The sequence below is a fragment of the Schistocerca gregaria genome, chromosome 3 (genome assembly GCF_023897955.1).
Source record: "Schistocerca gregaria isolate iqSchGreg1 chromosome 3, iqSchGreg1.2, whole genome shotgun sequence".
NCBI classification, from domain to species: Eukaryota; Metazoa; Arthropoda; class Insecta; order Orthoptera; family Acrididae; genus Schistocerca; species Schistocerca gregaria.
In genome coordinates, this window is record NC_064922.1 from 235,902,767 (window position 1) to 236,046,945 (window position 144,179).

The following is a 144,179-nucleotide window of genomic DNA, read 5'->3' on the forward strand; positions in this document are numbered from 1 at the left end:
ACAAGATGGAATATTATTCCTTGGAGGTGGAGTTCGACGAAGTTTATAGGCAACCTCCTGCCTGATCTCTTCTGCCCTGTCCTCAGGAAGGCGGGCCACAGCTTGTTCTACAGCACAAATAAAATCCGTAATAGGAGTCCTCTTGGGAGTAGGTGCGAAATTTAACCCTTTTTTCAAAACAGATAATGTAGCATCATCAAATTCCTGAGTCGTAAGATTAATAACCACCCGTTGACGGGTGTCGTCACCAGACATAATAGGAGAAACAGAGAGACGTTGGAACTTAGATGACTGTTTACCAGCAGCAATTTTCTGCACCGAGTCCGAAAAAGCCCATGAAGCGCTATCCACCCATTCCCACGATGTGGCAGACAGTCTCGAAGATATTTCCAGATGCAAATAAAATAAATCTTTGGATATAAAATCCAATCGTCGACGCGTAAAGCGAATACGTTCCCGTACCAATGCACGACTGGCCCGCTTCTTGATTTTGTTGGCCGCTTTTGTGTCAATATAATGATTAATTCTGGCGAATTTAGGGATAATACCCTCGTCCCGACATCTCAATAAAAACACAAGTGCACTCAGTAACTTCCCTTTCTTCTTGCGAAAATTATCCAACTTTCTAACAAGACTCACCATCTCCTCCCCGTAGAGGTTTTGGATGTGATTTCGTAGACTTTCCCGGCGTAATAACTGCTGATATTCTTCACGGGTTTGCAGCCGGATCATTTCGTCCTCCAGACACAATATTTCGGCGGACCAGCTGGCCGCCATCCTCAGGTGAGTTAATGCTGGTGCACTGCCTCGCCGGAACTGAGTTCCAGCCACAACGACGGAAACCTTTATACACCACAAACCGTTCACCGCGCATGCGCGAGAAGATAGCGCCTCCTGGCGGTAAGAAGACACGCAGCGCGCCGGTGGAGAAAGACGGCGGAAACGATAAATCGCATCAGGAAGGATCCAAAGATCGAAAAGAAGAACGTTTTTGTTTAATGTCCGACAACATCGGATTCCATATTTTGCTTAGAGGAAAACCTCTATCCCTGTTAATAATATTGCTTGCTAATCTGATTTCAATAGATTCTTTAAGAATACATTCCCAATAGCGAGAAGCAGGAGAGATCAATTGTGTCCTGTCGTACATCATTCTGTGTCCCTCGTTAAGGCAATGTTCCGCCACTGCAGATTTCTCGGGCTGGAGCAACCGAGTGTGCCGATGATGTTCCACACACCGGTCCTTAATCGTTCGAATAGTCTGACCAATGTACTTCTTTCCACAGTGACACGGGATTTCATATACACCGGGTTTCCTCAAACCCAAATTATCCTTAACTGAGCCGAGAAGGGCTCTAGTCTTGGCCACCGGCGTAAAAACACTTTTAATATCATATCTCCTTAGAATTCTTGAAATTTTAGATGATATACTTCCCGCAAAGGGTAAATAAGCAACAGCTACAAAAGTATCCTCTATAGGCTCGCGTGACGGACCAAACTGAAGAGCACGGCATATTTGTTGTTCCGTATATCCATTCTGTTTGAAAACAGTTTTCAAATGGTCAAGTTCTTCTTTCAAATGTTCCTCGTCAGAAATGGCATAAGCTCTTTTTACCAAAGTCCGCAAAACTCCACTACGTTGGTGTGGTGGATGACAGCTGGTCGCATGAAGATAACGGTCAGTATGAGTAGGTTTCCGATACACACTGTGTCCGAAAGTCCCATCGTCCTTTCTTTCAACCAAAACATCAAGAAATGGAAGTTTGCCATCACTTTCAATTTCCATGGTAAACTGAATGCTCGGATGTAGACAATTAAAGTGATCCAAAAAACGATTCAAGGCATCAATTCCATGCGGCCAAACCATAAAAATGTCATCAACATATCTGAAAAAACACTTAGGTTTAAGAAACGAAGTTTTGAGTGCCATGTCCTCAAAGTCTTCCATAAAAAGGTTAGCGACTATGGGGGAGAGGGGACTCCCCATAGCCACTCCGTCAGTTTGCTCAAAATATACATCATTAAAAAGGAAATACGTCGAAGTCAACACATGACGACATAACTTGGTGGTTTCTTCATCTAATTTCTCACTGATTAGTGACAGGGACTCTTCAAGAGGAACCCGAGTAAAAAGAGAAATAACATCAAAGCTGACAAGCAAGTCAGAAGGACCAGAGTATAATGATTTTAATCGTCGAATGAAGTCAGACGAATTAGATATGTGATGTTCACATTTTCCCACATATGGCCTGAGGACCGAAGCTAAATATTTGGCCAAATTATAGGTAGGGGCGCCCAAGTTGCTGACAATGGGACGCAGAGGAATACCACTCTTATGTATTTTGGGTAAACCATACAATCTCGGAGGAACCGCCGCACCAGGATGAAGTTTCTTGATGACATCACTAGGTAAAGAGCTCTTCTTTAAAAGTGAGAGAGTCTTTCGTTTTATACAATCCGTGGGATCATTTTTGATTTTCCGATAGGCCGATTCCTGTAGCAAAAGATCCATTTTGGCAACATAATCCTCACGTGCGAGAATAACCGTGGCATTGCCTTTATCAGCCGGAAGAATGATTAGATCCCGATTTTCTCTCAGAGACCGAATAGCAGCCCTTTCACAAGATGGAATATTATTCCTTGGAGGTGGAGTTCGACGAAGTTTATAGGCAACCTCCTGCCTGATCTCTTCTGCCCTGTCCTCAGGAAGGCGGGCCACAGCTTGTTCTACAGCACAAATAAAATCCGTAATAGGAGTCCTCTTGGGAGTAGGTGCGAAATTTAACCCTTTTTTCAAAACAGATAATGTAGCATCATCAAATTCCTGAGTCGTAAGATTAATAACCACCCGTTGACGGGTGTCGTCACCAGACATAATAGGAGAAACAGAGAGACGTTGGAACTTAGATGACTGTTTACCAGCAGCAATTTTCTGCACCGAGTCCGAAAAAGCCCATGAAGCGCTATCCACCCATTCCCACGATGTGGCAGACAGTCTCGAAGATATTTCCAGATGCAAATAAAATAAATCTTTGGATATAAAATCCAATCGTCGACGCGTAAAGCGAATACGTTCCCGTACCAATGCACGACTGGCCCGCTTCTTGATTTTGTTGGCCGCTTTTGTGTCAATATAATGATTAATTCTGGCGAATTTAGGGATAATACCCTCGTCCCGACATCTCAATAAAAACACAAGTGCACTCAGTAACTTCCCTTTCTTCTTGCGAAAATTATCCAACTTTCTAACAAGACTCACCATCTCCTCCCCGTAGAGGTTTTGGATGTGATTTCGTAGACTTTCCCGGCGTAATAACTGCTGATATTCTTCACGGGTTTGCAGCCGGATCATTTCGTCCTCCAGACACAATATTTCGGCGGACCAGCTGGCCGCCATCCTCAGGTGAGTTAATGCTGGTGCACTGCCTCGCCGGAACTGAGTTCCAGCCACAACGACGGAAACCTTTATACACCACAAACCGTTCACCGCGCATGCGCGAGAAGATAGCGCCTCCTGGCGGTAAGAAGACACGCAGCGCGCCGGTGGAGAAAGACGGCGGAAACGATAAATCGCATCAGGAAGGATCCAAAGATCGAAAAGAAGAACGTTTTTGTTTAATGTCCGACAACATCGGATTCCATATTTTGCTTAGAGGAAAACCTCTATCCCTGTTAATAATATTGCTTGCTAATCTGATTTCAATAGATTCTTTAAGAATACATTCCCAATAGCGAGAAGCAGGAGAGATCAATTGTGTCCTGTCGTACATCATTCTGTGTCCCTCGTTAAGGCAATGTTCCGCCACTGCAGATTTCTCGGGCTGGAGCAACCGAGTGTGCCGATGATGTTCCACACACCGGTCCTTAATCGTTCGAATAGTCTGACCAATGTACTTCTTTCCACAGTGACACGGGATTTCATATACACCGGGTTTCCTCAAACCCAAATTATCCTTAACTGAGCCGAGAAGGGCTCTAGTCTTGGCCACCGGCGTAAAAACACTTTTAATATCATATCTCCTTAGAATTCTTGAAATTTTAGATGATATACTTCCCGCAAAGGGTAAATAAGCAACAGCTACAAAAGTATCCTCTATAGGCTCGCGTGACGGACCAAACTGAAGAGCACGGCATATTTGTTGTTCCGTATATCCATTCTGTTTGAAAACAGTTTTCAAATGGTCAAGTTCTTCTTTCAAATGTTCCTCGTCAGAAATGGCATAAGCTCTTTTTACCAAAGTCCGCAAAACTCCACTACGTTGGTGTGGTGGATGACAGCTGGTCGCATGAAGATAACGGTCAGTATGAGTAGGTTTCCGATACACACTGTGTCCGAAAGTCCCATCGTCCTTTCTTTCAACCAAAACATCAAGAGTGGTATTCCTCTGCGTCCCATTGTCAGCAACTTGGGCGCCCCTACCTATAATTTGGCCAAATATTTAGCTCCAGCCCGAGAAATCTGCAGTGGCGGAACATTGCCTTAACGAGGGACACAGAATGATGTACGACAGGACACAATTGATCTCTCCTGCTTCTCGCTATTGGGAATGTATTCTTAAAGAATCTATTGAAATCAGATTAGCAAGCAATATTATTAACAGGGATAGAGGTTTTCCTCTAAGCAAAATATGGAATCCGATGTTGTCGGACATTAAACAAAAACGTTCTTCTTTTCGATCTTTGGATCCTTCCTGATGCGATTTATCGTTTCCGCCGTCTTTCTCCACCGGCGCGCTGCGTGTCTTCTTACCGCCAGGAGGCGCTATCTTCTCGCGCATGCGCGGTGAACGGTTTGTGGTGTATAAAGGTTTCCGTCGTTGTGGCTGGAACTCAGTTCCGGCGAGGCAGTGCACCAGCATTAACTCACCTGAGGATGGCGGCCAGCTGGTCCGCCGAAATATTGTGTCTGGAGGACGAAATGATCCGGCTGCAAACCCGTGAAGAATATCAGCAGTTATTACGCCGGGAAAGTCTACGAAATCACATCCAAAACCTCTACGGGGAGGAGATGGTGAGTCTTGTTAGAAAGTTGGATAATTTTCGCAAGAAGAAAGGGAAGTTACTGAGTGCACTTGTGTTTTTATTGAGATGTCGGGACGAGGGTATTATCCCTAAATTCGCCAGAATTAATCATTATATTGACACAAAAGCGGCCAACAAAATCAAGAAGCGGGCCAGTCGTGCATTGGTACGGGAACGTATTCGCTTTACGCGTCGACGATTGGATTTTATATCCAAAGATTTATTTTATTTGCATCTGGAAATATCTTCGAGACTGTCTGCCACATCGTGGGAATGGGTGGATAGCGCTTCATGGGCTTTTTCGGACTCGGTGCAGAAAATTGCTGCTGGTAAACAGTCATCTAAGTTCCAACGTCTCTCTGTTTCTCCTATTATGTCTGGTGACGACACCCGTCAACGGGTGGTTATTAATCTTACGACTCAGGAATTTGATGATGCTACATTATCTGTTTTGAAAAAAGGGTTAAATTTCGCACCTACTCCCAAGAGGACTCCTATTACGGATTTTATTTGTGCTGTAGAACAAGCTGTGGCCCGCCTTCCTGAGGACAGGGCAGAAGAGATCAGGCAGGAGGTTGCCTATAAACTTCGTCGAACTCCACCTCCAAGGAATAATATTCCATCTTGTGAAAGGGCTGCTATTCGGTCTCTGAGAGAAAATCGGGATCTAATCATTCTTCCGGCTGATAAAGGCAATGCCACGGTTATTCTCGCACGTGAGGATTATGTTGCCAAAATGGATCTTTTGCTACAGGAATCGGCCTATCGGAAAATCAAAAATGATCCCACGGATTGTATAAAACGAAAGACTCTCTCACTTTTAAAGAAGAGCTCTTTACCTAGTGATGTCATCAAGAAACTTCATCCTGGTGCGGCGGTTCCTCCGAGATTGTATGGTTTACCCAAAATACATAAGAGTGGTATTCCTCTGCGTCCCATTGTCAGCAACTTGGGCGCCCCTACCTATAATTTGGCCAAATATTTAGCTTCGGTCCTCAGGCCATATGTGGGAAAATGTGAACATCACATATCTAATTCGTCTGACTTCATTCGACGATTAAAATCATTATACTCTGGTCCTTCTGACTTGCTTGTCAGCTTTGATGTTATTTCTCTTTTTACTCGGGTTCCTCTTGAAGAGTCCCTGTCACTAATCAGTGAGAAATTAGATGAAGAAACCACCAAGTTATGTCGTCATGTGTTGACTTCGACGTATTTCCTTTTTAATGATGTATATTTTGAGCAAACTGACGGAGTGGCTATGGGGAGTCCCCTCTCCCCCATAGTCGCTAACCTTTTTATGGAAGACTTTGAGGACATGGCACTCAAAACTTCGTTTCTTAAACCTAAGTGTTTTTTCAGATATGTTGATGACATTTTTATGGTTTGGCCGCATGGAATTGATGCCTTGAATCGTTTTTTGGATCACTTTAATTGTCTACATCCGAGCATTCAGTTTACCATGGAAATTGAAAGTGATGGCAAACTTCCATTTCTTGATGTTTTGGTTGAAAGAAAGGACGATGGGACTTTCGGACACAGTGTGTATCGGAAACCTACTCATACTGACCGTTATCTTCATGCGACCAGCTGTCATCCACCACACCAACGTAGTGGAGTTTTGCGGACTTTGGTAAAAAGAGCTTATGCCATTTCTGACGAGGAACATTTGAAAGAAGAACTTGACCATTTGAAAACTGTTTTCAAACAGAATGGATATACGGAACAACAAATATGCCGTGCTCTTCAGTTTGGTCCGTCACGCGAGCCTATAGAGGATACTTTTGTAGCTGTTGCTTATTTACCCTTTGCGGGAAGTATATCATCTAAAATTTCAAGAATTCTAAGGAGATATGATATTAAAAGTGTTTTTACGCCGGTGGCCAAGACTAGAGCCCTTCTCGGCTCAGTTAAGGATAATTTGGGTTTGAGGAAACCCGGTGTATATGAAATCCCGTGTCACTGTGGAAAGAAGTACATTGGTCAGACTATTCGAACGATTAAGGACCGGTGTGTGGAACATCATCGGCACACTCGGTTGCTCCAGCCCGAGAAATCTGCAGTGGCGGAACATTGCCTTAACGAGGGACACAGAATGATGTACGACAGGACACAATTGATCTCTCCTGCTTCTCGCTATTGGGAATGTATTCTTAAAGAATCTATTGAAATCAGATTAGCAAGCAATATTATTAACAGGGATAGAGGTTTTCCTCTAAGCAAAATATGGAATCCGATGTTGTCGGACATTAAACAAAAACGTTCTTCTTTTCGATCTTTGGATCCTTCCTGATGCGATTTATCGTTTCCGCCGTCTTTCTCCACCGGCGCGCTGCGTGTCTTCTTACCGCCAGGAGGCGCTATCTTCTCGCGCATGCGCGGTGAACGGTTTGTGGTGTATAAAGGTTTCCGTCGTTGTGGCTGGAACTCAGTTCCGGCGAGGCAGTGCACCAGCATTAACTCACCTGAGGATGGCGGCCAGCTGGTCCGCCGAAATATTGTGTCTGGAGGACGAAATGATCCGGCTGCAAACCCGTGAAGAATATCAGCAGTTATTACGCCGGGAAAGTCTACGAAATCGTATTCATCTCTTGGTCTCCCTCTATGATTTTTACCCTCTATGCTGCCCTCCAATACTAAATTGGTGATCCTTTGATGCCTCAGAATATGTCCTTCTTCTAGTCAAGTTGTGCCACAAATTTCTCTTCTCCCCAGTTCCATTCAATACCTCCTCATTAGTTTTGTGATCTACCCATCTAATCTTCAGCATTCTTCTGTAGCACCACATTTTGAAAGCTACTATTCTCATCTTATCTAAACTATTTATCGTCCACATTTCACTTCCATACATGGCTACACTACATACAAATACTTTCAGAAACGACTTCCTGACACTTAAGTCTATATTCGATGTTAACAAATTTCTCTTCTTCAGAAATGCTTCATTTGCCATTGCCAGACTACATTTTATATCCTCTCTACTTCAACCATCATCAGTTATGTTGCTCCCCAAATGGGAAAACTCCTTAAGTGTCTCATTTCCTAATCTAATTCCCTCAGCATCACCAACTTAATTCGACTACATTCCATTACCCTCATTTTGCTTTTGTTCATTTTCATCTTATATCTGCCTTTCAAGACACTGTCCATTCCATTCAGCTGCTCTTCCTAGTCCTTTATTGTCTCTGACAGAATTACAATGTCATTGGCAAACCTCAAAGTTTTTATTTTTTCTCCATGTATTTTAATTCATTCTGCAAATTTTTCTTTTGTTTCCTTTACTGCTTGCTCAATATACAGATTGAATAATACCAGGGCTGGGCTACAACCCTGTCTCACTCCCTTCCCAACCACCCTTTCATGTCCCTTGACTATCATAACTGCCGCCTGATTTCTGTGCAAATTGTAAATGGCCTTTTGCTCCCTGTATTTTACCCCTGGCACCTTCAGAATTTGAAAGAGAGTATTCAAGTCAACATTGTCAATAGCTTTCTCTAAGTCTACAAATGCTAGAAACGTAGGATTGCCTTTCATTAATCTATTTTCTAAGATAAGTCATAAGGTCAGTATTGCCTCACATGTTCCAACATTTCTATGGAATCCAAACTGATCTTCCCTGAGGTCAGTTTCTACCAGTTTTTCCATTCATCTGTAAGGAATTCGTGTTAGTATTTTGCAGCTGCGGCTTATTAAACTGATAGTTCAGTAATTTTCACATCTGTCAACACCTGCCTTCATTGGGATTGGAATTATTATATTCTTCTTGAAGTATGAGGGTATTTCGCCTGTACCATACATTTTGCTCACCAGATGGTAGAGTTTTGTCAGGGTTAGCTCATGCAAGGCTGTCAGTAGTTCTAATGGAATGTTGTCTACTCCCGGGGCCTGGTTTTGACTTAGATCTTTCAGTGCTCTGTCAAACTCTTCACGCAGTATCATATCTCCCATTTCATCTTCACCTACATCGTCTTCCACTTCCATAATACTATCCTCAAGAACATCACCCTTGTATAGACCATCAGTATACTCCTTCCACCTTTTCTGCTTTCCCTTCTTTGCTTAGAACTGGGTTTCCATCTGAGCGCTTGATATTCATGCAAGTGGTTCTCTTTTCTCCACAGGTCTCTTTAATTTTCCTGTAGGCAGTATCTATATCACCCCTAGTGATATATGCCTCTACATCCTTACATTTGTCCTCTAGTCATTTTGCACTTCCTGTTGATCTCCTTTTTGCCTGCTTCATTTACTGCATTTTTGTATTTTCTCCTTTCATCAGTTACATTCAATATCTCTTCTGTTACCCAAGGATTTCCATTAGCCCTTGTCTTTTTACCTACTTGATCCTCTGCTGCCTTCACTATTTCATATCTCAAAGCTACCCATTCTTCTTCTACTGTATTTCTTTCCCCCATTCTTGTCAATCGTTCTCTAATGCTCTGCCTGAAACTCTACAATCTCGGGTTCTGTAAGTTTATCCAGGTCCCATTTCCTGAATTTCCCAGCTTTTTGCAGTTTCTTCAGTTATGATCTACAGTTCATAACCAATGGATTATGGTCAGAGTCCACATCTGCCCCTGGAAATGTCTTATAATTTAAAACCTGGTTCCTAAATCTCTGTCTTACCATTATATAATCTATCTGAAACCTTCGAGTATCTCCAGGCTTCTTCCATGTATACAACCTTCTTTCATGATTCTTGAACCAAGTGTTAACTATGATTAAGTTATGCTCTGTGCAAAATTCTACCAGGTGGCTTCCTCTTTCATTCCTTACCTCCATTCCATATTCACCTACTACGTTTCTCTCTCTTCCTTTTCCTACTATCAAATTCCAGTCATCCATAGCTATTAAACTTTCAATACCCCTTCACTATCTGAATAATTTCTTTTATCTCATCATACATTTCATCAATCTCTTCATCGTCTGTGGAGCTAGTTGGCATATAAACTTGTACTACTGTGGTAGATGTGGGCTTCGTATCTATCTTGGCCACAATAATGCGTTCACTATGCTGTTTGTAGTAGCTTACCCGCATTCCTATTTTCCTATTCATTATTAAACCTACTCCTGCATTACCCCTATTTGATTTTGTATTTAGAACCCTGTATTCACCTGACCAGAAGTCTTGTTCCACCTGCCACTAAACTTCACTAATTCCCACTATATCTAACTTTAACCTATCCATTTCTCTTTTTAAATTTTCTAATCCACCTGCCCAATTCAGGGATCTGACATTCCACGCTCCGACCAATAGGACGCCAGTTTTATTTCTCCTGATAACAACATCCTCCTGAGTAGTCCCCACCCTGAGATCCAAATGGGGGACTATTTTAGCACTGGAATATTTTACCCAAGAGGACACCATCATCATTTAACCATACAGGAATGTTGCATGCCCTCGGGAAAAATTATGGCTGTAGTTTCCCCTTGCTTTCAGCGGTTCGCAGTACCAGCACAGCAAGGCCGCTTTGGTTAGTGTTACAAGGCCAGACAGTCAATCATCCAGACTGTTATCCCTGCAACTACTGCAAAGGCTACTGCTCCCTCTTCAGGAACCACATGTTTTTCTGGCCTCTCAACAGATACCCCTCCATTGGGGTTGCACCTACGGTACGTCTATCTGTATCGCTGAGGCACACAAGCCTCCCCACCAATGGCAAGGTCCATGGTTCATGGCGCGGGGGGAAGGGGGGGTGACAGTAGTCCATATGCAAACACAATGTCCAGTGGTTAAAATGTGTGTTTTTAGTTAGTAATGTTTCTGCTGGTTGTTTTTCTCCTAATTTACCTTCAGGTACATAGCACACTGGTGAAGCAATCCTTGGAAAAAGTAGTGGAGTTTGTCCTGTCTAAGTGAATCAGTGTGAATGAGCTTGGTGGCAAATATATCTGTTTGTTTCCAGAATGAGATTTTTCACTCTGCAGCAGAGTGTGCACTTATGTGAAACTTTGTAGCAGATTAAAACTGTGTGTCGGACCAACACTCGAGCTCGGGACCTTTGTCTTTTGTGGGCAAGTGCTCTAGTATCTGAGGTATCCAAACATGACTCACGACCTGTTCTCACAGCTTCAGTTCTGCCAGTACCTCATCTCATACCTTCCAAACTTCACAAAAGCTCAGCAGCTGTGGCTAAGCCATGTCTCTGCAATATCCATTCTTCTAGGGGTGCTAGTTGTGCAAGGTTCTCAGAAGTGCTCCTGTGAAGTATGGAAGGTAGAATTGAATCTGTGAGGATGGGTCATGAGTCATATTTGGGTAGCTCAGATGGTAGAGCTCTAGCCTGCAAAAGGCAAAGTTCCCAAGTTCGAGTCTCGGTCTGACACACATTTTTAATCTGCCAGGAAGTTTCACATTTGTTTGTGTTTTTAGTAGAAATTATAAAAAAATAATATGTAATATAAATATATTGTAATTACCTCTTCTAATATGCTTGTTTACATATAGCTTTGTGTGTCTAATACAATTACATAAAAAGATTCCAGGGCGATTAAACACTGATAATGTTACTGCATATAAGCTACATTGAATTTTTGGCTATGGTTTCAGTGTCCTATGGTATCTGCCATAATTATGGAAAAAATGGCTTTTTAAAAAACATTATTTTTCATTTAATGATGCTCCAGGTAATTTCTGGTTCAAACATAAAGTGTTTGATTTTTTGGGAATGGTGCATACCTTCTGCTTTCAGTTATTCTTGCGTGCACGTATTGCACATGACTGATATACTGCAGAAGTGATATAGCAGAACTGGACATATATAAAGCACTAAGTTAGATACTAGTTCTATAGTTATGGCAGACAGCACTGAAATGTTACCTACTGCATACGTGACTTGGTACAAATAATACAGGAAGTATATAAAGTATATAAGTGTCACTACACATACACAGGGAATTCTGGTAAATACTAGTACTTGTTCAGGAGTAGTATCAGTAATTTTGTGTTCAGAATATTCTCCCAACAGCTAGGAAACTACAGTAGGAGAAGGGATAAATAACACAGGCAAATGAAATTTTTTTAAAACTGTTTTTACTTTGATAGCTGATCTTTATAGATTTTTATGAGCTGAATCCAAATCTAGCCTTAGTTTTTTTGTATCACCCAAAATTTTTGAGCCATATGCTTTTTATCATATAGTATAAAAATCCTATGTTATACAGTTAACTGGAAAATTAATGAAATGCTTTTCTACAACATAAGCATGGTTTGTATTTACAGTAAGCTACTTAAAACAATGATGTGTGTTAAGAGGTTTCACCTGTCAGCTGGAATTGGTTTGTATTTTCTTTCTCTTTTTTCTTTGAAGTTTCTTGTGTAGCTTTTTCTATGATGAGTCGCTTGTTGAACTTCCCAGTGAAGTTACCAACAGTAGTCCTCCATAATGTTCGTGTTCCAGCAGTCTTCATATTGTTTTTCCATCACTTTAATGTCCTAATGAAAATGCTCTCCTTGCTCCTCACTAATATCTCTCATATTGACCAGGAAGCAATCAAGGTTACTGTTCAAAAAGTGAACTTCTCCCATATTGACCAGGAAGTAATCAAGGTTACTGTTCAAAAAGTGAACTTTCAGGCTCAATAAACATTCTTAAGTTTTAAACTTCTTTAACATTGTAGCTATAATAGGAAGATATTCCGGGTCTTTTTCATGTCCTAAGAACTTTGTAACGACTTGCTTGAATTATACCCATGCTTCTTTCTCATTTAAAGTAATTTTGCGTACAAAGTTAACATCAAACATCAATTTTCTAATGTCAGGTCCGACAAAGAGGCCTTCTTTTAGTTTAGCTTCTGAAAGGAGTGGAAACTTTTGGCAGAGATACTTAAAACATTGTTCATCTTTAGGCAAAGCCCTTACAAACTGTTTCATTAGACCAAACTTTAAATGTAGAAGTGGTAGGAGTAAGTTTTTTGGATCTACAAGGTTTTTGTGTAGAATGTTCTTCTCACAATGTTTTAAAGACTCCCTGCACCAGTGTTGATCCCTAGCCCTACTGTCCCATTCAGACAAGAAACATGTAAATTTGGTAAAGCCACTATGGTGATCAAGGATCATGCATGTTACTTTTAGATTGCCACATATCGTCCAACCATGAGCAGAATAGCCTATTTTATTTAGAACTATTTCTAGGCTTTCATAGCTTTCATTCATATGTACAGAATGTCCAACACGTATAGATGCATACATGTTACCATTGTGTAATAAAACAGCCTTTAAACTAGTTTTGGATGAATCAATAAACAGGCTCCAGTCTTCCTTTTTGTATTCAATACCAAACTCATTCATCAGAATGGGAATGTCTGAGCAGTACACTAAATCACCTTCTTGTTGAAAAAACTTGGAAAATAGCTGCTCTCTCTTTCTATACATGTATAAGCTGGTTCCATCTGCCATAAGTTCTTTTTTTGTAATCTAGAGCCAAGAAATTAAGCTTTTTCTTTTGTTAACTCCAGATCCCTAACCAAATTGTTAAGTTTGGTCTGAGTAAACAATTTGGGCTCTAGAATTTCTGTATTACAATGGAATTCATCATCATCTGGTTCATCTAAATCAGACTGTACATAGAAAATACTTCTGTTGGAATAGAATTTAGATCATCTGGTGGTTCAGGAACCGGCAAATATACACCATGCCCTACTGGTCATATGGTGAACAAGAGGTTAGGGTAGCATATTACCTTCTTGTTTTTCGAATTATGACCAGTAATATCACCAGTGCAAAAGTAGCAAGCATCAAAAAACACACACATAACATACCTTATGTGGCGCTCAATATTTATCTTTATCACTATGTTTAGATCCAAAGTATGATAGATAAATCTTTTCACAAAGTCTGTAATGTTTTTTTGGTATTTTTTAATGACAAATTCACCACAAATATAACAAAAACTGTCAGCAGAGTTTTGGCAACCACGATTACACATTGTACTGAGCACAGGTACAGGAAACGGGAATGTAAGTTTAGGTTGACAGTAAACAAAACACCATCTGTTAACAAAAAAATAAAATTGACCTTTTTGCTAGCAAATGTTTTTCAGCAGTGCTAACAATGTCATCTACATTCATTACACTTGCTTTTTAAATTATTTTAACTACATAAAAGCTGTTAAATTCTTTAAGAAATCACTTAATTTAATAAATTTAACTGCAAAATGTGAAGAGATGGTGGGCAATACAGTTTTTTAAGTATCATATTTGGATTTACCACCCTAAAACATAAGAATAAGGTATTTTCAGCAAAAAAGTTTTTCCATTGTTGGCCTGTGTAATTTGCATGTCTACCTACTCTAAATTTGCACAGACATTAAATTTCTCCTAACCTTTAGCATTCCAGTCACAATCCTTCAAAATCATATGTTACTTTAGTGGTGAAAGGTCCACTACCAACTGTATAATGCTGATATTACTTCAGTTAAAATGAAACTTGTTGGTTATTAAGTATTCAATGAAAAATAGTATCATTTAAAATGAATGAGAAATGAATAGCAGTTTTTAATATTCATATATAAACAGTTCAGTCTTGATAATAATTTTGAAGAGATCTCATATCATTGTAACAGTTTCAGCACAAGGCAGCCAACTCAGTGCTGCACCTTTTTACTCAAAGTCTTAAAAAATCAAGGATTGTTTCTGTTGTTTTGTGACAGGTAATTTGGGATGTGAAGGGTGTTATTTAAAAACATAAGATGAATGTTAACGTTAAGGTCCTGTCCGTACAGAGAGAAGGACGAATGGATGAATGTGTCATTCCCTTTTCAACAAAAGAACTAGGAGCCTACAAAGCCCATCACATTATGTGTGTAGAGGGGAAACCAGTTATGTGTGTAGAGGGGAAACTATGGAAAACGGATGTGGATAGGTGGACAGAGGTTTTGAATATCATTCTTATAGAATGCAAATTCAGTATCTAGACCACTAAACCACCTTGCTCAGTAACTGATAAAATGGTAAAGAATGAAGTGCCCTTAATAGCAACTATTACATGCTATTTAAAAACTTCTGAAACATGTTATAAATGGAGTTTGGCATGTCATTTGAAATATTGCTTCATCTCTAAAGTAATGGGACGATATGGAGTACATAATGCCAGAATTCATTTGTTGTGTCATTTCATTAGATCTCAGCATGAGATTGCAAAGGGAATAAAACACACTTTTATTTTTAGAAATGTTTAGCTCTGAGAACAGTTTGTTATTTTCAAAATGAATAATATTGTAAAATGTACATTCTTACACAAGGGTGCCATTTTCAGACATTCATATGTTCAATTTATTTTTGCCCAATGTATTATTCTTTCATTGCAAAATAATAATTTAATGTAAATTGTAGAGTATTTCATTATTTGTCCAACTGTATATAATTTTTTTTAAATTCAGAAGCATACTAGAAATGGTTCATTTGGTGTAGGCTTACACGACATGAACAGACTGCTACAACAGCACTCTGTTGTTTGGGTGCTTCCGTCACAGCAGCAGGCTCTTAGCCCAGTGATGGCTCCAGCAAAGGCGATCAACCACAAGACAAAAGCAGTGACACAACCAACTGCCACATAAATCTTACATGCCAACAATGTCTGCCAGATTCTGCTCAATCTGAAACAGGAAAATATATGCTGAAGAAAATTCTGATACATTATTATTATTATATCATTATGTGTTGTGTCAACAATTTGGCCTTTGGTCTTCATTTTATGCCTCTTAAACCTTATATTTTTTATTGTTTCATTAAATTATTGAAAATTTTCTATCAGCTCTATCTGTTGTCCCTTCCTCCCTCAATGATAAAAAGTGTGTCAATATTCAAGAATAATTTCCAACTTATCAAAGAAGTTTGTATGCATGAATGAGTAATTACCTACCATAGTGCATCATTGTTTTCAAAGAGTTAATAAAAAATTCATTAGTGCAGTTTTGAATTATGTATACTCAGGATAATTTTTTAATTGAGATCCATTCTCAATATCTTTTTAACTGTTTGCAAACATATTCACATATGTTTGGGATTCTTGAACAGTTGATAACTGTGAAAATGTACATAATTCACTTTTTGTGACCAACAAGTGTGAAATCAATGGTCAGTCATAACTCACTGTGGGTGGTTTGTAGTCCCAAGCAGAGTTATGCAGGATGTTGCTTTCAGCCCACTCAGCCCATCTGTTGCTCACTTACCAAAAAGGGCCATGTGCTAACCCTCCTGGAGTGCTAAGCTGGTGGACGCAGTACAATGTGCCATATCAGAGACAATGGTCTAGCAAGCCAGTCCACCAGTCTTTCGGCTCAACAGCCCGATACACTATGGGCTCTAGTCATCTTTTTCACTGCTCCAGACAATGTACATTACTATGGCGACCTTATGTCTGTCTACAAAGTCCTAAAAGTTATCTGGAGACTATGAGTCATTCCCGCTAACTGCCAATGAATTCTTAAATTATGGTTGTCAGCAAATCCTTTCTTAAGAATGAAATGTCTTTCATCATGCCAGTCTATTTTTGATTTGAACTACTTAGATATCAAAAAGTATTATTGCAAGAATGTATACATTCTGTACTTGTTATTGGTGATTGAATAGGAATGGGTACTGTAACTTGTTGAAAGCGAATAAAAAGAGCCTCCAAAATGAATCATATAATTTCCTTTTTCTTTGTAAAATTTTTGCTCATTATAAAATGAATAGGCCTACATACGATGATGTAATGTTAACTAAATGGACTTCCAACAAAAAATCTGTTACTGGTACTCAGTAGTATAACAAGAAGGAAATAGAACTGAGAATTTAGAGCCATATTTTGATGTTCAGAAGGTCATATGATTTTTTCAGATGGCGCAAAGGGTATGATTTATGGGCTCGTATTATGGAAACATAGATTTAGTTCATGATGAAATTGAAAGATGTCTCATTTTTAATGCATTTGTGCCTGCTTAATGTTAAAGACAAGGACCCTTTCTTGAGGTAATAATCAAACTTAAATGAGCTGTCAACAGAAAACTAAAATATTCATTCAACTACGTACAGTACACAGTAGAAAAATACAACTTATTCTTACTTCAAACTAGCACAAGCTATTTTTTAACTATCTGTTCCTTATTTGCTTCCTTGATAAGAACACTAAATGATGATGGTGACATTAAACAGATGACAAAAGTGAGGATCAAAACTTAGTTTATGACATCCATTATGAAATTTTCGAAAGCTTAGGTTACATATATCTCTCACACTGAGATTTTTCTTTCTAAACAATATACCCATCACAGATGCAGAACTAAATAACATGCTATCCAAGCTGGGTTTTAATATTCGAAGTGCAGATTTTTTTATTCTGTCTTAAGGAACACTGTTCACTAACAATATTCTGATTACTTATAGGAATTAAACACACACATGTAAGTCAACAGTGCATATACTGCCTAATGATTTTATAAATGGTATTTTTGAGAAATAAAGCTCAAAAATTCACTGAAAGTGTATGCAATCTCCCCATGTATCTGTATTATTAAACAGCTATCCTGTAAGCCAGTGCCTATTGTATGTTGCCTAAATAATGGCTTCCAGGGTTCAACAAAAATTTTATTTTCAATATTTTATTTAATTATTAATCAAATTAAAAAATTAAAATTCCATCATAATCTACTCATTAAGAGGTATAATCTTACCTTACATGTTTTTCACAGTAAGATAAATATTTCAGTTACATGCTCTGTGTTCATCTTGAGGACTTTATTCATCCAGTAATTGAGAATGAGAGCACTAGCAACTTCCCACAAATTTTACAAGTACATTATATTTTACAATTTTCAAACCTTTTTTTCAAACTTTTCTCGCTGACAACTTGAACATCTTGACATACCCCCCCCCCCCCCCCCCCCCACAATACAAACACACACACCCAACCCCCACAAAGTGATGAAAGGAAAATAGAAAGTAGTTTACTACTCACTACATTTTCACTGTTAATGCAGTAAAATGTAAAATAGCACCCACAGACATGATGTTTTAATATATTACTTCCTTACTACTAATGCTATTCATAACATGGTTTGCAGACAAAGCAACACATACCGCTGTATAGACATACAAAATTATTTCATTGTCTGAAATAGTGCAGGAGATATGACTTCATCACAGTTTATATTCAACCAGTGTTTGATAATGAGAGCACTTGGCAAGTTCCAACAAACTTTAAGCATAATTTAAACTTTTTCTTGCATACAAACTTAAAGTCAAATATTTAACTCTTCAACTCATTTGTAAAGTAATCAAACATTTGAAGCTGTGTTATATATTCATCAGAAAAAAAAAACATTATGACCACTGCCCACTGCGATATTGGGTGCCACCTGCTGACATTTTAGGCACATGGCATAGAAACAGAAGTGGACATGGATGGGAGATCACCCTAGTGAAGATATGGCGTGCAAACCCATTGAGATAAGCGACTGACAAAGGGCAATATTATGAAAAGGAAAGTTGCTTCTTACCACACAACAGAATTGCTGAGTCACAGGTAGGCACAGGTAAAAGACTGTCACAAATAAGCTCTCAGACAGCAAGGCCTTTGTCAAAAATATTTGTTGTGCCTATTTGTGACTCAGCATCTGCATTATATTGTTACATTCCATCCTAGATTTTCCATTGTTTGATTTTTGTCAAAGGGCAGATTATTATTACACAGAAGCGGTGAACAAGTATTTAAAAAATGGTGAAGCTGGTTGAATGTTCGTGTGCTACTATCATGAGCATCTGCAGAATGAGGAAGAAGGACAGTGAAACTACCATTGGGTGCTAAATGGTTGGACATGCATGATTCTTTACAGAATCTGGGGTTTTTGAGGTTTGTCTGTCCTGTAAAGAAGGATAGATGATGCTCTGTGGCATCTCTGGTCAAAGAGTACAATGCTGGTGCACGCACAAGTGTTTTGGAGCACACTGTTTATTATACATTGTTGAACATGGAGCTCCGCATCAGACCACCTCTAAGGGTTCACATATTGACCCAATGACATTGTTAGCTATGATTGCAGTGAGCATGGCACAATCAGCGTTTGACTGTCAATCAATGGAAATGTGTTGGCTCTTCCGGTGAATCACATTTTTGCTACACTAGGTCAATGGGCGTCGCGACTAACACCATAATTGAAATGAATGGCGGTTCAAAGTGTGCACTGCATCATGGGCACAGGTTGGTGGGAGCAGTATTATGCTATGGGAGACATTCTCCTGCACTTGCATGGGACCTGCAGTAGTAATCAAAGCATTGTTGACAGCTGCGAACCACTTGCATCTCTTAATGTTTGATCTCTCCCCTTATGGCGATGTCATCCTTTAGCAGTTTAGCTGTCTATGTCTTAGAGCCAGCAGTGTGTTACAGTAGTTTGAGGAGCATTATAGTGAACTCATGCTGATGTCTCAATGACCAAATTCACCTGATGTGAATCCTGTGGAGCCCATCTTGGTCGCTATCAGGCACCATCGCCAAGTTCACAAACCAGCAAGCCATTATTTACATGAATTACTTGACCTATACATAGACATCTAATGCTGCATACCTCCACAAATCTACTAACAAATTGTCAGATCTTTGATAGGCAGAACCAGTGATGAATTTCATTCCAAAGATGGCCAAACAAGCTGTTAAGCACGTGGTCATAATGTTTTGGCTCATCAGTGTACATGGGAATTCAATTTTTTAAAGCATTGGGGGTTTACAGGTAGATACTTTAAACAAAACAGATGAGAATGAAAACAGAGTTCCATAGACGAATGCTGGATGTAATGTAGCAGAGGCAACAGACCGGCCCAGCAAGTAACCTCAGCATGCAGCTCAGTGAACTGGAAAAGTCCCAGGCTGGCACAATGGTTTGCTATAAGACACAAAATCTAGTGAAGAAGATGGGCTGGTCTGTTTAGTGTCCATTCAGAACACAGTGGCTGATGAGCAGTGACCAATTTTCATCCAAAGTGATGGGCACATTCATTCAGTTATTCAGAGGAGGAGGCTGATTTTGTCCACTTTTGCTGGTTAGCTACACACTGGGCTGGCAGAATCAAGGCACATGCTATGCAATCTTTCTAAAACTGTTTTACAGAAACTATTCAGTAAAAAAAATCATTTTTGTGTCATTTATAGCTTTATACACTCCTGGAAATTGAAATAAGAACACCGTGAATTCATTGTCCCAGGAAGGGGAAACTTTATTGACACATTCCTGGGGTCAGATACATCACATGATCACACTGACAGAACCACAGGCACATAGACACAGGCAACAGAGCATGCACAATGTCGGCACTTGTAAAGTGTATATCCACCTTTCGCAGCAATACAGGCTGCTATTCTCCCATGGAGACAATCGTAGAGATGCTGGATGTAATCCTGTGGAACTGCTTGCCATGCCATTTCCACCTGGCGCCTCAGTTGGACCAGCGTTCATGCTGGACGTGCAGACCGCGTGAGACGACGCTTCATCCAGTCCCAAACAAGCTCAATGGGGGACAGATCCGGAGATCTTGCTGGCCAGGGTAGTTGACTTACACCTTCTACAGCACGTTGGGTGGCACGGGATACATGCGGACGTGCATTGTCCTGTTGGAACAGCAAGTTCCCTTGCCGGTCTAGGAATGGTAGAACGATGGGTTCGATGACGGTTTGGATGTACCGTGCACTATTCAGTGTCCCCTCGACGATCACCAGAGGTGTACGGCCAGTGTAGGAGATCGCTCCCCACACCATGATGCCGGGTGTTGGCCCTGTGTGCCTCGGTCGTATGCAGTCCTGATTGTGGCGCTCACCTGCACGGCGCCAAACATGCATACGACCATCATTGGCACCAAGGCAGAAGCGACTCTCATCGCTGAAGACGACACGTCTCCATTCGTCCCTCCATTCACGCCTGTCGCGACACCACTGGAGGCGGGCTGCATGATGTTGGGGCGTGAGCGGAAGACGGCCTAACGGTGTGCGGGACCGTAGCCCAGCTTCATGGAGACGGTTGCGAATGGTCCTCGCCGATACCCCAGGATCAACAGTGTCCCTAATTTGCTGGGAAGTGGCGGTGCGGTCCCCTACGGCACTGTGTTGGATCCTACGGTCTTGGCGTGCATCCGTGCATCGTTGCAGTCCGGTCCCAGGTCGACGGGCACGTGCACCTTCCGCCGACCGCTGGCGACAACATCGATGTACTGGGGAGACCTCACGCCTCACGTGTTGAGCAATTCGGCGGTACGTCCACCCAGCCTCCCGCATGCCCACTATACGCCCTCGCTCAAAGTCCGTCAACTGCACATACGGTTCACGTCCACGCTGTCGTGGCATGCTACCAGTGTTAAAGACTGCAATGGAGCTCCGTATGCCACGGCAAACTGGCTGACACTGACGGCGGCGGTGCACAAATGCTGCGCAGCTAGCGCCATTCGACGGCCAACACCGCGGTTCCTGGTGTGTCCGCTGTGCCGTGCGTGTGATCATTGCTTGTACAGCCCTCTTGCAGTGTCCGGAGCAAGTATGGTGGGTCTGACACACCGGTGTCAATGTGTTCTTTTTTCCATTTCTAGGAGTGTATGTCAGCCGAATGGTGACATGCCCATCATGTCGTTAATGGTCATAGTTATTGTGATATTTGCATTTAACTAAGACACCGCATGAAATTAGAAAAAGGTTTTCTAAGAAAAATAGGTGTCACTATGATTTTATGTTTGGTTCAAATTATGTAATACATTTCTGCATATGAAATTTAGGTAAGTTATTGAATTTTTCATCAGATTAGGGTGGGGATCTGTTTCTGTCATCAGCCTTGAGACAACTGTTGTTATGTAGCACACTCATTTGCAGTCTTGGGTGCCAGTAATAAATACAATATGAAATATTCACAACATTCTTCATATAAATGGTTTGAGATATCAAAACGAGATTTTGGCAAATGATAGCACAAAAAGATGAGAATATTTTGCCATGTGATTATTATGGGAGACTACATTAGCTACTATGTTATTCCACTAAATACAGACTTGAAAGAATATAATTTTTAAGGGCCATCAAAACTGGTGACACGAAATACTGTGAGTTTTGGAACAATTTAAGTGAAGACATTACACGTTCATTTTTGTACTGATGATGTGCTTTTTCATAAGCTGTTGACCTTACTTGTCCTCAGTTCCATCACTTAATAAACCACTGTTTCAGAACTCACTCTCAGTTGTATCTACACAGTATGTTAGTGAGATGACATTGTGTAAACTATACAGTGTTTTGGCAAAAGAAGCCAATTGTAACATCACAATAAGAGAAATTTAAGTTTTACTCAGAATTCACCTCTCATGAAGCTTCTCTGAAATTTACAAATGGTTAACAAGTCAGAAGAAAATAAATTGCTGCTTTTGTTGTATTTTCAGTGTAATTATTTTTGGATACTAACAATAGCAGAGGCAGCAGTAGATATTTTTTGATGGTTATCATGCAAGTGTGAGTGTGGAGAAGCTCTGTTTAATATTTACAAAAAAAATATGAGTGCAGGCTTCTGTTTAGAATGGCATTTCCTCTCCTTCAATCATCATTTCCCCTTCAGCATGCTGACAGCCTGCGTGCAACCCCCAACACCAGCACTATCCCCACTGTTTGATCTACAGACTATGAACCTACCAGTCATATTATTCTGCGGATCTACAGACTATGCACCTACCAGCCATATTATTCTGCACCAGCCTAGGCCACGAAACAAGGGCTGCACTGGCTGAAACCAGCACCACACATGACTCTATTCCCAATGCACTAAGTGATATTAAAGTGTGTTAAGTTGTGAGATCATTCAGGAACAGGAGGATGAATGTTGTTGATAAGCAAGTCTCAGGTCAGCCATCCATTATCACTGGAATAGGGTGTCAATTCGTCCTGTTTTTCCTGGGACAGTCCCGTTTTTTACCAAAATGTCCCGCTGTCCTGAAAGTATTTTTGGGGGCGCTCAAATGTCCCGTTATCTTATGGTTCCGCTTGGATAGAGTATTTTACTACTGGTTGTTTGACTTGCTATTAACTGCACAATTATATACACTAGGAAGCGTGTGATGACTTTCAGCATACCCCAAATATGTACCAAACTGTCAAAAATTGCAAGTAATTTTAAACGCACTGTAGGTTATGAATAACAACAAAGATTCTTCTCTTCTAAATCAATCCAATGAATCCATCCTTTCGGTCCAGAGATACTCTACACCACTCATACTTGCTCTCTGGTTTTTGTCACCATACTGTTAATGTTTTGCACTGTGCAATCACTGTTTCATTATGCCAAAATGAAAGTGTAATTTTAACAGCAATATAAAAAGTGAGTTTCCTTTTATCACTGGTAGTGGAGAAATTGTAGAATGTATGTTGTGCAGATCAAAATTTGCTATTGATCATGGTGGAAGGTTTGACATTGTGAATCACATTAAGATGAAGAAACATCGCATGAGTGATCAAATGAAAAGAGCAAATAAATGCGTGAGTGACTACTATGTAAACTTAAAATCAGTAACAGAAATGGATAGGCAGTTGACAGCACAAGAAACTACGTTTGCATACCACAGTGCAATGCATAACCATAGCTTTAAGTCAATGGACTGTACTACAGCAGTTGTTAAAAAACTTTTCAATCCTAAATTCACATGTGGACATACAAAATGTAATGCAATAACTTCAAATGTTATTGCACCGTATGCAGCTCAGCAGGTTTTAAATGAACTGAAAAGTGCTTGATTTATTTCTGTAATGATTGATACATCGAATCATCTGGATTTGAAGTTGGTTCCTCACTTTATCAGGTATTTTCAGCCTGAAAATGGCGTCACAGTGAAAGTGCTCAAATTGCTTAATTTAGCTGGAGAAACTTCAGATTTGCTTCAGAATTATGTGCTGGATGTTTTAAAGGAATATGATCTTGAGGGAAAGGTGACTGCAGTTTCTGCAGACAACACTAGCACCAATTTTTAACTGCAACAGAACACAGTGAATAATATAGCAGGTGTTGGCTGTCCAGCACATGTGGTGCACAATTCCTTATAAACTGGCTCAGATTGCCTACCCACCAACTGCCAATTAATTGTAAACAAAATCTACCAGCATTTCCACATATATACAGTAATGGTTGAATCTCTGAAGTCATTCTGTAAGTTTACTGAAACTGAATACAAAACTGTACTTGGGCACAGCAAGACAAGGTGGCTATCTCTGCTACTAGCAATGTAAATAATTGTAGAGATATTTCCTGCTTTGAAATCATATTTCATTTTCCTTGATAAGTGTCCTGTTATCCTTAAACAATTCTTTGATAACTCTGTGTCTATTGTTCTTCTACATTTTCTTGTTAGCCAGCTAAAACCTTTCTCCACAACAATTAAATGTATTGAGAAACAAGAAATCACAATAGTGGAAGTTTATCGAGAAACAAACAAATTATTGGGCAAATTACAATGTACAAAATCTGAAAGATTTCTCACATACTTTGTACATGAGACTCTAAGAAAGCTGGAAGAAGAGGGGGAAATTACTGTAGAACAATTTCATATTTATGCTGACATATTCTATGACTCTTGTATTGTGTATATTAAAGAATGGCCTTTACCATTTCTCACACCTTTTAAAGCATTTGACTGGGTTAATACTGAAAAGGAGCAGCTACAGTGGAAGGATATTCAGGACTGTTGTGTTTTTGTTAAAAGTATTGTACCAAATTTTCCTGTTGATGCAGATGACTGTTAAATGAATTTTCATGTGCACAGAACTTCATAAAAAGTGAAGAAGGAGACAAAGAAATTGTTAGTGCAACGTGGTGTAAAATATTTGCTTATTTCAAAAGCAAAAACATTAATATGATAAACACGATTCATTTGGTGGAGTTTTGTCAGGCAATTCCTGGGTCAAATGCTGCCGTGGAACATGTGTTTCCATTAGTGAACTCCTTTTGGTCAGATGAAAAAAACAGAATGAAAGTTGAAACAGTGAGGGCCTTGCTCATTGACAAAACACACTTTAATGGTGTATCGTGTACTGACTTTTATGATACAATTTCAAACGAAAGTGCACTTCTTGATAAAGTACATAAAAGTGAAAAGTACAGTGATAGTGTGGCAGAATAATTGTAAAAAGTGATTTGGGATCATCTGCATGCAAGTTGTAAAGGTAAACTTGTATGTGTATTAAATTTAGTCAATACAATATGTATGTCCCATTTTTTTTTCTTCATTGTCCCAGGCTTTTCTGTAATTTATTTTAAATGTCCCCTTTTTCAATGAAAATAAAATGGACGCCCTACACCGGAAGTGTAGTGAAAGCACTTAAAACAAAGGAAACAGAATATATATTATAACTCTGCTCCATTGGGAGTTAAAAAAATGCCCAGGGTCCATCCATATGCTAGCAGTTGTTAGCAGCCAAGATGATGGATGTCTGCACTGTGATTCATGTCGGTGGGCTGCTTGACTACATCGGCTGTCTTTCACATCTTTCCTTCATAGCCAGTTGTTGTGCAGCTAGCACATGAACCTCCATAAACTGTATATGCAGGACCGGTTCAAGAACACCTTCCCACACAAGCCCTATTCCTCAACCCCCCCCCCCCCCCCCGCCCACCCTCTCCCCCAGTCAAATACCCTTTTCCTCACCCACATTCAACTGTGTCAGTTTGTGATATGGGCTGAATACAAAATGTGCATGCATTTGGGCAAGCCTCTCATAATGGATCTGCAAGTAGTTGCTAATAATTCTGGTACCTTCTGTATATAAACCTGGCATGTGTGGGCCCCTCTCAACTTGGACCCCATGTGGTGACTTAAATCAGTTGGTCTTTTAACCAGCTCTATGTATATATTTCCTGCATTCAGTGTGGTGTTCTTTCACCACATATTTATCATGCTGTCCAAGCTGCATGTGATGCTCAGGGGATGCCAACCATTGTGAGCAGCAGTATCTGTGGCACAATAAACTGCAGTCCTGTTAGGCCATGATCCTGCACCCGCCACTGTTGAATCCCAACACATGCTTGTAGATGTTTCTGCTTCATAATACTATCCTCTCACAAACAAACAACACTCAAATACTGTTTCTGAATGAAAAATTCATAGCGCAGTTTTTTCTTATACAGGGTGAAGTGAAATTCACGCACTCAGGCATTGCAGTACGACTCCTCACATGCCAGCAATAAAAAAGTCTCTCACAAAATTTCGCCTGGTGAGTACATCCAGCAGAAAAAAAATGTTAAAGAGTGGCAATCTGGCAACACTGTAACAACATGTATTGTAACTAACTCTGTCAGCACATATCAGTTATGCTGTACAGTTGGTGCAGCGGATAGTTTTGGGATAGCATGCAGGAAGTTGAGGGTTTGATACTGGATTAGGGCACGTATTTTTTATTTGCTAATTTCATTCTGACATTTCATACTGTAATACACACCATTTTTTTAGGTCACGTGTATCCTAAATTCAAAACATTTTGTAATGCTGAAAATAAATACATGGTTAGACAAATAAGAAATAGACAGTGGAACCAAATGACCTGCCACAGGATAGAATAACTACAAAAACAATACCAATTTTGAGATGCTACAGATGACAGTGCAGTACAATAACACATCTATTTGTCATTTATACTAAAGATGTTGCACATTAGCAACCAATGACAATAATAATGCCCGTATTAATGACCACGTGACCTTCACAACAGAACACATTGTCCTCAGAACAACAGATGTTCAAAGCGACCTCCCTGCACATCCAAAATATGCGCAACCCACTGAATCATACAGCTCTGGACTCTACACAGCAAAGCTGTGTCCACAGTAACAAGAGCAGCATGAACATGTGCTACCAGTTCTACCACATTCAACTGAGTAATAGAGTACAGGTGCTTCTTCATGTGTCCCCACAGGAAGAAATCCAGGGGATTTAGGTCAGGTGGACACAGTGACCATACAATTGAACCTCCACGACTGAGCCATTTCCCTGGAAATGTTCTGTCTAAATACTGTCACACATTAATTCCAGAGTGTGGAGGTGCACCATCATGTTGGAACCATATCCTCTGTTGAACATGTAGTGGAACATCTTCTAGTGCATCAGGCAGATAGTCTGAGAGGAATGCATTATGCCTTCATGCAGTCAGATGGTCAGACAACATGCAACGGCCCAAACACCTGTTGCCCAATATTCCGGCCCAGACGTTGATATCATAGTAAACTTGATATCGACAGTCGTGGGTGATGTGTGGGTTAACCTCACACCAATGGAGGCACTGTGCATATTGAAGACACTTCATGACTGAATGTTGCTTCATCTGACCATATTATGGTGTTCATGAAATCATCGTTGGCTTCCTGTTGTTGTTGGAATCATTCACAGAATTGCATCCGCTGATTGTTGCATGAAAGCATAATGAGAGGGGTGCAGACCACATTTGTGCAGCATTTTAACAACTATGCATTGTGAGACACGCAGCTGCCTTGCTACACTATGTGTACTTCACTGATGTTGTTTGTGTGTGATCTCCAGAATAGCTTCCTCAGTAGCTGGAGTACGGTAAGTCCGTGGACAACCACTGTCATGCAATGGTGGAAGGAGAGAATCTGACTCCTGAAGGTGCAGTTCCAGGTGACAAAACACATTTTTACCTGGATGGCATTGACGAGAATATCTAACAGCATCCTCACAAAAAGCAACACCAGTCCAGTTATCAGAAGAATATCCACATATTCATCACTAGTGTATGCCATATGTCTACCCTACTGGTTTAGAGGTTTACAATGAGAAAATTCAATACGTGTATGAATGTACATTGGAGTCTATTACGGGCAGTTTATTCCACTTGTGACTAGTCCCTGTCTGGTGGACAACACATACAGTATAAACACACATGAGTCCTGTGCACTGTTGCACCTAACATGCAGTACTTCTCTGACAGATATTGTTCTGCATGATTCATCTTGACACCACTAATTGTGAAAAGTTAGGTTTCGAATTACACTGTTTACCTAACAGTAATAGATGTGATGTTTCCACAATCCCATCAATAGAATAATAATAATAATAATAATAATAATAATAATAATAATAATAATAATATTGTATTGAGATACATACTAAGCAGCATGCAGTTACCAGACTCAATGTTGAAAGCATAATTAGTGGGACCATGGTGATAACACATAAATAGTAACCGAGGTTGGACATTATTCGCAAAGCAAGTTGCTAGTCCTACTGGCAATGAAACTGAATGAGGCAAGAATAATAGTTGGTAATAATCTATGGGACCATTGGAGGAGGGTACAAGGAAAGCAGTCTTTCCATCTAGTAGATTAATTGGTGCAAATAAATTCCCACCCACAACGTGGAAAGGGCTTCTTCCAAAGCTGACTAATCTTCCATTTACACAATTGTAGTATGTAAGTCCAAATGTTTTCTAGTGGCCCCACTGCAATCGCTGTTGATGATGAAGATGCCAGATACTGTACCACATGGACTACATTTACCAAATAAAATACATATTTCTCAACCCAAGATCGAACCATCGACCTCCTGTAGGCTAACACAAAACTCTATCCTGCACCAACTGCTCAGCAAGACTAATATGTGCTGACAGAGGTAGTTATCATACATGTGGTTACAGCATAGCCAGACTGCCACTCTTTTAAGTCTTTTTTTCTGCTGGATGTACCCACCAGATGAAATTTTGCGAGAGATATTATTTTATCGCTGACATCTGAGGAGAGGTGCTGCAAAGCCTGAGTGGATGAATATTGCTTCACACTGTATACAGATTATAGATTACATTACTCCTATCTTCTTTGTGTGGTTGTGCAGAAATGCTAATTGTTGGTTGACTGCAGGAGGATACAGGAAACACTGGATAGAATTTCTATTTGTTTTTGTGAATGGGGCATGCTCCATACATTGCAAAGTAACCTAAAATAAAACAAGCATGTAAGGTCACATGAAGGGGTGGCAAATGGATGATTTCAATTTAATGGAAGAATTCTAGGAAGTAGCTTATGTATGAAACACTTGTATGACCTATTCTTGAGTACTGTTCAAGTGTTTGAGATCTTCATGAGGTCAGGTAAAGGAAAGACATTGAAGTGATTCAGAGGCACACTGCTAGATTTATTACTGGTAGGTTTAACCAACACCTATTATGAAAATGTGCCATTAACTGAAATGGGGAACCCTGGAGAGAATAAGACATTCTTTTTGTGTAACACAATTGAGAAATCTTAGAGAACTAGTATATGTGACAGACTGCAGACTGATCCTACTGTCACACATATACAAGTTATCACAGGGAAAAAACACTGAAAATGCTTAGTATGGTTTTTGGAAAAGCAAACAGTTCAGTTTTCCAGAAGGAACCCATATCCAGAAAAGCATAGCTTGGGCGCTTGAGAGCACTGAAGTCTAAGAATGAACCCCTTAGCCATGTGTGTACTGGTGAACTGCAAACAGATGACCTGAGTCTAAAAACATCCCTGCACTTGTGCTGCACTCCTTCACACAGCCGTTGTGTGTATACTACAATGGAAATTGTGTGGCCTGCCAGTGCAGTATTATTGTTGACAATAGTGCAAAATGCATCAGTTTGCAACTGTGGAAATGACTGGCATGATACTTGCATATGACAAAGTGAACTGAAATGGGAGAGCTGCTGCAAGATTGTATGCCAAACATTTTACAAACAGACATACCTCGCATTGTTCCATGTTCATACCCACTGAGTGATGCCTCAGAGAAAGTGGAAAGTTGCACATAGATATTTTCTGCATGAGGTGTGTCCATTGTACAATAAAATACTAGTGCTTAGTGCTTGGTACTTGCAAATAGTCTACTCTGGTAGATGCTTAAATGTGATGCGGGTCATCCGCACTTGGTTCAAACACTACAGTTGGAGGAGAATATGTTGACAATGTTCAAAGAGCACCCAACCGTCAGCACTTGGCAGGTGGCACAGGTGCTGCACATCAGTAAAAGTGCCACATATGGCATGTTGTCCAAGAACACTGGCTCCGTTGCAGAAAGTGCAGGCATTATGGGAAGAGGAATACACACAACAGGTGGAGTTTGTACAGTGGTATTTACAACAATACATACTGTAGCCACAATGCCTGAGCTTGGTGCTATTCACAGATGAATGCACTGTTGCTGGAGTGTTACTGGAGATAGTATATTAAACTTGCACAACATGTTTGGGTGAACAAAAATCTGCATGCACAGGTGATTCAAAATCGCCAATGCAGGGTCAGTATTAACATGGGGGCTGAGATAATTCATGATCTACTGCCAAGCAGACTAAGAGGACCAATCTACCTCAGTCTTATTAGAGATGTTTTGCCTACCCAATTGTATGCAGTGCTACTAACTGTACTGATGGACATGTGGCTGCAACACAGTGGAACTCCTGTACACTTTGATGTTGATGTGCACAATCACTTCAACATCACCTATCCCAGTCGATGGTAGTGGTGGAGCAATTACATGGCTAGCAGTTCTGCCAGATCTGATACATCTCAACTATTTTCTGTGGGGTAGTGTGAAGAATATGGTACATGGCACACCTGTAATGTCACTGGAGGACATTATTGCTCAAGTCCACAGAGTGATTGAAACACTTCAAACACAACTCAACGTATTGGCTCAAGTGCATGAGGCTCAGCACCACCAATGTTGGCTCTGCATTGATGTAGGAGGTACACAGTTCAAAGGTTATGTGTAGTGCAAACACCATGATGTGCTACTCATGTTGGGTTTATTCATGTAATGTGGAACGTACACCCATCTCAAACTTTGAAGCTCTCCATGTCCAAGCCGTTCATTTCTGGAAACACATTCCTTCTTAAAACCCAATCAGTGTACCTTCCCACTCAACCACACAACACTTTTTTTTTTTTTTTTGGCAGCCTGTATATCTTGCATAAAGAATGTGAAGTCAAGATAAGAGAAATCAGGGCTTGTATGGGAGCAGATACACATTTGTTTTCTACATTTGTCCATTTACAAGTGGAACAGGAAATGGAATCTTCAGTAGTGGTACAAGGCAACCTACACTATGCACCATATGGTGGCTTGTGGTGTTTGTATGTGGATGTAAATGTAGATGTGTGTTCAGTAATATAGCATAAGTCATACAAATTTGACATTTATTGCTTGCTGCCTTTATAGTTTTACAGCTAGGAGAATCAGGGGAGGAGTGTACTGACATAGAAGGTGGGGACTTGACGCGCTGGAGGCGTGCCTCAGCCACCAGCAGCTGTCGTGATGCCACATCTGCCACGGCACCCTTCTTGCGGCGCAGCTCCGCCACGAATGATTTGCCATCCTCGGACTTGGCCAAGCCCAGCAGCCAGTCCTTCTCTGATGTCTCCGTGTAGGACCAGTTTGGGTCTGCCTGTGTTAACACCACATTTCTGAACAGCACTTGTGCAGAACTAGAACTATACAACAATTTTACATCTAGTTCTGATCTAGTCATGCACACTGATGAGCTAAAGCAATCTGCCCACTGCTCACCAATAGACAGAATGTTGCCTGGTGACACTGTCATTTACAGCTTTATTAATTTAAAAAAAGCATTTAATGTTTGATGTATCTGTATGTAGTGCCTGGAAAGCTTAACAAATGGAAAAGTTGTGCAACTGATGATTTCTTTAGACTTAAGCGAAATTAGGTCTTTCAAATCCCAGAGAACTGGACGGCCAAGATTCTTGACAAAGTATTGTTTGCAGAGTGGAATTTGAGAAGTAGTAGTACAGATGGAAAGAAGGTCTCTGACAGCTGGCAGCACAACTGCCAGATTTCAATTATGAAGCACAAACAGCATCAGGTAAAAACAAAAGTTGTCTATAAAGCCAAGGGAACACTGAGACATTGTCACAGAGACATATGTAAATCGTGTTACGTGACTGGTTGAAGTAAACAGTTGTGCCAAACCCACTACAACTGTCAGGGATCTTTTTTTGCTTACCCTACAGTAGCGTTTGATTGTGTGAGAGAAATTTCATTGATAAGCACCTGTCATCTTGACTGTGCAATGCTGACTTAAAGAACACAGTATTGAGATCACTGAAGGGGCAGCTATTACATGCCCATCATAAACAATTTGTGTAGGCAATGGGCCTATGTGATAATGTGCTCACACTTCAGTTCTGTAACAGGCTGTGTTTTTATGCATTCATTGAGACAGTCCATCATCACTTTCAACAGATGATATGAGCTTATAGACCTATTATCATTAGATAACATTTGACAGCGACTGGGCTGTACTGCTTCTGCTAGCAATACACCAATGGGAAATGCATGGGCTGTACTGCTTGTGCTAGCAATACACCAATGGGAAACGCATTGTGAACTCCCGCTACATTGCCACTTCCACTGCAGAAAGGATTATGCCTAGGGACATGATTTAGAATGAAAAGTATTGATATTTTACTTATGAGTAGTATTGTGAGAAAAGTATTGTACTCATAAAAGTATAGATACCTAGAATATCAATTCTAATCTTTTATAAAATGGTTAGAGTAGGTACTCTTGGCTGCAATCTGTCCATCTCTGTTTTTAAAATATATCTCTAATGGAGAGAGATAGTTGACTTTCACAAATTTGAAATAAAATAATACAAGCATGAAATCAGACTATATTTTAATTTTCATCATCAGAGATTAAAATTTAAAAGAATTTGGAACTGGATATATGAACTTACAGAACAGGTTACCAGAAAAACAGCTGAACCATACCTAAATGTAAATTAATCAAAGCTTATCTATACTTTCTATTCTTCTCTGTACAGTCATTCAAAAGCAATATTATTACAACCAGTCATTTCACTTATAACCTCTTATGTCTTTGATAACATTCTGTCTGCTTTTGAAAATAAATGCTCAAATGGCTGGAATTGTCACACATTCATTGTGTGGTTTATACATTGAGATGACAGAAGTCATTGAATAGTGATATACACATTTACAAATGGCAGTAGTATTGCATACACAATGTATAAAAATGCAATGCATTTGGTGTAGTTGCCATTTGTACTCAGGTGATTCATTTGAAATGCTGCCAGTTGTGATTATGCCCACATAACAGCAATTATCAGACTTTGAATGCAGAATGGTAGCTGGAGCTAGAGGCATGGGACATACCACTGTGGAAATCATTAGGGAATGCAATATTCTGAAACTGACTGTGTCAAGAGTGTACTGGGAACATAAATTTCATACTTTACCTCTCACCATGGGCAATGGCCAATGACTTTCACTTAATGACCAAGAGCAGCAGCATTTATGTAGAGTTGTCAGTGCTAACAGACAAGTAACTCTTCATGAAATAACTGCCGAAATCAATGTGGTACATACGATAAATGTATGTGTTAGGACAATGCAGGGAAATTTGGCATTAATGACCTATGGCAGCAGAGGACTGATGCGAGTGCCTTTGCTAGCAGCACAACATTGTCTGCAGTGCCTCTCCTGGCTTGTGGCCGTATCAGTTTGATAACTAATGATTGTTAAACTTTGGTCCAGTCAGATGAGTCCTGATTTTAGTTGGTAAGAGCTGATGGCAGGGTTCAAGTGTGGTGCAGACCCTATGAAGTCATGGATTCAAGTTGTCAGCAAGATGATGTGCAAGCTGGTGGTGGCTCCATAATAGTCAGGTCTGTGTTTACATGCGTTGGACTGGGTTCTCTGGTACAACTAAACTGATCACTGACTAGAAATGGTTACGTTAGGCTACTTGGAGGCCACTTGCAGCCATTAATGGGCTTTATGTCCTCGTATAATGAATTAGAAGAACATTCTGGACAGTTTGAGAAAATGGTTTGGCCACCCAGATTGCCTAACATGAACCCCGTCAAACATTTATGGGACATAATGGAGAGGTCAGTTTGTGCACAAAACACAGCACTGGCAACATGTTTGCAATTATGGATAGCTATACATGCAGTATGGTTCAGTATTCTAGGGACTTGTTGAGCCCTTGCCATGTTGAGTTGCTACATTATACTGGACAAAAGGATATCCGATTTGATATTAGGAGGTACCCCATGACTTTTGTTGTCTAAGTGTATAATAGTGGAAATAAAACTTCCATGTGTTCCCAATGGCCAGAAGGACTAACCCACAGTATTGACACAGGTGTTGTCAAATAAAAGCTCATTCCAATTTTTTGAGTAACTGGAGCAGGTTTGAAAGGGACAACTGTTCAAGCTGTTTCTTTTTTACTGTTGTTAATGTCTTATGATGACTCCAAAAGTCATATACTGTGTCAACAGTAGAATCCCTATATGGTTCGCTGCTGCTGGTGTCAGAACTAGCACTAAGAATAGTTGGTGATAAATTCATTTAAACTGTTTGAAAGAACAATGCACAACAAAAGAGGGGATTTCAAGTGTATGGAATATTGCCAAGTTTGGTGAAGCATCACAAATGTTTTTGTACATTCACTCTGTCACTTGCATGCACACTGCTCATTCAGTTGTTGGCCTATTGGTGTTTGCACATTTAGTTGTTTAAATTGTTGTCAGGCAACATTATGGGTAAATAATAAAAATATAATACACGATAACTAGGATAATTTGGATATGATATCTGGTATAAAATTATGAACTGAAAAGTTTTCAGTAGAAAAACGTTCAGAAGTAGGAAAATTTTCCTGATAAAAATCTTTTGCATATGTCAAGAAATAAATAACTATTGTCCTAATTGAAATTAAGAGCAGGCTTTTGGTGCTATAAAAACCTACACCACATGCAAATTTCAGAATTTTTAAATGATCTTTAGAGGAGGTAGATACTTTAATCTTCATGCTTGCCATGAGTTAAAAATCAACAAAATTGCAAATAAATGCTATCTTCTTAGGGTTATACATAGCAAACTCAGTATGATACAGATTTTTGGAAATATCCATTTCAGAGCAAGGTGTTTTGCTAATCAACTAAAAATAAATATTTTAGTATTTAATGAGATGTTTGTAAAATTATGTGATGTGCCTAGTTTCCCATAAGTCCAACTCCTAGTCCATGTCATGGGTGACATGTAACAGCATGAAGTATGAGACTGCCTACAGGGGCTAAGTATAGTGGGGATTGTGTGCGCCCAGAGAACATTAATGGTAGCTGTGTAGGTTCTATTGGAAGCCCGAAAAGTGGAGAAGCTGTGATAGGTCCAGCACACCATGAGTGATCCCTGTGCTTTCAAGAACAGAATGGGCCTTTAAAAGGTTATATATAATACATGATGACACAGCTGTAAACATGATTGGGAACAATGAATATCTGGAAACTCACTGGGGTGGTGCAGGAGATGACGGATAGGAGAGAAAGAAGGCAGATGGATTTGTTGGTGTTGTCAGGATAAAGATGGAAAGAGAGTGTGATGAAGCAAGCTGTGATCTTGTTACTTCCTCTCTTGTTTTGCCATCTGCCTCGTTAAATTCATTTTGTCATTTTAACTAATTACCATTAACATTCATGGGTGCAATCTACATTTTCATAAAAGAAAAAGGTTGGCCCCCAGAATTAAAGAATGTAACACTAGATGTAATTTTGTGTTTATTTTTGTGTATATCATAAATTTCTTAATTTATTTTGACTGCTCCTAGTTCAAATCTTTCATTATAGGGTGAAATCAGTAATTGTTTCGTAACTTAGATTTTATTGTTGACTTATAAACAAATGTAAATAAAATAGTTATGAATATAACAGAGGGAAACAATCCACGTGGGAAAAATATATCTAAAAACAAAGATTCTGTAACATACCAAACAAAAGCGTTGGTACGTTGATAGAGACAATAACAAACACAAACACACACACAAATTTCAAGCTTTCGCAACCCATGGTTGCTTCGCGAGGAAAGAGGGAAGGAGAGGAAAGGATGTGGGTTTTAAGGGAGAGGGTAAGGAGTCATTCCAATCCCGGGAGTGAAAAGACTTACCTTGGGGGGAAAAAGGGACAGGTATACACTGGCACACATACATATCCATCCGCACATATACAGACACAAGCAGACATCCCGGGATTGGAATGACTCCTTACCCTCTCCCTTAGAACCCACACCCATTCGTCTTTCCCTCTCCTTCGCTCTTTCGTGATGAAGCAACAGTGGATTGTGAAAGCTTGAAATTTGTGTGTGTGTTTGTGTTTGTTATTGTCTCTATCAACGTACCAACTCTTTCATTTTATAAGTTACAGAATCTTTGTTTTCAGATATAATATAATAGTTATAAACATTTGGAAAAAGAGTCACTGGGATCCTTAAAGTATTTATTTGGCTCTATTTGAAAACAAATTAGTAAAGCCAGTCCATAATTAATTCCAAGATAATTACCAGGTTTGTCAAAAGTATTGTTTGTCTAACTATATCTGCTAATTTCATCATTTAAACAAATAATTTGGCCTAACCCTTGTGGTAGAAGAAACTATTAAAAAGAACCATTTTTTTTTATATATTCAATTAATTGAATGAGTTATGTTTAAATTGTAATTTCTGTAAATTAAACATCAAACAATGTATAGTTTCGGTACCTATTATTGTGAGGATATATAAAGGCCCAATTTTTGGTCCCGAGACAGTCAGTCCACAGCCGATTTTCAGACGAGGAATCTGTGCTCATTAGAACAACAATAATGCATTGATTTAATAGTGGAATTAGTGTAACACACTTTGGCCATGTGTTAAAACAATGACAGTGTCTGTTCAATACGTACCGCATTATTCTGCAAGAATTGTGGACTGTGTCATTAGGGTTTTACTGCTCATAGATATACAACAGTAAACTATTGTAGCAGTATGCTGGTGTTTGCCTGCAAACAATTAATGAGGCTTATCAAAGGTTAACCAATAGTGAACTGGCCATATTAACTGTATAATATTGGAGGTTGTGAAGAGTGATTATAAAGAACTGTGAAACACAACTGTGCAACTGTTGGCTACACCATTTCCAGTAGTCAGTGTTGAACTTCCTTCCCTCCACCCCCCCCCCCCCCCAACACACACACACATTTTTCAGCCAGTATAACAACGAACATCTAAGTACATCGGCACCGAGGACTATCAACGAAGATGGTGAAGCAGGCAAGGTGAGGACTATTGTAATTGGACACAATAAACTAAAACTCAAACTTTGAACATTGAACTCGAGAACAGTAGTTGAAGATTGCAATGAAAAGATAAATGAAGTTGTAATAATACTAAGGAGAAATTAAGATTAATGTGTTGTAAATGTGTGGAAGAGATAAAGAAGCTTTGTGATGAGTATAATAGGAAGGTGAAGGCTTCCAAAAAACAGTGTGAAGATGAAGTTAAAGCAGCCAGGAAATTTTGTGCTGAAAACAGGGTTAAACTAGAGTACCAAATTGATCAGATTAAAAATGATTTAGAAACGGAGGTAAAAACCAAGTTTGCTGTAGTGGTAGAGGAAAAGCTGGTAAAAGGAAATAAAAATGTGGATGCAAAATTGGCTGAAATGGAGAAAAAGATGGAAGTGGTACAAAATCTAAAGCATAGACTATGTAGTGTCCCAACAGTCCTTCATTTGTTAGTTGTAAGAAATTTAATAATTTTGAAATATATGAGGAAATGCATCCACTGGATTTCATTAGGGAATTTAATGATTTGCCTGAAACATGGAATGACAAAGAGAAAATGTCATTTGTGAGAGGTTTTTTGAAAGGGGATGCTTACGGATGGGCAGCTTAGGTAGCTGCTAGCTGCATTGCATGTATAAGCTTTGAGAAAGCATTGTTAGATGAATACTGGTCCAAAGAAAAGCAGCAGAAAATTTTGAGCAAATTTTGGGGAGGACAGGGATTTGACTCTAGGAAGGGTACTGTGAAAGGTTTCTGTTGACTTTTGATAAACAAACTGAAGTATTTGGACAAATAACTAGGTAGTGAATCAATAATTATAGGTTTAGAAACTAAGTTGCCTCAGAAAGTTAGAGAATTGCTTGTACCTGCCCATAGGGGAAATGTTAGTGGTTTCTTTAATTATGTTGATGAAGTGGAGATGGTGAAGCCCTTAATGGAAGATCGTAGGAGGGATTTTGATGGCAATAATCAATTAGGGAGAGAATTTCAGGTAAATAGGATGAACAGGACTAATTACAGTAGAAATTCAAGGAATCGTTGGGTGGAGGATAGCCAGAATGGGCACAGAAAGGGTAGGAGAAATTCAAGTAAAAGAAATGGAGGAGATGATTTCGATTTTGGATCACACTATTTAAACTAGATAAAGCTCCAGTTTCATCTTGCACTAGAGCAGGTAGTGATCACAGGTAAGGGTAATGTAAATGATAGTAGTAAGACGAGCGTAATTTCTAATTCTAGTGAGATGTTGAATGATGGTGTGGGTAGCAATGTTTATCCTGTAAAAAGAGAGGAGGAAGGAATTCAACCCCCCCCCCCCCCCCCTTGAACCATGGACCTTACCGTTGGTGGGGAGGCTTGCGTGCCTCAGCGATACAGATGGCCGTACCGAAGGTGCAACCACAACGGAGGGGTATCTGTTGAGAGGCCAGACAAACATGTGGTTCCTGAAGAGGGGCAGCAGCCTTTTCAGTAGTTGCAGGGGCAACAGTTTGGATGATTGACCGATCTGGCCTTGCAACACTAACCAAAACGGCCTTGCTGTGCTGGTACAGCGAACGGCTGAAAGCAAGGGGAAACTACAGCCATAATTTTTCCTGAGGGCATGCAGCTTTACTGTATGGTTAAATGATGATGGCATCCTCTTGGTTAAATATTCCGGAGGTAAAATAGTCCCCCATTCGGATCTCCGGGCGGGGGCTACTCAAGAGGACGTCATTATCAGGAGAAAGAAAATTGGCGGTCTAAGCATAGGAGTGTGGAATGTCAGATCCCTGAATCAGGCAGGTAGGTTAGAAAATTTAAAAAGGGAAAGGGATAGGTTAAAGTTAGATATAGTGGGAATCAGTGAAGTTCGGTGGCAGGAGGAACAAGACTTTTGGTAAGCTGAATACAGGGTTATAAGTACAAAATCAAATGGAGGTAATGCAGGAGTAGGTTTAACAATGAATAAAAAAATAGGAGTGCATGTAAGCTACTACAAACAGCATAGTGAATGCATTATTGTGGCCAAGATAGACACGAAGCCCACACCTACTACAGTAGTATAAGTTTATATGCCAACTAGTTCTGCAGATGATGAAGAAATTGATGAAATGTATGATGAGATAAAAGAAATTATTCAGGTAGTGAAGGGAGACAAAAATTTAATACTCATGGGTGACTGGAATTCGAGAGAAGGAAAAGGGAGAGAAGGAAACATAGTAGGTGAATATGGACTGGGGGTAAGAAATGAAAGAGGAAGCCGCCTGGTAGAGTTTTACACAGAGCATAACTTAATCATAGCTAATACTTGGTTCAAGAATCATGAAAGAAGTTTGTATACATGGAGGAATGCTGGAGATACTATAAGGTATCCGATAGATTATATAATGGTAAGACAGAGATTTAGGAACCAGGTTTTAAATTGTAAGACATTCCCAGGGGCAGATGTGGACTCTGACCACGATCTATTGGTTATGAACTGTAGATTTAACCTGAAAAAACTGCAAAAAGGTGGGAATTTAAGGAGATGGGACCTGGATAAACTGACTAAACCAGAGGTTGTACAGAGTTTCAGGGAGAGCATAAGGGAACAATTGACAGGAATGGGGGAAAGGAGTACAGTAGAAGAAGAATGGGTAGCTCTGAGGGATCAAGTAGTGAAGGCAGCAGAGCATCAAGAAGGGCTAGTAGAAATCCTTGGGTAACAGAAGAAATATTGAATTTAATTGATGAAAGGAGAAAATATAAAAATGCAGTAAATGAAGCAGGCAAAAAGGAATACAAACGTCTCAAAAATGATATTGACAGGAAGTGCAAAATGGCTAAGCAAGGATGGCTAGAGGACAAATGTAAAAATGTAGAGGCTTATCTCACTAGGGGTAAGATAGATACTACCTACAGGAAAATTAAAGAGACCTTTGGACGAAAGAGAACCACTTGTATGAATATCAAGAGCTCAGGTGGGTTCTAAGCAAAGATGGGAAAGCAGAAAGGTGGAAGGAGTATATAGAGGGTCTATACAAGGATGATGTACTTGAGGACAATATTATGGAAATGGAAGAGCATGTAGATGAAGATAAAATGGAAGAAATGATACTGCGTGAAGAGTTTGACAGAGCACTGAAAAACCTGAGTCGAAACAATGCCCCGGGAGTAGACAACATTCCATTAGAACTAGTGACGGGTTGGGAGAGCCAGACCTGACAAAACTCTACCAGCTTGTGAGCAAGATGTATGAGACAGGCGAAATATCCTCAGACTTCAAGAAGAATATAATAATTCCAATCCCAAAGAAAGCAGGTGTTGACAGATGTGAAAATTACCGAACTATCAGTTTAATAAGTCACAGCTGCAAAATACTAACGTGAATTCTTTACAGACAAATGGAAAAACTGGTAGAAGCTGACCTCGGGGAAGATCAGTTTGGATTCCGCAGAAATGTTGGAACAAGTGAGGCAATACTGACCCTACGACTTATCTTAGAAAATAGATTAAGGAAAGGCGAACCTACATTACTAGCATTTTTAGACTTACAGAAAGCTTTTGACAATGTTGACTGGAATACTCTCTTTCAAATTCTGAAGGTGGCATTGGTAAAATACAGGGAGAGAAAGGCTATTTACAATTTGTACAGAAACCAGATGGCAGTTATAAGAGTCAAAGGGCATGAAAGGGAAGCAGTGGTCAGGAAGGGAGTGAGACAGGGTTGTAGCCTCTCCTCCATGTTATTCAATCTGTATATTGAGCAAGCAGTAAAGGAAACAAAAATTCGGAGTAGGTATTAAAATCCATGGAAAGAAATAAAAACTTAGAGGTTTGCCGATGACATTGTAATTCTGTCAGAGGCAGCAAAGGACTTTGAAGAGCAGTTGAACGGAATGGACAGTGTCTTGAAAGGTGGGTATAAGATGAACATCAACAAAAGCAAAACGAGGGTAATAAATGTAGTCGAATTAAGTCAGGTAATGCTAAGAGAATTAGATTAGGAAATGAGACACTTAAAGTAGTAAAGGAGTTTTGCTATTTTGGGGAGCAAAATAACTGATGATGGTAAAAGTATAGAAGATATAAAATGTAGACTGGCAATGGCAAGGAAAGCATTTCTGAAGAAAAGAAATTTGTTAACATCGAGTATAGATTTAAGTGTCAGGAAGTCGTTTCTGAAAGTATTTGTATGGAGTGTAGCAATGTATGGAAGTGAAACATGGACGATAAATAGTTTGGACAAGAAGAGAATAGAAGCTTTTGAAATGTGGTGCTACAGAAGAATGCTGATGATTAGATGGATAGATCATGTAACTAATGATGAAGTATTGAATAGAATTGTGGAGAAGAGGAGTTTGTGGCAAAACTTGACAAAAAGAAGGGACTGGTTAGTAGGACATGTTCTGAGGCATCAAGGGATCACAAATTTAGCATTGGAGGGCAACGTGGAGGGAACAATTCGTGAGGGGGACCAAGAGATGAATACACTAAGCAGATTCAGAAGGATGTAGGTTGCAGTAAGTACTGGGAGATGAAGAAGCTTGCACAGGATAGGGTAGTGTGGAGAGCTGCATCATACCATTCTCTGGACTCAAGACCACAACAACAACAACAACAACAACAACAACAACAACAAGGAATTCAGGTGTTTTGCTTTGTGGTCTAATACTGGAAACAAGGATCAACTAATTAGTCAATTATTTGAGGACACCAAAAATGACAGTGGGTCTGATTTGAACAGTAGTGATTATGATGATGGCAGTGACAAATCCAGTAGTGATGAGGATAAGGTATTTGAAGTTACGTGAGGGTTGGAACTTAAATAATGCCAACTATTTATTCACAACAGATACAAAAGAGTTACATGTTTGCACCTGTTACTGTCCTTCAAAGTAGTCACCAGCATTGTGTAGAACCCACTGCCAGCAATGTGGAGGGCGTAGTATACCATTATCAGAGCCTGTGCTGTTGATGGTGTTAATGGAACAGTCTAAAGTTATGGTGATTCTCATGTACGGCTGTGTTGGTGTTATCCTAAAGCATTACATTCCTCTATGGCAGGCCATCAATGCACAGTACTACTGTTCATTTTTGGAGCATCACCTGTGACCAGCTTTGCGAAAGCATCGGTGACACTTTCTGTGCAACCCTCCCATCATTTTGCACAACAATGCATGGAAGCATGCAGCGCAAGATGTGGCTGCTCTGTTCAGTCGATGGGACTGGGAAGTACTGTATCATCCACCATACTCCCTGGACTTAAGTCCTTGTGACTTTTGTAGTGCCCCCAGAATTTTACGAAAGTCTGGAGACACTTGTGTTCCAGCCATTTCAAACACGCGTTATTTTAAAGCAGGGCGTGAGGATGAGCATGGGATACTGCACCCATTTGTTGTTTGTGCAGGCGAAACTGGAAGGGAGATAATTTGTTGGGGCTGGCAAGTGTTCAGTGCGACATGCCAAGAATAAGCAAATATGGCCCGGAAGCTCCATGGCCAGTAGCAAAGAGTAATGTACCATGTATTGTTAAATATACAAATGGACAGACTCGAAATAGTGACTGTTTATTAGACGTTGAACTGCTGTTGAGAGTACATGGACTGAACATGGATAGTCCGCCACAATAAAAGATTATGTATTAATTGTGTTAAAAAATGTGTAATTAACTGATTCTGCATGGCCGGTAATGGGTGGGCTTTCATCATAAAGTTTAGTTGTCTTTCTGTACAAAGTGGAAATTAATATATTCTGGTGCGTTGAATGATATTCCAAGAGTAGCGTATTTCTTAAATAAGAAGAGAGAGAGCAAAAATTTCCCCTTCCTAGCAGTGAAATCTTCGGAGAAGCATCCAGTGCTAGCAGAAGACATCGGCGCTGTAAGAAAGCAGAACCAGCATTCTTCAACAAGTCCACAAAAATGCTTAAGCTGTATAGAGAGAGCTTAACATTACACTGGGTCACCGCAAGAACGTCGCGAGCATAAAGAAAGGACCTGAGAAAGAGGGGGAAATATTAAAGAAGAAGTTATAAGAAAAAGAAAAAAAAAGAAAAAAAATAGTTGGGAGTTGCCATAGCAACCAATAAATAACAGCGAGACTGAAGAGCGATTTCGCAATACTTATCCAGAAATATCGTGTTGATAACTGGTGAAATAATTTAGGGAATCAAGAAAATCGCACAATGCTGCAGTAAGTCTCAAATCGCCGCCGCAGCCGTCCACAAAAACCGACGCCACCGTCCACCACCGCTGCCGCTGCTGTACACCAATGCTGACGTCGCATCACACCAACGATGATGCAGCCGTCCACAAAAGGCGACGCGGTCATCCACCTATTCCGACACCGCCGTCCATCAACGCTGACACCGCCATACACCGGTGCCGTCACCGCCTTCCACCGATGCTGGGTGAGCTACTACTGACCTTTGATTGTTTGTGAAATATGGGGGGTTGTGGAAATGTGGAAATAAGTGAGTGTACTTTTAATAATATCTAGATATAAAAAAAAAATAATAAGGAGAAAGAACATCAATCCGTAGAGTCTGTTGGGGCTATGTTAATTGAAAAACAGGGGCCAGATTTAGGCAAATTAATGAGTTTTATCAAAGCACAGTTTGAATCACAGAACACAAAACAGGACGAACTGAAGGCAGAATTAAACTGCAAGTTAGATTTGCAAAACACAAAACTAGAGGTTCAAGTTAATATCCTAAGTAATCTGATGCAAGAATGGAAAAAAGAATTGTCCGATTCCCTGAGTGAACAGACAAATATTTTATTTAATGATTTAGAACACAGAAATGAAGCTCATCTAAAACAGTGGCAACTGTAGAACAGAACTTCAAAGAAAAGTTAATAACTGTAGAGCTTATAAATTTGAATGGCTTAGAAGAATTAATAGGATGAAAGGTTGAAGAGAAACTAAGTGTTGATATCTCTTCGCCTATAGTAACTTCCTATTTAGACAACACCAAGACAGACTTAGAAACTTTGAGGAAAGAATTCAAGCTTATGCAGGAGAAACTAGAGAAAGGCACAGTTTCCCAAAATATTAGGGAGGTACACCACACCCATTTCTTAAAACGGTTTAACCAAGCCATACCTAAAAGTTGGGAGGATGCTAAGAAAATAGAGTTTGCGGTAGGTAATTTGGAGGATGAAGCTTCAGTATGGGGCACAGTAAATATTGAAAACTTCACATCCTGGGAAGATTTTCAGAGAAAGTTTAAGGAAAAATATTGGTCATCAAGTGCACAAGAGAAGTTGATCTCAGGTTTGTGGGATCCTAAATACTATAGTAATTCCTGGGGTACAATGCGCAAGTATTTTGACTGGCATTTGACAAGGGTGAAATATTTAGTAGATCCTGTGATGGGAGAGGAAAAGGGAATGTATAATGTAAAGGATATAAAACGATATGTACAAAACCCCCAGGGACGTTGATATTCTGTGTCAACGGGCAGAGTGACGTCCACCGGTTCCCGAGTTGGATTCGGTGTTACTTCCACAATAGTTTTCCTACATCGAACTCCCTTCAAATCTTTGACTATCCTGTAATCTATTTATAGCCCTTAAGCTATCCTATCATATTAATATTAAAAGAGACCAATTATGACTACACGATTATGACTAATTTAGGGAGTCACAATAAACAGTAACCTCTAATCATGAGATAAAGCTAACAGGGTAACATTCTAACAGGAGATATAATATGATGGTACTGTTTAGGAAGAATGATACCTAGATGACATAAACTGAACATATGTATGAAATATAGAGTGAAGTGACTAACTGAATAACTATTTGATTATAGTGTATATAATTTCTATTTTTATGGAATGTTTTATATTTTTTGTAAAGTGTGAAGTGATTGGGGAGGGTTTATATCTAATTTTGAAAGGGGTGGGTAGCATAGGCACAGACACGACCTACACACCACGCCCTTCATACAACGCTCACAAACAAGTGTGACTGGTTCTTCATCATTTGCCGTTCCATAGGAGTTGCTAAGATCTTCTCTTCGGGGACTTCGAAGGTGATGGTGAGAATGTCCATTCTGCAGGAGACACTGAACATCATACCGCCTCCGGCTTCTCACTTAAGTACCGCCAAAGTGGGAATCCTGGGGATTGGGGGTGGGAAGGGTTTCCTGTCTTTGGGGATGTCTTCTTTCTTTCTTCGATCTTAGCAACCAATTCTTTTATTTCCTTTCTTACTTCTCTTAAGAGTACAAATCTATCTTTCCCTCTGTCCACATTCATATACTTCTATCGCTGAAGTCCTTCTCTTTTCCGTGATTTCTATAAATCTTCAACTAAGGACCTTAAAGAACCTTGGGGGCTGAAGAATCAGGACACACGATCACACTTCCACCTCAAACAATTAAATACAAAGACGCAGACAAGTAATTCACAGGGAGATGTAACAATTGTCACAGATAAGGGGGGAAGTAGTGCTCAGGAAGGGCTCAAGCATATGTGCTAAATATTGACGGTTGCACATCTCAAGTGAAATGGTATAATAAGCTTAATCTAAAGGAACAAGGGGGTATGAAGTGTATATCCATCTGTGTTCATAGCTATAGTAGCACAAAGTAATATGAATGTATATAAAAAGAAATAGATAATAAGCCAGAGGTATCGAGTCAAATAAGTTTCTGATGAATAATAGGATTGTGCAGACTGAATAGCCCGAAGAAAAAAATAAAGTTACAACCGTGAATTAAACAAATTTAGTTATTAAGGCTATATAAGTGAGCTATAAGGAATGAACAAGCAAAGAATTTAAGCAGGTAGGCTGAAGGACTCAGGAGGAGGAAAGGAGAGGTAGATAGGAATTTTACCAGGAAATTTTAGATAAAATAATGTGCAGAGGAGTACAAAAGAGGCAAGACTATGAATCATTGTTAGAGAAGATAGGGAGGGTGCATCTGATATAGATGAAATGAGAGGAAGAGAGGCAGGTAGGCAGACTCAGAGGAGGCTAACCTATACTGTGCATAGTTTAGTATAAATGGAAGGGGCGTACCTACCCAAGGATGAGGAAGAAGATGTTTTCATAGCATCAACTCTTACGTAGATTGGAACCCAAAGGGAAAGGATGGTATAGTGACCTGAGATTGTAGTGGAAAGTTTCTCCTGGTAAATTTGAGTCCCAAAATTTTTTAAATAGGAAAGACGAGTCCTGTACGAGAAGATAGAAAAAAGAGAAAACTCCCAGTACAGACCCGAAAAACCGGTGGTTATCATTGCAACAGCTTCTTATAAAAAAAAGTAAAGACTACTCAGAATAAAGCCTGAACTTTGAACTGGCTAAGTGGAGGGATTTATTTTGCTAAATCCTGGAAGCAAGAGTAGATAAATCTATTGGAAATAGCTAATACTTGTTGTACTATTAGTTTATCATACTAGGGAAAGATATTACCAACAACTTAATGAAATACCGGAGATGGAAGAGAGTTTTTGTACCTAATGTTTTTATGTAGTACAAAGTAACAAGATAAGTGTTAAGAAAAAAAATTATTAAAATATATGTTGTGTGCAAAATAATGAATGTTCGAGCTCAGGGGAGGGATATGTAGTGCCCCCAGTATTTTACAAAAGTCTGGAGACACTTGTGTTCCAGCCGTTTCGAACACGTGTTATTTTAAAGCAGGGCATAAGGATGAGTATGGGATACTGCAGCCATTTATTGTTTGTGCAGGTGAAACTGGAAGGGAGATAATTCGTTGGCGCTAGCAAGTGTTCTGCGCAACCTGCCAAGAATAAGCAAATATGGCCCAGGAGCTCTGTGGCTGGCTGCAAAGAGTAATGTAGCATCTATTGTTAAAAAAAGAAATGGAGAGACTTGAAATAGTGACTGTTTATTAGACGTTGAACTGCTGTTGAGAGTACGTGGAGTGGATGTGGACAGTCATCCATGATAAAAGCTTATGTATTAATTGTGTTCAAAAATGTGTAATTAACTAATTCTGGGTGCCTGGTAATGTGTGGGCTTGTCATAAAGTTTAGTTTTTTTTGTACAAAGTGAAAATAAATATGTTTTGGTGCATTGAATGATATTCCAAGAGTAGCGTATTTTTCAAATAAGAAGACAGAGAGTGTGAGAGTGAAAATTTCCCCTTCTTAGCAGTGAAATCATTGGAGAAGCGTCCGGTGCTAGCAGAAGACATCGGCGCTGCAAGAAAGCAGAACCAGCATTCTTCAACAAGTAAGTCCACTAAAACGCTTGAGCTGTATAGAGAGAGCTTAACATTGCACTGGGCCAATACACTCAGATTTGATTCCAAAGATGAAGGAACTAATTTGTGGCATTCGCTTCAGAACTGTTCCAGAGATTCAACAGGCAGCAGACTGCCCCATTCACACCATCAACAGAACAGGCTCTGCTAACAATATACTACGCCTTCCACATCACTGGCAACGGGTTCTACACAATGCTGGTGACTACTTTGAAGGACAGTAACAGGTACAAACATGTAAATCTTTTGTACCGCTTGTGAATAAATAGTTGCCACTATTTAAGTGGCAACCCTAGTAATTGATCATTATGGCAATGTGTTAAGTAAAAAAAGAATAAAGGAGGATAACATTAAGCCTAATGAAGAATTAGAGTTTGAGAATGGTAATGAGGAAGAGGACCATGCTATGTGTCATTTGACTGTGTCTGATAATCATTTTGGTAAGTAGGATGATAGTTTTCCAGGGAAAGGATTAATGAGTATTTGTTGTATGAAGAAGATCACACTGTAAGTAAAAACGAAGTGTTTCACCCAGTAACAACAGCAAGTGTACAAGGTATGCATGTTAAGTGTTTACTGGACAGTGGTAGTGATTTGAATGGTACTTCACAGGCATTTTTTGAATCTATTAAGAACACAGAAGGCATAATAGTGATGAATTTTTCTGGAATAACAATTATTGGTTCTACTGGCAAGCTATTAAAGAGTGTGAAACAAGAGGTACTATTATCTGTGGAATTGGCAGGACAGCTGATGGAGTGCAATTTCTTGGTGATTCAAAATCTCAGCATTGATATAATATTTGGAACTAATTTCTTGTGCAAATGGTGCATAAATATTGATTTTGCTAGTGGTAAGTTTAGTTTTAAGTGCAACGGAAGTAGGTATGAATTATGATTTATTGGAGGTATGGATGAGTGTGTACAAACTGAATTAGATTTGCCATTAAGAGTTTTGACCACTGAGCAGGTTACTGATGAAGAAGAGGAAGAGATAGTAAGGTTGGAAATAATAAAGAGAGTTGAGGATATTGAAGGTATTACAAATAGCCAAAGGGAGGAATTAAAAGGTGTTCTCTTGAGTAACTGTAAGGTATTTTCAGACAGGCCAGGTTTGGTAAAAGATTTTGAGTGCAAATTAAAATTTAAGGATCATGAACTGTTTTTCAAGAAACCTTATATTACTCCATTTTCAAAAAAGGAAGTGTCAAGAAAAGAAATCCAAAAGATGGTCTCATGGGGGATTATTGAAAGGTCAACCAGCAGGTATAATAACCCACTTGTGGTTGTAAAGAAGAAGAATGGTTGTGTCATGTTGGTTCTGGATGCCAGGAAGTTAAATGAAATTGTAGTGGGGGACTGTGACAGACCATCTAACATAGATGAAATTTTGCAAAAGTTCTGTGGATGTAAATTTCTGACCTCTTCTGCTGTGACTTGTTGCATTTTGGCCAAGGAATGGAGGCCATGTAAAGCATTTTTACATGGAGGTAAGTGTTAGCAATACTGTGTGGTGCCATTTAGTCTGAACTTGTCTGTGTGTGTGTTTATCAGGACTATTGACAAGGTGATAGGTGAGATATTAACCAATGAAATGACAGCCTATGTAGATGATATCCTTGTAGCGAGTGCAGACTGGTTCAAGCACTGTAAGATTCTGAATGAAGTACTAAGAGCTATGTACAGGAGAGGTATGAAACTAAAATTAAGTAAATCTGAATTTGTAAAGAGGGAAATTTCATTTTTGGGTCACACAATAAACGAGGAAGGTATACAGCCTGATACAGAAAAGCTTGCTATTATTGTGAATTTCCCACCCCCAAAGAACAAGAAGGATCTTAAAGCTATGTTTGTCTTGTTTGGTTTCTACCGAAAGTTTGTATCAGATCAGTCATTTAACCATTCTTGCCTAGGTAATTCGTTGAAAAAGAATGTGATGTGGAATTGGACAGAGGAGTGTGAAGAGGCATTTCAGAGTTTGAAAAAAGAATTAGTAAATAGTAAGATGTTAGGACATACAATTTTTTCACAGCCTTTCTGTATGAGTACTGATGCAAGTTTTTTGTGATTTGGGGTAAAAATTTTGCAATTGATACCCACTGAGATGGGGGTTGAATGGAAAACTATTGCTTTTGCTTGTAGAACATCATAGGCACATGATAAGAACTATTACATTTTAGAATTAGAGGCTTTGGTAATTATTTTTGGATTTCATATGTTTGTGTATTATAAATCTCTCGACTGTTTTGCCCTTACGATCGACGACGACCGTCTGGCCACCAAAAGTTTGATTTGCTTGGACATAATACCATAATGTATACAGATCATAAGGCATTGAAGTGCAGGCTAAAACACATCAGGTTAACTAGGTGGGCTTTGTATTTGCAACAATTTGATTTGGAGGTAAGGTATGTAAAAGGATAGGACAATATTGTGGCTGATACATTATCTAGGATGCCAGCAGGGAAGAAGGTTACTGACAGTAGTGAGAACTGTAAAGAACCAGTGAGGTCCTTTCATTTGCAGGGAGTGAATGATGAGAAACTTAATAGGAATATTTGCAAGCAAATGAGAAGGGAGCAGAATGAGAATCCAAATTTAAGGTTGGTTAAGCAATATTACAATTCAGACAACATTCCAAAGGTGAAACAGTATTATACTATTATAATATCCATGACTATATTTTATTCAGAACAATATTCACGACAGCATTGTGTGTGGAATTTGAGCAAACATTCTAGTAATATTAATAGAAAAGGACTTCATCAATACTAAATTAATAATAAATAATTATTGTCAGTGACACAATGTAATTTTCTCTGAAAATATTATCTCAGACAATACTCATGGAAAAAGATAATGGAAATCTTTATCTTTTGTTATCTGTGATTCATCTAGAATAATCCTTCTTCTTGTTCAAATTGTTCTAATGATCAGATGTGATTGGTATCTTGTAACACAAAGTTCTGTAAAAAACTGTATTGTGTTGTTAATTAATATTTTAAAATTAGAGTTTTTATGTGATTGAAAGAATTTTTTTTGTTTAAAGTTTTATTTTATTGTAATCGCATCCTATATAAATGTGAAGTTTTTTGCTCAGCTACAAAGGAGGGCAGCCATTAGTGCTATTGATCTACAGTGCGATTTATTGGTAAATGCCAAATAATAAGTGATTAACATTGAGAAATATTTTCAAATGTTAATGATATCATGAAGGTACAAAAAGATTTAATATATATCATTTGTTAGCAGTAAAACAGGGTCTGAAGCAGAATCGATAAGTGGTGTCAGCTGCCATTGTAGTGGAATATTGCAGGGGCAGTTTTAAACTGATTTTCTATACAGACATAAATGTTGTTGGTCAATAATAATTGTGTACTGGTGGCCCAGAACCAACTTTGAGGAAATAAATTCGACTTATATTGTGAATAATCTTTAAATGTAGTGCAAATAGCATCTTACGTGATATAAATTCTTAACTGCTGATGTATGAAGCCTGGTTATTTCGTAAAAACTTTTATGAAATATTTTGACAGGAAAAATACATTAGTGTTGTGAGTGTGTGTGTGTGTGTGTGTGTGTGTGTGTGTGTGTGTGTGTGTGTGTGTGTGTGTGTGTGTGTGTGCGTGTGTGTGTGTGTGTATTATTTTGTGACAAACCTGTTCATTTTGCTTAAAGAAAAGTGCTGCCACCTCGAATAACAGTAGCATTAAATATGATAAATGACTGCAACTTAGTGCCATTTACACTGTTTGACAGACAACATTGCTACACGTTCCCAGGTGGAGATTTCTTTAACAAAATAATGATCACTAGCTGTCAAAAGCAGTGTTTAAATAAAACCTCATGTTACATTAATAATAAGTAACTAGTTTTATTTGTACTCTTGCTGAAATTGTACAATACACAGTCAAACCACAATACTTCACACGCCACACTATACATAAAGGTTTGTCAATTAGGAGGAAAAATTTGAATGATCAGGACTGGAAGTTATGCTTTCTCAACCAAATGTTGATAAATTTATTGACTACTGCATGAAAGTTATGGACATTATGGGACCAGGAAAATATTAGCTAAGATACAGGAGATGGTAATATTTAACAACTTGTGGAGAAGTGTTAAGCAAAGACTAGAAAGGTGTGTTGAATGTTAGAGAGAAAAGACAACTGGTGTGCCATGAAAAGGCTTAATGCATTTTGTCCTTCCTAGTGAACCTAAAGAGCTTATAGCAGTTGACCTTCTAGGAGCATTGCCTCCATCTACAGGAGGTTGTAAATATATTTTCATATATTTTCATTGTTTTGGACACATTCTTAAAATATGTAAAACTGTATCCAATTAAGAAGGCAAATACTAATACTATAACTGAGAAGTTGACATCTGATTACTGTTGCAATGTAGGGGTACCAAAATCAGTTTTGTCTGACATTGGTCCACAATTTGTTTCTGAGAGGTTTAAACATTGTATGGCAATACACAAGATAAAACACCTGAAGATTTCTACCTGTTTTTCACAAGGTAACATGAGTGAAAGGGTTATGAAGGAGATTAATATATTGTGCAGGACTTATTGTAGTTAGAAACACACTGCTTGAGTGGGTCATATTCAACATTTTGAAAACATTATCAACAACTTGTGGAGCGAATCAACAGTATATGCCCATTGTGAGCTTATATTCAACAAGAGACCCAGTAGCATTATCAGAGAAGAAGTGAATTTCCCTCAGGTAAGTGAAGTAGCACAGGACAAAAAGATCAGATTGGCTAGAGATGATGAAAAAGAAAGCAGCAGGAAGAAAGAGAAGGCATGACAAATGAGTGAATCCGACTAGTTTCAGAATAGGTGACCTTGTCCTTGTCAAAACCAAAGAAAAATCTAGCAAAGTAAATTATGAGATTAAGAAGTTTTTACATGTGTATCATGGTCCTTTCAAAGTGGTGCGCAATGCCCATGACAACTTTTAGGAACTGACTTACACAAAAACTAACAGAAATTTTGGATTAAAGAATATTATTGACCAGAAACTATATGTATCACCAATAAGATGTTTGAATATCAATCCATGACAGTTTAAAATGTTTCTAAGCTTTTATGGCTTTTGAGTCAAAATAACCATTGTCTGATCCAGAATTGAATTTGGCTTTCGAAGAGGCTACAGGGCACCACATATCGCATCAAACTGTTAGGAGACGATTGCATGATGTGAATCTCCATTCCCAATGAACATGGCAAGCATCAGTCCTACACCACAACATCATGGACTCTGTTATAAATGGGTAAGAAATCATGCAGACTGGATGCCCCAGGAATGGCATCAGGTTGTGTTTATGGATGAAACTCGAATCTGCTTGTACCTTGATAATTGCAGGCAATGTGTTTGGACAAAACTCAGTAATATTGAATGCCTGCGACACTGTGTCCCACATGTGCAACAGAATAGTGCTGGAGTGATATTCTGGGCTGACATTACTTGAGCCACCGTACACCTCTCATGGTTGCTGAGGGAAAACTCACTGCTCAATAGTGCAGGGACAACATCCTGCAACCAACAATGGGAAAGTATAACTAACATTTTGGGGACAATTTCATTTTGATGGATTCTCATTATTATTTTCTTGTACACAAATTCCTTCAGTGTGCTAGGATCACCAGGATAGAACCCAACTGAACATGTGTGGGGTCAATTGAAATGAACTGATTTTGGATGTCAACAACAACCAAATATTCTGTGTGATATACAAAGAATCACCATTGAAGAGCAGAATAATTTGGACCCGGGCTGGTTTGATAATCTCATCAGTAACATACCACAACTCATTCAAGCCTGCATCTGACCGGAGGAATGTTCCACAATATACTGGCGTTGTTCAGTAGTGCTGTGAAAAACTGCCAAGGGAAACAGATGATTTTGTCATTATACAAATGTATTCTTTTTTTTTTTAAAAAAAAAAGAAATCTGGTGATCTGGAAACATTGCAAATGAATAAATATGCATCACCCAGAGTTAACTTTTGTTTTCTGTTTTCTGTGCCATGGATATTGAAATAAAGGGGCGATCCGAAACTTTTGTTGATGTGTGTATTACCAATGTCAACAACAATGTTGTTCAAGTTCTCCAATGGTGACCACCAACAAAAGTGCTCATCAGCTGGGTCATTTTCTCCTAAGAAGTTAGGGGCATAAAATGCTTCAGTGTGAGAACTACTGAACAGTGAATCTGCTGTCTTATGTTCTGTATTGCTTGCACTGAGGTCATAAGAATGCTATACTCTGCTTAGTCAGAGGCATAGAAATAGCTCCCACAGCCATTACATCGCAATCCCCTACACAGTAGACCAGTAGACTGCTATCTATATCCAAAACTGGAGCACCATTAAGTGAAAACTGTGTAGCTTTAGAAACGCACTGTGTTCTAATGAGAAGTACTGATTTAGATATGAACCTAGAGCACCAGAAACAGCGTCACTTTCCAGTAGTTAGCCATAGCTATGCATTCCACCCCCGTTGTGCAGTGGCCAGAAGTGCTTGCAGTTGGGGGGGGGGGGGGGGAGGGGGGGGTACTCCTGGTGTCTAGCATGTGAGATTGGAATAAAACATCCAAATAAATAAAACAGTGCTCCAATAAAAAGTGTGCCAAAATTCATAGAAACACAAATAAAATAGAGCAAGTACGTAAATTCAAATATCTTGGAGAAACTATACAACAGAATGGACTAGAAAAATTTGGGCTACTTGTAAGAGGTAGTAAAATGGAGACAGCATTTGGTTTGACAAAGAATAATTACAACAAGAAATGTATATCTAGATGATCAAAACTGAAACACTACCACAGTGGTATGAAAAGAATGTTCATATGGCTGTGAATGCCTAAAAATGAACTATATAAGTTGGACAGAACAGAGGCACTTGTAAGATAAATAGTTAGAAAAATGATGGGTGAAATAAAATCTACAGATGGCTGGAAAATGAGAAGTAATGAGATCTCCAAATTATAGAGAAAATACTGGAAATAATGGCTAAAAGAAGATTAATCTTTTTTGTGCATCTCTGCCAAATGAATGAGAACAATCTCATGAAACAAAAATCTCTGTATTTCTGGAAGAAGAAATTGATAACAGCATGGATTACAGAAAAAAAGAATGATCTACTAAATCTAGAAGGCTTTCAGTGCGGAAGATGTAAAAAATTGGGAAGAACATGGACAGAAGGAAAGGAAAGTAAATGTGTAGAGAAGGTGAAGGAGTACAGGAAAAAACAGAAAACAACCAGGAAAGAAGAGGAATTGAATTTTTTCCATCATCCTAGTTAGTCAACACAAAAATAGCACACCAATCCTTGATTTTGACCCAGACATTTATGACTCTAAGGCCATCTTAGCGATTTTATAAAGTGCCCTGATACAATTATTCCTGATTAAAGAATGTAGTATTACCAGACTAGAAGCTATGATTTGTAGCTCCAAGGTGATGCTAAGAATGTTTCACATTAACAAATCACATCCCATATGCTTCTCTGTGGTGAAGACCGCCAAACAGTTTTCAGCAATGTACTACATTCAACAGCTTTTCATTTGCTAAAGTGGTAAAAACATTAGTTCTGTATGCAAGAGTATCGGGAGAAGAATTGGTGATCTAAACTCATGAAAATGTGTGTTCTGTCTGACTATAGTTTTAATCATTTACTTATAAAGTATGTGGATATCAATTACATGGACTATAGCACTATTTATGATTTGGTAGGCATCATATTGAGTTTATAGTGTGCCCTAACTAAAAAGCAAGGTGTTACCAGACTGATAGCTGCCATTTATAAGTACAATATTTGACCATACACAATCAAACAGTATCTACAATGCATTCATGTCAGGTGATTCTGTTGTGGTGTGAACTACCAAACAGTGTTCTGCAATGTGCTACATTTAACAGTCATTTGGTTGCTAAAGTAATAAAAGCTCTAGTTTTATTCACAATAATATGGGGAGAAGAGATGGTAACATACACCCAAGCAGATGTGTGTTCTGTTAGCCTATAGTTCCAATTATTTACCTGTATACTACATGGAAACTGATAACATAAACTTCAACAGGATTTACTGCATTATAGCAATCTTACCATTCTTACAAAGTGACATGACTAAAGAACATGGTATCAGCAGTACTGGTAGTCATTTCTCACACTAACAAACATTATCGGAGTTAAAAGAAACAGTAAGTGGCTGATACAAATTTGACAGCTGGTGTGGAATTGAAACTGAGATCGCCAGTCCATAGTCTCGCACATCCTAGCACAGTTGTCATCTGACAATGCTGTGTTGTTAGACTTATCTACACTAGTGTGGCTGGTAGCTATTATTAATCCCCATCTGTACGTTAGAACTATGGACATGTTGTGGTGTGGTCATGTCATGCAGATTTCATGGAATGACAGTCACAGAACTGGAATGCTTGTGTGTTAAAAATGCCATCAGTGAAAGGTGTCCTGGCATATGCAAAAAACTGACACATGTGATCACAATGTGTCAGTGGCTGTGCACCATGTGATGTAGCTGTTGTACCTGTGTTGTGGCCTGAGAAATGGATCAGTGTAAATGGTGACATAGTGACAGGCATGAACTGGCTGTACAGAGTGGCATATTCCACATGATTTTATGTGGTCACACTTGGCGAGAGAGATTGTCTCGCAGCACTGGACTACATCACTAGCGTTCCAAGGCTGGCGTGATATACTGGCTGATGGGTTGGACATGCAGCCTCAATGCCAGTGCATCAATATATGTTGTTGTCTATTGTCCCCCTTTGCCTTGTTTGAATAAATAAAAACAGTTCGTTTCATGTTACACACATGACGAAGAGCTCCAGTGACAGATGGACTCTGCTACAGTTGACACAGATGTTGGAGTTATCTCAACACATTATGTGGTAAGTGGGCAGCAGAAGTCCAAGGGGCATTTGTTTAAGTAAATAGAAGTCACTGTCCTATCCTATCTTACAACACAAACAGAGGTAATTTTTCAAACATTAAAAGACTTGTATGTATTTATGATAATCTACATACGTCTTTGCACGGTGATCTTGAAAAGTAGCTGAAATTGGGTAATTGGGCAATATTGAAAAGCAGTTGAAACTAGGTAACTGAAGGCACTGCATACCATGTTACTTTTATATATATATATATATACACAAACACACACACAGAATTACGAGCTTTCGCAACTGGCAGTTGCTTCGTCAGGAAAGAGGGAGGGAGAGGGAAAAATGAAAGGATGTGGGTTTTAAGGGAGAGGGTAAGGAGTCATTCCAATCCCGGGAGCGGAAAGACTTCCCTTAGGGGAAAAGCTTGTGTCTGTGTATGTGCGGATGGATATGTGTGTGTGTGTGTGCGAGTGTACACCTGTCCTTTTTTTCCCCTAAGGGAAGTCTTTCCGCTCCCGGGATTGGAATGACTCCTTACCCTCTCCCTTAAAACCCACATCCTTTCATTTTTCCCTCTCCCTCCCTCTTTCCCGACGAAGCAACTGCCAGTTGCGAAAGCTCGTAATTCTGTGTGTGTGTTTGTGTGTTTTGTTCATGTGCCTGTCTGCCGGCGCTTTCCCGCTTGGTAAGTCTTGGAATCTTTGTTTTTAATATATTTTTCCCATGTGGAAGTTTCTTTCTGTTTTATTTATATGATAGAAGAAAACATCAAATTTTCTTTGCAACTGTATATCCAAGTCGACATGGAAGGCTTCACCATACATATTGTTATATAATTAATGAGGGTATCTTGATTATTAATATTATCATCAGATCCTGCCACTACCATTAATTTATTCTCTTAATACATGTTATATATGTCCTGACAGTGTTTACAATAAGACTTTCTGTCAATAACAACTTGTTCATGTAGCTTTACAATGTCTCCCAGTGTTCATAAAGTTAATGATTTTATAATATTCTGCTTTTTGTCACTGTATTTTGGAAATGGGTGGCTTGCAATTATATCTGTATCCTGAAGGGATTTATATGGTCTGCATGCTGTAGCGTACTTCATCACCTACCCTCATTTAGCTGACTCAGTAGAAGTGCGAGTACTAGCTTCTTCTTTTCCACCTTCAAAATGTGTTTATGAATTCGATACATGGCTCAATACTTTAGAGGTGAGACAATTCTCAAAACTTGCAGTCATATCTATGTCAAGTTTTTTATACACAGCAAACCCCTTCTTGCATCTTTCGAGTGATAGAAGGAGGCCGATATCATCCAAATGCTTTCTACATTGTTTTCTGTGGTAAATGGAAAGTGACAGTAATTGTTTTAAAACATAGAACAAGCTAGCTATCTTGAGTTTCCTGCCAATTTTAGCTTAGTGCAAGTCTGCCATCTTCGATTGTGACATCATAGGAGTGGAGAAAATCCTTTGTCTGTGCCAAGAACTGGCCAGGGCTAGTTCCCCCTTCTTTGATTGGGTTAAGGGAATACCTTTGGCCTTGAGGGAAACTAGGATGGTTCCACCACCCTTGATTACTATCTTGGATTGGGGAATACCTTTGACCTTGAGGGCACTGATCTTACCAAAAGCTGAGAAGCAATTCTTGGTGTTGTAGCTCTCAGAGTCACTCTGTGTGAGGCAAATTCCCAACTGGGTCAGAGATTTTCTCCACTCACAGACTGGATGTCATGTTGTTCTCATTATAATTTCATCATCATTGACACACAAGTTGCCCAATGTGGTATCAACCGAAAAGACTAGCAACTTGGTGACTGAACTGCCTCGGGTGAGGACCCTGGCCATCAATGCAATATAATCATTTCATTTTTTACCAAAACAGAGCAGAGGCAAGTTCTAACACAGCTGCTACACTTACAAACATGTCAGCTTGAACACACATTTGCCACTAGGAAGTGACCTGAGGAGAGAAAAGAAAAATAGGAGCTTCTGTATTCTGAGTATGTTCCCCCACACTTAGTGGAGCTGGGAGATAAATGTTCATGAAAAAGCCTTTGAACTATCGAAAGTAACCTGGAAAGCAATAGACAGGCTTGTGCCGCTGAAGTAACAAGTCGATACAGGTCAATTGAAACTTGGAGATCAAAATTTACTGTGCTTAGAAGACAAGTCTAGAAGGCTAGAAGACAATATCAAAAATAGTTTGTATGATAGAGATCTTAGACATTTAATAAAAATCACTAAAAGAGAGTTATAATTCTGATATTAGGTTTGTCAAATAATCTAGCTGGGTGAGATATGTGTTTTAAGACCTGGAATTGGATCCCTAAGGCATGCCCTGTAAAATTGTAAATGAGAAAATAAGATCCCACAGTTATAACCACAACCCAGATTGAAGGCCAGATGACAACAAACTGGAGAGAGGCTGCTGATTTGTTCCGTCAAGTCATTCTTCCAGGTAATGTTGAAAAGGATGACACTGAACATCACAAAAACTGTGAAAAGAGATTACAGAACATGACAATACAGTTGCCATAGAGGTGACTGAAATCACATGAGAAATGAAAAAGAATGGAGGTCCTGTGCCAGTGGCATACCAAGAGAGGTGATACAACAATTAAATCCCTATGTAGTTCCTTACATTAGCAGATTACTCAATGAATGCATGATCTAGGGGAATTTCCAAAAATGCTGGAAAATGGCAGAAACAGTCATTATAAATGAAGGGAGAAGCTAAGGATCCTATATTCCCCTGATCAAACCAGTTTATCTGGATAAGATTTTGGAAAAAAAGTGCTAGTCAACAGATTAAAATACTATAGGATTCTAATGGAGTTATATATTGTTCTATGAGGTTTCAGAAAAGATGGATGTACAGAGGATGTAATCAATGAAGAAGAAAATTAAGGTATGCCGCAGACACAAAAAATGATGGAGATTGGGGGTGTCAATGATTTTTGGTGCATTTCATTCTTTAGACAACTGAGCAAACTGGCTACCAAAAAATGTTATACTATTGTCTATTGGATTACTACAGAGATCCCTATGTGATGCATTGAGGTCCAACATTAACAGTTACCAAAGGTTATGTGAAAGGATGCCTCAACAGTCCTTTTGCTGTCCCTAATTCCGGTGTGTTAACTTCGTACCATTTCTGGATAGATTACAAAACAGTAAACAATTATTAGGATTATAGTGCTCGTTGATGACTTGTTGCTTTCAGTAAGTGCCAACCGCTGAGATTAGGCAGAAAATAAATGTGGGACATACTTGAATCATGCATGAGCATTGCTCACAGGTATGGCACAAGATAGCACCACAATATCCGAGGTACTCAATAGCTACAAAAAGTTTCTAGACTGGATTAACAAAAAGTAAGAAAAGTTAAGATGGTTCACATGTTCTACACAGTTCCCCCCCCCCCCCCCCCCCCATTTGAATATGGCACCCAGAACTTTCATATAACCATGTGAAACTGTACTCTCCACACAAACTAAATTGACACTCGGCGCAGTGGCTGACGGGAGCAACCATACATCTGAAATTCCTTTAGGTTAAATCCAATCAGCCACCATGCCGAGTGTCAACTTAATTTGTGCAGACAGTGTGAAAAGACCTTGTTCAGGATATGGTTCAGTTCGCATGTGACACTGGCTTGAATGTTGGTTATGTTGTCAAAGTGTTGAACCTTCATGTAAATTTCTGACATTGTCATTTGTGGTAAGTTTGTTTTGGTAACACCAAGTCTCATCACCTGTGATGACTTATACCAGAAAAGAATTGCCCATGTTTTGCACATCAATGAAGTTATGTCAGGCATCTACGTATCGTCATTTTTGTTCGGGAGTCAAGGCGTGCAGGAGAGACTCTGCACACACTTTCTCTTTTCCAAAACATCTGAATAATGTCTTGAACACCTAATTTAGAAATGTTGCTCCATTGCAGCTTGTGAGGAATAAAAGCAGTCTCAGAACTTTTTGGATGGACTGTGTATATACGCCATTTAAAGAAAGCCTTACTAGGGACCCATTTATCAATATAAATCAGACGATAATTCGAAAGCATGCTGTCAACAGGAATGTAGATGTGTAGACGAACACTGGACATTCAATGCCCACATAAAATATATGTTAAGGAAGAGTGGTGCTATAATGTATCAAATTATTAATATGGGAGAAAGAAAGTTTTGTTAGCACCTGAATGTCATTAAACTACATCACAAGAGTATATTAACTGCAAGTGTAGGTTATGATTCCAGAGTTTCTGTGCACAGGTTATGGCTGGTAAGAGCTGCTTTAGTGGTGAAGAAAATGCAGCGAGGTATTCTGCTATGATGCTGTACCATGTTCAGCAACAAATCTACAGACGTCCTAACTGCAATGTCCAACAGAAAAAGTGAAGTACCAGATGGAGAGAGAGGAAATGACAAGCTTCATGGGGTGGCAGGGTATGTGATATTATTTCAGTTATAACAAAATCGTACTAGAGTTACAAAGAAACTTATCAGTATGACATTGATCCCCTCTGGCCTGGGTACATGCAGAGATTCGGTTAAGATGGGTTTCATAAAGCCCTTGTAGATAATCATGTTGACGTAGTTCTAATCCAGGAAACAAATGCCCTAACTATGGAAGACCTGCACAAAATAGGTAGGATCTATGGCTATGATCTTATAGGTGCTACGTATCATAGAGCGCATGATGTTGCCACCTATGTAAGAAGCAATATCGAGCATGCTCGCTTCATTTCAACAAATACAGAAAATGAGATACTTCATATCTTGATACAACTGGAGGAGACCATTATAAACAATATTTACACTCTACCAAATATGACGTGGCCACTGGCTGTTCTACCAATTACTGCCCACCCATTGATTTATGCTGGAAGTTTTAATAGTCCCCATAGTCATTGGAACTATGCACGTGACAATGAATGTGGTATTACGCTCAACAACTGAGCTGAAAATGAAAATCTATACCTGATTTACAATGCCAAGAATTTGGGAACTTTCAGATTGGCCGCTTGGTGAAGAGATTACAACCTGGATTTCTGCTTTGTGTCCCAGGACTGCAGAGGGTACCCAGTGCAAGTCGTACCTAATTTCCCACATAGCCCTCACAGGTTAGTAATCCTCGATATGGGTCTCTCTGTCTCAATAGAAAGATCGTTGAGTAGAAAAGTATTCATTGCTCAAAAACATGTAATCAGAATAATTGCTGGAACCCACCCACGGTCATCCTGCAGACATCTATTTAAGGATCTAGTGATCCTCACAGTATATATATTCACTTATAAAATTTGTTGTTAATAATCCAACCCAGTTCAAATGTAATAGCAGTGTGCATAGCTATAACGCCAAGAGAAAGGATGACTTTGGCACAGAAAGGGGTAAATTATGCTGCCACAAAATTCTTTGGTCACCTACCAAACAGTATCAAAAGCCTGACAGATAGCCAACTAACATTTAAAAATAAATTAAAAGAATTGCTAGATGACAACTCCTACTCATTGGCTGAATTTTTAGATATAAATTAAGGGGAAAAAAAGACAACAACTTAAACATTAGTGTCATTTTGTGTAATGTAATATCTTGTACAGACATCTTTTATTAACTTGACACGTTCCACATCATTACAAAATGTCGTATTCATGATCTATGAAACATGTATTAATCTAATCTAATCTACTCTAATTTAATCTGTGCAGCGAACCAGATGGAAGTCCTGTAGGTCCAGTTGCTAGAGTCTTCCGACCAACTAGATAAATATATGTTTCATACCACAAGAATCTAAAAACTACACTCGATTCTTCAGGGCTGTTCTTATTGCTGCTAAGTAGTTTATCCCTCTTGGATGCAGAAAGGAACATATACTACAGTCGAATGATCATTATAAACAACTTTATAAACTCGTGACAGCGATATTGCAGGCGACCTCCTCCAAAGTCTTGACGCTGCTGGAAGAGTACAGTGATGTGAGATGGTTGAAAATGTAAACTTCAGAGATTGAAATACGTCATTTTCACATGCCACCTAGCGCGAATGTCAGGAGCTAACAGTGTTAGGCGGGAATAAAAGATTAGATTAGATTAGTTTTCGTTCCATAGATCCGTGTTGAGGAGATCCTCGTGGATGTGGAACATGTCACCTTTTTTTAAATTTTTTTTAAGCTGAAATAACAATACTAATAGTATAAATATATACAACACATCATTTGTTTCTATTAAAAAATTCGTCAATGGAGTAGAAGGAGTTGGCCACTAGTAAGTCTTTCAGGCACCTTTTAAACTGATCTCTATTTGTAACTAATTTTTTTATGTTTGCTGGCAAATTATTGAAGATGAGTGTTCCTGAGTAGTGGACCCCTTTTTGAACTAAAGTAAGTGCTTTTAAGTCCTTGTGCAGATCATTTTTGTTCCTGGTATTGTATGTATGAACTGAGCTGTTTGTTGGAAAAAGAAATATATTATTTAGGACAAATTTCATTAAGGAGTAAATATACTGTGAGGCAGTAGTTAGTATATCCAGTTCTTTGAAGAGGTTTCTACAAGACGTCCGTGAGTTTACTCCACAAATAATACGTATTACACGCTTTTTGACTGTGAAAACTTTTGTTTGACTTGAAGAGTTACCCCAAAATATTATATCATATGACATTATGGAATGAAAGTAGGCAAAGTATGCAAGCTTTTTCACTTTTATGTCGCCTATGTCTGCTAACACTCGAATTGCAAATACAGATTTGTTAAGGCGTTTCTGCAGTTCTGTGGTTGAAGATATACTGCATTCAGTGCTGTATTAAATATTCCTGTAATTTAATTACCGTTTACTTTCCTATAACTAATTTACAAACAGTGCAGAAGAAGCACCAGTATCACATATGCCTAAGTATGAAAATTGTGGACGTGGTCCAATCCTGCTGTGTAAGGCACACCGAATTATTCGCCAGATATATCCAGCATGAGAGATCACACTTGGTGCGGACATGAAGCAGTAAATTTTCTTCTTCAGTTCGCTTCCTTTTGTGTGTGTGTGTGTGTGTGTGTGTGTGTGTGTGTGTGTGTTTGCGCGCTAGAGAGAGAGAGAGAGAGAGAGAGAGAGAGAGAGAGATTTCTATACAATAGTTAAAATTGTCAGGTTGTAGCAAGTAAAATGAAAGTAAAATGTGTAGATACCGATAAAACCGTTGCAACAATCTGACAGGCACGCTATGGATGAGTTTTCTGTATAAAAATGAGGAGTGTCACATAGGGCAAACTGACCGAGTGAGGCGGCGCAGTGGTTAGCACCCTGGACTCGCATTCGGGAGGACCACAGTTCAAACCAGCGTCCGGCCATCCTGATTTAGGTTTCCCGTGACTTCCCAAAATCGCTTCAGGCAAATGCCAGGGTGGTTCCTTTGAACGAACGCAGCCGTTTTCCTTTCCTGTCTTTCCCTAAGCTTGTACTCTGTCTTTAATGACTTTGTTGTCGACGGGACGTTAAATGTTAATCTCCTCTTCCTCCTCCTGCTCCTCCCAACAATGAGACACACAAAAGAAATTCTGCGTCCCCTCCTATAGTAGATAGATTTTATGAAAAGATGGAATTCGAAAGAGAAGATGGTTAGCAATCTTGAGTAAAATCCTCAGCCTTCCACGTGAAAATTTAGAAAGTTACGTTTAAAAAATCTCAAAAAGCAGCACAAAGTTCACTGAAGTGTCTAACATATGATGAAGGGCAACATTCTGATTATCAATTTTCCGAAGTTAGTTTCTACACAACATAATACAGAATTATACTTACTCGTGCAGCGAGCACTTCGGTAACCATAGTCGCAGGAAAACGAAGTTCCTTATCAGGATTGGTAACTGTGTGATACCCAAGTACGACGTTTGTATGAGTCCCTTTCCAGAATTATATTTCGGCAGATTTGGTTGTGAGGAAGTATTCAGCGGAAGCCATTTTGTTTCTTGAGACTTGCCTGCAATACAAACATTGCAGGTCAGATACCTGATTATGCAGCGGATATCGAAGGTGTCTGAAGACAAAGAAAGTATTGGTCCCATCCTGAGTGAGAGATAAAGTGTATTATATTTTTTTGTATAATAAGAGAATATTTCAGCGTTATTACAAGTGGAAAATGGCCCCGTGCTCCTCAATCTAATGATCTCTGGTTATAGCCACAAGTAGAACGTGGAAGGACATTTTCCTCTGCTGTCCATAATGTTTTGGAGGCAGCATCAATGCAACAATATTCTCTGCAGATATCACACTCTTTGCAGGCTGTGACGGTAGAAAAGTCATCTGCTCACTTTGCTTAAGGATTACTGTTCACTTGGGTACGTGTCATTCAATATTTCTATCACAATGTACTTTTATTTCCTGTCATTACATACTTTTCTAACAAGCGCTGATGTTTTTCATTTAACGTAAAGACTGCAAAAGTTCAAGACGCTACAATTTTACATGTATTACAGCGCATGGAAGAGCCAGGTGTATTGTGATCGCGAAAAATTATTTGTAAAATTTCAAGTAACTCGTTCCGGATTTCAATCTTCATGATACAGGGACTCACACGGTCCTCAATGGTGGGGAAAGAGGAGGTATAGGCTTAATATTTATTCAGTACTAGCTACCTATCCCAGATTCGCAAGGTTAGCGCTAAGTGTTTCCTGCTAGACTACTGGTGTGGTGTAGCGTAACAAATTGTACAGGGGGTAAGGCAATTGCTTATAACATACAACGCTCGTGTACAGAAAGTCGAGACGAACACTTTGATATACACTGAGGGGACTAAAGTCATGGGACATCTCCTAATATCGTGTCGGATCTCATTTTGGCCGGCGTAGTGCAGCAACTCGATGTGGCATGGACTCAACAAGTCGTTAGAAGTACGCTGTAGAAATACCGAGCCACGCTGGGCTATAGCCATCCATAACTGCGTAAGTGTTGCAGATGTAAGATTATGTGTACGAACTGACCTCTCGATTATATCCCATAAATGTTCGACGGGATTCTTGTCTGTCGAGCTGGGTACCCAAATCATTCGCTCGAATTGTTCAGAAATTTCTTCAAATCAATGGCGAACAATTGTCGCCCGGTGACAAGACGCATCCTAGTTTGGGAACATTAAGTCCATGAATGGATGCAAATAGTCTTCAAGTAGGCGTACATGACCATTTTCAGTCAGTGATCGATTCAGTTGGACCAGACAACCTAGTCCATTCCATGTAAATACAGCCCACACCATAACACGAGGCGCGTTTTTTAAGTAAGGTCCATTTTGTTGTAGACACTAGTAATTCGCGTGCACACCGCAACGAGCGCGTTCGTCGTGTACCGGCATGCCTCGGGAACAACTGTGCTCAATTTCAGCTCTGTAGATAATCTGTACGGTTCAGTTCTGGGCTTTAAAAATGTTTAAGACTATCAACTCGCCCGCCGCGCGTGAGGTTCGCTCAGTGATACGATTTTTGTCAGCAAGGAACCTGTCAGCTGCAGAAATTCATCGACAGATTTGCGAAGTGTACGGTGATACTGTTATGAGGGAAATAAAAGTGCGTAAGTGCGTACGAGAATTCAAAGATGGCCGTGACGACATCCATGATGAGGACAGCTCCGGTCTGTAGACGATTTGGTGGCTTCAGCTCAAGCAAGGATTCGTAAGAACAGGGGCTTCACAATAAAAGGTCTCTGAAACGAATTTCCTGATGTGTCGAGATCAGTGCTTTACAACATTGTTTCTGAACACGTAAAGTTTAGGAAACTGTGCTCTCATTGGGTCCCGAAACTCCTAACAGAGGATCACAAAAAACAAAGATTTGAGTGTGCAATGAATTTCTTGACTCATTATCACAATGAAGGTGACGGCTTCTTGAGTCAGATCGTAACTGGAGACGTAACATGGGTTTCGCATATCACGCCCGAATCGAAGTAACAGAGCGTGGAATGAAGAAACACACACTCGCCTGTAAAGGTGAAGGCCAAACAGACTCTGTCCTAGCGCAAAATCATGGCCTCCGTATTTTGGGATAGGCATGGTGTTTTGTTGGTCGACTTCATGCAACGAGGAATCACTATCAATGCAAAAGCATACTGCCAAACCCTGAGAAAGCTACGTAGAGCGATGCAAAACAAAAGACGCGGCTGCTGACAAACGGAATTGTCCTTCTCCATGACAATGCAAGACCTCACACCGCATGTCAGACCTGCGATTTATTGGACAGTTTTGGCTGGGAAGTTTTAGACCACCCACCCTACAGTGCTGATCTTGCGCCGAGCGATTGTCATCTGTTCCTCCACCTCAAACAAAACCTCAGTGGCAACCGTTACAATGATGAGAACGAGGAGAAAACGGCAGTGAACTCTTGGTTATCGAATCAGGCGGCAAGTTTTTATGAAGAGGGTATTTTAAAATTGGTTGAGACGTATGATACGTGTTTCAACAAACTTGGCAACTACGTTGAAAAATAGAGTGAAGTATGCACTTTCTGATAATAGATTTACTTTTTTTAAATAACCTTTCCTTGTGTACTTATGTTCAAACGGACCTTACTTAAAAAACACGCCTCGTAGAACCACCACCAGCTTGCACAGTGCCATGTTGACAGCTTGGTTCCATGGCGTCTGCGCCACATTCGAACTCTAGCATCAGCTCTTACCATATGAAATCGGGACTCATCTGACCACGTCACGGTTTTCCAGTAGTCTGGGGTCCAGCCGATATGGTCATGAGCCAATGAGCGGCGCTACAGGCGATGTCTTGCTGTTAGCAAAGGCACTCGCGTCGGTCGTCTGCTGCCACAGCCAATTAACGCAAAATTTCGCAGCAGTGTCATAACGGATACGTTCGTAGTACGCCGAACATTTGATTTCTGCGGTTATTTCAAGCCATGTTGCTTGTCTGCTATCACTGACAACTCTACACAAACACTGCGGATCTCGGACATTAAGTGAAGGCCTTCGGTCACTGCTTTGTTCTGGTGAGAGGTAATGCCTGAAAGTTGCTATTTTCGGCACTCTCTTGACACTGTAGATCTCGGAATAATGTATTCCCTAATGATTTCCGAAATGGAGTGTCCCATGCGTCTAGCTTCAGCAATTATTCTACGTTCAAAACCCGATGATTCCCGTCGTGCGGCCATAATCAGATCGGAAACCTTTACATATAAATCGTTGTTGTTGTTGTGGTCTTCAGTCCTGAGACTCGTTTGACGCAGCTCTCCATGCTACTCTATCCTGTGGAAAATTTTGCATCTCCCAGTACTTACTGCAACCTACATCCTTCTGAATCTGCTTAGTGTGTTCATCTCTTGGTCTCTCTCGACGATTTTTACCCTCCATGATGCCCTCCAATGCTAAATTTCTGATCCCTCGATGCCTCAGAACATGTCCTACCAACTGGTCCCTTCTTCTAGTCAAGTTGTGCTACAAACTCCTCTTCTCCCCAATTCTATTCAATACCTCCTCATTAGTTATGTGATCTACTCATCTAATCTTCAGCATTCTTCTGTAGCACCACATTTCGAAAGCTTCTAGTCCCTTCTTGGGTCAAATGGCTCTGAGAACTATGGGGCTTAACATCTTAGGCCATCAGTCCCCTAGAACTTAGAACTACTTGAACCTAACCAACCTAAGGACATCACACACATCCATGGCCGAGGCAGGATTCGAACCTGCGATCGTAGGAGTCGCGCGGTTCCGGACTGAAGCGCCTAGAACCGCTAGGCCACCGCGGGCGGCTCCCTTCTTGTCCAAACTGTTTATCGCCCATGTTTCACTTCCATACATGGCTACACTCCATACAAATACTTTCAAAAGCGACTTCCTGACACTTAAATCTATACTTGATATTAACAAATTTCTCTTCTTCAGAAACGCTTTCCTTTCCATTGTTAGTCTACATTTTATATCCTCTCTACTTCGACCATCATCAGTTATTTTGCTCCCCAAAGAGCAAAATTCCTTTACTACTTTTAAGTGTCTCATTTACGAATCTAATTCCCTCAGCATCACCCGACTTAATTCGACTACATTCCGTTATCCTCGTTTTGCTTTTGTTGATGTTCATCTTATACCCTCCTTTCAAGACACTGTCCATTCCGTTCAACTGCTCTTCCGAGTCCTTCGCTGTCTCTGACAGAATTACAATGTCATCGGCGAACCTCAAAGTTTTTATTTCTTCTCCATGGATTTTAATACCTACTTTGAATTTTTCTTTTGTTTCCTTTACTGCTTGCTCAATATACAGATTGAATAGCATCGGGGAGAACCTACAACCTTGTCTCACTCCCTTCCCAACCACTGCTTCCCTTTCATGCCCCTCGACTCTTATAACTGCTATCTGGTTTCTGTACAGTACCAGTTTTTCCATTCGTCTGTAACGAATTCGCGTTAGTATTTTGCAGCTGTGACTTATTAAACTGATAGTTCCATCTCTATTAATTTCCCTATAGGCAATATTTATCTTACCCCTGGTGAGATAAGCCTCTACAGCCTTACATTGGTCCTCTAGCCATTCCTGCTTAGCAATTTTGCATTTCCTGTGAATCTCATTTTTGAGACGTTTGTATTCCTTTTTGTCTGATTCATTTACTGTATTTTTATATTTTCTCCTTTCATCAATTAAAGCTCTCCCTGAAACTCTGTACAACCTCTGGTTCTTTCAGTTTATCCAGGCCCCATCTTCTTAAATTCCCACCTTTTTACAGTTTCTTCAGTTTTAATCTACAGTTCATAACCAGTAGATTGTGGTCAGAGTCCAAATCTGCCCCTGGAAATGTCTTACAATTTCAAACGTGGTTCCTAAATCTCTGTCTTACCATTATATAATCTATCGGATACCTTCTAGTATCTCCAGGATTCTTCCACGTATATAACCTTCTTTTATGATTCTTGAACCAAGTGTTAGTTATGATTAACTTATGCTCTGTGCAAAATTCTACCAGACGGCTTCCTCTTTCATTTCTTACCCCCAATCCATATTCACAAACTATGTTTCCTTCTCTCCCTTTTCCTACTCTCGAATTCCAGTCAGCCATGAGTATTAAATTTTCGTCTCCCTTCACTACCTGAATAATTTCTTTTATCTCATCCTACATTTCATCAATTTCTTCATTATCTGCAGAGCTAGTTGGCATATAAACTTGTACTACTGTAGCAGGCGTGGGATTCGTATCTATCTTGGCCACAATAGTGCGTTCAATATGCTGTTTGTAGTAGCTTACATGCACTCCAATTTTTTTATTCATTATTAAACCTACTCCTGCATTACCCCTACTTGATTTTGTATTTATAACCCTGTATTCACCTGACCAAATGTCTTGTTCCTCCTGCCACCGAATTTCACTAATTCCCACTATATCTAAAATAAATCACCAAGTACAAATGACAGCTTCGCCAATGCAGTAACCGTTTATACCTTGTGTACGCGATAATTCGCCTTCTCGATGTGTGCAAATCATTGCCACGATGTGTGCAAATCATTGCCATCTTATGATTTGTCACTTCAGTGTAAGTTATACAGGGTATAAAGGTAACTGTTTGAAACGTACAACAGTGGTGTAGAGGAAGTCGATACGTGGTCATCAAGTAGGGAAAGCACCACGAATTGGCCTACAAAAGTCAAATAGGATTCAGTGCATAGAAGTTGTACGAGATTTTGAATATTCTCTCGTCGTAAGCTCGTAAACTATTGGTTCTAGAGATAAAAAAAAATCATTAGGATTTTGTTTCTGGAAAATTTATGTTTGTTTAGTGTTTTCGCTAGAGGCTGCGATTTTCGAGTTACTCGTGGAAAACGTACAGAAGTGGTCTTCAAACGCATCCCCAGTCATCTCCCCCGGTCATGATTTTTGATTTGCTGTTTCCGGCACTGCCTCTTACTCCTATATAAAAATTTGAGATTACACGAATAACTTAGTACATTCGAGCTTGTTTGGTCTTCATTTTCTGGGATATTACCAAGCCAGCGGTTTAGTCCTGCCCTTATAAACCGTAAAACAGACGCTCGTGTAAATTTTACCTCACAATTTTGTGAATTTTGTCTGCATAAAATGAACAATTAAACCGTTTTGTTGGTTTAACCTTGTTTGTACGAGATTACTATGCTTTTAGGGGGTAGGTTGAGATCTGCTTGTAAATATAGTTAGTTTATGCATTAAGTTTACAAAAGTATTTTCTTCCTTCAACATCCTCAAGGGAAAGTTTAAATTATTAATGTTAACAAAACAGCCGACTGAGCCAGCAGCGTAATAGCCCAGTCAATGAAGACCAAAGAAGGTCGAATATGGGAAATAATTCGAGTATTCACAAATTTTTGTGCATTGGTAGGAAGGAGTGTTATGAACAATATCCTAAGGATCTTGACCGGTGGGGAGGTGAGTGTGGGATGGTGGGTGTGTTTGACGGTCACTTTTGTACACTTTTCTTGTACAACTCGAAAACGTTAGCTTTAGCGAAAACTTATCCCAGTATAAAATTAAACCACTTGAAATTTCCTACCAAAAAGTTTATATTCGTTTAATCTCTAGTATCAAATGTCTGCGCGCAGAGAGCGGGAGGATACTGAAAATACGCTGTAGCTTAGGTGGTTTTTTAGGCCACTTTGTGATAGTTTCTTGATTTGGTGGACCACAATAGTCCTGTATAAAAGTGTTCGTCTCGACTTTACCTACACCACTGTGTTAGGTTGTAAGCAATTATTGTTTACATTCTGTATACGCAAATCCTCATCGTGATCAGTCAATCTGTTAGTGAAAACCGTATCAAAATCCCTGCAGTTATTTATGAGATTTGACTTCACATACAGAACGAAAAACGCAGTCTATAATACGTATAGACTGTCGCACAGTTTTAGCAGTTGTCTTCGATCCTACGAAATAGCAGAGTAGCATTGCTGCAGTAGGAGTTTTTTAAGTTTATTTCCACTGATTCACGGTGAGAGGTATTAATTCGGCAATATCCCTGATCATTTTTGCTCTAATCGTATAGGTTTTCCTCCTTCTTTCTATTTCCCTACTTCTTTTAATTTTCAGTGACAACCTAACACTGGTGTATTAACAAGAATATTTCTTGAGAATAACCTGTTGAATACCCAGGAATTAGTTTTAAAAATAATGTAATTTCTAATCATTAAATAAAAATGGTGGCTTGCTTATTAATATTAATGTAATATATATATATATATATATATATATATATATATATATATATATATGCTTAGTTCATGCACACCATGCCGCTATCAAAACATTCTACCTAAAAAAAAAAAAAAAACTACAGTTACTGCATATTCACTAATAATTAAAAACACAATAAGTTTTATGTAATGTCTGTAAAATTTAGTTAATGGTACAATATACGTTCTGAGACTAACTGTATGAAATATATATAAAGTGGCAGCTTTAGAACATCTCTCCATCTTGTAAACATTTCTGCCGTCCATGCAGCGATTTCCGGGCCAGGTAGCGCAACTACACATTCATTGAATTGCTGTACGACATGAAAGTTGTATGCATCAAAGTTATGATTTACCTGCAATGATCCGCGGTTTAATATATGTATGTCACAACTGTCTATCTGGAGTGCAATAATTTGTTTAATCGCAAAAATGGAGTTTGACATGCGCACCGAATCTTTTCGTTTGCACGTGATCACTAGTTCCCAAGGCATGATTAGTTTTATTAGCCTTTCTGTCCATCTGTCAAATAACCACATGGCTGCTGTCATGTCGAACTTTTTGACAGCTGTAATATCTAGCTCCGGTTCGGAACAAGTCGTCATTAGTCGGAAGACTGCAATAGCAAAACTGTTCTGTGTTAGTGTTTACTGTAGGTACCTTGTAGCGCTTTCTGATTCGTTTGTCTCAAAACATGTGTGAAGCACTTCTGGACCCATTACGAAAACTAACTACGACTCCTCAGAGGTTTGCCTGCATACGGGGTACAGGGAGGAAAGTAAATCTTTATAAAGGTCGCATACTTCCGTTTGGCAATATGTCAGTGCTTGAAGAACTCATAGGCGTTAAAATTTACAGATTTTATAAACACGTTACTAGGCAATAAAGTTACAAAATAAGAAGTTTTTAAACCACCTACAGAGAGAGAGAGAGAGAGAGAGAGAGAGAGAGAGAGAGAGAGAGAGAGCAAGCTACAGCTTTTAACTGCACTTGGAGGAAACCAAATTAACTTCAAAACTATACGATGCAAAGAATGCAAACTGTTCAACTACTCTGCCAAGTTTTGCAGCGGTTATGCTATGAATTACACCACTTCAAAAATTGCTGAAATATTCGAAATGTCACCGCGACAATTGTTCACTTCTCACTTAATAGACCCTTACTCAGAAAGTATTAAAATTTGGGGCCACATATTCGTAAATTTTACCTTCGTTGTTTAGCAGACACCAAATTTGAAAAAATCCTTAATGGTCGAGAGGGGACCATCTCTAAAACTAGACCACTTGACATGGAATCACCCATTTAGGTATATGCATATCGGCCATACAGTGCTTGACTCAAGCATGTTTCATCGTATTTTCCTGTGTGAGGAAAATATTGGAATTCCACTCCGCACTGTGGAGAATCATGCTGTTTCGTATCTTCCAACGTAGTTTTCATTGCCGCCCTCTACTTTCTCCTTCCGGCCATCCTTTAATTTGACATAACTTAATTTGAAACGTAATTAGTATCTTATTTTTAAACACGTTATTCGTTAGCGCTTTCTGCATCTTTACTTCGAAGAAACGAAACCAATCTCTTTCCTCTTCAAAGTGACTGTGCATAGTCACACGATGGCCAGGTCCATGCTTGGCTACGTCCAGTAACAGAATTTCGGTTCATTGTGGCCGAGCGGTTCTAGGCGCTTCTGCCCGGAACCGCGATGCTGCTGCAGTCGCAGGTTCGAATCATGTCTCGGGCATGGATGTGTGTGATGTCCTTGGGTTAGTTAGGTTTAAGTAGTTCTAAGTCTAGGGGACTGATGACCTCAAATGTTAAGTCCCATAGTACTTAGAGCCATTTGAACCATTTTTCAGTTCATTATAAACAAAATAATGTGGTAGGCTAATGAGTTTCTGTTAGGTATTTCACATACTTACACCAATAAACTGAGCAGAAGAATGACGCACAATGAACTGCACAATCAGTTGGATACACTGAATGATCTGATTATCAAATGATTAATTATCTTGAGATGGCCACGTTGACATGCTGCACATTAACTACGGACCGAAGTAACAGGAGTCGCATATACTCGTACAATATTTTGTACTTAACAGAAAATTACTGTTTTGACCTTCTGCGAAGTACATATAAACTATATGAGATCCATGTTACTTGTACTCGCACATAAGGTAAAGTATAAGGCTGTGAGCATCTGAAGATTGTATTCGGTGACAGAAAGTGATAGTTTTGGTAAACGAACTGTACAAGTGCAGCTGCCCTTTCACTCTTCGGCACTTCTATAGCAGCAGGACATAATGTTGAAGCTAAAATTGTGCGCAAATAATCAGTAAACTTAATTCAACTTCATCAGAGATGCAACCGATAGGGTGAAGCTCACAAATATCGCCTACCCTAATTCCCGCTTATGAGACATACATGAATCTGGAGATTAAATAAGTACTACAAGTACTGTTCTTCAGTGTTCAGCAGTAATTTCCTTCCATATCTTTCCTACGTGAAATTATTTTGCCTCGTTTGTAGAAACTGAAAACTGAAGTTTTCGAAAACATCCGTAATTTCACCTACTAGAAGCAACATGTGGCACAGAGGGGATTTTGGGACAGTTAACCTAATATTTGTTAGCGCTTTAAAATTCAAAATATCTATTCCACCAAAAATTTTGTTGTGATGATACTAAATCTACGACTAAGAGATAAATGATTTCGTCTTTACGATATAACAGTATGCTCTTCTTCAGTGAAAGATAATTAATATTTACTTACCACGTTAAACAAAAGCCATAGACGATAGTTTGTTCTGAAACATTCGTGGTCTTTAAAATATTCGTATACAAAAAGTAATATATACGCCCTCAGTCTTCCGAAGCAATGTTTGGGTTGCAGCTTCTATGAGTAGTAACTCTGATCAGAGATAGTAAACAAATATCTTCAGGTCTTCAGGGAAAGCAGAGGGGAAGGAAGAGAAATAAATACTTTTGTCTTTCAAATAAGTTACGAAATATTTTTCTTGTTGAATCTAGCTCTCTTTCGTCCCTAATGACTACGTTGTCGTCGATGGGATGTTAAACCTTAATCTTCTTTACTTCTTCCTAGTTCTCTGGTTGGCAATGTATTAGTCAGCGGTCGTACCTAGACCTCTTTCCGTTAGATGGGAGAGAAGGTGCAACTGATGTTTAGTGCCATGTTTCTTGAATAAATGTGTTGTGTTAATCTCATTTTACAATTAAACTCTTCACGAACTGATATCCGGGAGTAACAAATATTAATTATTGGAATGTGGAATGGGTGCAGAGTACTACGTTGTTTGCTGAGTGACCTACACTGCTGGGAAATAAAACTGCATCACCATGAAGCGACCACGGACGTCACCAGCATTAAATAATGGTAGCGGGGGGGGGGGGGGGGGGGGGACTACGACTCAATCGCGATAGACGGGAAATCCGAGTTCGAGTTGCATTCCGGTACAAATTTTCATTGTCATAATTCCAGTATACAGCTGATGGTAGTCCATATTCGTAAATACGAATACATTTCATGTATTTCATGTCGGCTCTTTGCATGTCCGCAGGAACTCGGAATCGTAATTCGGAATAACATAGGCACTGCAATATCGTATATATTTTAATGGCACTTAAAACTCCTAAAGCATGTCAATTTAAGCTTGGATTAACACGTGTTTTGAGATTACCGAGTATAAGAAAGATATAACAGTAACATTTAAATTTATCGATTGTGTGGTGTGATTATTATGTATTATGCCCTAAACATTTCGGGTGGGAAGGAGCGCCGGTCCCCGGCACGAATCCGCCCGGTGGATTTGTGTCGAGGTCCGGTGAACCGGCCAGTCTGTGGATGGATTTTAGGTGGTTTTCCATCTGCCTCCGCGAATGCGGGCTGGTTCTCCTTATTCCGCCTCAGCTACACTATGTCGGTGATTGCAGCGTAAACCAGTTCTCCACATACGCGTCCACCACCATTACTCTACCACGCAAATATAGGGGTTATAGTCGGTGTGAGACGGCGGAGGGGTGAAGTGGACTGCGGTAGTCGTCGTGGGGTTGCAGACCACTGCGGCTGCGACGGGGACGGAGCCTCTCCGTCGTTAAAATGGACCGTTTATCGATTGCTGAAAAGGTCGATATCGTGTTGATGTATGGCTATTGTGATCAAAATGCCCAATGGGCGTGTGCTATGTATGCTGCTCGGTATCCTGGACGACATCATCCAAGTGTCAGGACCGTTCGCCGGATAGTTACTTTATTTAAGGAACGTCAACCACGACCTGCAACAAATGATGATGCCCAAGTAAGTGTTTTAGCTGCTGTCACGGCTGATCCGCACATCAGTAGCAGACAAATTGCGCGAGAATCGCCGGTGTTGAGAATGCTGCATCAATATCGATTACACCCGTACCATATTTCTATGCACCAGGAATTGCATGGCGACGACTTTGAACTTCCTGTACAGTACTGCCACTGGACACAAGAGAAATTACGGGGCGATGACAGATTTTTTGCACGCGTTCTATTTAGCGACGAAGCGTCATTCACCAACAGCGGTAACGTTATCAGGCGTAATATGCACTATTGAGCAACGGAAAATCCACAATGGCTACGACAAGTGGAACATCAGCGACCTTACCTGTTACCAATGGTGTGATATTATGGGAAGAAAGATAATTGTCCCCATTTTATCGATGGCAATCGAAATAGTGCAATGTATGCTGATTTCCTACGTAATGAGCTACCGATGTTACGACAACATGTTTCACTGCATGACAGAATGGCGATGTACTTCCAACATGATGGATGTCCGGCACATAACTCGCGTGCGATTGAAGCGGTATTGAATAGCATATGTCATGACAGGTGGATTGGCCGTCGAAGCACCATACCATGGCCCGCACTTTCACCGGATCTGACATCCACGGATTTCTTTCTGTGGGGAAAGTTGAAGGGCATTTGCTATCGTGCGTCAGCGCATTGTCAATGCAAGTGCGAACATTACGGAAGGCGAACTACTCGCTCTTGAGAAGAATGTAGTTACACGTATCGCCAAATGCATTGAGGTTGACGGACATAATTTTGAGCATTTATTGTATTAATGTGGTATTTTAATCAAGCTGTAACAGCATGCGTTCTCAGAAATTATAAGTTCACAAAGGTACATGTACCACATTGGAACAACCGAAATAAAATGTTCAAAGGTACCTACGTTCTGTATTTTAATTTAAAAAACTTGCCTTTTACCAACTGTTCATCTACAATTCTGAGCCACGTGTTTGTGACTATTACAGCGCCAGCTATCACAAAGCGAAAAAAGTGGTTCGACGAAAACATTCATGTTTCTTTACGTACTACACTAATATGTAATAAAGAATGGAGGTTCCTATTTTAAAAAAAAAACGCAGTTGATATCCGTTTGACCTATGGCAGTGCCATTTAGCGGGCCAACCATAGCGGCATCTGGTTTCCCCCTTCAAGCTAGACAAGTTTCGATCTTTGTAGTTTTTTTGTTTGACGCTTATTTCGTGAGATGTTTGGCCCGGTCACGATTAACGGACCACCCTCTATATGCGATTAAGGATGTCACTGTTTGCCAATGAAGACTCAAAAATTGAAATATTCCTTCTGAAAAATATATAAGAGGGGGAGTGGAGGGTGGTTCGGCACGTCCCCACTGTCTCCAAAGACGCTGATGCACAGGACGACGACAAGCAACAAATGTCAAATGGGCATGAATTGTCCTACATGCTTGGATAGCCAACTGCTTATCATTTCAGCGCAATCGCACAATGTAGGCAGGAGTATATAAGGAAAGAGGATGCAGGAGATTTTCCACTCAGAAATATCATTTAAATGCTGTTTGTTTGTGAGAAGATGATTTTACGCTTCGCCATAAAGAAAAACGTTTATCTACAGGAGTCGGAATTCGGCAGCAGAAGGATAGTGGCCTATCGAGATTGTGGTTTATCTTCCGGCGATATTGTTGATCGCGTTCCCACAAATGCGAATATGGAATCGAAGGGCTCAAGATGGCCATACTCAACGCATTGCAGGATCTCAGTGGCCACACAGGTGCATTAAGTTCGTAGTGTTATTGTTTTGTATGATAGTGTCTCGGTTGCTGTGGGTTTATTTATTGACTGTCATTTTTATTTGTAGTTCACTGTTGCTATTTGAGTTCACATATTGTTATTTTGTCATCTGTAGATAGTGAGTACCCGTGGTCTAGGGGTAGTGTCTTTGATTCATGATCAAAACATATCAGACCCGTGGTCTAGGGGAAGCGTCTTTGATTCGTAATCAAAATGTCTTCGGTCCCAGGTTCGATCCCCGCCACTGCCTAAATTTTGCCGGCACGGTAGCTCAGCGTGTTCGGTCAGAGGGTTAGCTTCCCTCTGTAATACAAAAACAGAGTTCATCGATCAACTACGAACTTAACCGGATGTCTTAGGACGTCCGCCCCGAGCAGATGAAACGAACACAAGCGAACAAAATGAGATTAAAAAAAAAAGGGGGTAGCGTCTTTGATTCATGATCAAAACGTCATCGGTCCCCGGTTCAAAACCCCGCCACTGCCTAAATTTTGATAAATAATTAGCATTGGCGGCCGAAGACTTCCGGCATAAGAAGTCAGCCTCATTCTGCCAACGGCCTTGTCAAAGAGGACGGAGGAGCGGATAGAGGTTCAGGGCACTCTCTTGCCCTAGGGGTGGGAAATTGCCCCTAAAGGCGGAAGAATCAGCAATGATTAACGACATGAGGATGCAGAAGGCAATGGAAACCACTGCATTAAAGACACGTAACGTGTATCCACAGGACATGTGGCCTGTAGTTGAAGAAGTGTCATGATGATCTCTCCATTGGCAAAAGATTCCGGAATAGTCCCCCATTCGGATCTCTGGGAGTGGACTGCCAAGGGGGAGGTTACCATGAGAAAAAGATTGAATAATCAACGAAAGGATAATGTTCTACGAGTCGGGGCGTGGAATGTCAGAAGCTTGAACGTGGTAGGGAAACTAGAAAATCTGAAAACGGAAATGCAAAGGCTCAATCTAGATATAGTAGAAATCAGTGAAGTGAAGTGGAAGGAAGACAAGGATTTCTGGTCAGATGAGTATCGGGTAATATCAACAGCAGCAGAATATGGTATAACAGGTGTAGGTTTCGTTATGAATAGGAAGGTAGGGCAGAGGGTGTGTTACTGTGAACAGTTCAGTGACCGGGTTGTTCTAATCAGAATCGACAGCAGACCAACACCGACAACGATAGTTCAGGTATACATGTCGACGTCGCAAGCTGAAGATGAACAGATAGAGAAAGTGTATGAGGATATTGAAAGGGTAATGCAGTATGTAAAGGGGGACGAAAATCTAATAGTCATGGGCGACTGGAATGCAGTTGTAGCGGAAGGAGTAGAAGAAAAGGTTACAGGAGAATATGGGCTTGGGACAAGGAATGAAAGAGGAGAAAGACTAACTGAGTTCTGTAACAAGTTTCAGCTAGTAATAGCGAATACCCTGTTCAAGAATCACAAGAGGAGGAGGTATACTTGGAAAAGGCCGGGAGATACGGGAAGATTTCAATTAGATTACATCATGGTCAGACAGAGATTCCGAAATCAGATACTGGATTGTAAGGCATACCCAGGAGCAGATATAGACTCAGATCACAACATAGTAGTGGTGAAGAGTAGGCTGAAGTTCAAGACATTAGTCAGGAAGAATCAATACGCTAAGAAGTGGGATACGGAAGTTCTAAGGAATGACGAGATACGTTTGAAGTTCACTAACGCTATAGATACAGCAATAAGGAATAGCGCAGTAGGCAACACAGTTGAAGAGGAATGGACGTCTCTAAAAAGGGCCAGAAGTTGGGAAGGAAGACATAGGTACAAAGAAGGTAGCTGCGAAGAAACCATGGGTAACAGAAGAAATACTTCAGTTGATTGATGAAAGGAGGAAGTACAAACATGTTCCGGGAAAATCAGGAATACAGAAATACAAGTCACTGAGGAATGAAATAAATAGGAAGTGCAGGGAAGCTAAGACGAAATGGCTGCAGGAAAAATGTGAAGACATCGAAAAAGATATGATTGTCGGAAGGACAGACTCAGCATACAGGAAAGTCAAAACAACCTTTGGTGACATTAAAAGCAACGGTGGTAACATTAAGAGTGCAACGGGAATTCCACTGTTAAATGCAGAGGAGAGAGCAGATAGGTGTAAAGAATACATTGAAATCATCTATGAGGGTGAAGATTTGTCTGATGTGATAGCAGAAGAAACAGGAGTCGATTTAGAAGAGATAGGGGATCCAGTATTAGAATCGGAATTTAAATGAGCTTTGGAGGACTTACGGTCAAATAAGGCAGAAGGGATAGATAACATTCCATCAGAATTTCTAAAATCATTAGGGCAAGCGGCAACCAAACGACTATTCACGTTGGTGTGTAGAATATATGAGACTGGCGACATACCATCTGACTTTCGGAAAAGCATTATCTACACAATTCCGAAGACGGCAAGAGCTGACAAGTTCGAGAATTATCGCACAATCAGCTTAACAGTTCATGCATCGAAGCTGCTTACAAGAATAATATACAGAAGAATGGAAAAGAAAAATGAGAATGCGCTAGGTGACGATCAGTTTGGCTTTAGGAAAAGTAAAGGCACGAGAGAGGCAATTCTGACGTTACGGCTAATAATGGAAGCAAGGCTTAAAAAAAAATCACGACACGTTCACAGGATTTGTCGATCTGGGAAAAGCGTTCGACAATATAAACTGGTGCAAGCTGTTCAAGATTTTGAAAAAAGGATGGGTAAGCTATAGGGAGAGACGGGTCATATACAATAAGAACAACAACTAACAGGGAATAATAAGAGTGGACGATCAAGAACGAAGTGCTCGTATTAAGAAGGGAGTAAGACAAGGCTGTAGCCTTTCGCCCCTACTCTTCAATCTGTACATCGAGGAAGCAATGATGGAAATAAAAGAAAGGTTCAGGAGTGGAATTAAAATACAAGGTGAAAGGATATCAATGATACGATTCGCTGATGACATTGCTATCCTGAGTGAAAGTGGAGAAGAATTAAATGATCTGCTGAACGGAATGAACAGTCTAATGAGTACACAGTATGGTTTGAGAGTAAATCGGAGAAAGACGAAGGTAATGAGAAGTAGTAGAAATGAGAACAGTGAGAAACTTAACATCAGGATTGATGGTCACGAAGTGAATGAAGTTAAGGAATTCTGCTACCTAGGCAGTAAAATAACCAATGACGAACGGAGCAAGGAGGACATCAAAAGCAGACTCGCTATGGCAAAAAAGGCATTTCTGGCCAAGAGAAGTCTACTAATATCAAATTCCGGCCTTAATTTGAGGAAGAAATTTCTGAGGATGTACGTCTGGAGTACAGCATTGTATGGTAGTGAAACATGGACTGTGGGAAAACCGGAACAGAAGAGAATCGAAGCAATTGAGATGTGGTGCTATAGACGAATGTTGAAAATTAGGTGGACTGATAAGGTAAGGAATGAGGAGGTTCTACGCAGAATCGGAGAGGAAAGGAATATGTGGAAAACACCGATAAGGAGAAGGGACAGGATGATATGACATCTGCTAAGACATGAGGGAATGACTTCCATGGTACTAGAGGGAGCTGTAGAGGGCAAAAACTGTAGAGGAAGACAGAGATTGGAATACGTCAAGCAAATAATTGAGGACGTAGGTTGCAAGTGCTACTCTGAGATGAAGAGGTTAGCACAGGAAAGGAATTCGTGGCGGGCCGCATCAAACCAGTCAGTAGACTGACGAAAAAAAATAATATAAAAAATAAATAAAAAAAATAGTGAGTGAAGATGTGGACGCTAGAAAATGGAGTGCCAAGTGGAGAAATTGGAAAATTTCTGACATATTCTTCGGTTTGAGTTTAATAGAGGGGCGACAACAGCAGAGGCAACCAGAAACATTTGCGCCGTGTGTGGGGTTAGTGCCACTGGACAGAGCACGGTAAGAAAATGCTTTTCTCGTTTTAAGGAGGACTGCTTTGACAATAGTGACTCTCTACGTTTAGGAAAACTTTTGGGTTTGATAAAGATCTTTTAAACGTCTTAATCCAAAATGAACCATGTCATTGTACTCGAGAACTAGCAAATGTGACAAACTGTGGTCATGTCGCCATCGTGCGACATTTGCATGCAATGGAGAAGGTTCAAAAATCGGATGTGTGGGTATCACATGCTCTAAGCCGAAACCACAAGAAATCTGTGGGTGGCCACTTGTGCATATCTGCTCGATCATGATCAATTGTCTTGTGAGCAACGCCGACCATTCCTATCCTGTATCGTTACTGGTGGTGATAAGTAGTGTCTTTATGCTAACATAAAAAGAAGACGGGAATGTTGAGCACAAAGCAGCAACTCCCCGTACAAAGAGCTGTCCGCATCCACAAAAGATAATGTTATGTACCTGGTGGAACAGCGACGCTGTGGCATACTACGAATTGCTTCCCTGATTTATGAGCGTCATTGGTGACATTTATTGTCAACGACTGAGGCGTTCCGAGGACGTCGTCGAAAATCAACGACCAGGAAGACTGCGAGGAGTGATGCTGCTCCACAATAACGCCCGTCCGCATTCTGTTAGACTGACAGAAAACACTAAACGCAAGTTGGGTCGGGAAGTCATTCCGTACCCACCTTATTCACCTGATACCGCTGCTTCATATTTTCACCTTTTCCGCCCTTCGGCGAACAACCTTCAAGGGCTTTCATTCCGGATGAAAATGAGCTCCGAATATAGCTCGACGGCTTTTTGGCCTCAAAACTTAGTCATTTCTACAGTCGTGGAGTGGGAAAGTTACAGCAGTATTGGCAGAGTGTTGTAAACAGTGAAGGAGAATGTGTTATTGATAACCAAGGTCTCTATTATGTACGTGGGTTGTTTATTAAGTAAGGGTCGTTCGCACGTATAGTCCCGTAGTTCACGCGGACGCTGCAACAAGCCACCGCGCCACTTGCCGGCATCCTTCCCGTTCACACTGATGCAAGTTGCAGCTCTGTAGCTGACGTGTACGCATCGCTGTGCTACTTTATAATGTTTACGATTATTGAATCGCCTGCCGCGTGTGAGGTACGGTCAGTGATACGTTTTTTGGCCGCGAGAAGCCTATCAGCTGCAGAAATTCATCGTCAGTTAACAGAAGTTTATGGCTTGAATGCAGTGAGTGAGGGTAAAGTGCGTCAATGGGTTAGAAAGTTTAAAAATGGCCGTCAAAACGTCCATGACGAAGAACGCTCAGGGCGCCCATCTGTGATCACTGATGATTTGGTGGCTGCAGTCGAAACAAAGATTCGTGAGGACAGAAGATTCACAATTTGCACTCTTTCTTTGGAATTTCCACAAGTTTCAAGATCGGTTTTGTACAAAATTGTGTCTGAAAACCCAAACTTTAAGAAACTGTGTTCTCGGTGGGTACCCAGGCTCCCCACAGAGGACCACAAAGGGAAGAGATTTGCCACTTCATTGGACTTCTTGATTCGTTGCGTGGAAGAAGGGGATGACATGTTGAGTCACATTGTCACTGGAGATGAAACATGGGTATCCCATATCACTCCCGAAAGCAAGCGACAATCGATGGAATGGCGACACACAACCTCACACGTCAAGGTCAAAGCCAAACAGACGCTGTCAAAGCGCAAGATTATGGTAACTGTGTTCTGGGACCGGTGCGGTGTTTTGCTAGTGGACTTTATGCCACGAGGAACGACAGTTAACTCAGATGCCTACTGTGCAACTCTAAAGAAACTCCGCAGAGCAATTCAAAACAAAAGGCGTGGCATGCTGACAAAAGGAGTTTTGCTCCTGCACGATAACGCTAGGCCTCACACGTCTCAAAAGACTCGGGATTTGATTGATTCTTTTGGCTGGGAAGTTTTGGACCATGCACCATACAGCCCCGACCTTGCTCCTAGCGATTTTCACCTCTTCCGGTACCTGAAACACCATCTTGGCAGGCAACGCTTCAACGACGACGATGAAGTGAAAGCGGCCGCGAAGTCTTGGCTGTCGGATCAGGCGGCCGAATTCTTTGAAGAGGCAATTAAAAACTTAGTTGTACGGTATGACAAGTGCTTAAATAAACAAGGCAACTATGTAGAAAAATAGGTAAAAGTGTGTAGAATCAGAAAATATTTTTTTTACAAAAGTATTTGTATCTTTTTTTCAAAAATAAAAACGGCCCTTACTTAAAAAAAACAATCCTCGTATATCTACACTACTGGCCATTAAAATTGCTACACCAAGAAGAAATGCAGATGATAAACGGGTATTCATTGGACAAATATATTGTACTAGAACTGACATGAGATTACATTTTCACGCAATGTGGGAGCATTGATCCTGAAAAATCGGTACCCAAAACAACCACCTCTGGCCGTAATAACGGCCTTGGTATGCCTGGGCATTGAGTCAAACAGAGCTTGGATGGCGTGTACAGGTACAACTGCCCATGCAGCTTCAACACGATACCACAGTTCATCAAGAGTAGTGACTGGCGAATTGTGAAGAGCCAGCTGCTTGGCCACCATTGACCAGAAATTTTCAATTGGTGAGAGATCTGGAGAATGTGCTGGCCAGGGCAGCAGTCGAACATTTCTTGTATGCATAAAGGCCCGTACAGGACCTGTAACATGCGGTCGTGCATTATCCTGCTGAAATGTAGGGTTTCACAGGGATCGAATGAAGGATAGAGCTATGGGTTGTACGTAACACATCTGAAATGTAACGTCCACTGTTCAAAGTGCCGTCAATGCGAACAAGAGGTGAACGAGACATGTAACCAGTGGCACCTCATACCATCCCGCCGCGCCGAGTGATACGCTAGTATGGCGATGACGAATACACGCTTCCAATGTGCGTTCACCACGATGTCGACAAACACGGATGCGACCATCATGACGCTGTAAACAAAACCTGGATTCATCCGAAAAAATGACGTTTTTCCATTCGTGCACCCAGGTTCGTCGTCGAGTACACCATCGCAGGCACTCATGTCTGTGATGCAACGTCCAGGGTAGCCGCAGCCATGGTCTCCGAGCTAATAGTCGATGCTGCTGCAAACGTCGTCGAACTGTTCGTGCAGATGGTTGTTGTCTTGCAAACGTCCCCATCTGTTGAGTCATGGATCGAGACGTGGCTGCACGATCCATTACAGCCATCCGGATAAGATGCCTGTCATCTCGACTGCTAGACATACGAGGCCGTTGGGATCCACCACGGCGCTCTGTATTACCCTCCTGAACCCACCGATTCCATATTCTGCTAATAGGCATTGGATCTCGACGAACGCGAGCAGCAACGTCGCGATACGATAAACCGCAATCGCGATAGGCTACAATCCGAACTTTATCAAAGTCGGGAACGTGATGGTACGCATTTCTCCTCCTCACACGAGGTATCACAACAACGTTTCACCAGGCAACGCCGGTCAACTGCTGTTAGTGTATGAGAAATCGGTTGGAAACTTTCGTCATGTCAGCACGTTGTAGGTGTCGCCACGGGCGCCAACCTCGTGTGAATGCTCTGAAAAGCTAATCATTTGCATAGCACATCATCTTCTTCCTGTTGCTTAAATTTCGCGTCTGTAGCACGTCAGCTTTGTGTTGTAGCAATTTTAATGGCCGGTAGTGTATTTCAACAAGATAACTCAAGACTGCATATGGCCAGTGTTGTCTTGACCTACACTGAGGGGATAAAACTCATGTGACAGTAGTATGCGCATATGCAGATGGCGGTAGTATCGCGCACACAAGGTATAAAAGGACAGTACGCTGCTGGAGATATCATTTGTACTCAGGTGATTCACGCTCTAAGATTTCCGACGTGATTATGGCCAGACGTCGGGAATTAACAGACACTGAATACGGAATGGTAGCTGGTGCTAGACGCACGGGACATTCCATTTTGGAAAACTTTAGAGAATTCAGTATTCCGAGATCCACAGTGTCAAGAGTGTGCAAAGAGAACCAGACGTCGATGGCCTTAATGACCGCGAACAGTGGCGTTTGTGTAGAGTGGTCAGCGTTAACGAACGAGCAACACTGCATGAAATAATCGCAGAAATCAATCTGGGACGTACGGCGCACCTATTCTTTAGGACATTGCGGCGAAATCTGGCGTTAAGGGGCTATGGCAGCAGACGACCAACGCGGGTGCCTGTGCTAACAGTACGACATCCCCTGCAGTCCCTCTCTTGGTCTTGTAACCATACTTGTTCGACCTTAGACGACTGGAAAACCGTGGCCTATCAGACAACTCCCGATTTCAGTTGGTAAGAGCTGATGGCGAGGTTCGAGTGTGGCGCAGACCCCGTGAAGCCAAGGAACCAAGCTGTCGAAAAGGCACTCTGCAAGCTGGTGGTGGCTCCATAACTCTGTGGGCTGCGGTAATGGAATGGTTTGGGTCCTCTGGTCCAACTAAACCGATCATTGACTGGAAACTGTTATGTTCGGCTACTTGGAGACCATCTGCAGCCATTCATGGACTACAAATTCCGAAATAACGATGCAATTTTTATGGATGCCAATGCGCCATGCCATCGCGTCACAGTTGTTTGCGATTGGTTTGAAGATCATTCTGGAGAATTTGAGCGAATTATTGGGTCACCCAGGGACGTGAATCGCATCGAACATTTATGGGACCTAATGGAGAGCTCAGTTCGTGTACAAAATCCTGCACATTCGGCACTTTCGCGATGATCGACGGCTATGGAGGCAGCTTGGTTCAATATTTCAGTGGGGCCTTCCAAGGAGTTGTTGAGTCCATCCCACGTCGATCTGCGGGCAAAAGCAGGTCCGACACGATATTAGGAGGTATACCATGACTTTTATCACCTGAGTGTATATCTATACAGATGTTCGATTGTTGCCCTGGGCTCCACGCCCTACAGATCTTTCACCTGCTGAAAACATCTGGCCATGAGTTGCCGAGACACTGGCGCACCACACATTACCCAGCGTTAGATTACTGTACCGGCTCTTAAAGAACATTTGAATGCCGCTACAAAAATCAAATTGTTTCATTTACAAATTCATTATGGATTCAATTTGCGCAGTGAGACTGAATGTAGAGAATAATTTTTTGAACTCTATTTGTGTTCAGAACAAATGCGTTCCTGCATACTTACCAAAAATTAAATGGAAAAATTAAACTACCAGTCGTGAATCTGGGCAGGTTTCATCATGACAAGTCTGATCATTCCCTGGCTAGAATCTTTATGTAGGTTATTAAAGGTAGGCTATTTGAAATCCGTCTGTACAACTAATAGAAAATACGTACAGATGTCGCCACTCACGTTTCGTTCTATCTATCTAAAACGTAGTTAGTGTTCCCGAAATGACCAGATATACAAATCTGGTTTGCTTTTTATATCTAAAAACAGTTCGATACAAAGATGGTGCGGTTTTACTTACGGCATTTTACGTCTGTTTTTTTTCTTTCAGCAGGATGTGTCGTCTGCTTGCACATTTTTCAAGTATTCATTCGTGTGGTACCGATTTTTTTTTTCTTAATCTGATGTTGGTTTGCAACATTACTCATTCCTTGGCGTAAATTACGATAGAGCACAAAGTATTTTCTACTTGCAGTTTTACCTTTGCGTTTTTAATTTCTGATTCAATGCAACTACTTTTGAATTTTTTGTTTCCTTTTTTGGCTGTGATCAATGATTTTAATTTGTTGTTTTATTAATTATGTACTGAGCCCTGTATTTGCATTTCAATAGTCGTTTATTTCTTCTGGGGTGAGACTATACTCAGATTATTTGATGATATACTCTGTTGTAAATTTGCTGTTGTTCATTCCTTATCACTTACTATTAGTTTTAAGTTTGTGAGACCGACAGTTTGTGGAGACAAACGATAAGTACATCTGTGTTTATATTTTACCTATCGCCCTTCTTGTGGAGAATTCGAACTTTTCCATGACTGATGTGAAAACAGTGCGATTGTTTAGTTCTTGTTCTGTCTGAAAATAGATTTCATATAATTTCCGTTTTTTTTTTTTTTTTTTTTTTTTTTTTTTTTTTTTTTTTTTAATGTAAGGATTTAATTTAGTGTCTCACTCAACATTTGGAGCAGTTTGTCTGGCTACGTTCACTGCCTTCGAACTATTTTTGGTCTTTACGTTTGTGTAATTTAGTATAATATCTGTACGTTCACAGTAGTTAGAGCGGAAAAATGATTATAACAGAAACACGAAAAACGCGAATATGTCCATGTTTAAAAAATGCTCTGAAAAGTTTGGTACCAGCTACCTGATTCTCCCGTGTTCGAGTGGTCAGCATAGCAATTTTCAACCAAGACTTTAACACCCGTTTTAAACTCCCTTGTTCGTACACATGTCATGCATGTGATGAATTTCAAATTCAAATTGAAAATGCACAATTGACCAATTATGTAGATATGATCAGAAGATAAAGAAGCATCTGCAGGACAAAATATCACCACACAACTTTCCAAGTTAGCTAGAGAAATATCTTACAAGAGCCTTTGATCTACAACACACCTTCCTAACACCGCGACTGAATTCCGGGCCTGAATTCTATAAGAGAAAATTGTGGGCTTATAAATCAGGTATTCAGGATTGTGGGTCTGAAAAGGAACATATGTTGGTGTGGAGCGTATATGATGCAAAGCACGGCCGTGATGAGATAGGAAGCTGTCTGGAAAAATTCCAGAAATAGCTCATTCTCAAGAAAACACTCTTTCCACCATTATTGATAACTGTAGAGGCCGAGGTAAAAACTGGGCAGTTGTGTCACTAGAGAGAGCACTACTGCAATCAGGAAAACTTAAGGCCGTTCAACACTGGTTTCCACAAGTTGGGCACACACGATTGCTCTGTGACCGAGATTTTGATCGAACTGAGAGGCATATTAAGAACAGAAATCTCATAGTATACAGCCTTAACGATTGGGTTACAGTCATTACAGAGTCCTGTCAAAAAGTTATTTTCAGTTATTAAAATGAAATAAGTAGACTTTATAGATCTGACACCTTTGCAGATACATATTGCAAAGAAGGACAAACATGACGATCGATCTCAGTTCTGACTTTTGGAAGTGACAGCTTTTCGTTTTGAGTCCCATTATATTTAGAAGTGTAGTATCAATACACTAATTTCGAAGGATTCAGAACTGCAAATATCACTAGAAAAGGGCGAGCACATCAGGAGCTTTATTCATTCCAGCTATCAAGGAAATATTTAAAACCCATTTCAATTTTCGAGAAAAAACTGAAAGATGTTATGTCATTAATGCTATATATATCCATCAGATATTTCGAAGAGACGCTCTAGAATTCAGACTGAAAAAAGGAAGAAAAGAAGAAAATGACACAAAGGTAGTAGACATTGGTTATAATGTTTGAAAAACTGTAGCCACAGTTGTTCTAATTTATATCATATGTTGATATTCACAATTTTGTAAACCTCCTCTTCTTTTGGTATGAGACAGGAGCCAAAGCCCATTGTTATATCATCCACCGACAAAATAATTTTTATTAGCAATGTGTAACTTTTTTCGCAAAATAACTATTCACACATGTACAAGTATATTAGGACATTGGAGAAATAAATTACTCGTGTTACATACCCAGAAAAACTGATATGTGATTTACGGATTTATTCCAACTTGTAAAAGACTCTCCTGACAAATATACATTTTGTGGCTTTGGATTATATCATCCTCACCTCTTCAAATGCATTAAAACTTCATGCATGATACGGCATTTTTTAACACATCTCAGTGTTTATGACGTATCTTTTGAACCATGCTTCGTACAACGATATATTTCTGTATGTACATTCAGTGCCATATGTGGCTACTGTCTGCAAAAAGTGTTGCGAATAGAATTAGTAGCAAAGAAATAATAAACTTAAACGTAATGCAAAATGCGGCAGTTTTTCACTCACCTCAGTGATTATGACGTCATATCTCCTGAAATATGTGTGGTATCGTAACATACACTGTGTGATCAAAGTATCCGGACTTTTGTATCCTGCCTGGAAGACGGTGCATGGGTCTGCTCCTGTAACTGAAGGGTGGGCCGAATGTGGGAAGCTTGGAGGAGCAGGTGAGGTAGAACTCTCGGTACTGCAATTAAAAGTGGTTTTAATATATAACAACACAATAACTTGAATACATAAATTGTAACTTAACTTTGGCTGAGATGAGCACGTAGGTGCGAAGCTGTACATCAGTCATATCTAACATCGGCTAGAATTTACAAAGGCAAAATCTGTTGTGGCTCGCCCACCATGAAATAGAAACAATGTTGCTTGGTCGTCTACTCGGATTCAAATGGGCTGAATCTGGAGCGGCGCTCGTAGAGCTGCACAACGCCGGCTAGAGGGCGCTGTCGTCGGTGTCGTATTGCCAACATAAGAACTTGTACCTACGACTTGGCATCGTAGTTATCGAGACCACACGAACACCCACATAAATATACGTTTTTCATATTAGGTGAACTGTGCTGCCACCTAATGCCGGGTACTCCATACCAGCGACATCAGTAGTCATTAGACATTGTGAGAGATCAGAATAGGGCGCTCCGCGGAACTCACGGACTTCGAACGTGGTCAGGTGATAGTATGTCACTTATGTCATAAGTGTGTGCGCGAGATTTCCACGCTCCTAAACATCCCTAGGTCCACTGTTTCCGATGTGAAAGTGAAGTGGAAACTTGAAGGGACACGTAGAGCACAAAAGCTTACAGGCCGACCTCGTCTGTTGACTGACAGAGACCGCCGACAGTTGAAGAAGGTCGTAAAGTGTAATACGCAGACATCTTTCCAGACCATCAAACAGGAATTCCAAACTGCTTCAGGATCCACTGCATGTACTATGACAGTTAGGCGGGAGGTGAGAAAACTTGGATTTCATGGTCGACCAGCTGCTCATAAGCCACACATCACGCCGGTAAAAGCCAAACGACGCCTCGCTCGGTGTTCGTAGCGTAAACGTTGGATGACTGAACAGTGGAAAAACATTGTGTGGAGTGACGAATCACAGTACACAATGTGGCGATCCGATGGTAGGGTGTGGGTATGGCGAATGCCCGGTGAACGTCGTCTGCCAGCATGTCTAGTGCCAACAGTAAAATTAGGAGGTGGTTGTGTTGTGGTGCGGTCGTGGTTTTCAAGGAGTGGCCTTGCACCCCTTGTTGTTTTGCGTGGCACTAGTCATCGAATAGGGGTGATGCAGGAGTAGGTTTAATAATGAATAAAAAATAGGAGTGCGGGTAAACTACTACAAACAGCAAAGTGAACGAATTATTGTAGCCAATATATACACAAAGCCCATGCCTACTACAGTAGTACAAGTTTATATGCCAACTAGTTCTGCAGATGATGAAGAAATTGATGAAATGTATAATGAGACAAAAGAAATTATTCAGGTAGTGAAGGGAGACGAAAATTTAATAGTCACAGGTGACTGGAATTCGAGAGTAGGAAAAGGGAGAGAAAGAAACATAGTAGGTGAATATGGATTGGGGGTAAGAAATGAAAGAGGAAGCCGCCTGGTAGAGTTTTACACAGAGCATAACTTAGTCATAGCTAATACTTGGTTCAAGAATCATGCAAGAAGGTCATATACATGGAAGAATCCTGGAGATACTAGAAGGTATCAGATAGATTATTTAATGGTAAGACAGAGATTTAGGAACCAGGTTTTAAATTGTAAGACATTTCCAGAAGCAGATGTGGACTCTGACCACAATCTATTGGTTGTGAACTGTAGATTAAAACTGAAGAAACTGCAAAAAGGTGGGAATTGAAAGAGATGGAACATGGATAAACTGAGTAAGCCAGAGGTTGTACAGAGTTACAGGGAGAGCATAAGGAAACAATTGCCAGGATTGGGGGAAACAAATACAGTGGATGAAGAATGGGTAGCTCTGAGGGATCAAGTAGTGAAGGCAGCAGAGGATCAAGTAGGTAAAAACACGAGGGCTAGTAAAAATCCTTGGGTAGCAGAAGAAATACTGAATTTAATTGATGAAAGGAGAAAATATGAAAATGAAGTAAATGAAGCAGGCAAAAAGGAATACAAACGTCTCAAAAATGATATCGACAGGAAGTGCAAAATGGCTAAGCAGGGATGGCTAGAGGACAGATGTAAGGATGTAGAGACTTACCTCACTAGGGGTAAGATAGATACTGCCCACAGGAAAATTAAAGAGACCTTTGGAGAAAAGAGACCCACTTGTATGAATATCAAGAGCTCAGATAGAAATCCAGTTCTAAGCAAAGAAGGGAAAGCAGAAAGGTGGTAGGAGTATATAGAGGGTCTATATAACAGCGATGTACTTGAGGACAATATTATTAAAATTGAAGAGGATGTAGATGAAGATGAAATGAGAGATACGATACTGCGTGAAGAGTTTGACAGAGCACTGAAAGACCTGAGTCGAAACAAGGTCCCGGGAGTAGACAACATTCCATTAGAACTACTGACGGCCTTGGGAGAGCCAGTCCTGACAAAACTCTACCAGCTGGTGAGCAAGATGTATGAGACACGCGAAATACCCTCAGACTTCAAGAAGAATATAATAATTCCAATCCTAAAGAAAGCAGGTGTTGACAGATGTGAAAATTACCGAACTACCAGTTTAATAAGTCACAGCTGCAAAATCAAAATACTAACGCGAATTCTTTACAGACGAATGGAAAAACTGGTAGAAGCCGACCTCGGGGAAGATCAGTTTGGATTCCGGAGAAATGTTGGAACACGTAAGGCAATACTGACCTTACGAATTATCTTAGAAGAAAGATTAAGGAAAGGCAAACCTACGTTTCTAGCATTTGTAGACTTAGAGAAAGCTTTTGACAATGTTGACTGGAATACTCTCTTTCAAATACTAAAGGTGGCAGGGGTAAAATACAGGGAGCGAAAGGCTGTTTGCAATTTGTACAGAAACCAGATGGCAGTTATAAGAGTCGAGGATCATGAAAGGGAAGCAGTGGTTGGGAAGGAAGTGAGACAGGGTTGTAGCCTCTCCCCGATGTTATTCAATCTGTATATTGAGCAAGCAGTAAAGGAAACAAAAGAAAAATTCGGAGTAGGTATTAAAATCTATGCAGAAGAAATAAAAATATTGAGGTTCGCCGATGACATTGTAATTCTGTCAGAGACAGCAAAGGACTTGGAAGAGCAGATGAACGGAATGGACAGTGTCTTGAAAGGAGGATATAAGATGAATATCAACAAAAGCAAAACGAGGATAATAGAATGTAGTCGAATTAAGTCGGATGACGCTGAGGGAATTAGGTTAGGAAATGAGACACTTAAAATAGTAAAGGAGGTTTGCTACTTGGGGAGCAAAATTACTGGTGATGGTATAAGCAGAGTGGATATAAAATGTAGACAGGCAATGGCAAGGAAAGCATTTCTGAAGAAGAGAAATTTGTTAACAACGAGTATAGATTTAAGTGTCAGGAAATCATTTCTGAAAGTATTTGTATGGAGTGCAGCCACGTATTGAAGTGAAACATTGACGATAAATAGTTTGGACAAGAAGAGAATAGAAGCTTTCAAAATGTGGTGCTACAGAAGAATGCTGAAGATTAGGTGGGTAGATCACATAACTAATGAGGAGGTATTAAATAGAATTGGGGAGAAGAGAAATTTGTGGCACAACTTGACTAGAAGAAGGGATCGCTTGGTAGGACACGTTCTGAGGCATCAAGGGATCACCAATTTAGTATTGGAGGGCAGCTTGGAGGGTAAAAATCGTAGAGATGAATACACTAAACAGATTCAGAAGGATGTAGGTTGTAGTAAGTACTGGGAGATGAAGAAGCTTGCAGAGGATAGAGTAGCATGGAGAGCTGCATCAAACCAGTCTCATGACTGAAGACCACAACAACAACATCAACAGCCATTTTGGAATCCGCAGCTCGGTTTTAGATCAAAAACCATGTTTTCGGTGTGTTTCTCGATAACAGATAAAAGAAGGAAGATGGCACTTCTAGATTCATGCCTAGATAATATACGATTCAAATCTGAGTAATTTTCTGCAGTTAGTGGTTTAGATATCCACTGCTGACGGCGAAGAAGTGATGGAAAGAGCTGTTGTGGGTTTCCTCAGGAATCGCCAATAAATTAAATGGTGCCTCCAAAAGCGCCTTAAAGTGCGCCATAGACCACATCTGATGTAAAAAGAACCAACCAATTTGCTCAATTTGTCTAACCTGGAGAAAGTGTGTAATATTGCAAATTTGACCCTGTATTGTAGGATAGTTACAGTAAGACAATCCTTTCGTCGGGTACTCAAATGGTCACTAGCCCAAGTGCTCTCCAAAACATTTGACCCTACCTTTTTGTCACCAGTAGATTCAGAGGTATGATCGCCGGAAAATCCCGTTTTTATGTTTTGCATTTTGAACATATTGATGCTAACACAATTAATGTTATTGTCTGAACTGTTTCATACAGATGGACATGAAAGATCTGGAATTGATAGCATTTTTTTGTCAACAGTTTGCGGTGTTTCAAAACCGACGCAAGATTAATAAAAAATATCATCAATGCCATACTAAGGAATACCTGAAAAATACGGAAGTAGACCGCACTTCCTGGTGTAAACGAAAATGTGCCATAAAATGAAATAAGTAACAACCACAACTCAATGTGTCTGTAACGAACTGTGTTTAGTTCTTGAAAGCAAACCGGAATTGTAAGTACGAGGGTTATTCGGAAATAAAGGAACTATCGGTCGCGAAATGAAAAAGACAGTTAAAATCTGATGAAGCTTTGCACAAATGCGTTGAGCACTGTGTCTAGTACGCCCGTCGCTCTTTTCAGTTCTGAGCTCACAGTGAGAACGAAAAGATAGCTAGAAATTAGCGTCTCTCGCCAAGTATGAGGGCCGGGCGAAAGATTTCACCTGAAGCTATGCAACCCACATAACGTAACTGTCATGCAGTTCATTCTACACGACAATTCTGGGCCGTACTCTGAAGGAGTAATGAAGAGACTCCTGCAGCGTTTTAGATGGGATGTGTTTGATCACCCACAATACAGCCCGTAGTTGGCTACCCCTGAGGTTCACCTCTGCTCAAATGAACTGCTGGCTACGAAGACAATATTTTGACACAGACAACGAGCTGCAGTCCAGAGTAGAAAATTGTCGAAAACCACTGGCGGCTGTCTTCTATTACGAGGGAACTGAAAAGTTGGTACAACGCTACGACAGGTGTCTATGTCTGAGCGGCGACTGTGTAGAGAAGTAGCTGGAAGGTGTAGCTAACCGTTGTAAATAAAACACTTTTGATTTTCACTGTGGTTTCCATTTCACAACCTATCGTTCCTTACTTCCCGAATAGCCCTCGTATCTTTCTTTCCAGGCTATTGACGATGATTTTGAACGATAAAATGAAACGTGAATGGTACGCATTTTCTGTTAGTTGTACAGAAGGGTTTTTAAATACCTTCAATAATTTAAACCAACTACTATGTACAACCACAAAGCTGCGAGAATAATTTTATTAGTTGCGTACAAACGACGTCAGCGCAGTAATTACGGTGGTAGCTTTGAACTAACAACAGTAAACAACAGATGTGCATTCAGCCAGTCCCGTGAGCAGTTGTGTTAAGTAGCAGACGTGCAGCTGTTGAGTGTCAGCGATGTCGGGTCACAAAAAACGCGTCTGAGTAACATCTCTATATCAGGTATTCAACAACATTCTACAGAACGTTTTGAAAAAGAGAATAGTGTGTGCAATGTTTGCCCCACACACTTTGACTTCGGAACGAAAACAACCACGTGTATACGCTTGCCACGACATCATTAAAATTCAAAAGACGGACAATTATTTTCCGGAGGAAGTCATCATGGATGTCGAGACTTTTTCATCTACATCTACAGCCTTACTCCGCAAGCCACCTGACGGTGTGTGGCGGAGGGTACTTTGAGTACCTCTATCAGTTCTCCCTTCTGTTCCAGTCTCGTATTGCTCGTGGAAAGAAAGATTGTCGGTATGCTGTGTGGGCTCTAATCTCTCTGATTTTATACTCATGGTCTCTTCGCGAGATATACGTAGGAGGGAGCTATATAGTGCTTGACTCCTCGGTGAATTTATGTTCTTGAAACTTCAACAAAGTCCAGTACCGAGCTACTGAGCGTCTCTCCTGCAGAGTGTTCCACTGGAGTTTATCTATCATCTCCGTAACGCTTTCGCGACTGCTAAATAAGCCTGTAACGAAGCGCGCTGCTTTTCGTTGGATCTTCTCTATCTCTTCTATCAACCCTATCTGGTAAGGATCCCACACTGGTGAGCAATACTCAAGCAGTGGGCGAACAAGTGTACTGTAACCTACTTCCTTTGTTTTCGGATTGCATTTCTTTAGTACTCTTCCAATGAATCTCAGTCTGGCATCTGCTTTACCGTCGATCAACTTTATATGATCATTCCATTTTAAATCACTCCTAATGCATACTCCCAGATAGAAGCCATTTTGACACTGTGCTATGGCTCTGCCATCTGTCAGAACGGTTCGAAACTTCGCCGGCGCACAGAACAAACATAAAATCTGAAGAACCAACAGGGACGTTTGTCTATGTATATTGAAACATCCCCATAGAAAAATGAATGAATTACTGTGCTGATAAACCTCTACGTTATTTGATTTTCAAACAGCTAAGCAAAACTGAACGTACTCAGACATTACTCTCTTTACTTATTCTGATCAACACTAGACTGACACACAATATTTTTAGGGCCACGCAATCTGACTTTCAAGAATCCCTACAAAAGAATGACCCTGACTAGCAATAACCTATGCCTTTCATGAATCACTTACCTCAAAAAAATCTTCGTTACTCGAACTACTGCAGTACAGCGAGCGCCAATACTGCCAGCTCAATAAAAGATTCTAACTACTGAAGGCACTAACTACTGATAGGCATAGTCAGCAAATAAAAGATTTTGATAGAGAACAAACAATGTATTTACCTTAATAATGTTCAAAAGTAATTATATACGAGGGCTGTCCAGAAAGTAAGTTACGATTGATCGCGAAATGAAAATCACAGTGAAAATCAGAAATGTTTCATTTGTAACAGTTAGCTACACCTTTCAGTTACTTCTCTACGTAGTCGACGTTCTGACTCAGACATTCGTCGTAGCGTTGTACCAACGTTCCAGTACCCTCATCACAGAAGGCAGCCGCCAGTGCTTTCCACCAATTCTCTACGCTGGCCTAAAGCTCGTTGTCTGTCCCAAAATGTTGTCTTCATAGCCAGCGGTTCGTTTGAGTAGAGGTGAAACTCAGTGGGAGACAATTACGGGCTGTATTGTGGGTAACCAAACATTTCCAATTGAAACGATGCAGGAACATCTTCATTGCCCCTGCAGAATGAGGCTGAGAATTGTCTTGAAGAAGAAACCGCACGACAGTTATGTAATGCTGGTTGCATAGCTGCAGGGGAAAAGTCTCAACAGGCCCTCGTACTTGGCGGGAGACACTATTTTCTATAACATCTTTACGCGCTCGCTAAGAGCTCAGGAATGAAAAGAGCGACATAATTCTACCTAGAGTCATACTAGAGACACTGCCCAACACATCTTTGCAAAGCTTTATCGGATTTTCATAGTCGTTTCCATTTCACAACCGATCGTTACTTACTTTCTGGACAGCCCTCGTATGTATTTATATATATATCAATTCATGACATCCAGTCTTACAAATTTACTCTTTCTGGCGGACACACGTCCAGATCGCTCGCGCTTAAAATTCTGCCATCTCTCTCCCCACATCCATCACTGCTGGCGGTTCACCTCCAACTGCGCAACGCTACGCACTGTTCACATCCAACTGCCCAACACTACAACAGCAAATATTCCAACAATGCAAACCAGGCACAGACTGCACACAGCAGTGTCAGTGATTGTCATACAGAACGCTACGTGGCGTTACCAAAATAAAAACCCAAACAGCCTACTTACAATATCAATGCCTTAAAAAAGAAAGTGGGGCATTACTTATTGAACCACCCTCGTAGTAGAAACAGACCTGGTAAGGGGTTCATTCATTGCTAAGCACAGCGCAGGTGTTTTGACAGTGTGCTCCAGTAGAAACCTCACGTGCCTTCCGCAAAGTATCTCTTATAGATAAAAGTACACCAGCACCTTGATCTCTCACCCCCTGCTGTGCCGTTTCGCGACGCTGGAGGCCTCGTGCTCTGCAGCCAGCAAGTCCAGCCAGGGTGGTGGCCGGCGGTTCCCCACCTATTACTGATCACCCCTCCTCTCCTTCCCCCCTCCTTCCCCCCACCCCCACCCTCACCAACCGCGACAGCGGCTTTGGACATGACAGGCGGGCAGTTGCACCCGGCCTCAGCGCCGCAACCAGCTCCGCTCGGGCTTTCGCGTGGCGTCCCACGTCCCACGTCGCCGGTCTGTGTCCCTGACGTTATCCAGATCAATTATTGACAATAAATCCTTTCCTCTCCCGTCCCCTCTCGCCCCTCTCCATCCCGCTCTGCTTCTTCTCCTCCCGACCGCGTCCCTTTATTTTCTTTCTCTATTTCCGCGGATTCTGTCTGCGACCGGTCATTTATCTAATAGGGTGAGGGGGTTGGGGTGGGGGACTCAGGGCAGCGAAGTGGCCATTCATTTATTATAAGCACCGGCCAATCAGAAACCGACCCGGGGTTTGCAGTTTTTATTGGGCCACAATTATCAGAAGCGGCGTAGATTTATCATCGACAAAAAAACCATTTCCTTTTATCGCCGAAAGACTCTCGCGTTCGCTTGACATCCGAGAAATGGCGTCGTTAAATTTCCACTCACATCATTGCAAGGAACGAACTTCGCCTTAGCCTTGCAGAAAACAGGAAAATATCTACAGCATTTCCTCTCAAAACAGTGATCTGCGACAGTTTCAATACAAACAGATTTTAGTTAGACTTCCGATTAATGCTGCTACTGTTTTATCAAAAGCCATTCCGATGTAAAAATTAATTACTAGAATTATACATTTCGCGGATATATATATATATATATATATATATATATATATATATATATATATATATATATATAAACGTCGAATATATATTCAGCCGTTTTCTACAACAGCTGCCTTCTCATCACATCTAAACACACAGACATAGACATACAAAGTCAATTTCTACATACATTCTCGGATTTCAGAGGTGGCGGTCCAGAATGGTGTACGCACCGGTACCTCTAATAACCAGTAGCATGTCTTGTTGTATTGATGCATGACTGTATTCGTCGTAGCATACTATTCAAAAGTTCATCAAGGCACTGATGGCCCACATTGTTCCACTCCTGAATGGCGATTCGGCGTAGAGTGGGAGGATCACGTCGTCCATAAACAGCCCTTTTCAATCTATCCCAGGCATGTTCGATAGAGTTCATGTCCGGGGAACATGCTGGCCACTCTAGTCGAGCGATGTCGTTAACCTGAAGGAAGTAATTCACAAGATGTGCACGATGGAGGCGCGAATTGTCGTCCATGAAGACGAATGTCTCGCCAATATGTTGCTGATATGGTTGCACTATCGGTGAGAGAATGGCATTCATGTATGGTACAGCCGTTACGGCACCTTCCACGGCCACCAGCGGCGTACGTCGGCCTCCCATAATGCCATCCCAAAACAGCAGGGAACTTCCATCTTGCTGTACTCGCTGGACAGTGTGTCTAAGGCGTTCAGCCTGACCGGGTTGCCTCCAAACACGTCTCCGACGGTTGTCTGGTTGAAGGCATATGCGATACAGATCGCTGAAAAGAATGTGATGGAAATTCTGAGCGGTCCATTCGGCATGTTGTTGGACCCATTTGTACCGCGCTGCATGGCGTCGTGGTTGCGAAGATGGACCTCGCCATGGACGTCGAGAGTGAAGTTACGCATAATGCAACCTATTGCCCAAAGTTTGAGTCGTAACACGTCGTCATGCGGCTGCACGAAAAGCATTATGTAACATGGTGGCTTTTGCTGTCAGGGTTCCACCGAGCCACAATCCGTAGATAACGGTCATCCACTGCAGTAGCAGTCCTTGGGCGGCCTGAGCGAGTCATGTCATAGACAGCTCCTGTCTCTTTGTATCTGCTCCATGTTCGAACAACATCGCTTCGGTTCACTCCGAGACGCCTGGGCCTGGGCACTTTCCTTGTTGGGAGCCTTCCTGGCACAAAGAAACAATGTGGACGCGATCGAAGCGCGGATTGACCGTCTAGGCATGGTTGAACTACAGATAACACGACCCGTGTACCTCCTTCCTGGTGGAATGACTGGAACTGATCGGCTGTCGGACCCGCTCCGTCTAATAGGCGCTGCTCATGAATGGTTGGGGCGGATTTGGTGACGTCTCTGAACAGTCAAAGGGACTGTGTCTGTGATACAATATCCACGGTCAACGTCTACTTTCAGGAGTTCTGGGAACTGAGGTGAAGCAAAACTTTTTTTGATGTGTGTAGATCATATATCTGTTTCAATGTAAGCGATGAACAGTTTCTAGTCTATTGCTGGAACTGTCTGCAACTTACAGAAGACATTTCATGAGCTATTTAGCGTTTATTACGTATGTCTTACTTTTACTTTCTTAGATGTAGAGTTCTAAGTACAAAGTATGTGAGTAATCGGTGGTCTACGTAAGGTGCCTGTGACCCCCACTGCATGATGTAATGCGTTAATGCTAGTAATCAGGGAAAAATAATTAGTGATAACTTATATAATCTGTATTAAAGTCGTGCAAAAAAGTGATAACAGTAATGATGTTTTAAAAGTAATTTAGTTTCATGACTGAAACACAATCACGCGGTTTTGGCTTTTTACCCCTTAGAAAATCTCATTTTACCCCCCAAGGGGTAATTAGTCCCAGGCTGGAAACCACTGATCTACAATAATGCTGCGATCAAAAACAACAAACAAAAGAATTGAATCTGTGTGAGTTGGTATGTGGCGGTGTGATACCCGTCACAACACACCCACGCAACAGACTTCTTGACTTTTCCTCTTCGTTACCTCTCTCCCTCTGTTACTACAAGTTGTGGAGCAGGTGGAAGAGGAGATTGGTGTGTAAGACCACTTCGACAACGATGTTGGTTGGTTGATTTGGGGGGGGGGGGGGGGGGGAGGGCATACAGCGAGGTCATTTGTCCCATCGGATTAGGGAAGGATGGGGAAGGAAGTCGGCCGTACCCTTTCAAAGGAACCATAACGGAATAAGCCTGAGGCGATTTAGGGAAATCATGGTAAGCCTAACTCAGGACGGCTGGACGTGGGTTTGAACCGACCTCCTCCCGCATACGAGCCTAGTGTGCTAACCACCGCGCCACCTCGCTTGATTAACGACGCGCTGTGCCACGGACATTCTACTGTCCTCTCTCCATCTCCCTCTCATCTGCTAACACTTCGAACCTCCTCGAAGGATCTCGTTACTTCGCTATCTATGCTTCACCAGCCGGGGCGATACAAACCGCGCACTATTGTTGGTTCCTCCTCGAGTCAGTGATAGCTGAGCGAAGTCCAATTCAGAACGGCGAATCCGCGCACCACTTTCCACCCGTAATATTTCGACTCGTGTTTTTTTTATTGTACTACAGTTGAAAAATTGAACACTTGCGGCGATTTTATTGTACTTTTATCACAATGTAAAATTAAATTATGATTTCAAAAGATGGAGTGAAGTGTTAGCTTAAAGGTACTGCAAAAATATCTTTCATCGTAAGTTCAAAGTTGGTTCGCCCGGAAAATGCGGCGTCAACCTCAAATATTTTCTATCCAGACTATGACATCGAAATGGTGATGTAACGACTTCAAGCAGTAAGATATCTAGCGACTCACTAAACATGGAAAAAAGGAAAATGAATCTTGCACCAATCTCGAATTTGTGGATTCTACCGGCTCACCTCTCTGTTATGTAGCAAGCTACTTCCAAGTACATTCATATTTAGAAAGAAACAGAACACGTTGAACGACAACAGGTAGGACGTTCTTAGTCACAGAACAGAAGTATATTCTGCAGAAATGGTTAGCATTTCAGTCACCTTGGTGCAGCATGTGTCCTGTTGCCCATTATTCACGCCGGCCGCTTTGTCCGAGCGGTTCTAGGCGCTTCAGTCCGGAACCGCGCTGCTGCTTCGGTGGCAGGTTCGAATCCTGCCTCGGGCATGAATGTGAGTGATGTCCTTAGGTTAGTTAGGTTTAAGTAGTTCTCTTGGGGACTCATGACCTCAGATGTTAAATCCCATAGTGGTTCAAGCCATTTGAACAATTGTTCGCAGGGTTGGCCATGGGCCCTGCTCACTTGTTCCATGCGTGACGGTATCGATGCGTACAAGGCGCGAATGGCGTCCTATGGTATAACCATCGAAGCTGCATTCGTCTGGTTCAAAAGTAGTGACTGGGATTGGGTCGCAGTGCTGCACCTGTCGTTTCACCGTATCCCACATATTTTCAATTTGCCGAAAGGTTTGGTGATCTGGTTTGCCAGGACAAAAGGCTGCCATCCTGTGACGCAAAGAAGACACGTGTCTGTGCAGAAGCACGAGGTCGTGCATTGTCTTGCTGAAAAATGGCGTCTGGGGTGTTGCACAGAAATAGTACGGCTATGGGTCGCAGGATGTCATTCACGTAGGTCTCACTGGTCACAGTGCCCTGAACACGCACCAACTGTGATTTTTGGTTGTACCCAGTAGGACTCCATATCATAAGGCCTTGAGTTGTCGCTGTATGTCTTGTGCCAATGCAGCCACTGTGACGTCACTCCCCCTGTCTGTGGCAAACCAAAATTGTACCATCATTTTCAAACAAAGACAGCCTGGATTCCTTCGAAAACAATATCTGATCCCATTCCTCTCCCCAGTGACGTTTTACCCTACACAGTTGCCGTCTGGCATGTTTATGCACATTCGTCGAAGGTAGGCGGAGAAGTGGCGGACGATCACGTAGTCCATACCTTAATAAACGGCGACGGACTGTCACCCCTGATAGTATACGACGTGTTACGTTGTTCTATTGTTGTGCCGGAGCTGAGCAGGACGCACATCTGTCTCCCAATGCCATTCGGATAAGGTGTCAAAATGGTTCAAATGGGACTTAACATCTGAGGTCATCAATCCCCCAAACTTACAGCTACTTAAACCTAATCAACCTAAGGACATCACACACATCCATGTCCGAGGCAGGATTCGAACCTGCGACCGTAGCAACAGCACGCTTGCGGACTGAAGCGCCTAGAGCCGCTCGGCCTCATTGGTCGGCTGATAAGGTGTCGATCTTCTCGGGGAGAGGTCTGGATGATGTGAGCTGACCCACCGTGTTCAACGACCTTCTGTAAATTAATGTGCACACACCCGTTTCACTACCGAAACACTGCGTTCCACAAGAGCAGCAACTCTCTGGGTGGATGCGCCCTCTTTCAAACTCACTGATTTGACGGTACGGTTTGCGCATACGTTTGCGAAGCATTCTGCGCGTCTGCTCAAGTCACACGTATCCATTACCTTCTGTTTATAGCGACAACGAGAGCAGCAGCCACATTTTATCGGTAGCAGGTGTTGCGCCGCGATATTGATGTTGACCCTGAACTCGTGGGCCGACATGGTTCAAATGCTAATTATTTATACATAACGTACTAATGTACATGTCCTGTCAATATGAAGTGTCGTTCAAGGTGTTCTGTTTTTTCTTTCTTTCTGAATATTCGTGCAGTTCCATGGTACCTGCTAGCATGCGCTGATATTTAAAAATGATACACGACGATTGGAAAAACGTGAATGAAGAATTTTTTATATGTAAGGGAGAACAATTATTAAGAAGTCAAAAGCCGAAGTACGTGACCCTAACTGTAAATGAATGATCCATGGTGGCATCGGATTTGGTCAGTTATTACATTGCACAAGCAGACAAAGCGCACACTGTCACTGAGAATTTAATAAAACCATGTGTGGCAGACGAACAAGTATGCTGGAAGAAAAATTTTAAGTCATCTTTCTACAGTGCAACTTTTGAACGACTCTGTTTCATATCGAATTAACGATCTCGCAGGATGTGTCAGAAAAGAAACACAACAAATTCACCATACTAACGGATGGTTCGGTTGATGTTGCTAGACTGGCCATGTTGGTTGGTTGATTCGGGGGAGGGGATCAAACAGCGAGGGAAAGAAGTCGGCCGTGTTCTTTCAAAGGAATCATCTGGACATTTGCCTGAAGCGAGTTAGGGAAAACGCGTAAAACCTGAATCACGATGCCCCAACACGGGTTTTAACTATCGTCCTCTCGAATGCTAGTCCAATGTGCTAACCAGTGCGCCACCTCGTTTGTTCTGACTAATAATTGTAAGATATCCGTATAAACATTCACTCGAAGAAGACATTTTTATGTCCACATCCCTGCCAACTAACGCTACAGAAAACGAAATTTTTGATAGGATTAACGATTTTTTGAAATGAACCACCCCGATTTAACCTATTGCATCGATAATTGTGCAGATGGGACCAATCCAGTAACCAGTAACACAGCACGAGCAGTACCACTAATAGCCCGTATCTGGTGGTCGTGCGGTAGCATTCTCGCTTCCCACGCCCGGGTTCCCGGGATCGATTCCCGGTGGGGTCAGGGATTTTCTCTGCCTCGTGATGGCTGGGTGTTGTGTGCTGTCCTTAGGTTAGTTGGGTTTAAGTAGTTCTAAGTTCTAGGGGACTGATGACTATAGATGTTAAGTCCCATAGTGCTCAGAGCCATTTGAAGTACCACTAATAAAAAATAAAGCACCAAACAGTAGTTCCAGCCATTGTATCCTGCATAACAATCACTCGCGATAAAGAAGATGTCACCAAACCTAAAATTCGTTCTTGATGAAGCAGTGAAAATAATGAATTACGTTAAACCATGCGCTCTTCATTGCCAGTTGTTTCCAATATTGTGTGGAAGATTATGGGAGGAGACAAAACACTACCGCTCCACAACGAGGTCAGATGTTTTGTCGGGATAAGATCTTAACGAGATTATTCAAACTAAGAACTGGAAAACAATCGAACGGACACTGTCCGAACAGTCCTTGTATTACAAGCTTTTATGACTGACATTTCTTTTAAAACAAAAGACCGTTCAAGTGGTGTGACTTGCTTGTTAAGACTAACTTTTTTGGCAGGCAGAATTGAAAAAATTAATGAATTAAATCTCTCTTTACAAGGCAAACAGAAAACAGTTTTTAGTACTAATAACAAAATAAACACCTTCAAAAGAAATTGTTCTAGATGTCACTAGTTTATATAATTTTCATTAAATGATTGTAATTAAAGGATGAACATAAAACCAGGTTTCACTGTTTTTAGGGCTCTGTAAAACATTTAATATTTATAGGTTGGTCCTTCGCAAAAGAAAAGAGATCTGCTGGTGCAGACGCTTTCTCTGGTGGTAATGAAATGGGCACAATGAAGCGTCTTTGTTCTAGATTATGGTGAGGTAGTTGCTGTTTTGCACATTTACGCTTCATCTATGTGACTGTACACTACTAGGATTTTAGATTATTTCCTCCTGCAAGATAGTTTGCAGTCAGTTTTAAATTGTTTGGTTTAGAAATTTGTTAGAACACACGAGTATCAGATCCCATTTTTATTGAGTCATTCCAGCCTACAATCTGCTGAGCTCATTGCCTTTCCACTCATAAAATAATATTTCTAGTGCTAATCCTAATACACACTTTTTTTTCTGTTATATATGGATAGTCCGTTGACTGGGATTGGTATATGAAAGCCTAGATGTTTTATTCAATTTCTGATCAGTATTCCGTGTGTATATAATTTCGAAATCTTATGAACTTATTTTTCATTCCTCTGATTTTTATTCGAGTTAACATTTCACGTGTTCCTATCTCCACTTGTGTTCATTTGAGTAATATGTTCTCGAATGTACTATTTTGGCTGCAACTGCGTTTAAAACCGAGAGGGCCCGCATCTCGTGGTCGTGCGGTAGCGTTCTCACTTCCCACGCCCGGGTTCCCGGGTTCGATTCCCGGCGGGGTCAGGGATTTTCTCTGCCTCGTGATTGCTGGGTGTTGTGTGATGTCCTTAGGTTGGTTAGGTTTACGTAGTTCTAAGTTCTAGGGGACTGATGACCTAAGATGTTAAGTCCCATAGTGCTCAGAGCCATTTGAACCAAAGCCGAGAAGGAATAGGATATGTTTGTGTTCTTAGGTGTTACAGAATAAGGAATGTAAAGACATTTGCATCACACTAATTATGACTATGAGGGGTAACTCATTCACATGTGAAGTGGGTGGTTGCATGGGGTCTGTTATAGGTATTATGATTTCGTTTTTTCCTTGGTTTAGCTTTTGTTTAACTCGTCTTAAATTATTCCGCTGCTGTACGAGAAAATTCTTGTTATTACGAAATTTTGAAAACAATGTTAGTAGATCGCATCTGTTCACATACAGGTCAGGTGTCAAATAAAGGGATAATGTTTCAAGACATTAAAGACTTATAGTCACTTGTAGTCACAGGGTTGGTTGGAGGGAAGGAATCAAACAGCCAGGTGATCGGTCACGTCGGATCAGGAAAGGTCGTTGGCCGCGTACTTTCGAAGGAGCCATCATTACATTCGGCTGAAGAGATTTAGGGAAATCACTGAAAACCTATATCAGACGCGGGTTTGAACCGTCGTCCTCCCGAATGCGATATCTGCGTGCTAACCAATGCAACAACTTGCTCGGTATGCAGTCACGAGCTCGCAAGTTAATGCATAAAGTAGTGCAAGGCATTCAGATGTAAGATACGTGTATGTTCTGGACGTTCTTAACCACAGCTATTATCACACTCCGGAACTACCTTACCCATAGTTTACATATGATGCAGCACCATGTTATGTTTGAGAAGTGGCTGAAGCTATGATCACAATAACTTTGTCACAACAATGGCAAAAAGAACTTTTCATGTGGTCCAGTTGAATAAGTAATTCTATTTCTTTTTTCTCACGAAATTCTCCTTCTTTTTTCGCCACTGTTCCTTTGTCCTTCGTTTCTCAAGAGCAGAAGCAACCCGTTTAGCCGGAATAAGTGGGACTGTACGTCAAATTATACATTGTTGGCACATACATTTTGAGTAGATTGCTATGTCGTTAATGCGCAACACTATCACCTAAGCGTTTCGCCATCATTAGATAGCTTTTTATTTCTTAATGATGATCGGTTTCCATCTGACTAGTAGATCATCTTCAGATCTAGGTTGCAAAACCGAAGAAAAGAGGCACGACAACATAAAAAATTATGTAACACTATAAATAATGTCGTCAATGGTACTAAAAAGAACAATACAACATAATCTACTCGTCTGTAACTAGTGCTGCAAGCTCCATTATGTTAGTAGAGGTAATAAATAAAGCTAACGTAAAAAATACGGATACAATGGAGAAAAATTTCATAGTCAGTCACGTCACATGTGCACGAATCAGTGGTCAGTACACCGATACAGTGTAAAGGAGATTCTACCATCATAAAATTAGAAGAATTATTAAAATTAAAAAAAGCATTAAAAATTTATGATGAGCTCCAAGAGAAGCGAAAAATACAGCTTTAGAAAACAGCCTCACAGTTAAACTTACATATTATATTTTCGTGAGCGTTTAAACATTTCTGAAGACAGCAAGTAGAGAAGTTAAAACATCAGATTAGCATTATTTCAGTACTATAGCTGATAAACTAAACTAAACTCCTCCCGAACAGGCTATGAAGGCCCAAAGGTACTGACCGACCGCCGTGTCTTCCTCAGCCCACAGGTGTCACTGGATGCGGATATGGAGAGGCATGTGGTCAGCACACCGCTCTCCCTGCCGTTTATCAGTTTCCGAGACTGGAGCCGCTACTTCTCAATCAAGTAGCTCCTAGTTTGCCTCACAAGGGCTGATTGCAGCCCGATTGCCAACAGCGTCGGCAGACCGGTCGGTCACCCATCCAAGTGCTAGCCCAGCCCGATAGCGCTTAACTTCGGTGATCTGAGGGGAATTGGTGTTACCACTGAGGCACGGCCGTTGCCTATCTGATAAACACAACTTGAAATTTCTTACTCAACTTAAGGCCCTCTACTTGTTACTACCAGACTTGTTTTAGAGAGGAGTGCCTGTGCTGGTCTGCTTCTTATGCCTTCCTTCCTCCGTCCGTCATAGGTAATTTTGGTCAAAAGGCAGCAGAAGCCCTTAACTCCGTCTATTTCGAGGTCACCAATTTTGATATAACGTTTATCGCTGATCTCATTTCTGCTGCTCCTCATTACTTTTGCCTTTCATGGGTTCGCTCTCAATTCATATTCTCCAATCATTAGACTGTTCATTCCATTCCAGAGGTCCTGCAATTTTTATTCACTTTCACTGAGGATAGTAATGTCATTAGCGAACCTTTTTATTGAGATCCTCCCACCATATTTTTTAATCCTGGTGCTGTGTCCGCGTCAGTAGCCAAGGTAACTAAGACACCGCTGTGTATTGGTCCTCGACTCGAAGGTAAAGCCGTTCGAATCCCGTCGGTCGAAAATTTCCAATGCCAGTATCGTGCCGACAAGAGGAGGAGAGGCGGTGACGTAAAATTCCTGATCACCAAACCGCGACAGTGACCTGGTTTAAATAGTAAACCTCTGTGCAGTGTCTGTCGACGGCCTTGCCTCATTAGTAACACCGGTTCCCGCCAGATCACCGAAGTTAAGTGCTGTCGGGCTGACCTAGCACTTGGATGGGTGACCATCCGGCCTGCCGAGCACTATTGGAAAGCGGGGTGCACTCAGACCTTGTGATGCAAACTAAGGAGCTGCTTGATTGAGAAGTAGCGGCTCTGGTCTCGGAAACTGACATGCTGCCGGGAGAGCGATGTGCTGACCACAAACCCCTCTTTATCCGTATCTAATGACGCCTATGAGCTGAGGATGACACGGGGGCCGCTGGATACTGTTGGGCCTTCCTGGCCTGTTCGGGAGGAGAGTTTTGCAGTGTCTCATGGAGCGAGGTCATGTGACACTGTAGACTCGTGTTATTCGAGAGGAGTAGGCAATGTGCCGGAATCGTCTTTCACCCTCACCCATCCCTTCATCCACAAAACATAGACCCTACACGCCATTGAATGGGTACTCATTGCAGTCAACCACAAGACACTGATACACGCTCGACAGTTCGTAACAGGTCGGAGGAAGACAACGACGAACATTCACTAAGACCTTATTTAAAACGACGATTCATGATTCCTGCATTTGCTCCCCTGCGCTCATTTCCCGAGTAATATGTGACTCACATCATCTCTAGAGCTCCAAAACAATCGGCATACCTCTTTGATGGGGTGACTAATCTTCTGTCCAGTGACCACATGAAGATTTTCTTTGAAGCACTCAGTATGACGGAGCATCACCAACTGAGCATATGTTGTTAGCGGTCCCCATTAATGTGATCCTAATCACTGGTACCACCGGGAGTGATAACAACAGTGCCATTGGCGATGGGGGCTGAGAACGGTCTTATCTATTCTCACCCCACTCCATACCTGAAGGGCTCTAGCATCCTGTTCCTGTCACGGTGCAGGTGAACAAGCGAAAACCTGCCGAGGCGATCGCTGCATCTGGGGACTGGGCACTTGTTACGCTGCTCGAGGAAAGCGGCTGCAAACTAAAACTTCTTTTTAACCATTTCCGAAATGAAAAAGTTCTCGCGGCTGACCAGCCGAAAATCGCTCGGAGTGCGCGAGTCGGCGCGCTGGCCCCCTGCACAATGATGTCTCCTGATGGGATTACGCTGCTGCTGAATTACGCATGAAGCACTTAGGAAAGTTTCTGAATTATTCCGCGCCGGCAGCCGACGCGGCCGCTCCGGTCGCCAACGCCACCCCCCCCCCCCTTCCCCCTCTCTCCCAGTTTCCACCCCCCCCCCCACCCCCCACCCCCACACTCTCATTCCGCCGTCGCTCCTTCCCCAGTTTGAAAAGTATTAACCGCAGTCGTTATATCGATATTTTTCGGGCCACGCCAATGACGGCCGAGGCAGTTTTTAAATAACTTTCGCCGCAGAACTCGGAAGGTGAGAGGATTTGGCGACAGTGCGGGGGGGTACCAACTCCAACCAGAGACGCCTGGAGGAGTTTGCGAACTGGGTGATGGATTCGGCGGCACTCCCTCGGGAATCTGGGAAGGATTCAAGTGTCGGGGCTCAGCGCTTCGGGACACATTTGCTCCTCGCCTCTGTTTTCTTGCCACGCATGCATCACTCTAGTTCATAAATCCTATATTTAATTACCCGTTTCAGAAAATGTCCTTTAATACCGACGGCTATATGCGTACTACAGGAAGTGTACATTTTGATTTATGTCCACCGGATCTCTTCTGCTTCTCGAACCAAATGGTTCAAATGGCTCTAAGCATTATCGGACTTAACATCTGAGGTCATCAGTCCCCTAGACTTAGAACTACTTAAACCTAACTAAACTAAGGACATCACATACATCCTCGTTCGAGGCAGGATTCGAACCTGCGACCGGTGCGGTCGCGCGGCTACAGACTGAAGCGACTAGAACCGCTCGGTTACACTGGACTGCAATAAAAATGGGAACCAGCACAAAAGCTTCATCTTAGGACCGTGATACACCAAATTATCAAATTCTGAACGCATTGATTGAATGATAGTAACACTAAACATCTGTCAAAAAGGGCATAAGTGATCACTCAAAAAAATAAGAGTATTGCCTTGATAACTGAATAATAGAAATTCACTTGTATCTAGAAGTATTTCTTAATGAGGGGGGAGAGAGAGAGAGAGACCGAGAGAGAGAGAGAGAGAGAGAGAGAGGGGGGGGGGGGGAGGGGGGGTAACAGGAATGATGGAGTGATAGAGAGAGAGAGAGAGACGGGGAGACTGGCAAAGAGAGAAAGAGAGCGAGAGAAAAAGCAAGAGAGAGACAGAACGTGTGTGTGTGTGTTTGTGTGTGTGTGTGAGAGAGAGATAGATAGATAGATAGATAGAGAGAGAGAGAGAGAGAGAGAGAGAGGAGAGAGAGAGAGAGAGAGAGAGAGAGAGCAAGAGAGAGAGAGTGAGAGAGAAAGCAAGAGAAAGAGAGAGAAGTTCATGGATCATGATTTGGCTGCAGCCTGGCTGATTTGAGACTCAGTAATGATCGGCCAGTTGCGCTACCATCAACCACTGTTGTGACATCGTGAGTTGTGAGTCATAAAATGAACGTAATAATTACTCGTTACATTATGAGCCGTGCATGGCTCGTGCTCCTGCCATCACGTATTTTACACCCTGTTTTTAACGTACTGCCACCTCGCTACGTTAATTTAAATTACTACTATCACTGAGTTGCTGCTTTGCCAGACCGTGACGGGCGCAAGCAGCACATATCGATATATTCCCCTTTCGTAGTATCTTTGCTTGACTGCTGTCACTTCCCGGTCGTTCTCTGTCATAAGTCAGTTTGGCGTCGGAGTTCGTCAGTCAGTTGGAACGTGTCTGGAGCGCAGTCAGGACCTGCCAGTCGGGGAGTTGCATGCAGCACTGGTGCAGTCGAGTTGGATTAGTGAGGTCTGCGCCGACATGGCTCGCTCGACAATTGCGACCACGCATCGCTTGAGCCGGGCCACGGTCTTGGTGGATCGTCGGTCTGTCGCCCTACCGGACAACGCGTTTTGGCTCGCCGATCGTTCATGAGTCGGCTGTGTGGGTGTGTATCGACTCCCGATTTGTCTTCATGCGTGCTTAGTTGCTGCTGTATCGTTCAAGTCTTTGAGCAAGTGTTTGTCAGGTTGTGTGTGTAGTTGGTGTTATTTCCACTGACGACTATATTAGATGTTGTCGGCATTCTGCAGGCAGTCGGTCGGTTGCTGCGGACCAGGGAATTTATCTCTGCGCGGAGCAGTCGGATGGTTGCGCTGGCGGTCACTGCGCAGTGTCGAAGAGTGTGTGGCGCTATCCGATTTCTATGAGCTTCGTGGTTCACCGACCCAGGACGTCAAAGTTGAGTATTTGTTTCAACTACCCAAGCCACGTCCGCTCATGTTGTGTGGTTCGTTTTCGGTGGTTCACTGTTGGTGAGGTTTTGCTGTGAGCAACACCGAGTGTTTCTATTGCTGAAATTTAGCCGCCATGTTGTGCAATTAACTATATTGGTTGACTAAAATTCAAGTGCACCAGCGGAATTTTCTGCCTTGCGGCAGTTAGTGTGTTGGTTACATGCCCTGGCCACTAACGTAAATTCAGGCAGTGTTCCTGTTGGGTGAAGTTAGCCATATTACCGTATTTCAAATTCAAGTGTACCAACGGAATTTTCTGCCTTGTGGCCGTTACTGTTCCAGTTACCTGCCCTGGCCAGTAACGTAATTTCAGGCAGCGTCCTTCCCTCACCTGTTGTCGCTGTCTAACATGGAATGTAGTTTTGACAGCTAATACATATTTCATTGTGGATAATCACAGTGTAACCTTTTGTATTCGAGTTCTCGTATACCGATTGGTGGCAATCAGTCGTTATGTCGGTCGGTCCGTGGCTGTCCCCTGGTTGGGTTCCGAGGGATCAAGTGTAGTTGGGCTCACCACCTGTGTCACCTAAGTGAACGAGGGCAGACCGACCTCCCTGGAGGCTTCTGAGTGTCGTATTCTTTATTGTGTATCCCACCGGTGTTTAATTATCTGTTTTCAGATATTTAAAATTTAAGGCTTATGGTCATATTTTTTTAAAGAATTTTGGAAAATTAGTTGTGGGGCTTTCAGCCTTGCAACTTTATTCTTAAAATTATCTTTCAAGCTTAAACATTGCGGCATTCTGCCTTTAAGAGATTACAGTAATATATTTTAAAAATTTTGAAATTTAATTGTGGCCTTAAGCCATTTGTATTGTACCTTGCATATGTTTGTTCTATCTACTTTGATATGAGGCTTTCCACCTAACTGTGACACATGTTCTTTAATTATTTTATTTGCTTTTTTAACTGCATTTTTTATCTTGTTGATTTTTAAGATTTCTTGTTTGGAGGCCTTCAGCCGTGAAAGAGTTGCATTTGGTAAAAGTTCGGCCATGTGCCTCTTTGGTTGTAAATGTGTTATTAAATTACAATAAATTACAATTAGAAGGTGAAACTGACCCCAACCTTATTTGGCCCTTTCCACAGTCTTAATTACCGGTTCTGCTCAGCGGGTTTAGCGGGCGTTTCGCATTAGTTCATCTCCCTTTTCTTCTGAGGTTTTAACACTGTAGTACCGTGTGGCCTAGCTCCAACTAGGCCGATCAAAGAAGCGCATGTCGTCTCGAATTCGTGCTAAAAGGTCTGTATTGGCTCTCTCTAACGATACTATTATAAGAATCTTACATAGGCATACACAGCGGACTAATGCAAGCTGCACTACTTTTTGTAACCAACGAAACAGGATTTATTTACTTATTTATTTATTTCTTTTTGCAGCAAGTTTTGAAAATACCTCTCTGTGAAGTTAGATTGTCCTCTTGCGGCAATTTTTCTTACTGCCGTGAAAGAAACCCCCATCTCACAATGTATCTTCTTTAGCGATAATTGTTCTCTTGGTGACAACTGATAACTGACTAATGCTAATACTTACTGTACCACAAAAACTGCATTGCGTAATCTGTTATCGTCGTCTCTTGGTCACGTCCAGAAGATATATAAAATTAATTTTCAAATTTTAGAACTTAATTTCAATGATGTTTTCATACAAATTTTTCGCTTAGGTCACCTCTTACGCTTCTTAGTACATGACTGCTAAGTACACTGATAACCATAAAAAGTACATCAAATTGTCATTTTTGGTCATGCAAATGATTGCCATTTCAGCGAAATCGCTCAAAGTATTTAGGAATATTGTGAACTACAGACAGATTACGCAACTGTTCTCTCATTCAGAAATTGCAGTTGAATGTGAGTTATTTTTGAGAATATTGTCATGCCCCGTGTAAGAAAGACATACGTAAACCTGCAGTTATCAGAATCGTAATCTATTCTGTTAAAAAAAAAAGATGGTATGAAATGCTTGTACTTAATTGTTGCGAAGGCTGCCTGTTCGGAAGTGGGACACATCACAGTGACCGCAGCTGGAGTTTAACAAGGAAACATTTATCATTATAACTTCAATTTCTATTGGAATTAAGCCTCCTATTTGGGCAAAACGGCGTTGTTACCGGCTGATTTCATTCTTCCCTTCGTAGTCAGGTGCAGAGTCGTTACAGAGGAGCAGAAAAATTTGGTGATGGCTGACAATAATCTGACTTCGTGGCAAAAAAATTAGATAGCCCGGTTCGACCTATAGAAAATGTGCATGTGCATGCAACGGGGCGAGTGATAAGATAGAGACTATACACCTAACTTTGTTTTAAAACAGAGGGTAATAGAAGCTCAACCACAGATGCATTCAGCACAACGATATGAATTAAGTAGAAAGCAAAAACTATCAGATCGCAGACCTTACTACACTCATGTTCAGAGAAAACAGAATATAACGAACGAGTACAGTTAGGACGACCATATTCAGAAGATATGTACCGGGTGATCAAAAAGTCAGTATAAACTTGAAAACTGAATAAATCACGGAATAATGTAGATAGAGGGGTACAAATTGACACGTATGCTTGGAATGACATGGGGTTTTATTAGAACCAAAAAAATGGAAAAGTTCAAAAAATGTCCGACGGATGGCGCTTCATCTGATCATAACAGCAACAATTAGCACAATAAAGAAAGACAAAGCAAAGATGATGTTCTTTACAGGAAATGCTCAATACGTCCACCATCATTCCTCAACAATAGGTGTAGTCGAGGAATAATGTTGTGAACAGACCTGTGAAGCATGTCCGGAGTTATGGTGAGGCATTGATTAGATTAGATTAGATTAATACTTGTTCCATAGATCATGAATACGACACTTCGTAATGATGTGGAACGTGTCAGTTTAATGAAAGATGTCTGTACAAGATATTACATTACACAAAATATTGCAGGACACTAATGCTTAAGTTAGTTTTTTTCCTTCCCTTAATTTATATCTAAAAATTCAGCCAATGAGTAGAAGGAGTTGTCATCTAGAAATTCTTTTAATTTATTTTTAAATGTTGGTTGACTGTCAGGCTTTTGATGCTGTTTGGTAGGTGACCAAATACTTTTGTGGCAGCATAATTTACCCCCTTCTGTGCCAAAGTCAGATTTAACCCTGCATCGTGAAGATCATCCTTTCTTCTGGTGTTATAGCTATGCACACTGCTATTACTTTTGTACTGGGCTGGATTATTAACAACAAATTTCATAAGTGAATATATATACTGTGAGGTTACTGTGAAGATTCCTAGATCCTTAAATAGATGTCTGCAAGATGACCGTGGGTGGGCTCCAGCAATTATTCTGATTACACGTTTTTGAGCAATGAATACTTTTCTACTCAACGATGAATTACCCCAGAATATGATACCATACGAAAGCAGTGAATGAAAGTAGGCATAGTAAGCTAATTTACTGAGATTCTTATCATCAAAATTTGCAACAACCCTAATAGCATACGTAGCCGAACTCAGACGTTTCAGCAGACCATCAATGTGTTGCTTCCAGCTTAACCTCTCATCAATGGACACACCTAAAAATATTGAAAATTCTACCTTAGCTACAGACTTCTGTTCAAAGTCTATATTTATTACTGGAGTTGTGCCATTTACTGTACGGAACTGTATATACTGTGTTTTATCAAAATTTAAAGAGAGTCCGTTTGCTGAGAACCACTTAATAATTTTGTGAAAAACATCATTTACAATTACATCACTTTCAGCATCCCTAGAGATGTCGGTCAATCACGATACACTTGCAACTTCAGGTAACCCCAAAGCCAATAATCGCACGAACTGAGGTTTGGGGACTTGGGACGCCAAGCGTGACGAAAATGGCGGCTGAGCACACGATCGTCACCAAACGGCGCGCGCAAGAGATCTTTCACGCGTCTAGCAATATGGGGTGGAGCGCCATTCTGCATAAACATCGTACGTTACAGCAGGTGTTTAACAGCCAGGCTCCCCAGCCTGCGATTCTGTAACATATCGGCGCACCTCTCACCCGTCACGGTAGCAGTTACAAATCCAGAATCACGCATTTCCTCGAAGAGAAAATGCCCGATAACGGTAGATGTGGTAAATTCAACACATACCGTGACTTTTTCGTCGTGCAATGGAGTTTCCACGACAGTTCTAGGATTTTCGGTAGCCCAAGTTATGCAGTTGTGAGCGTTGACAGACCCTCGGAGCGCGAAATGAGCTTCGTCGGTCCACAACACGTTACTCGACCAATCGTCGCCTTCCGCCATCTTTTGAAACGCCGACACCACAAATGCACTCCGATTCACTAAATCGCCAGGTAACAGTTCATGATGCCGATGGATTTTGTACGGATAGCATCGGAGGGTACGCCTCGGTGCCAACCAAACAGTAGTGTATGGAACGCCGGTGCGACTTGCGGCTACAAGAGCGCTGACCTAGTGGATAGACGAACCCGCTGCAGCCTCCATTTCTTCCTGAACTGTCTCAGCAGCATCACGCTTTGTGCTTGGTCGGCCACTACGGGGTCTATCGCTTAAACAACCCGTAGCTTCGAACATCGAAATAATTCTCGCCACAGCTGCATTTGTCAACGGACCTTTACCCGTTCGAATCCCCTTCCTGTGGCGATAGGATCGTAACGCTGAACTAGCACATTCCCCATTCTGATAATACAGCTTCACTAAAAGCGCCTTTTCAGGTAACGTCAACACGCTGCGACTGCTGGCGCATCTGATTCTCTCTCTCATTGCAGCTCCTTTTATACACGATTGTCATGCGCAGTCACTGAAGTTTTGCTGTCCAGCGCCATCTGTCGGACATTTTTTGAACTTTTGTATTTGTTTGGTTCTAATAAAACCACATGTCATTCCAAGCATCTCTATCTACATTATTCCGTGATTTATTCAGTTTTCAAATTTATACTGACTTTTTGATCACCCGGTACATTAGTATGTTCCGCAGAGAATATTAGCATTTGAATAATGTCGTCCCGCGGGTACAAGGTCAAAATCCATATCGCGGTGAAGCATCTACGGGCAAAATGTCCCTGCGGCTCTCATTGTTGCTACAAACCAAAGGTAACGGATCAATGTGATTTGAGCAGACGTGCGTGATGCCTGGCAGATGTGTGTTCAAACCGTACCGTCAAATCAGTGAGTTTGAAAGAGGGCTCATTATTGGCACGAGACAACGTAATACATCTATCCGAGAAACTGCTGCTCGTGTGGGACGATGTGTTTCGTGAGTGAAACAGGTGTGTGCAGATTTGTTCACGGAAGGTCATAGAATACGACGAGATGGGCACGCCTCAACCCCCCCCCCCCCCCCCCCCCCCTCCCAACGAGAACATCGACACCTCATCCGAAGGGTATTGCAGGACAGATCTACGTCCTCCTCGGCTCTGCGCAACAATGAGCTACGGTAACACACCTTACCCTGTCAGGTATGACAATCCGTCACATTTTATTACCTCATGGGTTAATGCACCTCGTCTACTTCTCCACCTACCTCTGACGAATGTGCAGAAACATGCCAGATGGTAATGGTGTACTGAGCGACGTCACTATGGGCAGGAATGGCATCAGACAGTGTTTTCGGGTACATGCAGATTCTGTTTGTTTGAAAATGATGGGCGCATTTTGGCTCGCCGCAGATAGGGGGTGCATTTGCACGTGACACACGGCGCCAAATCAAGGCCTTGCGGTGCGGGCTGCTATTGGGTACAACCACAAATCACAGTTGGAGTGTGGCCAGGGCACTGTGAGTGACGTCTTGTGACCTGTAGCCAGACTCTATTGGCATAAAATTCCGATGCCATTTTTCAGGAAGACAATACACAGCCACATGTTGTCACGCGAACACTCGACTTCTTGGTGTCACAGGATGTCAGCCTTTTGTCGAGGTCCGCCAGATGGCCAGATTGGTCGTCAATCGAAAATGTGTGGGATATAGTGAATCGATGGTTGCAGCGCAGTGACATAATGCCAACCACCACAGCTAAACCTTGGAACCAGGTGAATGCAGTATGCATGGGTATACCACAGGACGCCATTCGCGCCTTATATGCGTCGATGCCATCACGCACGGAACAAGTCATCAGCGTCCATGGCGGGCGCTGCGCCTACTAAGCATGACACATGCTGAACCGAGGTCAACGAAATGCTTATCATTTCTGCAGAATGTACTAATGTACATTTCCTGTGAACATAACAACCTCAAATCACAGTTGGTGTGTGGCCAGGGCACTGTGAGTGACGTCTTGTGACCTGTAGCCACACTCTATTGGCATAAAATTCCGATGCCATTTTCAGGAAGACAATACACAGTCACATGTTGTCACGCGAACACTCGACTTCTTGGTGCCACAGGATGTCAGCCTTTTGTCGAGGTCCGCCAGATGGCCAGATTGGTCGTCAATCGAAAATGTGTGGGATATAGTGAATCGATGGTTGCAGCGCAGTGACATAATGCCAACCACCACAGCTAAACCTTGGAACCAGGTGAATGCAGTATGCATGGGTATACCACAGGACGCCATTCGCGCCTTATATGCGTCGATGCCATCACGCACGGAACAAGTCATCAGCGTCCATGGCGGGCGCTGCGCCTACTAAGCATGACACATGCTGAACCGAGGTCAACGAAATGCTTATCATTTCTGCAGAATGTACTAATGTTCATTTCCTGTGAACATAAACGTCCTCCCTCTAGACGTTCAAGCTGATCCGTTTTTCTGAACATGAGTATATACATATTAGTTTATGATAGAATTCGGTATTGGAACGACAGGATCATCGTCTTTCGAAAGTGTGATATATTGTTCTGCAATACTGATGCTGCCGTTGGTCAGGATCTCATGAACTTCATGCGAACATAAAATCTATGGTGTTTGGTTGAGCCATTGGGCCATACTCTGCGTCGTGCAGCATCTGAACAGCCCGAAGCAAGTAGTGGGTGAACGGACAGATTATCTCTTTTTCGGCTGTGCAGGATTTTGCAACAATATCATGCAGCTTGAGTGAGTAATCTTATTTGTTACCAGGAAGACAAGTACCCATTGAGATAGACTGACAACGATTGGACCAACGCGGACTGTGAGATCTGTTGCAGCTTCCCGTGACGCAGCAACAGAGAGAGGTGTGATGACACTGGTGCTCCTAACAACATCTCTGGATACAGGAGTGGCACCACGTTGTTTTTTCAGGCGAGTTGCACTTCTACACGCTGTATCAATGTTACATATGTGGAGGCTCCGAGCAGAACGAACGTTGGCTAATAGCTTTCCCCATCGTCACCGAGGCCCATCACCTGGCGTGTTAGCACGGAGTGCTATGGGACAGGAAGGCTTTGCCTTGTCTTCGAGGTCTCAGTGGCGTTGGTTTCCAAGAAGTAATTGAAGTCCATATGTTAACCGTAGTGTCATCACTCATCTTCGATACAGAGGGTTTCCGACCAAATCTCTCACCCACCGAGAGACATGCACGCCGTTCGCCAACCACTGCTATTGATGAACTGTGATACAGAGTCGAAACAGCATGGAATGACGTACCCTTATCTGTGTGGAATCGCAGTTCGTAGAGATATTTTAGATAGGATGTAAATACTGTATTAGATAGGAACGAGTCCCTGCCTCACTGGTGAACGATGCAGTATCCTTCAGCAAAATAATTCGTCACCATATAGCTTCCGGAACGTGTCGCTATAGTTAAGTAGAATGTATATCACTGCGAGGATGCTTCAGTAGCCGACTGGCCACAAAAACGTTGAGTCCATCGGAAAGACCATTGAACGAAATGTGCATGATCTTGAGGGCGGCGGTTGAGTGCCCTGTAGTTTCGTAGAATCCGTGCCACGACTTGTTGCTGCAGTTATCAGGCGGCAATGAGGTGCAACACGCGACAATAGTCTAATTTAAACAATTGGAATCTACGTTTAAGGTTCGAAGTAGCGACTATGTTGCGACAAATCTGGTCTGCAGCAACCTCTGCAGCACTCCGCCCTACGCTTTTGAAGTCTATGTCTCTTACGAAAATCACTTAAAATATCTGAAATTCGATTGTGGTACATAGATCTCTAACGTTTCTAAGCACGTAAAAATCTTTTTCAAATTTTGATTATGAGTGGAATTAGGTTAATTTTTGTGCATCTTCAAACTTTTCACCTCGCGTCACCAAAACTCTCTAACTCATTGAAGTACCTTTTGCTTTCTTTGATTAGCAACGTGTCTTGCTCTGAACCGGATCTTTCCAGTGTTTCCTGTCGCAGTGCGTTTGCTCTGCGTAAGCTTCGAAAAACGTTGTGTTTTGGAGCTTTGTCAATATTTAACGCAAAGCAACTATGAAGTTTAAAGTTTGCATTTTATGGAATTCGCGTATGGTCTAATGTCTCCAAGCAAGACAAAAACCTGTTCTTATCTTTAATTTGATGTGTAGTTATAGTTTTTTCTTAAATGTTCGAAATTTTCGAGACAGAAGAACAAAGAATTGTGCTAGAGCTCTGGCAAGGACAATACTTTGTGCAGAGGAAGTGGCGACATAGAGAGAGAATACAGTGCCAGCATAACTACGACTGGTCTATTGGTGACGGGAGCAGTCCAGCCAACAAATTTAAGGCCAAAAAAGAAGTAGCTGAGTTTAATTTAATTCATTTTGAATATGGTTCTGCTAGGACTCAATCGGGCATTACGTTCTAAGGCGAATCCAACGTACTGAAACGATAGCAAGGTATTTTTCTCCATTTCCAGACAAAATTAGATCTTTGGTTGTAAATATGAAGGTTGATGAAGACATAGCTCCACACGGGGATTGAGACGAACATATTACCACATGTCGGTGACTATTCTTACATACGCATTGTGGCCGGAATAAACAAGGCCCCTTACTGAGGTCTAGTATATAAATATTGATCAGCACTTACAATCTAAAAAGAATATGTTTCGTTGTTACGCTAATCTAAAATTATCCGATGTACTGTCATAAAGGACTATGATACAGAAATGTTGACACTATTTTTATACTGTTTGTGGAAATGGTGTTAATTTCCAGATACCCTGAGAATATATGAGATTTCAATAATTAGTAACAACATGTGACTAACTGTGATATTAATAATGACACAGAAAGTTTATATGACTAAAGATCTGGAAGAAAATCTTGGTGTAAAAAACACGTATCGAGTATAATCTGTTGGTAGGTAACTGTGTACATAGAATAACGGCGCACAATTTCATGCACGCTTACCATAGACTCTTTTTATTTGTCATTTACTTTCCCCCTGATCAGGGCAGTCACTCCGACTGTTGAATTTTACTTATTCAAAGACTTGAACAAAGTTTTTATTAGGACAAAATAATGATGCTGAGATATGTGCCATGATGTTGGTAATGCGAGTTTCTTGTCGGTTGGTGGAAATGAAGATGAAATGAAATTCTGGTTATACCAGATAGGAAAGTTGGGTGAAGTTATGGGAATTGTGAGGATGTTATAAAAAGGATATTCATTTGAATACGAACTACAAAACTAATCTCTGTTCTGAAACAAATATCAGAAAATATTGTTTATGAATTTAATCTCGCAGTGAAATGTGCCTTGTTGTAGTTGATGAGACCATTTACGGAACAACATCGTATAGATAATTTTTTTAGTGACAAGCGCGTCCCGAAGCGAGGGAGCTAAAAAATCTGTATACATAACGGCGCTCCACAGCAAAGCGAAGCCTGACCTGATTACGCACTACCCAAAAAGCAGGCGAGCTCAGACTTCGCGCCTCTGGGCATTTCGTTAAGCGTTCCTTGAAGCTATAGAACAATGGCACGGACAAAATGCGACTGACAAAAAAGGTGTTTTACTCAAATTTGTCGATAATTTTGCATATGTTTCTCTCTCACAAATTTTGGTTCTCGGCTTGAATCATTGTAGTTATGAAATTTGATGCTTGTTCGAAACACTTAACATACACTATATGATCAAAAGTATCCGGACACCCCCAATAACATACGTTTTCCATATTAGATGCGTTGTGCTGTCACCTACTACCAGGTACTCCACATCAGCGTCCTCAGTAGTCACTAGACATCCTGAGAGAGCAGAATGGGACGCTCCGCGGAACTCACGGACTTCGAACGTGGTCAGGTGATTGGATGTCACTTGTGTCGTACGTCTGTACGCGAGATTTCCACACTCCTAAACATACTAAAGTCCATTGTTTTCGATGTTATAGTGAAGTGGGAACGTGAAAGGGACACGTACAGCACAAAAGCGTAAAGGCCGACCTCGTCTGTTTACTGACACAGCCCGCCGACAGTCGAAGAGGGTCGTTATGTGTAACAGGCAGACATCTATCCAGACCATCACACAGGAATTTCAAACTGCATCGGGACCCACTGCAAGTACTATGACAGCTAAGCGGGAGGTGAGAAAACTTGGATTTCATGGTAGACCGGCTGCTCGTAAGCCACACATCACGCCGGTAAATGCCAAACGACGCCTCGCTTGGTGTAAGGAACATAAACATTGGACGATTGAACAATGGAAAAACATTGTGTGGATTGACGAATCACAGTACTCGATGTGGCGATCCGACAGCAGGGTGTGGGTATGGCGAATGCCTGGTAAACGTCATCTGCCAGCGTGTGTAGTGCCGACAGTATAATTCGGAGGCGGTGGAGTAATGGTGTGGTCGTGTTTTTCATGGAGGGGGCTTACACCCCTTCTTGTTTTGCGTGGCACTATCACAGCACAGGCCTACATTGAGTTTTTAAGCACCTTCTTGTTTCTCACTGCTGAAGAGCAATTCGAGGATGGCGACTGCATCTTTCAACACGATCAAGCACCTGTTCATAGTGCACGGCCTGTTGTGGAGTGATTACACGACAATAACATCCTTGTAATGGACTGGTCTGCACAGAGTGGTGACCTGAATCCTATAGAACACCTTTGGGATGTTTTGGAACGCCGACTTCGTGCCAGGCCTCACCGACCGACATCGATATCCCTCCTGAGTGCAGCATTCCCAAGAAACGTTCCAGCACCTGACAGAACGTATGGCTGCGAGAGTGGAAGCTGTCATCAAGGATAAGGGTTGGGACAACTTCACATTGAATTCCGTCATTACCGATGGAGGGCGCCACGAACTTCTAAGTCATTTTCCGCCATGTGTCCGGATACCATTGATCACATAGTGTATATTTTTTGAACCAGATATGTGTAATGATAAGTAGAGAAACAGCATTTATATTTCAGTTAATATCATTGCTTTCGTTTATTAAAAAAAGTTTAATTAGCCACACATCAAAATTGTCTAAGGAACAAACTATTTTTCTCTTAATGAAAACTCAGATGTCTATTTGATATATATGTATCGTATTATATACATGTAACTGATCAATGTACATATCATTACAGAACTTTGTAACAATATTCAGCTATTTATTCAAAATAAATATCGCAGCATTAGAGTTCGAAATAATCAGTCATATAATTGTGAAGTTAATAAAATCTTATAGTACTCTCAGTTGTAACTAACTTATCTCTTTGACAATGACGAAATACACTGAAGCACCAAAGAAATTGGTATAGGCATGCGTATTCAAATACAGAGGTATGTAAACAGGCAGAATACGGCGCTGCGGTCGGCACCGCCTTTATAAGACAAGTGTCTACAGCAGTTGTTATATCTGTTACTGCTACTACAACGGCGGGTTATCAAGATTTAAGTGAGTTAGAACGCCGAGTTATAGTCCTCCCACGGGCGATGGGACACAGCGTCTCCGAGGTAGCGATGAAATAGGGATCTCCCCGTACGACTATTTCACGAGTGTACCGTGAATGTCAGGAATCCGGTAAAACATCAAATCTCCGACATCGCTGCAGCCGGGAAAAGATCCTGCAAGAACATGACCAACAACGACTGAAGAGAATCGTTCAACGTGACAGAAGTGCAGCCCTTCCACAAATCGCTGCAGATTTCGATGCTGGGCCATCAACAAGTGTCAGCGTGCGAACCATTAAACGAAACATCATCGATATGGGCTTTCGGAGCCAGAGTCCACTCTACCGGTGATAACTGGACGACACAAAGCTTTACGCCTCGCCTGGGCCCGTCAACACTGATATTGAACTGTTGATGACTGGAAACATGTTGCCTTGTCGGATGAGTCTCGTTTCATGTTGTATTTAACGGGTGGACGTGTACGGGTAAGGAGAGAACCTCATGAATCCATGGACCCTGCATATCAGCAGGAGACTGTTCAAGCTGTTGCAGGATCAGTAATGGTGTAGGGCGTGTGCAGTTGGAGTAATGTAGGACCCCTGATGCGTTTGGATACGATCTGACTGGTGACACGTACGTAAGCATCCTGTCTGATCGCCTGCATCCATTCATATCCATCGTGCATTTTGACGGACTAGGGCAATTCCACCAGGACAATGCGACACCCCAAACGTCCCGAATTGCCACAGTGTGGCTCCAGGAACAGTCTTCTGAGTTTGAACACTTCCGCTGGCCACCAAACTTCCATGACATGAAAATTATTGATCATATCTTGGATGACTTGCAACGTGCAATTCAGGAGAGATAACCACCCCTTGTACTCTTACTGATTTATAGATAGCGCTACAGAACGAATGGTGTCAATTCCCCCCAGCACTGATTCAGACGTTAGTAGAGTCCATGCCACTTCGTGTTCCGCCTCTTAAGTGCAGGATGGAAGATCTCATTTCGAGGAAGGTTCTGGCAGCGATGTTTAAGCCAAACGTACAGCTGATCCACATACTGTATGTTTTGTCTGCACCCTCAGAACTTTTCTCCACAGGTTATCCTGTATGTGATCTGTGGGGTTTAAACCAGGAAATAGAGCAGGTCACTGTAACATTTGAATACAATGTCTCTTTCAGAGCATTCAGACACCGCTGCGCAACATATTTTCTGGCTTTATCAGGCAGGTAGAGAATTTAGACCCATGCTGTCCAACGATCGGAATCACCAAAGGATGAAAAATGTTTTTAAAATATAAATATTTTCCCTCTGTTTTCCTCATACAAGAAAGAGATCCGTTTTTTATCGGTCATTACTCCTCCCCAGACCATGACAGAAGCTCCTTCAAATTAGTGGGTCTCCTGTACGTACCTACGCCCTTCTGCGTCACCTGGTCGTTTCCACGTGCGCACTCTTCTTAAATCTGGGTGTAAATCCCCATCGTTCCAGTGTACAATTTTGATATTGCTGGCACCACAAGACATGACGTGCATGGTTTTCACGACGCGTAGCGCGCTGAAGGCATCTCTCATGGAGTCTATTTCTGACAGTTTAGGTTGAAACAATTACGTCGCTTACATTTTGCAAGGCGCTCCTTAACATTCTGGTGGTTGAAGATCTTTCTGTCATGGCGCTGAGGCACAGAAATCTGTCATGGACTGCAATGGTTGCTCCTGATTTTCCTTGGTGCCTTTCCCCTGGACTACCAAATTATTGATAACGACTCCACACTCTTGAAGCTACACCTCTTCCCGTATTTAGAGCCCTTACAGCATCAGCTCGTGGCCCGCCATTTTCAGTTTTGTCAGTCGCCATAATCATGTCATCACAGTTTAAATGACGACGTCATTCCATCATCAAATCTATTCATTATTTTAAACAGTTATTAGCTACTTCTGTCTCCTGTTAAAAACAGACTTACTCAATTCTTTCCATTAAAACAATACAAAATAACAGCATTGATTACTATGGTAACCTGGTACAATGAGTGGTACTTTAATATTCACTTCCATTCAGTTTCTTAACTTCGTCATTTTTTAATATTCCCAATTTTTTAGTTTTTCGTTAGACAACTTTGATTTGTGTACGTGCGAAGGATAAAAATTCACACTGCGGATATCAAACACTGTCTGATCTACAGATGAGAAACTGACCACTAGACGTCACGAGAGGAAGACCCGTCAGCATAAAAGGAGGCAAGAAGTATTGTGTGGTCAGTAGGGAAGCAAGAACAGCAGAATTCATTGGCCAGGAGAGCACAATGACTCCAAACGCCGACTAGTCATTGGATGCCAACTCAGTAAATAATCCCTCAGGGACAATTTAATCCTTCTAAAGCTGCCCGAGCCGACCGCTGATGTGACTGTGAAGTGGAAATGCAAAGGAACAGTCACAGCAAGGAATCGGAGTGTTACAATGACCTGCCTTCTGCAGATATAGCATTTCTTAAGTGAGTATTGTGCTTTGTGATAAGAGGATACAGTTCACTGAGCACGTAAAAAAATATATGTTCAACCATTCTTAAGTAATTGATGTACGACTCGACGCCCTCCACTATAAGCTCATGTAACAAGTTTTGTTGAATGCTTTTATCGTGTCGTCGTAAAACCCTCGGCTTCACCCAGCTACGTTTCCTTTTTTCCCCCCACTTCTCTTCCGCATGTGCACACAGTGCAATTGTGGCACACGCAACTGCTGCGGTTAATTACAAGTTGTTGTTGTTGTCAGCCATCGTGAACATTGACGAAAAATATGATGACAGTGTAATACCCACTTTTAGGGCCACGTCAAAGATCTTCGTCAAATATATTTGACGAATATTTGATCAACTCTTTGAAAAATAAATTTGGTAGTGTAATACCGGCCTAAGCGATGTTTGAAGCGCTGTAAAGAGCGACGCCACTGGACAGTGAGAGATTGGAAACGAGTGATTCTGAGTGATAAATCACGCTATACCCTATAGCAATCCAGTGGAAGGGATTGGTTTTGGCGAATGCCTGGATCAAGTTACCTACCCTCATGTGCTGTAAGGAAGGAAGGACGGAATTTATTTATTTAGTCTTCATAATTACAGCCTATTAGCTGAAATGCCAAAATAAGCCGAACATAGCACATTTCCTTGGATCATAATAAATTATGTATTAATTATCTATTTCTGACAATTAAAAATATTATTGGCTTTATCGTCCCGTCGACATCGAGGTCATTAGCGACGGAGCACTAGCGAGGATTATGTTACGGATGGGCAAGGAAATCAGCCGCAACTATCCAAAGGAACCATCCCGGCATTCGCCTAGAGCGATTTAGGGAAGTCACTTAACGTACAGTGACAACAGTGAAGTACGGATGAGGTGGTGTTACGGTATGGGGGTGTTCTACGCAGTAATGAAGTGGACCTCTTATTGTGCTTCAGGGAACGCTAAATATGTAAGGATCTGGACTCATTTCACAGCGTTGTTACTGTTTAGAATACGAGTAGTAATCAAAATTTCGCGCCGTTATCCTGTAAGTTGGTAAGAGTGATACAAACAGCGTCACAAGGTCCTGTAGGTGGCAGCATAGTGCACATGCACACATACCGTCGCTGTATCAGTATAAAGATGGCCGCCCCACTTGCGACTTGCACCAGGGAAAAACCGCGGTCTGTTATTCGGTTTTTGCGTAGTGAAGGACTGAAACCTATTGAAATTCATCGACGAATGAAGGTTCAGTATGGTGATACATGTTTCTCACAGCAGCAAGGGTACGAATGGAGTAGGAAGTTCGCAAATGGTGTGACTTCAGTGGAAGATGCTCCTCGTCCAGGTCAGGCACAACGAGTTGTGACTTCACAGGACATTGCAGCAGTTGAAGCCATAATGAAGGAAAACCACCGAGTGACACTGAATGACATTGCAGCATGTTTACAGATTAGTCATGGGTCAGCACACCACATTGGATCCAGTTTCACGAAGTGTCTACAAGATGGGTGCCACGGCAGCTGACTCCTGAAATGAGAGAACTACGTGTTGATGCCTGTGAAGAACTTCTTCGGTGCTTTGAGCGAGAAGGTGATGGCTTCCCTGTAAGAATCGTTACTGGGGACGAAACCTGGGTTCACTTCCACCAACCGGAAACGAAGAAAGCGAGCAAGGAATGACATCATTCCTCATCACCAAAACCAAAGAACTTTCGAACAGAACCATCAGCAGGGAAGATTATGCTGACTCTCTTTTGGGACGAAAAAAGCGTCATTTGGGAGCATTACATGCCTTGACGGACCACTGTCACCAGTGAATCATACACAGATATCCTAAGAAATCATCTGCAGCTTGCAATCAAATCAAAGCGACGTGGACTGCTGTCAGCAGGTGTCCTTTTGCAACATGACAATGCAATGTCCCACACTACTCGTACAACAGTTGCAGGAATCACAGACCATCATTTTGAGCGTCTTCCTCATCCACCACACTCACCACACCTTGCCCCAAGTGATTTATATATGTTTAGACCACTCAGAGACGCAATGGGAGGAAAGAAGTTCCGTTCTGGTCAAGAGGTATGCCACGCGGTGCATGAGTAGTTGCGCGGACTACCGAAAGAATTTTTTTTCTAAAGGAATTTATGCACTTTGTAAGCGCTGGAGGGCTTGCATTGAGCGTGGGGGAGATTATGTTGAAACGTGATACAGCTTTGTACTACTACTGCACAATAAATAATATTTAAAAAAAATTAAGGTTTTCATTTGACTCACCCTCGTATTAATTGACTTAACATGACAATGCACCCTGTCAGAAAGCAGCATCTTTGAGGCAGTAGTTTGTGGACAATAACATTCCTGAAATCAACAGGCCCGGCCATTGTAATGAGTTAGAACATCGACTTCACTCCAGATCCCAGTGTCTAACATCACCACCTTCTCTGGTTTCGGCTCTTGAGGAAGAGTGGGCTGTCATTTTTCCACAGCCGTCCAGATATCTCACTGAAGGTTTCCTGGTCATACATTCGAAGGATAGACACATCCCACATTAATGTCCATTAATAAGTGGCCGGGTACCTTAGACCAGGTAGTGTATGGATATACATGCTTCAGTCTTATATTTTTTCTAAGTCTGATGTAGCAATTTTTGTCAGACAGTGGGTATTGTCGTAGTCTCACAACCCGTCATGAACAAAAGAAAATTTTGGGTTATAGGCTATATGGAACGGAGAATACACACACGAAATTTTCCAGATGACGCAACCGTAATCTTTCCGGACGTACTCAATGAAATAGAAGCCATATTTATCAGAGGAAATGACTTAGGGATAAATAAAGGTAAGATGAGAGAGATGATGAGTGAATCAACTGAAATGGCAAGTTGATAAACAACAGAACGGGAAGATATACATTCATGTACACAAAAAAACACATTAAAGGACTTCAGATAGGACGTTCAGTTTCATAGGACATGTACGTTAGCACATTCTGCAGAAATGCTTAGCAATTGAGCCATGTCGACCTGCGGGCTCAGAGTCAACATCGATATGGCGGATCAGTGTGACTTCCAGGCCGCTGTGGCAGAGCGGTTCTAGGCGCTTCAGTCCGGAACCGCGCTGCTGCTTCGGTCGGAGGTTCAAATCCAGCCTCGAGCATGTGTGTGACGTCCTTAGGTTAGTTAGGTTTAGGTAGTTCTAAGTATAGGGGACTGATGACCTCAGATGTTAAGTCCCATAGTGCTTAGAGCCATATGAGCATCAGTGTGACTTGAACAGAAGTGCAGGATGCTTCGCAGATATATGCGCAAACCGTTCCGTCAAATCGGTGAGTTTGAAAGCGGGCGCATTATTGGCATGAGAGAATCCGGGGAATTGGTGCTCGTGTCTCGGCAGTGCAACGGGTATGTGCAGAATGGTTCAAGGAAGGCCGTAGAACACGACGAGATGAGTGAGAAGATCGACACCTCATCCGAATGGCATGGCTCTTCTGCCAACACAACGCTTACTAAATTATTTTCCGCTATTCATACAGTAAAACTGCAGCATCAGGCAGGTCGTTTTAATTTATTAATTCTTTACTGATAATTCTGTTTGCAACACAGACAGGCAGTAAACACACTTAGCACTGAATACCTTCGAAAGTATGCCATTCTACAGCGCACTGTTCGGGAGCTATGACGTTTTATATTCGTATAAGGGAATTCGGTCCTTTAAAGAATCGTTGGCTGGAATTTGCTGGTAACTAGAAACAAGATTAAATACAATAGGTGAAACAAGGAGAACAACAGAAAAAGAAGGAAACAAGGTTAAGGTTTAATGTACCACTTCCTACGACGTTATTTGAGGCGAGTCGGACAAATATGGGAAAAATGGGTTTCGTATAAAAAGTTTTGTTTTGTAGTGTATATTATTAGCTGTGCGTGTGTATGAGAAACTTAAAGTAATATTCTGATCATACACAAACTATCTTCATCGCATCTTATATTTACTGGATCAGATTGATAAGACAAGAACTTTGTTTTTTTTACTTTTTGATCGAAGTTGTGCCCTTCTCGTTGGTTGCAGTGTCGTGGAATTCTCCACAACGTCGCGCCGACCTTACTCAAACAAAATCTGAACTTTCTCATAGGTATTAATAATGAATAGAAATAATGATTTTTAGCTGAGTCTCACTTAATAAATGTTCTTCGACAAAAATCCATTTTTATGAGAATAATAGTTTTGTACGAATACAGTGGTCATGCACATATCCTTTAACTAATTAATTGCCCATCCAGCCAATAGTTTTCTATTGTGACCAAGCCCAGAACAGAAGAAGACCAAATCTTAGTCTTTATTATTACGTGCAGAGATCATGTTCTCCCAGAGATAATATTTAACCATTGTCCGCTACTATGAGCGCAGTCACTGAATAATGCTTTGTTTCCCACTCTCGCTACACAGTTATTACACACAAACTAACGGTATAGAAATTATTTATTACATGTACTTTGCAAAGGAACTGTTTCGACAATCGCCTTAAATGGTTTAGCGGAAATTGAATCGGGGTTGCCGATCGGAAATTGAACTCAATTCCTCTCGGGTCTGAACCGAGTGCCTTAACCATTACACCCCTACGTTTCGAATTAGCAGTAGCTTGGCAGAGGTTGAGAGATTATCTGTCCTCAGTCCGTCAAAAATTGTTTGTTGGCCCTCGACTCCAAGGAAGCTGGTTTGAATCTTGTTGGTGGAAAAAAAAATCATTGCCAGTATTTAACGGCAAGGGAGCGAAGTACCATTTCACCAGATCTTGCGTCACAGTCTTGGCTAAATTCCTAACCTTTCCATGATGTCTCATGGCGATCCGCTCTTTGGATGGGGACGTAAAGCTCGGCAACATCTTGGTGTTATTTAGTAGATGAGGATTACCTTCGTGTCGTCAGCCGATTTCGTTCTCTCGGGTCTCCCGTCAGAACAACGTTTTCTTAAATACGGACTCATCGCAGTCAGCTGCACGAGACGGTTGACATTTGGCATACAAGCCAGTCCAGTGGCGTCAACTACAAGGGGACTGCCAAAGACCGCTATTCACACGAGTAAATAAATAACACAGGTGAAAAAATCTTTCTTCGCTAAGGGAATACGAATTACTGATACATAATCGAGAAAAAAGATTCTCAAACTGAACATCCAGTGCATATCTGAATGTGTAAGCGAAACAGGAGAAAACCTACACCGTACGTAAAATAAAAGCTCCTCCTCCCGAACAGGCCATGAAGGCTCAATGGTACCGACCGACCGCCGTGTCATCCTCAGCCCACAGGCGTCATTGGATGGGAATGTGGTGAGGCATGTGGTCCGCAAACAGCTCTCACGGCCGCATGTCAGTTTCCGAGACGGGAGCCGCTACTTCTCAGTCTAGTAGCTCCTCAGTTTGCGTCACTAGGGCTGAGTGCACCCCACTTGCCAACAGCGCTCGACAGACCGGATGGTCATCCATCCAAGTGCTAGCCCAGCCCGACATCGCTTAACTTCGGTGATCTGATGGGAACCGGTGTTAACACTTCGGCAAGGCCGTTGGTACACTGTACGTCCAAAAGTCTCGAAATTGGTTTTGTGCCTGGCGTATAAGAGAGGGCAATGCAGTAACTACATTGGCAGCTTGAATTAACAACAGACGAGCGTTCGACCAGTCAGTTGTGAGAAGGCAGTGTTAAGTAGTGGACGTGCAGCCGTAGTGCGTCACCGTCTTCGTGTCACAAATCGCAGTGGAGCAACTTTTCTGAATCAAGAATTCACTACATTTTGCAAAACGTGTTTAAGAAGAGAAAAGCTTGTACAAAGTTTGTCCCAGAAACCTTGACTGCCCAACAAAAATAATGACCAGTGGATTCATGCTGTGACTTGACTGAAATATAAAACGTCTATAGTTCTTTTCTGGAAAAATCGATATTTGATATTATCAGTACAGACCTACCACAAAACGACAAAGTGCAGAAATTCACATGAAGAGTCAATGCTTTGACGGCGTAACCGACGTTCAACCCAATGTGGCGCGCGAGCTGAACAACTTTCTAAAGGAGAAGTTTTCTGACAGTTTCATATGTTTGTATGAAGGTTCTGCGCGTTGTGCTTAAGTGCGGGGTGGCTGTGTAGAACATATGAGGCATTGAAACGACAGACTTACTTTTTATTTATCCAGCCTTGAAACTATCTGGACTATCGGGGCTTACACATTTGAAATGAAATGCCTTAACTTCATCTGACGTAATTTGTTTTAGTCTGTGACTCACTTCTGTAAAATGTAGAATAAAGGTCACACATGCGAATTGTGGTTTTGTTCAAGAGGCATGATGCGTTTCGACGCCTCGGGATCCTGCATCGGGTGTTTATATTAGTTTTTCATTACTGCTTGAGTGTAATAGTATATACTGGTTCTTTAACATTAACACACATCAGTCAGAAGCCGATATAATTATCACTAATACTAAATGTTAAAAAATAAAAGTTTAATGGGTCTTATAGTAACTGTACAAAACTTGAGCAAAGGTAACTCAAACAAGTATGTGTTTGTACTTGGGTTCACTTACACCTGCGAACACTTTCAGTTGCTGTGCATATTATAAACGCATAAACACGTCAAACAGTATTTGTTTATCTAGATATTGCATTTCTTTCAATATTAAGACAGTATTTCGAAAATGAGAGTTTTCAACAAATTTTAGAGATGAATTGTTATCTTATAGGTAATTAGTGTGATATTTCAAATTAAAACAAGAAATATCTTGTAAAGATGAAGTAATTGTGGCTCTTGAATGACATTTGTCCGTAGCGCATTTGGAAAGTTTTTCATACTTTCTCTGTGTCGGTAACAGAGCGATTTATACATTTCAATTTTTTTATATAAATACATAATAATAGGAAGTATTTATCATGACAAATAGTTGGTCTTAGTCGATTACTTATCAAGAAACAGAGCTTTGCATCTCTAACATAATTGCAAAAGGATTCGTGGACCAATAGATAACTGACTACCAAGTAAAATTGTTGTGTGTAAACCATTTGCCATCTTTGTAACACGGTGCAACCGCAGTAAATAAAAATTAAGCGGACGGATAAAGAATGAAATTTGGCACAAGAGAGAATAAGGGATGATAATTAGTTTGTGAGAAAACCGTAATTGGAAGAAGGGTAAAGTAAGGTCACATAGCCTAAAGCATGAAAGACTCACTAAATAAACTACGGCAGCAACAATACAGGTAAAAACGTGATAGGCGTAGAAAAAAATTAAAGTGTAATTTTTGTTATTCCACCTGGATTGCAGGAACTGAAGGACTATTATGCCACTTGAATATGTCATCGGTTTGGAAATTAGAATGTGTAAAAGAGTAGTACCGATTTTGTATTCTGTTCCCTTCGTTTATTGAGTGAAGGGAAAGTGTCTTTCTGTATGTGGCCTAACCTATTCTGTATTCATTTTGAGGCGATTTCATACGATTTGCGGCCGTATTTGCTTGCACAGTAAATATATTCTAGTATTCCGAATTGAACGAAACAAAATACTTTGTTTTTCCCTGTTTACAAAAATATTTTTCAGTGGTTTTACACTATCATCAACGGGTTTGCCTTTATTATATTGTAGGACATGAGTACACGTTGGATTAAAATGTTTTATGCTCATCAAATTCACAAAATTGTTTCAGTGAAGAAGATATACCTTAACAAATTTGGCTTTATATGTTGTTATCTGACTTGTGCAGTACAATTGATATTTTAACACAGGGAATCATCTACAATTAATAATAATTTTTACATTGCTGTCGTTCCTGTGGAGAGAACATTTAGGCCTAAAATGAAAGTACTGATGTTGAGTTAATTTATTACTTTATTGTGGATAAGTAAGTTATTACTGCTGTTTACCTGTAACTGCTTCTATCAAACTGCTACGTTAAATAAGGTTCTCGTTTCTTGTAAGATATATGTCGCTGTTTCCGATCAAAAATGCGCTTTTGTCAGTTAAGAAAGGTTTTACCTGATTTATAGATTTCGTGTATTTCCTAGTAGAAACTGACGATGGTGTAACATCATCGAAATATTTTTAGCTAGAGAAAACAGAAACTGTGTATTACTCAAGGCAGGATTCTCAAAATATATTGACTTTTTGCCTAGTTCTCATGGCGCTTACGAGAAACAGATCTTGGTAGCAGCAGAATCGCTGCGCATATTTTCTCGGTTACTGATCCTCAAAATCTACCTAACAGATTTGTTTTGGAAAAGGATTCTGCCTTGAGCCAAAATAACTTTCCTTTTTTTTCACCCATGCACTGGATCCCTTTATATTTCGTCGCATAACAGGTAAAAAATTTGCATCATAATACTGCACCCTTATTACAGAAGTAACACCACTAAAGATCTTAATTTTTGAGTGGTTTCTGTGACAGAGTTGGAAAACGATATCAAAAGTGAGTTCCTATAATTTCATAATTTGAGCTTTAGGGGGCAGCTATGTCACTTCAATTATTTGAAGTAGAAGCGTTGCAATGATAGTTGAGCAGTGAATTCCATAGTGAACGGATCGTTGTTAAGCAGTTCAAAACTGTGTTATTTTGAGTTGTCTGGGTTCTTTTGTACTGAATTCACAAAAACTCAGCGTGATATTTGTATCACTTTAGTTGTAAGACGAGATAAGCCTAGAATAGTTAAATAATTTGGACTGAAGAAGCATTTCAGGTTATTTCGAGCTTTGTCAGTTTTAATGAATAAGCTGAAATATTCGATGTTTGTGCTTTGGCCGTAAAATGTTTGTTATTTTCTGATTTAACCATTGTTAGCTCTCCCAAGTAAGTACAATACTGTTGATCATAGTGGGAATTCTATTACTCGGGAAGATGCGTTGTTAATATTTGCAGTTTTGTCAATTTTAGGTACATGCTCATACATTTCCTTTTCTGATCCCTTTTTTTGCAGGATAATGATGATGTCATCAGGGCGTCCACGTATCATATTGCACGATGATACAGAGTATGGACATTCTAGCAATCTAGAATGCATTTAAGGAAAATAACCCATTAAACAAATACAAGTGAGCAAAGAAACAACGTAATAAAATACTTCATGACGTATATTTTCACAGAAATATATCATCTATAATAAAATAAAATAGGATCTATTGTGAGTGCTACCAGCTTTAAAGGACACAGAAGTATCATTTATTCTGTTGCATGTAGCTCAAAAGGTATGTTGCTAGAAGTGTACTCCAATATTCTTCTCCAAAGGCCGTCCGCAGTGGCCGAGCGGTTATAATCCTACCTCGGGCATGGATGTGTGTAATGCCCTTAGTTAGGTTTAAATAGTTCTAAGTTCTAGGGGACTGATGACCTCAGATGTTAGGTCCCATAGTGCTCAGAGCCATTTGAAGCATTTGAACCATTTCTTAAAACAAAATAATAAGAAGGATATTCAAGAACTCGTCGAAAAAAACATCAGAATTATTATAGTTTTTACTATGAAGTCGTTCTAAGCTTTGGTGAATATTTGAAAACTTCATTGTGTTCCTATCTGTTCATTGTGCCTAATAACAGTCAGGCTTTTATAATGCTAAATGATACTGTCATTTGACTCACACTTCTGATTCGGTGAAAGTTTTGTTGAATATATTTAATTTCCAGAAACGTAACGTATTTTCAGAAGTGGTCACCAAAAACCTATTAGTCAAAATGCATCTTGAACTACGTGCCACTTAATTAAAAGTGAAACATGTAATAAATATAAATTGAACATGAAAAGTGACGTATGTCTAATTTTATTCTAGAAAATGTAGGAACTCTAAATAGTCAATAGCTGTATGTCTGATCAAGGCCCTAAAAATAACATAGCTGAAACAAAAGATTGTTTTTTTTGTAGTTAATGCTAGAAATTACTAAAACACAATTTGATCTTGGTGTTATATCCGTTCTTGTTATTGATGATAAATTTGTTCATCTTAATAAAGTTTCATTAGTGCCAAAAACGTTTTTCTTGGTTTCTGGAAAACTGACGATGTGCTACTTTCGTAGCGAGTCTGCAATATGTACAGTTTTGCGATTATGATCATTACCTTCATAACATTTTCTATACTTTCATAGCACATACTGTCATTCATGCAGCCGTTTCCAGGGGAGTTTCGGAACAGTTTGTCATCTGCAACTAACAAGGATTTCTCTTTAGTACATAACTTATACTGGACGAAAATATTAGGCCTAAGATGAGATTACGGCGCACGGATTTTTTTTTGCGCTTTGTTAATGTTACTGCATGTTAGCTTACTTTCCACTGTCAGCACTGTGATGTAAGTCACCTTTTCACGTTTGTTTACTTGAGTATTACAATTGTTTTCGAAAATGTTTTTGTTCACTGGTTTCCTGAGGACAGTTTACTTCTTGATTGGCGACTCCATGGTGTGTTGTGTGCACCACGACCAAATAGTGGATAGAATTGGAAGGAAAATCATCATTTCCCATATTTTGTTGTTGTATTGTCAGCAAAATCGATTTTCGGTCACTTGGTGACCACCCTCAGAGCTGTAATACACAATTAAAATTGATAGACACTGGTATCAAGCTATAACCACAAGCTTAGAGCGATCACACAAACTCACGCTCTAAGTTTGTAGTTATAGCTTGATACCAGTGCCTACCAATTTTAATTGTATATTACAGCAGTGAGGATGGTCACCAAGTGACCGAAAACCGATTTTGCTGACAATAAAACAACAAAATACGGCCAATGCTGATTTTCCTTCCAGTTTACTTCTGACAGGCTTTGTAAATTGGTGAGCGCTAGAGGAAGGTATGTAATATGTTTTTAATTACTTGTCGTGCATAGATGAAGAAGAAAAAATTGTTGAAGTTGAATAACGAGTACACTGACCAGTATAACAGTGGAAAAAAAACCAGCGTACTTGTTATTCAACCTTAAGTATGGAACTGTTCAACCAAGAAGTAACGGAAGAATCCATAAATAAGAAGAAAATAGTGTTTTCTCAAAGCAGAGCTATTTTGCGAAACGTATTTATTTGAAAGAAAACGCAGACAAAAAGTGAGTTTACCAGGTTCCCAAAACCACAGTTCCAACTGAAACCCTCGCAAAACTGACCCGTCGCTTGCCGAGAGCACGCAAGGTAGTGATTAAAGCGAAAAGTGACTATTTCGAGGAATCTAAAATTTAACAGTTGAATTTACCTATGTATTGCTTGAGCTTAATAAACATTTAGACAAGACTAAAACGCAGTTACATGATGTGTTTCCTGTCTGTTATTTGCACCTTTGCAACACAACTTATCCTGTAACACGAAAAGAAGAAAAAAAATAGTTTGAACTGGTTGGCGTCCAGGCTTTCGATCGGCGTGTTCTTTTTCCGTGTCCTTGCGCTGGGTCAGGGTGTGCTGCGAAGCGCTATGTCGGCCGTTGAGGGGTGCTATTGCAGGGGGATGTGTGTGAGGGTAGGACAGGGCGGTATAAAAAACGCCGGGGGTGACTGTTTTTTATGGCCGTGACGTAAGTTTTTTCGGAGGTGGGGTGTGACGCATCTGTCTTGTCTGGCCGACGCGGAGGGGCAGGGGAGCGGCGTGCGTCAGTCGATTGCCGACTGGGACACCGGGGCTAGCGACGCGGGCCACGTCTGGCTACCATCAGCTGTTCGGCGCGGACCGCTGCTCACAGGTATAACACGGCACTTGCGCGACTCCAACATGGCCCATACCCCCCCCCCCCCCCCCCCTTGCTTCCTTCCTTCCTTAAGTAGCTCAAGCAGCTGCATCTGTCTACATCCGTCATCAGTGAACAACTACGTAAATTCGAATACTGTGTGTGAGGCATCAGAGACTTTTCTGTTTATCTCGTGAGAGACACACGCTAGCCTCGATAAGTTTGGAAGCACTAATCGATTATGGGCAGTGGACAGGAAATACATTATGGAATTGCAGTTTAGCCTTGTCTAAATGTTTATTAAGCTCAAACTATACATAGGTAAATCCAACTGTTAAATTTTAGATTCCTTAAAATAGCCACTTTTTGCTCTAATCACTGCCTAGCATGCTCTCGGCAAGCGATGGGCCAGTTTTGCGAGGGTTTCAGTTGGAACGTGTCTCCATTCGTGCCGCAGGACCTCCAACTGTTGTGACCCACACATGATTTCTCGTTTCGGACCTTCCTTTCCAACTCATTGGGTTACAACCAGAGGACTGGGGTGGCCATTCCACATTTTTCTATGTATTCTGAACCTCTAGATACTTCACATAGTTCTAGCACAAGTGGGATGTATGTTTTGGATCGTTGTCTTGCTGCAAGACAATCCCTTTCCCAATCAGACGCAAACCAGATGTCTTGATATGCTGCTGGAGAATGGCATGGCAATTTTTTGACTCATTTCTCCATCTACTTCCACCAAATAAATCTCCGACTTTATTCCTCCCAAAAGATCCTCAAAGCATCACAGCACCCCGTCCACGCTTCGCAGTTGGAATTACGCACTGTGGATTCTACCATTCATGCGTGAAACAGCGTACGAATTGACGGCGTTTTCTTCCAAATACCTCGAACTGGGGTTCGTCAGTGAATAAGACTCTTTCCCAATACGCTGCTGTCCAATGTTGGTCAATCGTAGCCGATTGGAGCCTTTTCTTCTTGTTAACAGAGAAACGACGGTATCCTTTCTGCTACGTAACCCTGAAGGTTGTTTTCTCCGTCTCACTGTTGACTCACTCCATGGTGTATCCTTAGTTGTTTTTAGTTCAGCAGTCGATTCGTGGGCAGTTTTGAATCTATTACATTTACTAGTCACTAACAAATGCTTTTCCTGGAGTTGTGATATTTTCCTGGGGGCTCCAGATGATCATCGGAGCCTGTGCCTCGAGACCGGTGTATGGTCCTTACAACTCTACTGATGCAACTCTTCAATTACTTCGATATTGGCCGGCCATTGTAGCCGAGCAGTTCTAGGCGCTTCAGTCTGGAACCGCGCAACCGCTACGGTCGCAGGTTCGAATCCTGCCTCGGGCATGGATGTGTGTGATGTCCTTAGGTTAGTTAGGTTTAAGTAGTTCTAAGTCATAGGGGACTGATGACCTCACATGTTAAGTCCCATAGTGCTCAGAGCCATTTGAACAATTTACTTCGATATTTGCCGGACATTATTGCCTCATTGGTGCAAAGTGATTATCTTTGCCTATGAATCATAAGGAATCTGGCATTTTGGGGCTATTTTCCATTACTTTTGCTGCGTGTTCTACCTTCATAAAAACGGAACTACAACTGAACCGAACTATAGACAACGTACCTCTAAACAATCGTTTCGTCCGCTGGCGCCACCTGACATGTTTAGTGGAACTGCTTAGACAGATAAAGTCAGTGTATATAAAACTGAGCAATACTAATACGTACCAAAATATATGTATATGTACAATAATTATCTGTACAATACTGTGCCGTTATTATCTTTATTTGAGCATACTATTCTGTATTGCAGACAGTAACTCACATAGATTTCTTCCATATTGCTCCGTTGTAATACTCAGCATGTTGTTTCCAAACTTATGGAGGGTACTGTTTCTGAGTCGTTTGTGGAGGACGAGCTATTGAAAACTGCTTTCAATAACTTGGAGGAAAATCATAATAAACAGCATGAGACGGGTAGGGGTAATATTTAATTATAACCTCGCAAATGTCCAGTTAATCCTCTTCTAATGCGGCACATTTTTCGCAGCGAGGTGACCTGAGGGAGAGATTGTTTGTAGAAGCCTTCGTTTTCGCTCCTCAGGAAACGTTCCACCCCCAGAAATCTCTTCGTCGACATTCTTCAAATGCCTGCCACAGAATGGTGTCTTTATCTGAGGAAAGAGCATGAAGTGACTGAATACAACCTCAGGAGAATTGGTACCTCAGAGACGCAGAACGTCTAATTGTGTCCTGCGCATAAGTTGGGACGCTTCGCGGAGTAAAAACATCCATTTGGACGCTTCGTCTTGACAGCCTTCCATAATCTCGGCAAGAGGTTTCGGTAGTATTCTGCTGTTAAGGTTTACAGTTTACAAAGCACCACGGATTTCCAAAAAGATTCTCGGCAGCACCCAATCCGTATTGTTTGGTCATGGTCTTGATCGGCTGTGGTGCCTCCGCAAGTTGGAATTTCTTGCTTTCTTCCTCTATCTCGTGTTCACAGTGATGCACGGAGAATGCGTCCAGTGTAATCAGGCACCTGAAGGCGTCATCTGAACTAGTCTGCCACAGCTGCTGTTGTTTCGGTACGACCAGCATTCATGATGGGTGTGAGCAGTTGCAAAACCCAGCAGGCAGTGATGTGATACGCCGGTCTTAGAGGACCATGGCCTCCATTTCTCTTACTTGATTCCTGACATGGAGTTGATCTGAGACTTCATTCTTCGAGACAGAAAGGCCTTTGGGTATTGATTAATATCAATGGCGGAAGCTGAAAAATTGTGTCGGATTTGGATTCGGACCAAGGTGTGCTGACACTACGCCATCCAGACACAGTGATCACCGCATCTGCACAGAGTATCGTAGCACGCTTCGTGTCAGACCCAAATTCTCAGCTCGTACCACAGACTACTAATATAGTAACCCCGCTTATTAGCCTAATACTCGTGGTATCTTGCCGATTCAAGTAAGCGTTCGAGCTGCATCTGCACTGAAGAGATTATTGGTCGTCAAATTGGTGTCTGCTCATTCGGGCATGTCCGAAAGAACAGACACCACGGATGCACTTCGTTTTTCGTCATTCAGACTCGTCTGACCACAATGGAAATCTTTGCACCACTTAATCACTGTGTCGTATGATGGCGTATTATTGACGTACGCTTCCAGCAATTCAGCCTGGATTCTTGAAGCATTGTTTGGCTTCTAATGTAGAAAACGAATTGTAACAATATACTACACTTTATAATTGGGCTGCGCCATATTTTCTTGCCTCGATATCGGTATTGAACCACGCAAGATTTCAATGTGTACCACGACGACAGTCATGTAACTTCTCGATGATAATTATGTCTGTCCATCAGAAAGTCAAGAAAACAATAATTAAATGAGGTGATGGGGTGAGGTGGGACGAGATATGTTATCACACTTCTTGTGCAAATGAAGAAAGACAGCTGAAATCACCAAATTCCTTTACTTAGTTGATGCACAGAGATGGATTACAAGATGGACAGCGATGAAGCACCATCAGCAACAATTTCTTACCACCAGTTTGTAATCCTGTAGCTTCAACCAAGGACTGAAACATCTAAGGGTGACCGATATTAGTACAGCATCGCCGCAAGGGTTTACCTGAGCGGTCTAGGGTGCTGCAGTCATGGACTGTGCGGCTGGTCCTGGCGGAGGTTCGAGTCCTCCCTCGGGCATGGGTGTGTGTGTGTTTGTCCTTAGGGTAATATAGGTTAAGTAGTGTGTAAGCTTAGGGACTGATGACCTTAGCAGTTAAGTCCCATAAGATTTCACACACATTTGAACATTTTGAGTACAGCATCTAGCAGTAAACTGCCTTTGCTCCATCTACCAGATGGGTGAAATAATAGATTACTGTGCTCTGAAGGCCTCATGACAGACTCCATATTCAAGGCAAGGCCACCTGAACACCATAATGACAAACATTTGAAGTCGAATAGGTTTGTCTTCCAACCATCTGCGAGCTCGGAGGTGACTGTGCAGCACAACGTGAGAGGTACACAGTTTGCAGTAATGACGACATGTGTTCGCAGATGTAGTACCTGCTCCCCTTCCGTTTCGTCTCACTAGTTCTTTTTCTTTTTTGTACTGTCTCACATCAATTGCTGGGTGTTGGCTGTTTTTCAAAAAGAAGTGCTCTTCAGGATCAGTATAACTCATCTTGATGTTAACCTTAACTGCATCTTTAAATTTACTCCTCTGACATCCCACACATTGTTTTCTCGCTGTTAACTCAAAGTAAAACAGGTGTATGGGAATGTGAGGAATGTGACTGCTGGGAATGCAGTCTCCATGCCCTTCCTTCGTAGCTGGCGTGTTAAAACCATTACCTCTATACACTATCGTCCTCGTTCAGGCGTTTCATGGCACTCTGTCATCCTCAGCTAAACTAGTGTTATCATTATCCTTTCTGACAAGGGAAATGCAACGGCTGTTTTGAATGTGGCCGACTGTTGTAGTAAGATTAACGACTTATTAGATCCACAAACATATAGGAAAGACCCCATTGACAAAGTTCTTAGGACTGTTACGCGCTTTGTAAAGATGTCTTCTATCGACCAGAGCGTTCAAAAAAGCCTGTTCAGTTCAGTTGCGCTGGTACTTAGACATTATGGATTGCCGAAGGTGCACAAAGAACATGCTCCTCTAAGGCCTATAGTGAATGCTATTGGTTGGCCCACGTATTCGATTGCCAAGTTCTTGACAATATTATACGACCGTATGTGGGCCGATCGGATTCGTGTATCAAGAATTCGACACATTTTATCAGTAAATTAAACAATATAGTGATACAGCCGGAGGACATAGTTAGTTTTGATGTGGTGTCGCTATTCACTATGGTTCCAGTCCATGAGATGCTGCAACAACTGAATCGGATTTTTCCTCCCTCTGTTTCAGAACGGTTTAAATATTGTCTCACAACCACGTGTTTCAAATGGAATTAAAGTGACGCATCATAAAAATGTTGGTGGATAGAGCAAGGAAAATATGCGAACCAGAGCTCCTTGACGCAGAATTAAAACATCTTAACAACACATTGCTCAAGAATGGTTATTCGTTATCTGAGGTGAAAGCGTTAAGACCACCGCATAGAAATCAAGCGCTGGTGAAATCGAAAGCTTTCCTGCCATTCATTAAGGACGTGACTGATCGCACAGGAAAAATCTTGAAAAAGCGGAACATCGTGGTAATCTACAAACCAACACGGAAGATAAAAGATCACCTAAAAGGCCACCTTGCAGGAGACATACTTTAAAGAAAAACAGACACTGTAAAAAAGTAATACAGCAGGAAAAACACACCATAATAATAAAAAAAACACTGGTGAGACTGCAACTGCAGTGAAACATATCTGAGACAAAAAACAGAATTGTGTTTTGCTAAAGGCGGACCCACTCAAAAGCTTTGAGTAAAGTCTCATCGAAGTAATACTTAATAAATTCACCATTTTTTTCTCGTCTGTGCCTAATCTTGATAAACGAAGTGCGCAGTACTAGATGGGTAACACATTTTCTGATCTTTATCGGTCCAGATATCTGATGTACATTATTATGCATTCACACCTAAGGCCTGGATAATGCTGGCCATCATAGTCACTCGTATTTCATTGATTTGTCTTTCAGTGTATCGTACTACCATCATAGGATGAGGCAAAACGTTAGAAACGTCTACATGCCCCAGTTCTGAACCGACATTTAAAACCTCCTGAGAAACACTACAGCTAATAAATGCAAATGCACGAAGGTTCTGGAACACACTTCTAAGCACCTTTCTTTTACTGTAGCTTTCACTGAAACTGTTAAGATTCAGAACATTGTCGTGTTCTGCAGTCATGTGCCTTCAAATGTGTAGTGGCGGATCTGTAAGACAGAAGAGCAGAGAACTTGCTACAGTGCATATAGCCGACATCTTCGTCAGTCACTAATGAAAATCTCTCCCAAACATTATTACAACCTCCATCTTTCGCACCTAGGATACTTTATTTCTATTGAAATTTCGCTTTCCTTCATTTCAGGTTCACATGCCGTGATCCTACAGTGGCCGACTGAGCGGCGCTCGGGTAACTGTAGATCGCTATCAAGTATGGTTTCCCCCTCAGTCCAAAGCGGCTATATTGACAGCTGAGTGACTTACGCGGAACTACATGCACTAAGCATTCGTGCTAGCGTAGACGTCATATGCACACAACAACTCTGGGCTCTGATTGATTGAAATTTTTCTCTTTGCAGATACACTACTGGCCATTAAAATTGCTACACCACGAATGTAACGTGCTACAGACGCGAAATTTAACCGACAGAAAGAAGATGCTGTGATATGCAAATGATTAGCTTTTCAGAGTATTCACACAAGGTTGGCGCCGGTGGCGACACCTACAGCGTGCTGACATGAGGACAGTGTCCAACCGATTTCTCATACACATACAGCAGTTGACCAGCGTTCTCTGGAGAAACGTTGTTGTTGAGCATCGTTGAAGGAGGAGAAATGCGTACCATCACGTTTCCGACTTTGATAAAGGTCGGATTGTAGCCTATCACGATTGCGGTTTATCGTATCGCGACATTGCTGCTCACGTTGGTCGAGATCCAATGACTGTTAGCAGAATATGGAATTGGTGGGGTCAGGAGGGTAATACGGAACGCCGTGCTGGATCCCAACGGCCTCGTACCACTAGCAGTCGAGATGACAGGCATCTTATCCGCATGACTGTAACGGATCGTGCAGCCACGTCTCGATCCTTGAGTCAACAGATGGGGACGTTTGCAGACAA

The 144,179-nt window shown here is 41.1% G+C and overlaps 1 protein-coding gene across 1 annotated transcript; it reads right to left on the minus strand.

The window, feature by feature from the left end:
* Window positions 1-15,262: 15,262 nt before the first annotated feature.
* On the minus strand, window positions 15,263-74,321 carry LOC126354689 (uncharacterized). The gene is made up of 4 exons (XM_050004497.1): window positions 74,179-74,321; window positions 64,036-64,213; window positions 31,233-31,420; window positions 15,263-15,614 (listed from the first exon to the last, which is right to left on the minus strand). Exons 2-4 carry the CDS (start codon window positions 64,060-64,062, stop codon window positions 15,395-15,397), a joined length of 435 nt encoding a protein of 144 aa, XP_049860454.1. The 5' UTR covers window positions 64,063-64,213; window positions 74,179-74,321; the 3' UTR covers window positions 15,263-15,394.
* Between the last annotated feature and the right edge of the window lie 69,858 nt (window positions 74,322-144,179).

Excerpts from the sequence above, each read along its gene's own strand:
- LOC126354689 (XM_050004497.1), bottom strand. The coding sequence starts at position 64,062 with ATGGTTACCGAAGTGCTCGCTGCACGA. Across the intron at positions 31,421-64,035 it reads CCGAAGTGCTCGCTGCACGA|GCAGACCCAAACTGGTCCTA; the intron begins GTAAGTATAATT and ends GTGTTAACACAG. Across the intron at positions 15,615-31,232 it reads GTCAAGTCCCCACCTTCTAT|ATTGAGCAGAATCTGGCAGA; the intron begins GTCAGTACACTC and ends TTCCTGTTTCAG.